This window comes from Zeugodacus cucurbitae, chromosome 5, assembly GCF_028554725.1.
Source record: "Zeugodacus cucurbitae isolate PBARC_wt_2022May chromosome 5, idZeuCucr1.2, whole genome shotgun sequence".
NCBI lineage: Eukaryota > Metazoa > Arthropoda > Insecta > Diptera > Tephritidae > Zeugodacus > Zeugodacus cucurbitae.
Window position 1 is genome coordinate 65,037,427 of NC_071670.1, and position 113,214 is coordinate 65,150,640.

The window sequence follows — 113,214 nt, forward strand, 5'->3', positions numbered from 1 at the left end:
TGAAAGCGAACTAATTACGTAGAAGCTTCTTATAAATATTTATGAAATTATTATGAATATGTGCACAGCTTTTAAATGAATGTTGTGAGTTGTGTATGAAAGTATGGAGAGTATGGCATAAAATTAATAATAATAATAAAAAAATAGTATATGAAAATCTGATGAAAACAAAAAAGCTCAATATGTTTCTCTATTGAAATAATGCACTATACACCTTCCCTGTTTTAACATAACATTCAGATACGACGATATGACGCGATGTTGAGATCCACACCGGGTCCTGTGACGTGGTTCATATTTTCGTCGATTCATTTTAGACTTAAAAAATAAAATTTTACCCGACCAAATATTCTTGCTTTCAGCTGTTATGGAACAAATGAAACAGCATATGGATTTATAATAATTCTGGAACTTATTCGAGAAGAAAAATATTAAAAATGTAAACAAAAACTTTCGTTTGTTCAAACACAGAGTTTAGTTTAATTTTGTAAACTCTCTTTTAAGTTCAGTCAACTATAAATCTGTAACCTTAAACTCGAGTTATTGTACAATTATTTACCAACGTTGACTTAGTGGCTTAGAAAGCGAATATTGAAGTAAATAGTGTTGGTGAGTTACTATTTTTACAGCCACTACTAATTTAGTATTTATTGCCCGCATAAATGAATTATTATTTTACAATAATTTGTCGCTCTGTTCATTAGACAGCAGTATAAAATATGATAAAATCTCAAAATCGATTTATTTTATGAAATTCGCATTAAAAATATTCGTATGTTGCAAAGCGGTTAAATTACAAAAATAATTACAATACAAACATGCAAATGCTGCCACTCTTGCTTTTATTTGCTGTGATTTATTAGATAATTGAGTGAATTGCAGTAATTGAGCAGATCGAATATATCGATTACTCTGTTTATTAATACTGTGGAATGTGACTTAATTAATTGGCAAATAGCTGGCCACGAAAATTAGTTGGCATATTTCTCCAATTAACTCTCCACATATTTGCTTTGTTTTTATTATTTAAATATTGGCAGGTTGTTGAAAAATTCTTCTTTGATATAATTATCTATGTTTGCTGCAGAGAGCGAGAGAGTGATTGTTAAATATATTTGAATAAATAAGGCTATAAAAAACTTAATTGAAGAACAAAAAAAAAACTGTTTCTATGAAATGGTGTGCATATTGAAGGTTTGATTGAACATATGGAAACAAAAAAATTGGTGCCATTGTGAACGAGTGGTGGCTGGATATGCCTGAAAAGTGGTGCCAAATTGATGGAATGCTTCTCATTCTTTATGGTAAAAATTATCATGCTCCGAATATAATGCTTCTAATTGTTTATTTGTTTTTTTTAATAAAATTTGACCAATAAATTTTATAATAATTTAACTCGAATATAATTTACATAAATTTGTTCATAACAAATATTCTATTCTAATAAATATTAATAATTTGATATGCAAATAACACACGTGTTAAATTCATGATCTAATTATATAATAAAGCAAAATATTATAAATATGAACACATATTAAATACATAAATAAATTTACAAATATAGACAAATATTTAACATATACACCCTGTAGTCAAATTAACCAGTAATAAGTTGTTACTTTACAACTAGTAAGAATCATAAGCGGAACTAGTCAAATGACGGTATGTTTCCATGCAGTAATAAAGGGGCTATTTTTAAGAGGTTAGGGGTAGTCAGAGACACGAAAAAATTAGAAAATTAGAATTTTCAGTATTTTTTATTGTTATTAAATCATGTTATTTTTCAAAACTAATAATATGACATTATTATACAATGTTTTGACTTAAAGTCACGAAAATTTGAAAACAAATTATAATTTCCAAAGTTATAGCTGTCTGTGTTGACCAGTTTCAAAAAAGGTCCTTGCGGTGACAATCATAAGTCCTTGGAAATTCATCTAAAATCAATCGGATAAAAAAATAGTTTTATAAATAGATAATCCTGGGCCTGAACCAAACTTTTTTTTTTCAAAAATTAACAAAATGGTGGCCTCAGGAAATTGTTTATCTAGATTTTCGGGAAATTCAGGAAAAAATTGGTCTTAAAAAATCGAAAAAAAATCCTTCGATCAGGCCCGAGTTTATTATGTATTCTAAAAGATGTATGAATTTCATTAAAAGTTAAGTTTCACACTAGCGTGCCCGAGCGCTCGTTGTTATTTGTCGAATAACTCTAAACGCAATTATCGGATAAACTTCAAATTTTCAGAGAATATTTTTAAGATATTTAATTTTTTGAAAATCCTGACTTTCCCTAACCCCTTAAGGCGACAACATTAACGTATACAAATGAATAAATACTTTTTTTAAAAAATTCCTGTTATTTTTTAACAAACCTGTATCAAACCAACCCAAAAAATATACCAAAAATCTAGTTGGTAAGCAAAAAAAAACTATTATTGGTATGAGTCTGATTTTTACAGATTAGTTGAATTTTAGTTTGTAAATCAGATATATTTTTTTAATTCATTGCTAGTTATGTGCCACCAGTTCACAAAAACTGTTTAATAAAGCGCGATGAGGCAGAGTGTAATGTGCTTAATAAAAACCTTACAGTAGTTTATTCACTAATTGGCGGTAATTTCATGGAATGAATATTAATTAGGCATTTAAGCGTTTAATTTTAATGAAAATAGCTTAATTTTTTTATTACAAATTAATTAATTTGTAATATGATTGCCAGATTTGATGATTTCGTAAATATTTCCATATTTTTTTTAACGAAGTGATTTAGGTGATTTTTATACTCTCGCAACAAATGTTGCTAAAGAGAGTATTATAGTTTTGTTCACATAACGGTTGTTTGTAACACCCAAAACTAAACGAGTTAGATATAGGGTCATATATACCAAAGTGATCAGGGTGAAGAGTGGAGTTCAAATCCGAATGTCTGTCTGTCCGTCCGTTCGTCCGTCCGACCGTCTGTGCAAGCTGTAACTTGAGTAAAAATTAAGATATCTTGATGAAACTTGGCACACTTACTTCTTGGCACCATAGGAAGGTTGCTTTCGAAAATGAGCAAAATCGGACCACTGCCACGCCCACAAAATGGCGAAAACCGAAAACACATAAAGTGCCATAATTAAGCCATAAATAAAGCTATGGAAATAAAATTTGGTGTGAAGGATCGCACTATGGAGGGGCATATTTGGATGTAATTTTTTTGGGGAAGTGGGCGTGGCCCCGCCCCCTATTAAGTTTTTTATACATATCTCGCAAACCAATAGAGCTATATAAACCAAACTTTCTGCAGTCGTTTTTTTAGCCACTTCCAAATACAGTCCAAAAATGAAAGAAATCGGATCATAACCACGCCCACCTCCCATACAAAAGTTAGGTTGAAAATGGGTTAGTGGGTTAACTCATTAACGAAAAACGTCAGAAACACTAAATTTCACATAAGAAATGGCAGATGGAAGCTGCACTCAGATTTTTTTACAAAATGGAAAATGGACGTGGCGTCGCCCACTTATGGGTCAAAAACCATATCTCAGGAACTACTCGACCGATTTCAATGAAACTTGGTTTGTAATAGTTTCCTAACCTCCCAATGATATGTTGTGAAAATAGGCCAAATCGCTTCACAACCACGCCTACTTCCTATATACCAGAACTTTGAAAACGATCTGAATCGTTTACTTTGCAATATATAAATTAAGTACAAGTGAAGATATCGGTGCAGAACTTTGCACAAATACTATGTTAATAGTGTGGCAGATCCATTCTAAAAATCGCCGAAATCGGACCATAGGTTTTTAAGGCCCCATATATCGAACACGAGGACCTCGGTGCGTCTAACCTAATATTATGGTTTCCAACTTTCAATGGACTTTATACAATATATATGACGAATATGTGGGTCAAATTGTGTATTATATAATATAAATAAAGTTAAATAAATAAATTGCGAGAGTATAAAATGTTCGGTTACACCCGAACTTAGCCCTTCCTTACTTGTTTTTAAAACATTTAATGAATTAAAACTGCGGATATTTTCTTTTATATATTTAGAGCGTATAACAAAAATTCGAAAAAAAGATATAATAAATATATATATAATAAATAAAATATAAAATAAACAAAACAAACAGCTATTAAATTGAATATTAATTTATTAGAAAATTTAATTCTATTTGTGGCATTTAATCAAAATTTATTCAGATAAACTAAAGTGCAAAAATATGATAAAACAAATAATAATAAATTGAGAAATATTATTTATTGAAAGCAATTCAATGGATGCAAGTGACGGCATACAAGTTATATTGCCATTTATCTTTGCATCAATTGTATATACTGAGTTATCTCCGCAATAATGCCATGACGCCCTTTCACCGCCGTTGCGCTTTGTCGGCGAACGTGCTTTTGCCGTGACAACCGAGATATGGTTGCATGTTTACCAAAGCGCCATGGCAAATCCTTTACTCTGCACTTTTGGTACCAACACTCAGACAGCTGCTGGGGAGTCTCCACAAATCACGCTTCGATATCTTACTTTTGTTATCTCTTATGATTGGCGCACTTTGTATTTACGTTCAAAAATAAAATCTAATCTGAGTGCAACTTAACTTATTCGAGGAAAAGTGTAGAGAGCAGTGAGTGTAAAGTGTTGACACGTGTTATTGCAAAATGGAGATTAATGTGACTTATTGCAAATTAAATATGAAAGAAAAATTGAAAAACAGAATTGTTAAAAATATAAAAATTTCAAAATAAAAAATAACAAATAATATAAAAGAAATCCGCTAAAAGTCATGGCGGCAAACTTCCGTGGCCCTTCCACAAACACAACCACACTGTGTCTTTGTGTAAACTGTGCTTAGAGCGCTTTCACTGGCCTCTGTAAAGACTTATATATGATAGTTGAGCAAAACTCGAAGTGAAAGTGTAAACAACATTGAAAGTTTACTTTGTAACTTTTGTAAAAACGGCTTGAAAAGTAAACTGTGAAACAGTTTACCGTATTTTTGTGCATACGAGTGTACTACTCTGTGCATTACATATGACCTTAAGCCTTAAGGTGTCACCATTGCGCACATATGGAAACTTTGCAATTATTTGGCCGACCAACTTTGCCAGCCTCTGGGGATGCTTTGACTTTTAGTGTGACTAACATTTTGGTCTGCTTTCCATGATGTCACACTTAAGATATAACATATATATTTTTCACCATATATGTGATCAGTTCACAAAAAAGGCACCAAAGTAAATGAAACGTTTAGATTGATAATAACAGACTAATGTAATCCTATTTGCAATATATATAAAATATAAAGTCACACAATTTTAGTAGATAAACCGAAGAATCTGGATATACACGTCTGTATTTTTAAATATTTCCCATTTGTAATGAAAATGTCAAGATAATGTCATGAAAATTATAGAAAAAAAATCTCGTATAGCATATCACGTGTCTCTAATTGAAACGAAGCGCGCTCTTATTGTCGATTAATGAGGAATTAATTTACTTAATATTCATATACAAATTCTTTTTGGAAAGTTTCCTCGGAATGGTAGCTAAAAATGAAATGAATTTTTTTAAATCATCATCATATTTTAACGCTACAGCTCCTTGTGAGCTTTGGTCCGCTGCACATATGATGTCTTGGTTGGTTTACGGGTTTTTCCAATTTTTATGCCAATCCTTTTCATGTCTTCTTCGAGTTCAATCAATCCATTTCGATCGCGTTCTTCTCCTGGTTTTAGCGATGAACGCTCTGGCCTCTACAATTTTCTTCTGCGCTCTCTTGCTGTCCATTCTTGTTTCATGGCCGAGCCCCCGCAGCGACTTGGTTTGAAGAATCATATATATTAAAATTTTTACCATTCAAATATTCACAGTTCGAGTTGGTCTAGCACATTGTTCTACCTTATACACCATTCGTCATAAACTTTGGCTGCTCCGAGATTGATTCCAAGAAATCTGCCTTGACCTTTTGGTATTTCAGACTATTTCCATACGATATATATTGTATCTGTTCTAGTTGTCAATCTTAAATGAAGCTCTCCTGTACGTTACTCTCCTAGGATTACCTATTTCGATAAAAATTGTTTCTCTTAAGGGCGCAAGATATTTAAATATTTGCTGAAGCGCCAGCTATTTGTCCTAAGGGTCTTGATTTTATATGAAAAACCGGGGCATTATTAATCTAAAGTTGTCGCAGGTTGGCTAAAGGAATTTATGAGCGTTAGAAATACTCTCGAGGGTTTGCTTTTGCCCTTTGAGGCACAAACACTGTAATGATAAATAATTTTATATCTTCTTTAAATTTGTATAGTTAGAAATTGGAACTGGCCACGCAAACAAAATTATTACCACTCGGATATTTCCTTATTCCATATTCATCGCATTTTTTCTACTGTTTAAAGGGAAAAATATAAATGCCAGTTCTAGGAACTAGATGGCGCTATTGATTGCAGAGAAGTAATAAGTTATCAGGAATTGTGGTATGTGAAAAATAATTTTGCGTATTTCGTTGTAAATGTTAGTTTTTATTTGCCTTGCAATCAACTGTCGATAGGTAATAATGTGGACGAGTTTTTCTGTGGTCGATGTGTGTTGGTAAATATTTACGGTCAAATTGAATACAACCGCATGCGCATGCAATAATTCATAACACATATTGCTTAACAGTAAATATGCGATAATTAAGCAAATATTATAAAAATCAGTGAGCAAAAATATTGGACATGAACATATAACTACATACGTATAATATTTAATATTTATATATTTCTTACGTTTATGGTGCTCAAATATATTCGTTTCTTAGAAAATTGCACACCGGTGCAATAACGACTTGAGATCTAGTTTCGATAACTTCATTTCATGCCAGAGTAAAGTGTGCTAATGGAGTGTCTCTACGCAAGTTTTGCTTTCCGAAATTGTGGAAATGTAAGCCGTGAACGTGATAAATGTCCTCAGCAACACACGTAACCACGATGACATATGAACGTTCGCGTTTTATTGCATTTACTACTCAAAATGAGTTGGCTTCATCATTACGACTTCCTAGTAGTCGTAAAATACTACAATATACTATATATTGCTCTTCATACTACATTCATGTGTCACCGCAATATGCGCAGGGTTGCTTAGCTATTTGGAATATGTTCATTACACTAATTGGTTTAGTTGTAATGAGCATTGCATGTGGTCACATTATCAGTTCCGAAATGCAAATGGTGTAGAGGCCGCAAGGAATGTTGTTACTAAATGACCCTTATCGCACTAGAGTTGTATGAAGGGGCGTAGTCAAGGGAGTTGTAAAGGTTCTCCGACATAGTTAAGTGTGAATACAAAAATTATGTAACGGCAAAAATGTAACTGTAAAGGTATGAGGAAAAAATTCAAAGATTAATCATCGATATCAGCCCAACCTGTAAATTTATGGCCATGTTGCTTCTTGGAACTCAAAGGGATTTTTTGTGCCCCAAATGGGGAATTTGGTGACAAATTGTTTGGAATGGGTTCGAGAATTTCCAATGCAAAGTGTCACTATTTAGGCGCCTCAAGACCTTTTGGTTACAAATTAAAATTTAGTTTTAAATTTTTTGTTGTTTTTGCTTTTATTATAAGAAAAAATATAAAGAGTTCAAAAAAGTTCCATAACAAAAGTTCATTTTCAAGTTTTAATTCAAATATCTTGTATATCCACACATTTCGAGTTTCCAATTATATATATGCAAATATTCACTTGTACTACATTCTACTAAAACTTGGAAGTAAAATCTTCACAACCCTTAGCAAATTTCGTTTCTCGTTGTACGCTTGTTGGAATTTAAAACTCCAGAAGTGCAAATTTCTACAGTTTCAGCTTCAAACTGCATGCAACAGGAAAATTTTAAAATTGAACTTTACACCGTAGTGTTACGCGCCACGCCATGTCAAGACTTTGTTATGTTGTGGGGAGAATTTTAATATGAAATTCGGTAATATTTCTCTCCTGTGCGTTACTCTGCACGCCGGCACGAACTGCATGTAAAACATAGCTTCACATTTGTGTACGCATTCCTGTGCATGTCACTTTCTTAATAAGGAGGGAGCGGTTCGAAGTTCATGCTGTACGAAAATGAAAATGAAGGGGAGAAGGTAGGTAATGAAGTTCGTAATTAAGTTGAACGCTTTTCTAATTATAAATATTAAGGAAGTGAATCTATAAATCAAACAAAGAAAGGGGAATGCCGACAAAAACTTTAAATATTAATATTAATATTAATATTAATATAATTTATGTTAAATGTGACTTCAAGAATTGCTACTCGTTACTAGGTGAATTGATGGAACCACCGGCCAGTTAAATTAAGTAGACGAATATGAAAATAATATAGATTTGAATACATTTTTATGCTATTAAACTTGCTATGATTAATTTTTACTAATTTTATTTCGAATTGATCAAATAATTCCTAAGGAAAATGCCACTTGTGTCGGACAGACGGAACTTAAAGTACGGCTACTGTGTTACAAAACTTTGTGAGATTATATTGTATTAAATTTCGCCCGAATCGTGCGAAAGACTATATCATAAAATATTAAAGTATATATAAATTTCGCGTAGGTCTTATAAGTATCGAAGACGATGAACATGGTCAAGATTTTTGAAGACGGTAAAATAAAGACTGGAGTTGTTCCAGATAGCTGACACTCTAAATATATCATACGAACTTGTTGGATACATCGTCCATGAATAGCGTATGCCGTTGTTCTGTGAAATGTTCGGCCCGACAACGAATGACTGCATTATTTTCCTTCAAAGTCTAATCGAAAGTTACTCGGGTAGGCAACATGCAGCTAATCGTTAATGTTAAAGCTTCTATACCGCAAGATCGGACGATATAATTTCACGTTCACTGTATTCTTCGGCTAAGAACAACACCAACTATGGCTCTGAATGCTATCTTACAGGTCGCACCTGTTGATATCGCCGGTAGATGCACTGCGGCAAAGGTCGCTGTCAGACTCAGAGACGCTGGATACATGATCGGTCCCAAGCAGGGGCATTCTGAAATTCTCCGTCGGTTCGATTGCATCCCTGACTACTTGGACCACTGCACATGTACCTACGAGGGACATGAGGGATGCAGTCAACTTTTTCACGGATGGATCGAAGTTAAGGGGAAAGGTGGGTGGGGGAGTTTTCTGCAGAAAGCTCTCTATCAATACCAGCTTTAGGCTACCTGACCACTGTAGTGTCTTCCAAGCTGAGATCGCTGCGATTAAAGTGGCAGTGGACGCACTGCTCCGTATGGTGACCTCTTTTAGAGAGGTATGTATTCACTCCGACAGCAGGGCGGCAATACTGGCATTGGATTCGATGACAGTACGCTCTGTGCTTGTTAAGGAGTGTCTTCCCTGTCCCTATCAATAGCTTCTAGCTATTTTGTGATCAGACTAGTGTGGGTACTCGGTCATCGCGGGATCGTTGGTAACTGTATAGCGGACAAGCTTGCAAGGGAGGGTACTCTAGCTACATTGACGTCGGAATGGGAGCGCATTGGTAGTCCATGGTCCACCTGCGCAAGAGCGCTGGACATGTGGACTACGCATGAGCTCGTCAAACGCTGGTCAACTACCAGTACTTGTGCAGTGGCGAGGGCCTTTTGGCCCTCTGTGGAGCGTAAGCGGTCCTTTCAACTGCTTTCTCGGAAGGCCCTTTTTCGGCGGTCCTAGCGAATTGGCTAGAATCGATATTAGCCGTCTTAAGAAATTTGTAACGGATTCCAAGCGTTTTGCTGAATCCTAAAGGTCTTTGATCCACAGGGAGTTTTATTGGTACCACAATGGACAGCGCCAGGCTGTCTAAGTGAGATCTTCTGTTTTTTTTACAGAGATCTGCCTACAAACCTAACCCTAATCTATTCTTCGGCTTTGATCCCGAGTGACTTTCGACTGTTCCCCGAACTCTATATAATTTTCCAGAAAAATCTTTAAATTTCACAAAATCTTCAGCCAACCTAAAATACATCGAAATTTTGCGTTTGAACTACAAAATGCACTTTAAAGCGAGAGCACTCACAATAGAAACCCTGGAGAGTGGTCATGCCGAGGGGTACACATTTTTATTATGTTGTTTATGATATTTTATGCACATACACATACACACACTCTCCTACACGTATAGTGTCTTCAAAATGAGGTCAAAAGCGAAGAAATGCTCATTAGCATATTTGCATATAAATTGACATATTAAACATGCTTAGGAACACACACAAGGGTACACATTTTCCTAATGCCAACCAAAGGAGCACATTTGAAAATACCTTAACAAGCGTGCGTAAATATGCCCGGTACATTGATACATATGCGCCATAATTGAATATGATGATCGAGCAGTACGTTCGTTCACTTGCTCTCAAAACGGTTAAAGTACTCGCAAATGTACTGTTAAGTGTTTTATTTGGGCAATTTCGCCATTTTTCACGCTACCACTTATGCGAGGCACTTACAGGAGTACTTATTGTCAACTAACAAATAGCGATTCCCCTTAATGGCAACCGACGGTCCCTGGTTTGCGCACATTTCTGCCAACAAAAAACTTAAACATAAATCATACAATTTGTTTGTGGAGTGCTACGTAGTTCCCTACATACTTTGTTGTTGTTGTGCATAGCATCAGAAAAATAAAATTTTAATATTACATGCTTTAAAAGTTGCCGGAAACTTTCGTTGTCTGTCTCAAGCGCAGTAATTTAAATAACTACCCGTGAGGCAACTGCTGTGGTCTGTCGCTTTTTTGTTTTTAGCAAAAATGTTCTCATATCATAATCTCTTTTTGTGCCAATCTTAGTCAGCAAACTGATAGAAGGCATACAAAATATGTGCACCTATATACCACTTGCAAGTGAAAGTTGTCCTGCTCTTATGTCAGCAGTTATTGTTATTGATATTTTACTTAATTTAATTTACAAAATGTAGCCTGAATGGTGTTATTTTTTTCAATTTTAATAATGATGAATGTTTTACTTTCCAAATATTTTTTTGTAAAATTGTGCTTTTGACACTTGTGGTAATACCGTTATGGGTCTATTTATATATGTTAAATGCTTAGAATTTGTGAAAATCACAAATTTTATTAGGCAGTTAATACACATTCCGACAAGTTCGCTTATTTCGAGTAATGTATGGCTATCAGCCACCTCGTTTTCCTTCTTGCACTTTCATGCAGCTTTGGCTGTTAGCATCTAGCAGGATTCCTAGCCTTATTGCAGTGTTCGGTGAATACTCCAACTATTGCGGCAAGGCATCTTTTTAAGTACAAGTTCAGCCGATCTCTTGCATTCCATTCGTGGACAAAAGAATCTCGCAACCGGTTCTGGTTGTTAATCAGCGTTTACCGAGCTCGAGAGAGATCTAATGATCCAGCGTTAGAGCCCAAGAGAACAACGGAACCCCGGCTCATGTACAGTATTATGAAATAGAACGACGGGTGCTCTTTCTTGTGAGCGCAGCCGTTGTGCAGTTGGGAGCGAGTTACTTTGTTTAATTAGATTATTTTATATATTATTTAAAAACTCACTTAATCGTTTATTTGGTTTATGAGAATAGAACCGAATAGAATATTCAATAGACCAATGTAAAATATTTTTGATACTTATCGCTTAAAGTGAAAGGTCAAATAAGTTGAGAGGATTTACAACTACATATATTGAAGGTTGAGTAACGTGGTTACGTTCCGATTTTGGAAATTTTCAGAGCAGACTAAGATGGTGTCACCTCACGGACGGACAGACATTCGGATTTCAAATCTACTCGTCACTCTGATTACTTTGGTATATATATTCCTTGTTTAGTTTTAGGTGTAACAAACAACCGTTATGTGTATACTATAAAATTTTGAACAAGTGATATACTTTTAGAAGAACTACTATTCCTTACTTACTACTAGTAAAAGTCGTGTAAATCAACAAACCGGTTTCTTTGCATTCACCATTGAAAATCTGTAGTATTTGTATGCATACAACTATATGAGTATACGAAAATATTATCTTCAAAGTCTTCTAAGAATTTTGCAGTCGCTAACAAATAAAGCTATTAATTCAAAATTATTTCCCAGTAGCCTGCTATTAAAACTAAACTATTTATTTAAAATTCCTGTTAAACTGCTTTGTAGCCTTAACTAGATGGCACATTTCGGTTGAAGTATTTGCATCTGGCTCTGTGTAAACTTTTACTGTACATATACGAATCCTGTTTACTGTTTCTAAATAATGAAATTTGTATGTGCAAAGTATTCAAAGGGATCGGTTGACAAAGTGGAATATTAAAAGCTTAAAAGTGGAATACTAGTAGTCATTGTTACTGTATAGAAACCACTAAAGGGTATAAAAAATTGGTTTGGGAAATTTTTTTTGGAAAATATTTTATGATTGAATGCCGCTGTCGTCATTGTACCAACTCTTCAATTCAATTATATATTAATTCCAATTATTATATTCTCGCAACAAAAGTTGCTAAGAGAGTAATATAGTTTTGTCCACATAACGGTTGTTTGTAAGTCCCAAAACTAAACGAGTTAGATATAGGGTTATATATGTATACCAAAGTGATCAGGGTGAAGAGTAAAGTTCAAATCCGGATGTCTGTCTGTCCGTCCGTGCAAGCTGTAACTTGAGTAAAAATTGAGATATCTTAATGAAACTTGGAACACGTGTTCCTTGGCACCATAAGAAGGTTAAGTTCGCAGATGGGCGGAATCGGACCACTGCCACGCCTACAAATTGGCGATAACCAAAAACACAGAGCTTTAACTAAGCCATAAATAAAGTTATGAAATTAAAATTTGGAACATAGGCTCAAATTAGGGAGGGGCACATTTGAATGTAATTTTTTTGGAAAAGTGGGCGTGACCCCGCCCCCAAATAGGTTTTTAGTACATATCTTGCAAACCAATAAAGCTATATAAACCAAACTTTCTGTAGTCATTTCTTTTAGCCGTTTCCTTATACAGTCCAAAAATGAAAGAAATCGTATAGTAACCACGCCCACCTCCCATACAAAGGTTAGGTTGAAAATTACTAAAAGTGCGTTAACTCACTAATGAGAAACGTCAGAAACACCAAATTTTACATAAGAAATGGCAGAAGGAAGCTGCACTGAGATTTTTTTACAAAATAGAAAATGGGCGTGGCGCCGCCCACTTATGGGTCAAAAACCATATCTCAAGAACTACTCGACAGATTTCAATGAAATTCGGTATATAATATTTTCTTGACACCCTGATGACACTCGCCCATAAATCGGTTCTTCACAACTACGCCTACTTCCCACATAACTCAATTTTGAATCCTTCTGATTCGTTCACTTTATAATGTATACATAAGCAACCGATAAAGATAGTGAAATAAAACTTTACACAAATACTGTATTTGAGCTGTGACATCCCTTGTGGAAAAATTGTCAAAATCGAACCATGACTTTTCAAGGCTCCTGATATCAAACATGAAGAACTCAGTGCCTAAGGGTAATTTTTCACCAAAAATATAGGTAAATCTCTAAATATATTGCGAGAGTATAAAATGTCCGGTTGCACCCGAACTTAGCCTTTCCGTACTTGTTTTATTATGTGTTTGATCTCATATGTACTTTGTTTAATATCCTAATTTCTTGAAATATCATATAGGTCAACATCTGTCCAGTCCGCTGGTATAGTATATATATATATATAGTATAGTATATATATATATGATCTTCGAGCCTTTGTTCGACTTCATTTTCTATATATCGCACTGTATGTAAGGTAACTTAAACAAATTAACTGTACGTATTGCCTTTCTTTAAACCACGCACCAAATTACAAATAAATCTCATAGCGACTTGAATTCTTCGCTTGAGTTCTTCCCTTGAATTCAAGTGCAGACAATTCTGTCTAAATACTTTTGTAACAAAGCAACAATTTCCTTTCATAATTTCACTAAACCAAAAAAAGGTATCCCTTCAGAAATCTGTGTGGGTAATGAAAATGCAGCAACCTTTGACTTGGAACCTTACAGCTGACTGCTGTTGGTGGTGAACGTGTGTTCAGCTTGAACGACTACCGACTGCTAAATATAAACAACAAACAACTGACTGACTGACTCAAAGGTAATAAAGTGCGGAAGCAGCGAAAAGATTTTCTAGTATTCGTGTAGTAGTAGGAAGAAACGTCAAAACCACAAGCACACACAGCACAACAACATCAATCAATCCAAAGAGATTGAGTTAACTTTGCAGCTTTGCACATTCGTGACGCACAGTATTTATAGCTTTGGTTGTATACTCGTATATTTGTACACAAATTGACGCATATGTATGTATATAGCAACCGCTTACTCATCTGCAATAAGCACGATAAAGACTTTGTTGTAAACAAGACTTTCGCATTTTATGTTTTTTTCAGTTTTATTATTTTGCGATTACAACATCTTTTACGAGTATTTGATTTGTGTTGTAACACTGGACAAAGGTAAAACCACATGAGTATTTCGACAACACACAGATCCACTGAAAGGAATGTTTACAACAAATACTAAATATTTCGATTCTGCGAAGCAGAAGTATATAGAATTGTGTAACAGACAGTTATAATATCTACACACCAATACACTTACATATACATATGTACAACTGATTTTTTATTTATCCCCGCTTATTTGCTCAGCTACCACAAGAAGTACAAAATAGATAAGAATAAAATACAAATACTTGCTCGTAAAAAACATTCGGCCTTTAAAAAAACCTCACTTTAACAAATTCACTGCCCACACACGAACCAGCAGTGAATACCAACAAAAAAAAAAACAAAAACAAAAACAAAAATAATTCAAAAACAAGTAAGGAAGGTCTAAGTTCGGGTGTAACCGAACATTTTATACTCTCGCAATTTATTTATTTAACTTTATTTATATTATATAATACACAATTTTACCCACATATTCGTCATATATATTGTATAAAGTCCATTGAAAGTGGGAAACCATAGTATTAGGTTAGAAGCACCGAGGTCCTCGTGTTCGATATATGGGGCCTTAAAAACCTATTGTCCGATTTCGGCGATTTTTAGAATGGGGCTGCCACACTATTAATATAGTATTTGTGCAAAGTTCTGCACCGATATCTTCACTAGTACTTACTTTATATATTGTAAAGTAAACGATTCAGATTGTCTTCAAAGTTCTGGTATATAGGAAGTAGGCGTGATTGTGAAACGATTTGGCCTATTTTCACAACATATCATTGGGATGTAAGGAAACTATTACAAACCAAGTTTCATTGAAATCGGTCGAGTAGTTCTTGAGATATGGTTTTTGACCCATAAGTGGGCGACGCCACGCCCATTTTCAATTTTGTAAAAAAATCTGAGTGCAGCTTTCATCTGCCATTTCTTATGTGAAATTTAGTGTTTCTGACGTTTTCCGTTAATGAGTTAACCCACTTTTAGTAATTTTCAACCTAACTTTTGTATGGGAGGTGGGCGTGGTTATTATCCGATTTCTTTCATTTTTGGACTGTATTAGGAAGTGGCTAAAAAAAACGACTGCAGAAAGTTTGGTTTATATAGCTCTATTGGTTTGCGAGATATGTACAAAAAACCTAGTAGGGGGCGGGCCACGCCCACTTCCTAAAAAAAATTACATCCAAATATGCCCCTTCATAGTACGATCCTTCATACCAAATTTTATTTCCATAGCTTTGTTTATGGCTTAGTTATGGCACTTTATGTGTTTTCGGTTTTCGCCATTTTGTGGGCGTGGCAGTGGTCCGATTCAGACGGACCGACGGGCGGACGGACAGACAGACATTCGGATTTTAATTCCACTATTCACCCTGATCACTTTGGTATATATAACCCTATATCTAACTCGTTTAGTTTTGGGTGTTACAAACAACCGTTTTGTGAACAAAACTATAATACTCTCTTTAGCAACATTTGTTGCGAGAGTATAAAAATAAATAAGTCAAAAATAACAAACAACAACAACTAGCATTTAGAGTGCCCGTTAACTGGCTGTGTGTGTTGGTGCTTGCAAAGCCGTCGCTTTGTTGCGAAAATACTGAATAAAAGTGGTTTCCAAATGGAACATAAAACATAAGTGAGATCGCTTGTATTCAATGTTTAGTGGGTCAAATGCGGTTTAAGGCATTCGAACAACAAATCCTCTTGTTTTGTTGTTTCTATTATTGTTATTTAAGGTCTTATTTTTATTTCCCTCGAGAGTTGCTTGCCAACTAAATAATGATGTGAGCATGCAGATAATCACTTCAACTAAATCGATATAGATTTACATATATTCTCTGTGTATGTTTATTGTGTTAAAGTGTTTATTTGTTAATTTTTTGTACCCGGTTGTAAATTCATTAAACGGAAGTATCGGTTTCAGAGCTAGGAGCTTCATAGGAATTGAGAAATTTCTGAGCAAAAGTCTGTAACTCTGAGGCAAAGACGGCGAAGCATCTGATCTTGTAGGATCAGTATGGCTACAACGAACCACTCTCTTTGCTTATTCTCGACTACAAATGTGAGTTGGCACTAAGTAAGGTGCCGCATAATAGACTATAGGTATCAGTTAAATTCTAAATTTTATGCAAACTGCTCGAAGTTAACTATTCCCTACTTTTTTATTGTTGGCTCGGTAACAAGCCATTATCAGTCTCATTTATGTTTATTTAGTGAAGTGTTGTAAGCAAAAAAAAAAGTATATATATTCAAATGAATTGTTGTATAACAATTTGTGGCTTTCATTGCGGTTTTATATGTTTACTCGACTTCAATGCATGATTGACGTTTTCTGTATTCAAGAATAAAATATTTGATTTTAAAGGAAAGCTGGCAGCGACGTTTTGGTTCCATAAAATAGTTATTTGTAAATCATTTATATAACGGCGGACCTTTTTTGAAAAATTCAGCGAAATCGATTGAATCTTGTCAGTCGGAGGTTTTCGAGGTAACTTTTTTATGTTTGTTACTAACTGACTTTATGCGACAAATAGATTTTGTTTAAGATTGAACTCTCCTCGGACAGTCACTTACTATCTAAAATGCCGACAACACATTATCTTTAACATGTTGTGAATAATTTCGCTTGAGCGGCACTTCAAACTGTCTACAAGTCTTACGTTAGTTTAATCAGATCTCGGATTATCAAAATTATCATTGCGAAAGTCAATAAAATATCTGTCAGCTGTATAATTTGATTGCTGCGCTGCTTCCAAGCCTTTGTCCAGACCCTTACCCACACCCCAGCCGATAATAGCGCCGCCAACAGCACTTCCTACAGCAGTGAGAACATCAGGTTGTGGCACGGGATTAGCTGCAATAAGCGAGAAACAAGGAGTTGGAGAGAATAATTATAAACTTTTCAAGTAATTCAGTTACCCTGCGTTAGCAATCCTTGAAACAGGAATACGAATGCAAAAAAGTAAAATATTTTGAACTGCATTTTCACTGGACTGGATTGTTGAAATCAATTCCGTACACTTGAACACGATGTATTCAACTTCTCGAATGACGGCGAAATGGCAATTCGTTCCGTATAAATACTCGCCTGATGTCGGTAACTATTGTAAAGTTTATAATTAACTTTTATTTATACTTTTTATACTTCTCTTGAAGTTAAATTATCATGGAAAAAGTATGACAAATTTCTGAGAACCATACGAATTCGCTAAGGCGTCTGCTACACGTTCATTATTTATCGTGATATTTCCTGTATCGCGATATTTATTGAACGTTTAGCATGCAATATTGATGGATCACGATCCATATCACAAAATATTTAAATATTTTGAAATCCAGATCGCGAATCGTGGATCGCGAGAAAAATATTGAATGTGTAGCATATTTTGTGATTTACAACATCGTATAAATATTGTATGTGATTGGCGTTCAACCGTTTAGCCGGTTATGGCCGAATCGATGAGAGCGCGCCACTCCTCTCTTTCCTTCGCAGTTCGGCGCCAGTTGGAGATTCCAAGTGTAACCAGGTCGCTCTCCACCCGGTCCCTCCAACGGAGTGGAGGCCTTCCCCTTCCTCGGCTTCCTCCGGCGGGTACTGCATCGAACACTTTCAGGGCTGGAGTGTTTTCGTCCATTCGGACAACATGACTTAGCCAGCGTAGCCGCTGTTTTTTTATTCGCTGGACTATGTCTATGTCGTCGAATAATACATACAGCACATCGTTCCATCGTCTGCGGTATTCGCCGTTGCCAATGTTCTGAGGACCATAAATCTTGCGCAACATTTTCCTCTCGAAAACTCCTAGTGGCGTCTCATCTGATGTTGACATCGTCCAAGCTTCTGCACCATAAAGCAGGACGGGAATGATAAGCGACTTGTAGAGTTTGATTTTGGTTCGTCGAGAGAGGACTTTACTTTTCAATTGCCTACTCAGTCCAAAGTAGCACCTGTTGGCAAGAGTGATTCTGCGCTGGATTTCGAGGCTGACATTGTTCGTGTTGTTGATACAGGTTCCCAGGTATACGAAATTATATACAACTTCAAAGTTATGACTGTCAACAGTGACGTGGGAGCCAAGACGCGAATGCGCTGACTGTTTGTTTGATGACAGGAGATATTTCGTCTTGTCCTCGTTCACCTCCAGACCCATTCGCTTCGCCTCCTTATCCATGCGGGAAAAAGCAGAACAAACGGCGCGGTTGTTGCTTCCGATGATATCAATAAATATTGACGTAATATATATTGAACGTCTAGCAGTCGCGAAGTAATCCATCAATATTCAATATAGATCGCGATCCAAATATCACGATATATATTGAAGGTTTGCGATAAAAAGTTATCATTCGGCACTGAGATTTATCAATAAGTGATTCCACACAATTAAAAAAAAAAGTGTATTCTTTAATTTTCATAGTTAGCCACCAAAATCGAAATATAGGGATTCGAAGTGAAGTGATCGGATAGCGGTAAATAAGTTTTACAATGAATTTTAATATTTTTTTCTCATATAGTTAAGTTATCATGTATGTACATATGTATTATGTTATAAAAAAGTATGGCGCATCTTCTCGAAAACCACACTAAGCCGCAAACCAAAAAAGAAATATACATACATACTTCTTTATTAGCTTCTTATTTCACAAAAGCTGAGTTCAATAGAATTGCAGCAAATCACTGCGACATGCAAGCTTTAGCTTGAGACACACATCTCTTCGGTACCGATTTAGTTGTGTTTGCTTGTGAACTTTAGTTTTGTTATGGTTACAGTTGTATGGTGATATTAACAATCCAAATTTTCGGGATACAAACTGATATACTGAAAGCCCCTACTAAACTCTCAATGCACCACGGCGAGTTTCGATAATTTCATCTTTGGTGGTATATAGTATTTAGCAAATAGTCAACTAGAATATAATTTAACACCTTATATACATGTCATCCGCAACAACGCGTGATCCGGTCACTAGTATATACATATATTTCAATAAAGTCCAGCTGGGAATTAGAGTTCGTGGAAATTCCGTAACAACAACGTTATTGGCGATTACAATCCTTTCTCTTTCTAATCTAAGATGACCAATACCAGCCGATAATAGCGCCGCCAATAACACTTCCTATAGCAGTGAGAACATCAGGTTGTGGCACGGGATTAGCTGCAATAAGCAAGAGAAGCCAGGAGTTTGTCGAAAATAATTATAAACTTTTCGAGTAATTTAGTTACCCTGCGTTAGCAATCCTTGAAACAGGAATACGAATGCAACAAAGTAAAATATTTTGAACTGCATTTTCACTGGGCTGGATTTCTGAAATGAATTCCGTACACTTAAATACGATGTGATGCAACTTCTCGAATGACTGCGAAATGACAATTCGCTCTGCTTAAATACTTGCCTGATGTCGGTAAATATTGTAAAGTTTACAATGAATTTTGATTATTTCTAATAAAGTTCATTTCTCATGAAAAAGTATAAAAATTTCCGAATTTCCAAGAACCATACGAATTCGTAAACAAAATTCAGACATATTTATAAAATACTTATGTGAAAGCATTATTCATACTGCCTTATCAGCAATTTATTTCAAAAAAAAAAGCAAAACCTTTATCATGAGACATGCCGGCTTTAGCTTGAGTTCCATTTAAATATCTCTAGACCACATCTGATTTTAACTCTACAAACAAAAAGAACCGAAATGTGTAGTAGGAGATTAATAGCAAAGCCATATACATATATACAAAGTCAAATAACAAGTAAGGAAAGGCTAAGTTCGGGTTTAACCGAACACTTGTTACTGTCGTTTACTTTTCAAGGGTATCGAAATATGACGGACATGAGGACAATGTACATATCAATAAATATGTAGTTGTACAACTACTCTATATGACAAAATCGGCTTTATTTATGGGTATTGGAGCAAACTAATTTTTCCGGGAGATTGAGTCAAAAGTAAACAAGTAAGGAAAGGCTAAGTTCGGGTGCAACCGAACATTTTATACTTTCAAAATTTATTGCCATAGTTTTATTAAGAATACAGGCAATTTGATCCATATATTCGACATAAAGTCGAATAGAATAACTTAAATCATTATATACAGTATATGCGGGAGGTAATTCCTGAACCGATTTCACTCATTTTTACCACCAACATACATTATATCCTAAGAGTATATGCTCACTTAATTTGGCTAAGATATCTCACATATTAACCGATTTATAAGGTATTAAGCCCATCGTATTTTTGAAAAAACTATAATTGGGTATATAAGTGCTATGGGAAGTTATGACCCGATTTTAACCATTTTTGGTACAGAGACACACTATTAGAAGAAAAGGATTCCCTCTGAATTAAATTAACATATCTGAGAGATTTAACGATATTTGCGGTGAAAAATTACCCTGAGGCACTGAGTTCTTCATGTTCGTTATCCAGGGCCTTGAAAAGTTATAGTCCGATTTCACAAATTATGCCACAGATCATATACGGTGTTTGTGCAAAGGTTTATTTATTCCGCTATTTTCATGGGTTCCTTATGTATATATTATAAAGTGAAGGAAGGGGCGGGGCCATGCCCACTGCCTCAAAAAAATTATATCCAAATATGCCTCTACCTAATGCAATGCTTGGTACCAAATATTACCTTTATAACTTTATTTATGGCTTTGTATAAAAATAATTATGACATTTTGTGGGCGTGGCAGTAGACCGATATCGCCCATTTTCAATAGCAACTCTTTAACGGTCCCAAGGAGCATGTGTACCAAGTATCGTCAAGATATCTTAATTTTTACTCAAGCTATCCGTTGCATGGACGGATGGACAAACGGACATCCGGATTTCAACTCGTCATCCTGATCACTTTGATATACATAACTCTATATCTAACTCGTTTAGTTTCATGACCTACAAACAACTATTATGCCAACAAAACTTTAACACTCTCATATCAACTTTTGTTGCGGGAGTATAAAAAAACTGTATTCTTCAATTTCCAAAGTTAGCCAGACAAATTGAAGAGCTTCCAAGTTTACGCAAGTATGGCGCATCTTCTCGAAAACTGTACTAAGCTGCAAATTAAAAAAGAAATATATGTACATACATACTTCCTTATCAGCTACTTATTTCACGAAAGCTGAGTTCAATAGAATCGCAGCAAATCACTGCGACTTACAAGCTATAAGGCCCTTGGAGAAAAACAAATAACCACGTCAAGCTTTGCATGTGTGTGACTGATGTTCATAAACACGTCAAGCATCATTTGTATTTGCTGTGAGCTCGTTCGGTTGTCATATAATGAACGGATGGTGATAAGCAGATTCACAAAATTAGAATGTTTTAGTGCGCTACTGTTAGATCAAGCGAATGAGCGATTAAAGCTATTCAGTCTGCTTGCGGAGGTTGATCGAGTAGATCTATGCCGCACGATTGCAGAATACGAATACGTATGTGCTAATGAATGTTAAAATTAATAACATTTTATTGATATTTAGTATGAATTATTGTAAATTTGGGTAATGTAAAAAATAGTCATTTTATGCTGTTTTATAATGAAATGATTATTTTCATTTCATTCGTAAATTATATAACTTCGTCCGCATACACCTGCTCAGTCAACTGCCGATTACAAACTAATTTTATCGTGGATTTTTTATCGTATTGTCCCATCGTAGGTGCAAAAATGATATAAGACAAGACAGTGTGACTTTACTATCGTCAGAATGTGAATATGCAGAATTGTCAAATGAAAAAAAAAAAAATTATATTTTAAATGATTCCACATAATAATGCATATTTATAGTTAAAATTGTCTGTTTTATAACTAAAAGTTAATGAATTAGTAAATTTTTTTAACTATTGCTTTTACGTTCCGACATTACATACTTCATCTTAAAAAACTAATATATTATTCACTTAGAATTTTAGTTAATAATAAAGCCCCGCTCACTTCGATAGTTTGTCTAGGTTTTATTGTGTTGTACTATCGTGCACTCCGGCAGTTTTTATTTCGTTTACTTGTTTTGGTCGCGTTTTTCTGACTATAGGAACGTCACGGCATATGAAATTAAAGCACAAAAAAGCTAATGGTAAACCTGTGGCGTAATCTTGTACTCTATCATTCTTGTCGTAGATGCTCGTTTTACGCTCTTCGCTTGTGTATATGTATATATATATATACTACAATTGTGAATTCCATCTGATTCATTCACTTTATAATATATACATGAAGCATACATTGAGATAGCGGCATAAAACTTTACATGAATACTGTATTTCTGGTGTGGCATCACTTATGGAAAAATTTTCAAAATTGGGCTATATCTTAACAAAGCCATTGTTATCGAACATGAAGAACTCAGTGTCTGATGGTAATTTTTCACAGAAAATCTCGGTAAATCTCTCAGATATTTTAATGTTTTTGAGGGAATCTTTTTCTTCTAATAGTATGTCTCTGTACCAAATAATGGGTTACAGTTATATTTTCTGATATTTAAATTTCCGTCTTATTTAATAGGCGTTTACTAGCAAAGCGTAGCGTATATAAAAAACCGATGATGAACGTAGTAAAAAGCATCACTTTTATCCTCTAGTGCACTTCTCTTATGAAAGAAGAGTTTCTTTGCTTTCCTTTTACTCTACTCTCCACATTAATATTCAAATTAAATAACAAAATGGTCACTCGTCCTATTACGTAGTAAATATTAAAAACGAAATTACTCCCACATCGTACAATGACAATGTCTTATGCAAAAGAAATCTACTCAAATGAGCTACCCTTGAGCTAAGAGCACTCGACTCGCCCGCGCAAAAGAGTTATAAATTAGCATATAAACATTAAATGGCTGCCGGTGCGGAGGCAAGAAATTGAGTTTTATTTATGCCTGACTGTGTTTTCATTTAATCTGAAAAGCTCATTTATGCTCTTTCTTTGTGAATAAAATTTTTTAAGATTGCCATATAAAATGAAAGGTTGGTTGGCTGGTCAAAAGACAATGAATCATGTTGACAAGTATATACTTTATAGCGTTATTTTTTTTCAACGCATATTTAATACTACTGCGTAGCATATAAAAGTTGTTTATTGAGGTATGTTAAGCCCATTAAATTTTTTATGCCGCCGAAGGTAAATAATTTCCTTTGGCGTCAATCAGGCTTGTCACTTATTGTCGGCTGATTTTTCTGCGTACAATGTGCTGTTCAGACACCTATTTAGTTTTATATATTAAATGAAATTTAAAACAAATTATGAAAATCGGAAGTAATATAGTTATTTTTATACCCTGAACAGGGTATATTAAGTTTGTCACGTAGTTTGTAACACCCAGAAGGAAGCGTCGGAGACCCTATAAAGTATATATATAAATGATCAGTATGTTGAACTGAGTCGATTTAGCCATGTCCGTCTGTCTGTCTGTCTGTATATATACGAACTAGTCCTTCAGTTTTTAAGATATCGTTTTGAAATTTTGCAGATGTTATTTTCTCTTCAAGAAGCTGCTCATTTGTCGGAACTGCCGATATCGGACCACTATATCATATAGCTGGCATACAAACTGAACGATCGGAATCAAGCGCTTGTATGGAAAACTTCCGCATTTTACTACATATCTCCACGAAATTTGATGTGAGTTATTGTTCATAGAAATAATTTAATCTCCGAAAAAATTGTTCAGATCGGTTCACTATACTTACTTACTTTTTATTACTTTTTCTTTTTTTTAGATTTGCTTAAACACATAGTTACTAAAAGAAATGCACCTGTGAAGGGTGAGAAGTTAATGTTTTTTCTTGTTTTTCCTGAAGATAGAGTGAAAAGTGTCCGTTTTAGCTGCTAAAATTAATTAAACAGTGTAGACTCCAAGACACGATGGATCCATTCGAGAGTTTCTGGCATCTTGAAATCATTTGATAATTAATTTACTAATTTAAAAAAAATGTCCACAGTCTAAGGAATAAGAAACTCCTACTGATCCGAATAATCCAAAATAAGGAGCTGTGATACATAGTATGTACCTTGCTAACACGTCGTCTTCAAGGCTTAGTAAAAAATTTTTCTTCTGAGACAAACTGAATATTCAAAAACCGAACAGCAAAGATGAGTAATCTTGAATTGTTTGACTTTTGAATGATTTATGGATTTTCTGTCGAATGTCTAATCCTTGAGTTTTTCAGTGACCCATTCAGCAATATATTGTCATACTAAATACCTTTAAGTAATTATTTTCTCGAACATCACCTTTACTGAGTGCCAGTATGTATTACTTAGAACTACCCAATAGTTGACTAATTTCGTTCTTAAATTTTCCCGCACAAATGGCATACAATATATTCTCGAAGGCCACGACAATAAATTCTAAAGGCCAACTATTAAAATAAACAATATATGATTTTTTGTAAATCTAGTCTAAAAAACCTCCAATTCAGTTAAAATTAAATATTTAAGGAAGGAAACGAACTATGCCGTACGATGAGAAAGATCAAATAAAGGCATAAAGTAACTTTAGAAAAAAAACTGTATCGTAATTGGTGGTATTAATCCATTGGAATGGACGATTCATAGTTCACTGAAAGCGCTCAGCGTTATGCTGTTAACTTTGATACATAGATAGATAGAGATATGCGCTCCGACCTTTAGCCTATTAGTCCTTAAAGCCTACAACGATTGCATTAGTCTTAGCACTCTGACAAAATCTTGTATAGTGCTGGCAGTAGGGGGTAGATGCGTTTCTCAATTGAATATGAAAGCCTCAAAATACCACTCTGGTTCCTCCTGCGAATTGTCACGCTCTCTAGTAGCAGATGTAGAGGAGTTTCCGTTTCCATGTCACAGAAGCGGCAGCGATCTGATGAGACTAAGCTCAAGACCTCTCCTCTATCCGGAACAGCTCCTTGATCGTATAAAGATTGTATATACGGGGGAGGTTAATAATAAGATTAGAGTTTTTCTGAGAAGCTAATAAACATATAGAAGAAATCTTTCAATGTCTAGAAAAAAAATTATAGCAAAGCACTGTAAAAAAAAATTAAATCTCCTTTATTTCACTTTACATTAGCAATTTTTATGTCCTATTTATGTTCTAAGCTATTCGAATTGTAAAAAAAATATAAGAAACAAAAAGTGTAAATTTGTTCAAGGAAATGAGTCCATAATAATTTTTATGCTCGCCACTAAAAAGAAAATAAAATTTTACCAACTGAAATGTAATAAAATGCATGAAAGCACAAAATAGCTGCCTTCACTAATTAAATTAATTAACAGTTGTCAAAAAAACTATAATAAAGCAAACTAAATGGTAGACAAGGAAACGTCAATCACTGCGCTTTATCTGTGCGACACGTGGCACTTGTTAGCAAAAATATAAAAGCAAAACAATTATTGAGGCCAGATATTAAATGCGAACTTTAATTAATTTAAGGCGGCAACGAACTCTTGACAAAATCACTTTCACTTTACAACCACTTTCTTTTTTCAACGCAGCGAGGTTAATGACATTGACTAATGACACATTTTGTTGTTATTTGTTGTACGCATGTGTGTAATGCATGTGTCGCGAAGTGGCATTAAGTAAACACGCATTTTTTACGAAAAAAAACAAATGTGTACATATAGTAAGGGCATATAAGGGGTAAATATATTGTTTATGTGTTTAAGCGCCTGTAAGTAGGCTAAGGTAATTTAGTATCTTAGAGTATTTTAATGTGTTTTGTGTATTAATACAATGTATGTATGTTATTTATACTTGACAGCAAACCAACTTTAATTGAAATAAATAATATTTCCAGCAATTTTTTTGTGGTTATTTCAGCTAAGCGCCAGCGACAAATCATTTCATAACAACTTTTCAGCTAGCACTCATAGCATTCATAGAGTCATCATGCATTTTATTCTTTCCCAAAAAAATGTCATTTACCATTTTCAAATGATTCAACGCTCGATGCCCCTTACCACTCATTAGTTAACGGCATTTGTCCAGCAGTGATGTGTGCCTATTGTGTTTGAGGTTTTTGCTCTCGCACAGCGTCGCTTCACTATTGTTAAAATGTGAAATACGTCAAGCTTAGTGCTTTATTACAGGCATAAATTACAAACAATAGAGGTGATACGTTTTTGTTTTTTGCCAACATAACGGTACTACATACATATATGTATCTGGGCAGTGTGTGAGCGCAAAACAATAGTCCACTCGCGCTCACTCTCACTTGCTGGTAAGGTCTATATCCTTGTAGTGTTATTTGATATTCATTTAGGTCAAGTTTATTTTTCATATCCGCACTGAATGGTTAAAGCAAAGAATAATGGCTTTTTGCAACTAAAACATATACGTAGAAATTGAAGTGGACTCAAATAAGAGAGTAAGTGGAAGGATATGTAGATAAACCAAAAATAAAAATCCCAACCCACCTTAGACTATATACAAGTTTGTTAAGTAGTAAACATGTACCAGGAATTAATCCACAACTCCTTCTCATACCGTATATTTCTTAAAAATGTATGAATATATCCAGTATCCCATGAAATTTTATGAGCACCGTAAAAAGAATAAATAAAAACATCCAAGTTTCATGTTATAAATCTTTATTTCCGCTAAAAAAAGTATCACACGATTAATTGCCTCTTTCATACCCTTGTCATGAAGAGGGAAATGACCTTTATTTTCTGCAGCGATTTTCTTTAAGTGTCCCAAATGACTTTCACGCGTTGATTTTTAGGAAAAGCGCAGCGCAGAGCCGGACGTCAAATTTGAAATCTTTGATGGTTGAGCGTTGACTTTTATTTGTATTTAGTTGAAATGTCGTTTTTTACGATGTTCTTTTTGCCATAGGAATAAATACAAGTAGATTATTGTGAGTACCGCAACGGCAAAGCTACTGGTTTAAATGCCGTAAATGTATTGAGTTAAACCATTGAAGGTGTTGTGAGCCTTTGGTATTTTTCTAAAGCCATCATGAATATGATTTCAATCACTCTGCACAATTTGAAGTTATGATCGCTAACAGAGTTAAACAATTCATATAAGGTAAGTTTTCTAGAAACTAAAGTTAGTCCCTATTGTATGAGGTGTGTTAAAAAAATAACGGAAATTTTGGTTCAAAAGGTCAATTTTCAAATTCTTTTTCCATATTTTATTATGTTGATGGTACCACAAAATGAACAGCTGTATTCACTTCTTCGGTGATTTCTGTGGGGAAAAAATACAGTAACGATGCCTAAGCCTCCATATTCGTCAGACATGACTCCGTGTGACTTTTTTCTATTTCGAATAATAAAGACAGCCTTAAAGGGCCGTGGTTTTACAAGCATACGAGAAATCGCTGAAAGAGCCAAAGGCTTTCTCAAAAACAAAATCGAATTGGAGAAGTGGATTAGAAGAAACGCTGACCTAAGTGCATAACATCGTCGTGGGACTATTTGGGTCGACAACATTATTGTAGACGAATGAAATTTTTTTTTTTTTCAAACAAAGAAAATTTTTTGAACATACCTCGTACGTTGCCAATGAGTTTTGATCACTATAAAGTATACTCTCCAAAACATAATTATTTTTTTCATTTTGTGAGATTATGTACCAAACCAAATTTCAAATTTTGAAACAGTTTTTATATATTTATAGAACGTTAACCTGATCTAAAGTCGAAAGTAAATCGTTTTGTAATGTAATCTGTCTTTGAGGCAATCGTATGGTTATGATCTTAATACCGAAAAACTTCTAAGTTTTTCTTGCAAAACCAAAATTTATAAAAATCGCAAAATGTGGATATATGCAGATGAATCATATCATCCGTTTCAATTGATTTTCAGAGCATCTGTAAAAAATTGAATAGATTTGATGAGATACTCTAATTTTTCAATGACCTAAAACACCGTATTGATTGTCTTTTAATAAAACTCTTCTTCGAATCATTGTGCTTCTTTGCAAATTTTACCATTTTTTTAGCGAAAATATTTTTTTTCTGATATGCGGTGTTCTTTGCATGGAACTCTTCTTTGGTGGGTCTTTTCGGGTAAACTTTTTTCTGTGGTTTTTGGTGTGAATATTTTTTTTGGCGTTCTACAGAAACCGTCGGCTATCTTTGGTTTTAAAATTGTGATACGAAACAAAAGCACATCTTGTCTTTTCACTGAACTCCTCCTAAACGGGTGGACCGATTTGAATGCATTTTTTGGGTGTCTTCAAATGGATCTAGTGGATGTCTTCAAGTGAGTCGAGAATGTTTCTTAGTCACCATTCGGACCAACTTAAATAGCGAATTTGACGAATTTTAAATTTATAAATTATTTTGATGTTTCATAGTGGTCAAAAATAGATGACGCTTTCGTTACTTTATAGAAACCGCCTAATGGTATATACAATAGTTTTGGGAACATTTGTTTGGGAAATGTTTTATAATTGGATGTCGCTACTGTCAGTGTAACAAATTTTTAATCCAATTATATATTCAATCCAATTATTTTATCTTAATTGCTTGAAATATCATATTATTTTTCGATGTATATTAAAAATTATCGTATCATAGATGCTCTATAATTACTCAGAGTGTTCAATGGGGTTTTAAGCAGTCTAGAGCCTTCATAAAATATCTAACTTGGACAATTTATTCTGAGCTTTGATATTTTGTTACAAATGGCGGCCACTGGGTTAATCTTCAGAATCAACGAAGTATCATCGTGGGTCAAAACGCCTTAAAATTTTTACGTTCTCAGCTGACTGACCCGAACACTAGACTGTACATCGGGTCGGTCAGTGAAAACATTGGTTACACTGTTCTACCAATAGAATCATATTTAGGGACCTTAAATAGTACCTTTAATCAACTTTCGTAAAAAAAAACTAGACAAAGCTCAAGTGTTGTCACTCAAGTTTTCGTCAATCAGATAACGAAATCACGTGTCCAGGTTGTTTTTCTTGGTTTGGAATGCGAAACAAATTTGAAACCTGATGGAATATTGAATAAATTGTGTGCACCTGAAATACAAACCATTATCATAAGTCCTTTGTAAAGAAAATAAATATGTACATTTAATTAGATTGTATTTTATATTTCACATTTGATTCAGTTTTACAGCATAAAAATAAAAGAGTTTACTTAATCTAATATTTAAAAGCGAATTGGAATAAAATGAATGAAGTTTGTTAGATTTGCTAAACATATGTACATACATATATATATCTGTGTTATATTATATATTTTGAGCAACTTTGACAATTTGATGGATAAACAACTGTACACACACAAACACAGTAGATGCTATTTCAAAATGTACATACATATATATATATATATATCTGGATATTAATTTACACCGTTTACAAAACACTGGAATATTTTGCGATATTTGTAAATTAGCTTTGTATTCAATTTATTTAACATTTGATATTTAGTCATATATTCACACATTGTTTATTGTAATCTCATGCGATTTTGTATGAAAGCCAAAATGTGAAACCTATTTCGTTGAATCGCCAGATGCCACGCATTTAAAAATCACAACTTTTTTTAAATTTATTTTTGTGTTTTTATAATACACATATTTAGAACATATTTACAAGTGTTCGATTTAGTTTAAATTGAATTTTCTGTTTCAATTAATTCAGTTGTATCAGAAAGCCTTGTTTACACGTTCGATTGATTTTTGATTGAATTTTTTCAAGTTTTTGATTTTTATTAAATTTCATTACACATTTTAACTGATATTTACAACCGATATTTGAATAGAATAGTAACAATATTTATGCTAACAATTTGCTTGTAGCTTAAGACTATGTGCTGCTTAAATGCTACAAATACAAATATGATTATGGATAATAATATTAAAATCGCTTGCGATAAATCTCATAAACGCACACGCGCAGTCACACCCATACAACCTAACACTCACAATCACACACAACCACTTGCTTTAGCTGGCTGCCAGCCTACACCGAATCAGACATCTGTCGCTGCCATTTGGAATTGGGGCCGGGTCGGCGCCGCTTTTGCTTTTGCCCTCAGAGTCGCGGACTGTCCAGCACGGTGTTTGTGGTCATCATGGTGCCGCTGTTGGCCATTATAATCGAGTTTCCCGCCACCGAGTTGTTCGGTGAGTTTTTTCGTCGAAATAACACGCCGCTCAGCTGGATGCCCTTGAAGGTATCGAGGAAGGCGCGTCGAAAACCCGCATTCATGAAGCAATACGTAATTGGATTACAACAGCTGCTCGAGTAGGCGAGCAATTGCAGAAATGGTATCCATCTATAGCCGACATACTCGTAAATAACCGGACCGATGAACATAGCTACCGTATTGATAATGTATAACGGTGTCCAGCATATGAAGAACTCCAACACGAGTACGAAAAGCATTTTGATGACACGCTTCTTACTCTCCAGGCTCTTCGTTTTGTTAGATCTACACGCGTTTGTATGAAATAAACAAGAAGAGAGCAGAGAATGATGTAGCAGAAATCAACTAAAAGCGAAAGCGTTAATAAGATAAATGGCCGGGTGGTGGTGGTGTTGGTAGTGGGGCAATAAATCTCGCTTTGAATGCTATTGATGTGCTACATTAAATTTAAATCGAGTTTCCACCAAATGTGTTGTGGCACGTGTCATAAAGTGATTGCAGCAGCTCAGCTCGGCTTGTTGGCGGCAAAATGAGAACGAACACCGCTTAAAACAAACGATATGTATGTTGTTATTCCCGAAATTAGGCTGTCAGTTTTCGGGATTTATGAAAGAATTTGTTTGAATTCGTGTTTGGAACTCAATTTTTGTAGTCCCGAACGGAATAGAGTGTTGGTTTTATGTGATTTACGGTATGGAATGTGATTTATGAAAGCACATCTATAAAATAGCAAGATTTCGGGTTTGGGAAACATGGTACCGAAATTTCGGGATCGATATTCGAATTCTGGATTTGTGAAAGAATATATTTAAAACCACGAATTTAATTTTTGGAAAACATTTTTGTAATCCCGTTCGGGTTCGACCATAGATTTTTGACAGTTTTGAAAGAATATCTTCAAAATCACAAGATTTCGAGTTTGGAACACATTTTTGTAGTGCCGAAATTTTGGGATCGGCATTTGGCTTTCAGGATTTTTGAAAGAATATTTTTAAAATCATGAGATTTTATGTTTGGGAGACATTTTTTGTAGTCCCGAAATTTCGGGATTTAAATTTAATTTTTTTATTTTAAATAGTTACGTTATTTCACAATTTAATAGTTTTGAAAGAAATAGTACTATTTTTCCACAAAATTTGAGGCGTTCAGATTTTGATAAGTTTTATGGAAGCAATTTTATTATACTGACAGGTATTCGGGGTGATCTTGTGATCAATAAAGAAGCAAATATTCGAAAGTATTTAGTTAATTGCAGTATTTAAAACAGAATTTATTTTTGATTTTGAAACATGAAAAAATCCACGGGATCCCGATATTTTGATAATGTACTGCCTTTAACCATAGCACAACAATGAACGTCCTTGGTATAACTTGACCCATTTAGAGGCCGTTGATTTATTTGAACGACTTTTGATGCGGATATCTAAGCGAATCAGTTTTATAAGCAACCATGCCACCACTTTAAACCACATAGTTATTATATATACATATATATACATTAAATGTATATAACAATAAATATATAAATATGTTTGTATGTTTTTCAAACGGCCTTACCTCCTTAATGCGGTATCGTGTAACCGCAGACTTGGTGTCGATGTTGATTTACTACGTTCAATATCCTGCTGCATATACATTTGCAACTGTTGTTGCTGCTGTTGCTTTTGATGCTGATGTAGCTGCTGTTGACTTTGGTGGCGTTGCTGATAAAGCTTGAAACGTTGCTGCTGCGGCACATTAATCACCGTCATCGATGAGGATGTCGATGTGCTCTTGCTGCTGCTGCCCAAGCCACCGCCGTTGCGATCGTTGTTGTTGTGATTGAGTGATTTTATCGAACCGGAACGCATGCAATACAAATGCCGTCGTCCATCTGTCGCCGTTAGCAGTTTACGTTTATGCGATACAGCTGTTGTTGCAATCGCCTGCGTCGAAACGATGTCGTCTGCAATTGGCAAATGAAAATAAATGAAAAAAAATTTAATATGAAATAAATAGCAAAAATGAAAAGGCAAAAGACATGCAAAAGTGCGGAGAGAACACGTTTCATGCCGGTGTCATTTTCACTCTTAAGCGTAAACACTTAAATGCAAATTAAAGACGTCTCATACTTTCATTAATCCGCCGTAGACGGAAGTGGGCTGTCAAGTAGAGTTAAATTTTGTGTTAAATTGCCTTGTATATTCAATTTGATTGGCGGCGTAAACAGGCGTCAATAAAAATCAAAAGTGAATAAGTGGTGTAATGATAGACTCTGTCGGTTCAATTATAATTGATTACTGTGTTGGACAGGTGTTGAATGGACTGGCTCTGCATTTGCATGGAGAGCCTTGAGGGCAATTTTCTGGCTGATTGAAAGATATATTAATCGTCATGGAGTGTTATATCTGTTCGCAGTATTAAAGTTTTTGTCGAAGATGTGTGGAATTACCGATTGCTTTAAAACTAATTTTAGACAAGAATTTATTCACTTCATACTGCTCCATACTCCTAGAAATATAGACACTTCAACTACTCTCATGAATACTGAAGTAAAGAGAAGAATATCATATTTTTGGATGAAACTCTGAATGGAGATCTTGAAAAGTTTTTTGTCTATCTACTGATCTTCTTCAAGAATAAGGTCGCAAATATTCAGCAGAGATATCATATGTTGGTTATTCATTCGTCTACATTAATTTTGTCGCCTTTAACATAGGCCAGTCGATATCATGTACCTTTGCCAGCGCTTCTTCCAATCGTCGAAACACTTCTCAAACTCGATTTTTGGGATAACCTTTGGCTCGTTCAGTGATTTCTCGCATGTATATCAACATAATAAATAAAATATTAGACAATTGGACGTTTGAATAATTGGAATTCCCGTTATTTTTTTAACATAGCTCGTATATAAAATATAGTTTTATGACCTTTACTTCCAAATAAAACCCGAAGGTCATGAAACTATATTTTATATACGAGCTATGTTAAAAAAATAACGGGAATTCCAATTATTCAAACGTCCAATTGTCTAATATTTTTTTTTTACATTTTAAGAATGAATTATTTAAGTCTACAAATTTTATTTTCTAGGTATATTGAACCTGAATCAATTGTTATACATATATTTATGTATATTAGATGTACTTTGAGAAAATATTTATTTGAAGCGTTGAGATGTAGGAGACTGAGACCACCACGTCATTCTATGTGCAATCTCAGCTTATTCTACGTCAGTTTTCATTTTTATCTCGATGTTAGCCTCTATTAAGTTGTTCAAGATATGGTTTCAGTTAAGACCAGGAACCGAGGAAAGGCACTGTAATGCACTTAATTTATAACGAAGAATTCAACAACTAGAGGAACATAATATCCACTCTTAATTACATTTAAAATATTCAGCAGCCATCTTCCAAGCGAAAATACGAAACACAGTTCTAATTATTAACACCGGTAGGATAATCAAAGCAATAACCAATCATATTTGTAAGGTCCGACTGCTCCTTACGACTCCTACGATAAAAATATATAAATTAAAAATATATAAAATTTGATTTTTAAAGTTTAATTTAAAATTACTAAAATAATATTCCCAGCACCTTCACTCATAAAATCTCTTTGAATTCATCATATCTATTTTACTGTCAGCAACAAACGGTTCATGGCGTGTGCCTACACCGTTTACACAATTATCCGCGCATAGGCATCTCTTTGTCATTCAGAAGTTTTCGCAATTATAATATAAAATAGTTGAAGCCTGATGAAGCGCAACGTAAATGATCTCATTTTGGGTTTAACTTGATTGGCTATTTCACGCTTAAAAACCATTCGGCTGTGAAATGATTGCCAAGCTTACGCTGATTAAATATGATTACCGTAACGGTAGGTAGACTACTCTAACGTTCAGCCGCAGTATTAATTCTACCAGTTTTCGACAACAACACGCTTTCATTATAATGCCTGAAGTAGGTATATATATGTGTATATGCGTGTAGGCACAGCGCTTTGTATATTTATTGTGAAAAAGACACGCTTCCACTACCTACAGACTCCTGCATTTTATACGTGTTGGAAATTTAAGCTTTCTCAACGCCCGCAGACACTCGCCTGTCACTAGTTTGATGGCCTTTGAAGCGCGTAATGACAAATTTCAACAAAGTCATGAAGGATGTACAGCTACATATTTGCTTACTTACTTTGCAGTAGGTGCTTTACGCTCTGGCAGTATGGCAGCATGGCGTATACGTTACATTCTGCTTAATCGCTGAAGATGACTTGTCTTGAAGTGCAAATGATATTTATATATGTATGTTTGTATGTGAGTGTACAAATGTACGCCATTTAGCATTAATAGAATTTTTATTTTGCAATTGTATATCCTTTGCAGTTTCTCTGTGTTTGATACATACAAACAAACTCGTATATATTTAAATATTTGTTAATTACTGGTACTTCAAAGAAGGGCTTACATAAGATTACTAAAATATGCAATTAAATTGTAAGTGTTTTTGACACTTCACTCATTTTGATGCAGCCTTAAAGTTGTTGGGTTAGTGCTCGCCACTTGGTAGTTTCCTTTGTCGGGTAGTCTATGTGGCAGCTGGAAATTGTGGAAATATATAAAGTATGCGCTTCTAACAGTTCAGAGCCTTGAATGAGACTTCCAAACAACAATGCGGCCGTGGAGAGCACCTGGGGGGTTGTAGTGACAGAAAGTATATCTCAAATTATTTCAAATAATGCCATCTAGACGGAAGTCCTTGAGGGGATATAAATATGGATTCGTTTCTATTGCCTAGATCCAACTTGATAGACAACTTAATAGGGAAGATGCTTTCTGATAACGTGAAAAATAAATTAGGTAATTAACTTGACGACTATATCATCGAGTATTATAAGGCTCCCGATTAGGAAAAAATATGTTTGGTTTGGTACATATTTACATATAAGTCAATATCGGATTCATATAATAAAATGGTTCGACCAGAGATTGACGAAAATTAATTATAATACTTTTAACCTGTTGGAAACTCGAAGTGAACTTTTTTGCAAGCATACGAGAAATTACTGAGAGAGCCAAAGGCTATCCCAAATATTAAGTCTCAGAAATATTATGACGATTGGAAGAAGCGCTGGCAGAAGTGCATAATATCGAATGGGACGATTTTGAAGATGACAACACTTATGTAGAGGTATGAATAAATTTTTTTTTTCGAAAAACGAAAATTTCCGTTATTTTTTTAACATACCTCATACGGAGTAGTCATTACGTTATTAGTATCTTAACATGTGTCACTTAATGTTGAGGCTGCACTAACTCTGCTCTGATATCTATTTTCATTAGTGTTAACACCAACGTCCCTTCTTACATTCTAACAATATTCCATAGTGAAGAGGCAAGAGAAAACTTAACCTAGATATGATAATTTTCAAATCAGCAAAACTTTTCACATATGACGTACAAATGACTCACTTGCACTTGTACATATATCCCCGCATGTACTTAAGTACAATAGACAAAGTGAAATGAACAAATATTAGCTTGTGTTATGTAAATTATGTTTTATTCATATGAAAAACTTTCGCAATGCAGCAGCAAAAACAGTCATTGCCAACAGCCGGCTACACTTGTGAGAAACTGAGAATCACACGAAAATTCGTCTATACGTTGTGTTGATGCATGGATAAGCGCGAAGCAATTGAGTGCTACAAATCACTACAATTTATAAATCTATTGTGGCGTCAGCTGTGCTTAAGCTGTGAGCACTGCTACACTCCAGAGAAGCATACGAAGCACAAATCACTGTAAGTTAAGTTTTGTGTGCGCCTTAGTCAGTTGGAAGCTTATTGGCGGCGAGAGTGAAGTGAGTACTCGTTTTCCAAAACAGATTTGCACATTGAAAACTCGTTTGCTCGCGGGAAAATTGATACAAATACCGCAAATGTGTTCGGCGGCACGTTTGCCCTTCCTTCCTACTTGGCTTCCGGACTACGGAGAATTTGAAGAATTTTTTATTTTAATTTTCTGCTTTGTTTGGCTGTGAAAGTAAAAGAAAATGTGGCTTAGCTGCTTGCTGCCTGGCCGTTGATTGCTACTATAAGTATTTACAAGCCACCGCCAGCCAACCCTTGCGCAAATCCAATCGAAAAATCGCTTCCCGATTCACCACAGCTGGCAGTTAAGTAGGCACGTCGCAAATAAATTGATTGCTTACTTAAAAATTTAGTTAAAAAATTTGTGTGCAGTTAAGCATAGAGCATATTTTCCATGTTGCTCGAATATTTTCACGAAAATATGCCATTTTTTGTGCGAGGCACGAATTGTTTGCGTGTTTATCGCTGGGCCTAAGTGTGTGCATTGGTGGGGCTGTGCCAAAATTTAATACAGTTACAGGCAGTTTACAATTTGTTTTCATTGAAGAATGTGCGCTATTCTGCATTTGTACTTCTCGAGTGTTGTTTTTTGCTTTTTATTATTGTTGTTGTTATGACTTTGAAGTTGCGAGACAGTGGCGACGGTGCTGTGTGTACGACTAAGCCAACAAAGTTGGTTCCAAATTCTTTTATGGGTGAAGTCGGTCAAAGCAGTCTGCAAGTTAAGCTATTTATAGAATTTGAAAAGTTTGACCCTTTGCGCTTAAAGTAGATATTATTGTATAGTATTAATACGCAAATATACGTGAGACGTGCTTCGTTTCTTGAAGTTGTATTACAGCACTGTTTGCGTTCTGCCCGTGATACGCATACACCGCAAGGATATATACCGCATTTGAATACTTTTAAAACTTTCCAGTCTCAGTGAAGTTTTTATTTAAGACTTTGACTTTTTGAGGTAATCACTGTTGTTCATGCTTGTTCTGATAATTTTTACCGCAGAGAATGTGTTCAAAATAATTTAAGCAGCACTTTATTCTCAATTAGTTTTGATTTTCATGTTCTTCTTCTCTTTGCTAGAATATGACCATAAACATTTACTGAGAGCTTGTTGTAGAAATCATTCGAAGCCAATTTCTTTATCGGCTTGATCTTTTCAGTGTAGCAGCAGTGTATCTTCGACTACCACTTGGTGACGTCATATTAAATACTTTTAGCGCAGGATAACCTCATATATTCTAACGAAATGTTATGATAGTTTCTAAGAGAATTGGACGCTTTCATGTTTCCTGCCATATGACGTCTAAAAAATACCCTTTATACGAATATTTTTTCGAGCGTACTAAAAAATTTCTATCTTCATTTAACATGTAGCGCTACATGTAGCGTCGAACATAATATATTGATAGTTTCGAAAAGGTTCATACATCATTCGAAGAAACTTTCTCTTGATCACCCCAAAAATTATTATTTTATTCAGCTAATGTTCTCGTCTTTCATACCTCATATAACCTTACTTTATATTCGGATGAATACACTGAAGGGCTTATAAATTTCTTAGTTCTAAATTTTGATTTTCAAAAATTTGAATTTTGATTCTGAATTGTCTAGAAGATAACGGTTCAATTTTTTAGAGTGTTTCAAGGTATGCGTCCTTATATCGTAAGGAAAATTTCGATTTATTTTTCATATTCCTTACCAAGATTTACGCGGACGGATAAGTTTCAATTAGTTTGTTAATGATGGGTTTTTACGAATGAGTAATGAACGAGCTGCAGAACTAAATAGAGAGGGTACAATCTTCTACAAGAGTGTACAGCTCCTGGCGTATGCCGATGATATTGATATCATCGGAAGCAACAACCGCGCCGTTTGTTCTGCGTTTTCCAGACTAGATAAAGAAGCGAAGAGTATGGGTCTGGTGGTGAATGAGGACAAGACGAAATATCTCCTGTCATCAAACAAACAGTCGGCGCATTCGCGTCTTGGCTCCCACGTCACTGTAGACAGTCATAACTTTGAAGTTGTAGATAATTTCGTTTATCTGGGAACCAGCATTAACAACACCAACAATGTCAGCCTTGAAATCCAACGCAGAATCACTCTTGCCAACAGGTGCTACTTTGGACTGAGTAGGCAATTGAAAAGTAAAGTCCTCTCTCGACGAACCAAAATCAAACTCTATAAGTCGCATCATTCTTCCCGTCCTGATGTATGGCGCTGAAGCGTGGACGATGACAACATCCGATGAGACGACTCTTGGGGTTTTCGAGAGAAAGGTTTTGCGCAAGATTTATGGTCCTCTAAACATTGGCAACGGCGAATACCGCAGACGATGGAACGATGAGCTGTACGATTTATACGACGACATTGACATAGTTCAGCGAATAAAAAGACAGCGGCTACGCTGGCTAGGTCATGTTGTACGGATGGAAGAAAACACTCCAGCTCTGAAAGTATTCGATGCAGTACCCGCTGGAGGAAGCCGCGGAAGAGGACGACCTCCACTCCGGTGGAAAGACCAAGTGCAAAGTGACCTGGCTTCACTTGGTGTTTCCAGTTGGCGCCAAAAAGCAAAAAAGAGGAATGAGTGGCGCGCTCTGGTGGATTCGGCTATAATCGCTTAAAGCGGTTCCTACGCCAAATATATATAATGAAGATTCGATAACAGGCACTGTTTGCTTGACGGGACGTCGATTCCAATATGGTCATTCTCATTATCAAATGAATTTTCTCATATACTTTAAAATATTATCTGCTAGATATTTTCGCAACTTTTCATACATTTTATGAGAATATTTTGATGAAATTCCACAAATGCAGTGATCTAAGGCTCCGCTAGGAACGGCTACAGAAGTCGGGTTCACATAGCAACCACCTCAACAATTTCAGATATTAGCTAGATCGGTATTTAAAAACTTGTAGTTTCCAGTGGTAATCAAATAAGCAATCTCCGAAACAATTTAATATACATAAATAATTGATTTTTAAATTTCGGAGACAGGCAAGTTTTCAATTTCAGCATTTATAAATTCATTATGTTTAATATCAGTTTGAAAATTAGAAATTGATTTCCTTCTCTCCATATATGTACATAAATATTTTACACCAAACTCATGCAAACAACTGTACAAAAGCGATTAGTTAAAAATGAGGATACAAAACGTGTCCATGCAACCCTGAAGTATTTACACAAAAGTGACGGATTTGTGTAAATTAAAAATATGATAATAAAGTCCTCATGTCAGCAGTTACGCAACTTCATTCATTTTGAAACTATTGTGATTGATATTGAAGTGTACAAAATACATTACTCGAAACAGAGTAAGCAAACGTGAAAAGCATGTTCACGTTTAAACTTAATACCATTTTAATGGATACAGACTTGAAGGCGTTTAAATTCAAAGCACATTTTTCCACTTAATTGGCACATTTTTATATTTTTATTTGACTTTCCGTTTTTACTGCGAGTTTTTAATTGAAAATTGCGCGTTTTTATGCATAATCGTACATGCAATTTCATAAATGCCAATATTTACCGCAATAACTGTAGCCTTGCGTAAGCTTAGTGTAAACTTATGTCAATACATATGTAATAACTAAGCGCACATATTTTAAATAAATTGCCTGAAAACCTTTAGTTCATTTTGTACACACAGACATTAAGGTGGTTCGAAATTCTATAAACAGATTATATTATTGCTTTTACAAGTCGTCTAGTTGTTATACGATTATATATAAGCCTCAATTCGATTTTCGATAAATAGTGTAGTGATGGACTTCGATCTTTATCTATTAACGATCGTCAGAGGAGTATGATTGTCTCGTACTATACCATTTAAAGTATCGAATAAACAACTGGTATAAATCAAATAGACTGGCATAATTGAAAGCGACCAAATATCAAGTGGTTATACTACTTTATGGAGGTTTACGTATATCTTATCGAAAATTCAATTGTGTAACTTTCAAAGTGAATCCGTTAAAGAATTTCCTAGTTCTACCGTGGAAAACTGAAAAAAACACCATGTGTTGAATGAGTGCCGAAAAAAATTTGTTTCAGAAATTATATAAACATCAAATCTGTTGAATAAAATATGCTACATAACCTGATTAAACAAAATTAATAAAGTGTAAAGAGTGAAAATGCAAATGTTTCATAAGAGGCATGTATTTCGTTGACATATTTTTAAGCAAATACATTTTTTCAGCTAAAGAGTCCGCAACTGGTTAAGTAACTAAATATATTTTTCCCCGAACGTCCTTTTTTAAGGGGTTAGGGGTAGTCAGGGTTTTCAAAAAATCAATTTTTCAAAGTTTCGTTAAGTGTAATATGTTAAAAGTATTATCTGAAAATTTAAAGTTGATCCGATAATTACTTTTCGAGTTATTCGACAAATAACAAAGAGCGCTCAGGCACTCCAACACGCTAGTATGAAATTTTAAATGCGTTTTTCTCAAAACAATGTTTTTTGAATTGGTGACAACTGTAGATTTTAATTAAATATATACAGCTTTAGAATACATAACAAACTCAGGCCTGATTGAAGGATTTTTTTTAATTTCGATTTTTTAAAACCAAAATTTTCTAGAAATTTTCGGAAAATCTGGAAAAAAATTTCCTGAGGCCGCCATTTTGTTAATTAAAAAAAAAAAGATTCGATCAGGCCCAGGATTATCTATTTATAAAACTAATTTTTTTATCCGATTGATTTTAGATGAATCTCCAAGGACTTATGATTGTCACCGCAAGGACCTTTTTTTGAAACTCGGTCAACACAGGCAGCTATAACTTTGGAAATGAATTTTTTTTTTCAAAATTTCTTAACTTTAAGTCAAAACATTGTATAATAATGCCATATTATTACTTTTGTAAAATAACATGATTTAATAGCAAAAAAAATTACTGAAAATTCTAATTTTTTCGTGTCTCTGTCTACCCTTAACCCCGTAACTCTTAAATTGTTAAGTGGATATTTTTCAAAAATACTTGAATTTATAAATTTGCTACATGTAGTACTCTTATATTACGCTACAATTTATTATAGAACCTGTTGTGTTATGGCGCACAATAACCAGTCCGCACTCATGAAGGGCATACCGTATGTTTGTGGATTAGTAATAAAATGTTAAATAAAAATTCAATGGCATTAAGAGCTTAGCCGAAATATAAATAACTACTTTTTCATGTAATTCATTGCAAATGAGGCAAATCGACTGAAATTGCAATTGAATGATTTCAAATGAAATGACTGCAGGCACTTTGTTTTCAAATCAGCGTTTAACTGGGAGGATTAAAACAAAATTCTTTGGAAGTAAATGCATTTTAGACAAATCAATATTAGGCAAATTTTTCATAGAAAATAAAAGAACTCAGCAAAGGTAGATGATGGTATTAAAAATGAGAAAAATAAAGTAAGCAAATTGTATATAATTAAATTTCACAAAGATTGTTGAGTTCTACGTATTTGATGAGGCCAGGAGTGAACAGTAGTTTACAACTAATATTATTATTCAAGAAACATTTTTTGGATAAAAAAATCTATTTTTATTGCATGTATATTATTATCTAAAACTTTCAATAGGTGGCGCTGTAATGCAACTTTTATATTTTTCATGGGTTTTCATCGAAATAAATTTTGAAATATAGTTTTTTAATTTTCTTAATTTATAAAAAAAATTATATCAAAATTAAAATTATTATTTTTTATACAAATTATATACGGTTAATCGATTTTATTCAACTTCTTTAAAAAGTATTTAGGCCGAAAAAAGGCAATAAAGAATAAAGAAAGAGAAAAGGAAGAAATGAGGACTCACTCATCGTTCGCATGAGCCTCAATTGATACTGTTCGATTTCGCTTTGAGATCGTGCTGACATAAAAGTATGGCAAATAAAGACATTCTACCATTCTTCCATTCTTCTTTACTTTTTTCCTAACTTCCATTTCTAACTCACTAATGTCTAAGCGTTTTATCCAATATCATTTAACCTACCTCAATCTCAATTATTTAAACAAACAACTATATTTACAAACCCGACACTTCACCTGGATAATAACTGATTACCCTGAAAGGCTTTACGCAAAAGCCATAACAAAACAAGTAAGGAAGGGCTAAGTTCGGGTGTAACCGAACATTTTATACTCTCGCAAGTTATTTATTTACCTTTATTTATATTATATAATACACAATTTGACCCACATATTCGTCATATATATTGTATAAAGTCCATTGAAAGTTGGAAACCATAATATTAGGTTAGAAGCACCGAGGTCCTTATGTTCGATATATGGGGCCTTGAAAACCAATGGTCCGATTTCGGTGATTTTTAGAACGGGGCTGCCCCACTATTAACATAGTATTTGTGCAAAGTTCTGCATCGATATCTTCACTAGTGCTTACTTTATATATCGTAAAGTAACCGATTCAGATTGTCTTCAAAGTTCTGGTATATAGGAAGTAGGCGTGGTTGTGAAGCGATTTGGCCTATTTTCACAACATATCATTGGGATGTAAGGAAACTATTATAAACCAAGTTTCATTGAAATCGGTCGAGTAGTTCCTGAGGTATGGTTTTTGACCCATATGGGCGACGCCACGCCCATTTTTCATTTTGTAAAAAAATCTGAGTGCAGCTTACATCTGCCATTTCTTATGTGAAATTTAGTGTTTCTGACGTTTTTCGTTAATGAGTTAACCCACTTTTAGTAATTTTCAACCTAACTTTTGTATGGGAGGTGGGCGTGGTTATTATCCGATTTCTTTAATTTTTGGACTGCATTAGGAAGTGGCTAAAAAAACGACTGCAGAAAGTTTGGTTTATATAGCTCTAATGGTTTGCGAGATATGTACAAAAAACTTAGTAGGGGGAGGGGCCACGCCCACTTCCCCAAAAAAATTACATCCAAATATGCCCCTCCATAGTGCGATCCTTCATACCAATTTCCAATTTATTTCCATAGCTTTATTTATGGCTTAGTTATGGCACTTTATGTGTTTTCGGTTTTCGCCATTTTGTGGGCGTGGAAGTGGTCCGATTTGGATCATTTTCGAAAGCAACCTTCCTATGGTGCCAAGAAATAAGTGTGCCAAGTTTCATCAAGATATCTTAATTTTTACTCAAGTTACAGCTTGCACAGACGGACGGACGGACGGACAGACGGACAGACAGACATTCGGATTTGAACTTCACTCTTCACCCTGATCACTATGGTATATATAACCCTATATGTAACTCGTTTAGTTTTGGGTGTTACAAACAGTCGTTATGTGAACAAAACTATAATACTCTCTATAGCAACATTTGTTGCGAGAGTATAAAAATATTAAATTGATCATTTATTATTAAATTATCATTTCATCATTAAATTGATATCATTTAGGCCGAAAAAAGGTAACAAAGAATAAAAAAAGAGAAGAAAGCATTCAACATTCGTATGAGCCTCAATTGAGACAAAAGCATGGCAAATAAAGACATTCTACCATTCTTCTTTACTTTTTTCCTAACTTCCATTTCTAACTCACTAATGTCTGAGCGTTTTATCCAATATCATTTAACCTACCTCAATCTCAATTATTAAAACAAACAACTATATTTACAAACCCAACACTTCACCTGGATAATAATTGATTAGCCTGAAAGGCTTTACGTAAAAGCCATAACAAAATATGCCAAAATTATCGTGTCTTTTTATTTATAGACGAAGTGCTAGCTACATGAAAATAAAGACGTAATCCAACTATATACTATATATATACCAACGTTGTCCCATATAATATATGTTAACTTTATTATTATTATTACTAACGACCTTGGCAGAAGAGAAACATACCGTTCTGTGCCACCTCATTAATGTCAAATCCATCATCAATGTCTATTTAATGATCAGCCCGTCAATCTTACACCGAACATATTTCGCAAAGTGTACGCATTTAATAATAATGTTAGCTGCAGAAGTGCTAAACTCACACATTTGGGGCAAAAATGTCAAAGAAATATGAAAAAAAAATTGGTTTTCGGTTAAGGTAAAGGTATAATTTAACATACAGGCTTGTTTTGACGTAAGCAATGCTTGCGCATATTCAATAATGTACTTTTAATGATCGTTCAATGTGAACTAATCTTAATATTATATTTCACGATATAGAGCAAGTGATGTGAAGCAGTGTAGTACTCAAAATTAATGAAATATCAGAATGAACACTGATATATACTATTAGTTATAGAGTCGATCAAATAATCCACTTTTAGAGGCAGCTGAAATATTATTAAAGGAGTTTGGAAAGGGTTATTGATAAGGAAATTTGTAAGCCTTACTATCTTCTAGCTTGAAACTTGTGTCTACCGAAAATCATTGAGAAAAGTGAAAATTAAGACTGAAGCTATACGCATTCAAATAATTGTGGAATTAATAAAAAAAAATTGCATGCGATAAAAATATGTTGCTGATTTTATCGCATGCGATTTAATATATATTATTTGAAAATACGCACATATATTGTATATTTATTTGAGAGTGAAGTTTATTTATTATTTATACTTATATCGCATACGATAAATTTTTATATTTTTTTTTGAAAATACACACCACTTCAAACAGGTATTTATTTATGCTGAAATTTTGTACTGTTGAAAATTTGTAAACAATTCTGTAGAAATCAAGCAGTTTTATTCACATAATCATGTTAATGAACTTGATATCATAGCAACACCTACTACGATGAGTTCTTTTGAAATTTAATTTTTGTGGTATGCGCAAAATATATGTATATATAGCAATGGCTTATCGGTATTTTCATTTGCTTTCATTTATATTCAAGCCCACATTTGGGTAGATAGATATATGGTTAGACAGTATGCCAATAAGTTAGCAAAACTTGTTGAATTTCCATAAAAGAGAATTTTTGAGTACAAAAAAATAATAATAATAAAAATAAAAATATTTGATTAAAAAAAATATTTTTATTTTATTTTGATATATTATTTGCTGACACAAAAAAATACCAAACATTTTTTTAGCAACTCGAAAAAAATTTTTGCTGCTGCAAATTGCTCTTAAATATGCATGGCAACATAAAAGCACCACTGTTTAAAATACAGTGACTATAATTTCTACGTGAGCTGTTTTAGCAATCACAGCACATCGGCATTTAACAAGCAGGAGGCCGCAGCCATAACAACGTGCGAAGTAAAGCAAAAAAAAAAAAAAAATGGCAAAAAAATTCAAAAAAAACTCATTGCATGTTTCCGCCCACAATATGTTGCCAAGCGCACACGCGGCGGCGCTCCGTTGCTCGGTGTGCTTAAATATTTGGCTGCTTTAATTTTCCACCACAAATTACAAGGATTTTCACAGCTTCCGGCAATGGCACACTGGAGTGCTATAGCTTTAGTTGCTGGCTGCTTTCATTTGCCTGCTTCACTCGCATCATCAGGCCACCATACATATGCCACACCTCACACCTGTGCGTAACGCACAATTGAATAAAAACCAAAAAAAAAAAGCCCAAATCAAATGCAATCAGGTGTATTTAAGCACACATACGTATTTATAACGGCACACACACATACACTCACTTATGTTGCTGAGAGTTCTGCTACTTACCATAGCATGCTTCGTTGTATTGTTTTTGTTGTTCTTGCATTACACATTGTTGTTGTTGTAATTGACGACAGTGTGATTTCGATTTTTTCATCGCATTATGCTGCTGTTGTTGTTGCTGCTGTTGCTGTTGCTGTTCATCCATATCGTCCACGCTGTTGTTGCTACAAGTACTGCGCCCACGCACACGAAACGATACATTGAATTGAAATCGTCTCGCTGATTTCTTGTTGTTTGCTGTTGTTGCTGTTGCTGGATTTGGTACCAAGGCGGTAGTTAAAGTTTCCAGCTCACTGCACAATTTGCCACCACCACCACCGCCGGCGGCGCAACTAATGCCACCGAGGCCACCGGCACCGCCGCCACTGCCACCTGCCACAATTGGTGCGACACTGCCGAAAATCATGGCACGTTCATTCTGCATGCCCACATAGAGGGTACGTGTTATCAGCATATAGGCGAAACTGAGTATCAACAGCGGCAACACCAGCAAAATCAGATCTAAGAATATATTGTAGGAGCGCTCGTAGGCAACGCTGTCTGCCGGCCATTGTTCACGGCATTTGCGTAGACCTGTAAGTAATACAACAAAAGGAAGAGAAGAGAGAAAAGAAAGAAGAGAAATGGAAAATAAATAAAATACACGTATATATCGGAGGAAGCGAAATAAATTTGAGTAAATATAAAAAATAGGTTGATGACGGCATATTTCGCATAGCAAAAGTGTTATTTTTTTATTACCTTCTTATATAGCACTCTTTTGGAATTTAAAATGTGCTTCAGTATTGTAAGTATAACAAAAAATTATCCTAACGCGCCTACTTAATGCCCTGCAGCGGTGGATTGAGTCACAGCAAGCCGCTATTGTTCACATTCAACGTCGCTGAGCTGTTGGCATTTTTACGAGGTCTGTTCTAAAAATAACGGAAATTTTCGTTTTTTTTTTTTTTAATATTTATTGCCTTCAAAATAGTCTCCAATCAATATTATGCATTTTTTGGAATTCAGCGCTTCTTCAAATTGTCGAAACAGTTCTCAAACTGGGATTTCTCATATGCTTGTAAAACGACGACACTTTAAGGTTATCTTTATTTTTGGTAATATGAAAAAGGTATACGGAGCCACGCCTGGCCAATATGGAGGCAGGGGCATCGTTACTGTACTTTTTTTTTTGAAAATTGTACTCTCCTCCTCGAGAAATTTTACAATTCCCGTTATTTTTTGAACACACCACGTACAGATAAATTTTAATTTTCCTTTAGGGGCTTAAATCGCGCGCCATTATCAAATGACAAAATACTTGTAAAATCATAAAATCGCATTTAAAAGTCGTCCTTTCCGTCGCGTATAAATATTATAATATTAAGAAGTTACTCATACGCCATGGCGGCCGCACACAAACAGCGCGCACTTGAGCGCCAGCCACTTTGTAGGCAAATAATATTACAGACACGCACATCTCTTTTTATACGCTCTCACACTTTCCTTCCACTTATTTACACTTAAAATTATGTAATAAATATTTATTTATGTTTGTATGTTCGAGTATGTACATACCCTGGCTGGTCGGCATCAATTGGCTAAATATCGCTATGGGCGTCATGCAAATAATACTGCATACCCAAATGGAGCCTATAATGCGATAGGCATGATTGAGCGTTTGCCATGTACGCGATCTAAGCGGATGACAGATGGCATAATAGCGTTCGCAGGAGATTGCGACGAGTGTCCATGAAGAGACCGCCACGGAAATCGCTGAAAATAAATTGAAAAGAGGAGAGAGAGTGGCATTAAATCTTTTATGAACATTTTTTTTGGCGGAATTAATGAAGTAATGGTGTTGAATTTAATTACATTTAACAGACAGATTTAGATGCAGTTTGTATGTATGTATGTATGTATATAATAGATTTAAGGCAATCATGATAAGCGCTATGTTTATTTAAGCAGGCTGTTGGCTAAACCTTGTATATATCCCTGAGTGTGTATGCGGGTTTGTCTGTGTATTTGTAGTCAAGTTTATTATTTCTTAAAGTGCGCGCAGAAACGCGATTATATGGGTGTTAATAACGTTGCGTAAAGATATGAGTCATTATTTGCTATAAAGTGTGGTTGGCTTTTATGGTTTCGTTTTCCAGCTTTTTTCTTCTTCGGTTTATTGTCGGATTAAAATTCATTGTGGCTGCTTATGGCTTGTCCAACAGCTTTTGGCGCTGCTATGTTTGACCAAATATTTGTTTAATTTAATAGATATTTTTATAAAATTCTTCATTTGACTCAATAATAATAATAAAAAATAATTAAATAAATAATTAATTAAATTTTTTTTCTTTTCATTTAAAATATTAACAAAAAAGAAATAAAATATTATTTACAAAATAATGGACTTCGTTTTACTGCCTTTATCAATTGTAAAGACATCTCTCTACTTAAAAAATCTACCTCAAAAAATGACCACAAATGAAAGTAAAAAACAAAATTAAATTTTGAATAATTCTTTGGCAAGTATATAATTCCAAAATAATAAAAATTTAATCATCGGTTAAATATGTTAATTATGAACCTCATGCCTATTAATTCTGTACAAAATTATAAACACTTGTTGACCTCGCACATACAAATTAATAAAACCCTTTCCAGAAGAGTAGACACACGCGCTGCTTAAATATGAGAAAATATTCAAGAACAAGCCAATGCTTGCCAATATTAATAAAATTATGCAGCAGAAATTCAAAACAAAATTAAATATTTTCATAAAAGTGCCAAATAAAATATAAGTAGGTGAAATTTTGGTGTGTTCAAAACATAACGGGAATTTTCGTTTTTTTAAATATTTATTTAATATTGTCGCTTTCAAAAAGCGCTTCTTCCAATCGTCGAACTTCTCAAACTTGGCATAGCCTTTAGCTCTTTTAGAGATTATCGTACGACTACCGCCTAAGGATCTCTTTATAAATAGAAAACAGGAAAAAGTCACACGTTTCATTTAAAAACCATTAACAATTTTTTTTTAAATTTAATGTCATTAGCAATTTCCTACATTTTCTTCAAAACCTTATGTAAAACAAAGAACCAGTTTTGCTTGCAAATCCCAAACATACTTGTAAGTAATTAAAGTCGCATAAACCGCTTTAAATTAACATCCTCAACTACTTTACACCAACTTAAGTGTTGAATCAAATATCAATATAGCATTTGCGGGCGAACACCCGAGGTTGTCTGTACACAGTCATCCGGTAGAATTATTAGAAATTTCCACTAAATTAACATGATTGCCTGACACTTGATAATACTATGTACGCTGTTATGCTGCCAGATACATATACATGTAGATATACATATGTTGTGTAGATAAGCAGATGCATACGTAGCTGTGTTTCACCGTAATTACCACATAGAGAAACGAACTATCTCCGAAGTTGTGGTAATAAATGTTACAATATTCTATGACAATGGTTATTGAAAGCGGTTTAATAGTTTGTTGTGGGTATTTAGAGTTATTGCAAGTATGTTGAAGTAATTTCAGATCTAATGCTTGTTATTTTCAAACAATTTGTAGAGTTATATACATATATAAGAAGAAGATGAAAATATTTGGTATAAAGTATTGCAAGTATTTTCTTAGATCTCCATATATATGTTCCTTGCTTATGATTTTAACCATATATATGTATATACCTTTACTTTATGGTGGCGAAGCATTTTGTTGACACTGTTACAATATTTATTGCATTCTTGTTGCAAACCTGCATATGTCACACGCTCATAAGCTGAGCAATTTTCCACTCAAAATTCTCAATTTGCATAGAAAAGCTCAGTATTTACATATACATCTAATGAATATATATGTATGCATGTATATATAAATATTTGTGTGCATTGATAAGACAAGCAACTTAGTCAAGAGTGTACTTGACATATATACGAATATGTATATAATATACTAGCAGACCCGGCGAACTTCGTACCGCCTTAGTGTAAATTTGATGCACTACTTTATTTTGTATAGCTGACCTATCTTATGTATGCGTACCTATTCAATTTGAACTGGAATCTATAATATCCTCCATATAAAAATAAATACCTATAACAAATTGTTTGTATTGGAGTGTGTGAATTTTAGACATTTTCAGGCAATTTTTCTAAAATTTTCTCTCCATAAGAACCATTCTCAAACCCCCTGGAATACACACAAAAAAGAATCAGCCAAATCAGTCAAGCCGTTTTAATGCTATGTCGTGACAATGGAAAACGGGTTTCATTTTTATATATATAGATTATTATCAAGCGACAATTATTTTTAATTCCGCACAGGACCATTCAAAAATTTCAAAATTTTTAACTCGTGATATCTTTTGTGTGGTATGTCAGAATCTAATAATTCAAAAAGTTATATAAAGGTTTTGAAGCGATCTTAAATAATAAATCATTTATTTCGTTAAGTAGTGGTATTTTAATTATTATTTTTTATATAAAATCGCTTATTGTGACATCGTTTTCGCAGCATTCACGATTAAAGAAAGTTTTTTGTACTTTTTTTACATTATCGGAGTTTTGGTAAGGAACCCTATTTTTTTTAAACTAAATATAGCCTATGTCACTCAGGGATAGTATAGTTTTCCAACGGTGAAAGAATTTTTCAAATCGGTTCAGTAGTTTCGGAGCCTATTCGAGACAAACAAACAAAAAAACAACCATTTCCTCTTTATAATATTAGTATAGATGTATATGTACTCGTACGAGTATATGTTTGTTCAGAATTAACCAGGTTTTACAAATATTTACTTGCGTATGACACTTGTATTATGTTATTAAAGTATGATGTTATGAATATGAGTATATATGTATAATAAATATTTTGAAATTAATTTTTGTAGTAGTATTTGCAGTCGATATTGACTAGATTTTTCGTTGACTACTTAAAATTTACTAATCTTATTAAATTGGTCTTGTTATTGGTCCAGTTATCATTTTATGTAAATTAATATTTCTAAATGTTTTCAGTCTTTGAAATAGTTTAATTAGATTCCGCTCAATTGAGCGAGTTGTGGTGATTGTTTAGGGGGGTTTCATTGTAGAATAAATATAAAATCGATTTTTTTTTTCGATAAACTTTGAATATAGTATGCTGAGCGTGTATTGACATATAGAAAAAATCTTGAATATTTCAGATATTCTGCGTTCATTAAATATTTTTTGGGGTTAAAAATATCTAAAAAAAATTACCCTAAATTATGACTTTTTAATTTTATAGGCATATCCTTTCCGTTTATAGAACTAAGAAAACAATTTCAATTCTTTTTGTTTCGGATCAATTGTGGCTGAGTGAGAAATATAGCAGTTTGGAACCTCGCGTCAAAGGCAGCAGGTAACACCTATGTTGAGCCGCCATTTTTAAAAGAAATAAACAAAAAAAACTTTATTACACTATGAAAATCCAATAAAATTGTGTTAAAGTTAAAAAAAAATTAAAATTATTTTATCACCTTTAAAAATGTTTGTTTTTTAATTACTGATTTTTAGGCTTTTACCTGGACATACGGATAATTAAGTAAAAAAGTTCAAAATACTTGTTGTAGTTGTTTTAATATAGAAAAATAATGGAATATCCTAAATTTTACTTATTTGTCTAGAAAACTGCAAATCAATAATTAAATTTAGTCTCCTAAAAGCCCTGATATTTTATCAGACCATTTTTGTAAAACTTTTAAGTTAATTCACAAGTTTATATATTGTTACCGAAAAATACATACCTAAATTCTATGAAAGAAGGAAAAGAAAACAGAACTTATGATTACAAAAAAAATGAACAAAACTATATTATCTACGAACCTTTTGCTAAACCAAAAGCTGCCTTAAAGTTATGGCTTTAATATCTCTGAAATCTTCAAAATCTCCTCTTCCAAAAATCTATAGTCTTTTGATTTTTCAAACATTTCTAATTTTAATTATTCTTTAGGGGATTAGGGGTAGTCAGGATTTGCAAAAAACCAATTTTTTTTTGCATATTCGTTAAGTGTAATATCTTAAAAATATACTCTGAAAATTTGAAGTTTATCCGATAATTTCTTTAAGAGTTATTCGACAAACAACAACGACCGCTCGGGCACCCTAGTGTGAAACTTTATGTGCTTTTTTCTCAAAACTATGTTTTTTGAACTGGTGACAACTATAACTCGAAAGCCGCTCGGTAGATTTTAATGAAATTTCTACAGCTTTTAGAATACATAATAAACTCAGGCCTGAACCAAAGTTTTTTTTCAAAACTTTCGATTTTTTTAAGACCAATTAACTGTTGGAGTTTTTCCGAAAATCTAGAAAAAAATTTACTGAGGCCGCCATTTTGTTAATTTTTGAAAAACAAAAGTTTGGTTCAGGATTATCTATTTATAAAACTATTTTTTTTATCCGAATGGTTTTAGATGAATCTCCAAAGACTTATGATTGTCACCGTAAGGACCTTTCTTTGAAAATGGGTTAACATTCTATAACTTTGGAAATTATAAATTTTTTTTCAAATTTTCGTGACTTTAAGTCAAAACATTGTATAATAATGCCATATTATTACTTTTGTAAAATAACAAGTTTTAATAGCAAAAAAAAAACAAGTAAGGAAGGTCTAAGTTCGGGTGTAACCGAACATTTTATACTCTCGCAATTTATTTATTTAACTTAATTAATATTATATAATACACAATTTGACCCACATATTCGTCATATATATTGTATAAAGTCCATTGAATGTTGGAAACCATAATATTAGGTTAGAAGCACCGAGGTCCTCGTGTTCGATATATGGGGCCTTAAAAACCTATGGTCCGATTTCGGCGATTTTTAGAATGGGGCTGCCCCACTATAAACATAGTATTTGTGCAAAGTTCTGCACCGATATCTTCACTAGTACTTACTTTATATATTGTAATGTAAACGATTCAGATCGTCTTCAAAGTTCTGGTATTTAGGAAGTAGGCGTGGTTGTGAAGCGATTTGGCCTATTTTCACAACATATCATTGGGATGTAAGGAAACTATTACAAACCAAGTTTCATTGAAATCGGTCGAGTAGTTCTTGAGATATGGTTTTTGACCCATAAGTGGGCGACGACTCGCCCATTTTCTATTTTGTAAAAAAATCTGAGTGCAGCTTCCATCTGCCATTCCTTATGTGAAATTTAGTGTTTCTGAGGTTTTTCGTTAGTGAGTTAACCCACTTTTAGTATTTTTCAACTTAATATTTGTATGGGAGGGGGGCGTGGTTATTATCCGATTTCTTTCATTTTTGAAATGTATAAGGAAATGGCTAAAAAAAAAAGGATTGCGAAAGTTTGGTTTATATAGCTCTATTGGTTTGCGAGATATATACAAAAATCCGATTTGGGGGCGGGGCCACGCCCACTTCCTCAAAAAAATTACATCCACATATGCTCCCTCATAGTGCGATCCTTCATACCAAATTTTATTTCCATAGCTTTATTTATGGCTTAGTTATGGCATTTTATGTGTTTTTGGTTTTCGCCATTTTGTGGGCGTGGCAATGGTCCGATTCTGCCCATTTTCGAATTTGATCTTCTTATTGTGCCAAGGAATATTTGTGCCAAGTTTCGTCAAGATATCTTAATTTTTACTCAAGTTACAGCTTGCACAGACGGACAGACGGACAGACGGACGGACGGACAGACATCCGGATTTCAAATCTACTCGTCACCCTGATCACTTTGGTATATATAACCCTATATCTAACTCGTTTAGTTTTGGGTGTTACAAACAACCGTTATGTGAACAAAACTATATGTAATACTCTCTTAGCAACTTTGTTGCTAGCAACTTTGTTGCGAGAGTATAATTACTGAAAATTCTAATTTTTTCGTGTCTCTGACTGTCCCTAACCCCTTAATCTTAAACTATTAAATAACTTTTATTTAATAACTCTCATTACAAAATTGTGTCTGTGGTAAAGCTTCTCTTTGGTTCCTTGTATTTATTTATATTCAAATTTGTTTTTGTTGTACTATATTGTGCTTTAGTAAAATTAAATTGTAAACATTGAAGCGCTATGAGAAGGGAAAATAATAACACTTCTAAACGCCATTGTGGCTGCTATTTAAAGCACACCTCGAGCAATGACTTTGCTGGCGCTCAAGAAGCCTTGTTGCCCTTTCATGCAGTCATCATATGTGTATGAATACATTGAAAAGTGGTGCAAAAAAAACTCTTTCAAAACTTATGAACTTTACAATAACTTGTGCGCTGTAAAAGGTACTACACGTTACTCCCCAACCAAAGCCGGTGTTTTTAAGTTCGTGTGTGTATATAAAATTTTGGAAAACCAATTTTGCGCACAAGTAACTGTTTGCCTCTTTGGTTAACCAGGAGAATATATATGCATTTATGAGCTTACACGTGTGCTGAGTACACATGTATTGTATGTAAGTGGGCATGTGAAATGCCAACGGGAATGCATATATTGGCGAAAACGAGTCCGAGCAGGGAAAAATAATGAAGACTCACTTGCAAGGTAGAAAGTTAAATATCAATCAAAATGGTACTTCGAGTTTTAGAACTCTTATTCTTCTGTTGTATTTTGTTGGCTTCATTTGGCTTACTATAACCCGAATCCACATTCGACATTCAGATTGACTTCTTTATAGTAGAGTGAATATTTTAAGCATATCAAGAAAGTAGAATCGAAATAATCAGAATAATCATTAAATTATCGACATTTGACATTGATATTAATCCTTTTGGTATAACGTGTACGGGTTCAGAGAGTCCGATTGTCGTTAAATTTAAACGGGTTTTTATGAGTTTGGAGAATTTTGTTTTCTAAAAGCTCGCAGTTCGTTGCTTGTTCCTGAATTCTTGTCCAAAAACAAGCCTACCCCAAAACTCGAGTTTGAGAAGTTTTTCGACGATGGGGTGAAGCGCGGGCATAAGTGCATGATATCGAATTGGTACCATTTTAAAGGCATCAACATTAATATAGACTATTGAATAAATGTTTTTTTTTTCAAAAAACGAAAATTCCCGTTATTTTTTGAACATACCTCATATATAACATATGTAGGATTTAAAATATTTCTCCTCAATAAAGCCGTTCTAACTTCATGATTAGCGATATCAGTCAGATTTAGACTTAGGTTGTATTGCCAATAAATAAGAAAATATATTTTTTTAATTAATTTTTTTTTTTATATTTCAAAGAATTTTCGAAATGGTGTTCTGCAATGTAATATTTGTAAAGTGGAGAATAATCTCGATTTTTCGACAATCCTTAGAATCATATAGACTAGACTTCCTCATAGAAAAGTGTGCAACAGTAAGTAGAATAATGACTAACAAAACGATATGTTCCAATAACAGAATCAACCAAGAAGAAGAAGCAGCTCTTCAAAACCAAAAATAAATCTGAATATGTCTCAAGAGCACCAAGAGCTTGTAAAATCTCTGTTCTAAATATATAAATTTTTCAATTAAGGCATAGAAGTGGAAATTGTTCATCTTCCTCCCAGCAGGGTGCATATGCCCACGCATACCACATGAAAGTAGAAACTGCTGTGAGCATAACATAATAATAATTACGTATGTTGCATGCGCAACGCTACACACACATGTCTAAAAGTTTAGTTGGATTTGTAAGTATATGTGCGCTTGAACAAGCGCTTTGTTCTTTAGCCAACTCTCAGCCTAATAATGAGTTTTTGCGGTGATAAACAAACCAATTTTACTTTTCTGCAGCTTTTTACAGCTAAAATGGCCAAACCTGCTACGAGTGCTGCACTAATGATAATTACAGAATATATATGTATGTATGTATGTATATGTGTATGTATGTATGGCTCTGCCACATAAGTTGCAAGGTAAATACTTTGAATTGAATTTAATTTGCGACCGCAAGTGCAAAATTTAATTAAAAGCCAGTAGCGGCTGTTTTCCCGCGAAAGAATTTCGTAAATTTCGACAATTTCGAAATCACGAAAAACGATTTTGATTAGATTTTATGAAGCCACCGCGACAAGCTAGCTTCCATGCTTATTTGTGCAGGGCTAAAAGCGGCGAATGGTGGTAAATGAGGTAAGTTCAAGTTGAATTGGATTTTGATTTTCGTTTTTTGTTGTTATTTGTTTTTGTTGTGACTGAGTGTATCAGCTGTCCTTGAGTTACAAGTAAGCGCGCAAGTATTTAGGTACCAAAGACGTGCCGTTTGGTTCGTGCTGCTATGTTTGTGTATATATAATTCTCACGTTGTTGTTGTTTTGTAAGACTCATGTTGTTTTTGTTGTTGTGCATTGTTGCTTTTATGTGTTTTCATTTTGTTATGAAAATCGAATTAGCGGTATTACGGCACAATCCGCAACCAACTTTGGCGCTGATTATCAACACAATAACAACGCGCTGCCATATATCCAAGAAACACACATACACATACATACATACATATATACACTTATATATATACATATGTGTATTGACACATTTTTGGTTACGCTTTAGTTTCGCGTGAGTCACGCAGCTTGTTATTCGGTGCGCCTTTGTACCACACTTCAGCTCTGTCAGTACTTACATTCAGCCGGTGGTAAGCAAGTGAAGTATGAACTTTCTTTCACCAACTTGACTTGCATGCGCTTTAAACGCTTTCACATACTCGTGCATATATACATATATTATTAACGTTTAGCACCTTCGATTATATACGAAGTTATAAATAAATTACCACAGCGCACATGTGCGTGCGTGCGAGCGTTCCACTTCTTGAGGTTCACTTTAGTGCGATTAACGGTAAATAAGCATTGTGGTTGAGTGAGTGGTTGGGCAGCAAGAGTCGCTGACACCTTTATGGTGATTGCGTAGACTTGTTGATTAAATTATTTTTCGCACGCTAACGCTGTGAGATTGCGCCCACATACACAGCGTGTTCCACGATAGCGTGATTGTTTGTGTATTTATAAATATTTACGGATGCAGGCGTACAATTTCATGCATACAAATCACCAGTTCCGACGCCTTAAAGCAGCGAGTCTCACATCTTCTACGCATTACAAGTTGGAGTCTTTTCCTGCTGATAAATACCAATATAAGTTCACATACAAGGTGTGTTCAAAAAATAACGGGAATTTTTGAAGAATTCAATTGTCAAGATGCCACCCTTCATATTCGTCCGACATATGACACCGTGTGACTATTCTCTATTTCCAAAAACGAAGACAACATTAATGGACCGTCGCGACAAGCATACAAGAAATCACTAAGAGAGTCAAAGCCTATGCCAAAAATCGAGTTTTATAGAAAGTCTATCGACGATTGGAAGAAGCGCTGGCATAAATGCATAACATCGAATCGGCACTATTTTAAAGGCAAAAATATTAATGTAGACAAATGGATAATTTTTTTTTACAAAAACAAAAAATTCCCGTTATTTTTTGAACATACCTCATATACTCATATACACACACACTCTGGCATATGTAAATATAACAACTTGCGTGAAAGTCCTAATATCATTTAATATTCAATGTAATGTCTTACAGCACCGCTAGTTACCGTTAGTATTTTTCGTATTTCGCCACACAGCAGTTTCTTTTCATGACCGACACCTTTCCGCAATGCCGAAGTGGGCTCACTCGTAATTTACTGATTGCGATCACCGGATTTTTAGTGACTACCCGCAGGCAGTCAGCAGCAGACCGTTATATTTGCACACGCGTTGGAGATGCGTGCGTGTGTGTGGGCGGCACAGTTTTCTTTCTTCTATAGTGTGCTAGAAAGTAGTTCGTGCGAAGGAAGCATGCTAATAAAAATAAATCGGTGATCGCCCCTCCGATAGGCAGCTCTTGGCGGCGTACTTCATTTATAAGAAGTGATTCGTGCGGAAATACTTGAAATAAGGTGTTGTCAAAATAAAACGGGGCTTTAGATACATATACATATGTACATATAATATATACTGGCAAGTAATTGTAATTTACATATACAGCATGAAGTAGTCGATGAAATAAAGCTATAACTGTATTATTTGACGTTGACGTTCATTTCTATATCTAAGTCTACTTTTAAAAATATTTTGAGTAAATTTTTGGTTTTTCCTACCTTAAGCCTTAGTAACTTCATTCCTCATATTCTAAACTTTTCGGAAATTTTTAATAATGAAAAAAATGAAATATGAATGAATATAGCATATATTAAACACGAATTTAAAGCAGACTTAGGGCAGTCCAATGTCTCTATCCTCTGAAATAACTTTGATCAGTCTCAGAGAAGAGTTCATTCACTCTGATAGCAGAGCGGCAGAGCCTTGAAATCGTTAACTGTATCAGAAACTAATTACTGCTTAGGCTTAGTCTTGAAACTATAAACTCATGGGTCTGTATGAAAGAGCATTATCATTTCAATATCTCTCTCAAGTGATACCGGTGATTTTAGTCAGTTACTAGCACTTCCGCGACTAGCCGAGAACAGACGCAAGAGAACTATCGGCTTATTCTTAGATGTTAATCATCACAACAAACCTTCCTCAATACATAGAGGCTCCTAATCAGCATATAGCAGATTTTATTCACATTATAAAAGATCGGCGTTTCGTTTGTTTAAGGGGTTATATACAGTTAAAATTTTCAAAAAATCGATTTTTTTGCGTTTTCTTAATATATATATATATATATATATCTGAGTATATACACACAAAATTTCAAGTCGATCCGACGAATATTTTCGAAGTTATAGACACATTATTGAAGGCACGCCAACTACTTGTAAAGTGCTCTCAAAACTTTAAAATCGTTTTTCTCGAAACGGTGTTTTCAAAGTCGGTGAGCAAGATTTCTCAGAAACGGCTGAACCGATCGGTCTGAAATTTTTACACAAGCTTCTTAACTATATTTTTTAGTACTTAATCGAAGGATTTCCCCATCCGATGAAAATTTCATATTTTTATAAACAATTAAAGACCCGAATTTTGGTCGAAAATCGAACCTTTTGCTTTGAGTAGCCGCCATTTTGTTAAAAATTTTTTTTGCTAATTCCTTCGATCAAACACTAGATTATTTATTATATTAATGAAATTTATTTGGTTTTTGCATTTTAGATGATCCAGTCCAGAGATATCGTGCTCACCGCAAGAGACCAATTTTTTGCGGACCTCTGCAAAATTGGCAATATCAACGTTGTCGATAATTATTTTTGGCAATAAAAAATATGTGAATATAGTTTAAGTTTGTCATAATATACCTGCCAAGTTTCAAATCAATAAATCAAATAGTTTGCTTAGAAAAAATTCTTGAAAAATGCATTTTTTTCGACCTCCTAACTGTATATAACCCCTTAATGTTCACTTTAAAATATAATATTTATAGACTTTAAAACATTTTAAATTAAGTTAAATACAATTTATGTTTGTATAGTTATTCTAAACTAGCTCAAGCTTTAAGGATTTGCACCATAATCAGCTACCTTTTATGAAAACTTTAGGTTATCCAAAATGACAGACCACATATTACCGAAATCTTATTTTATGATTTCCATCAAATCTGGTTTAAATTCTCACTTTTCTTGCAACAACAAATTCTCTTCACCTGCAAATGCATAGCTGTGAATGGCACAGGAATTAATCAAGCAACTAGACTACTCGCTTCATACCTGCAACTTACACTTGCCACCTATTTATGTACAATTTACAGACTATATACAGGAAATATCAACGAGCGCAGCGTTTAACATGCTTTTCTATTCTATTATTTCATGCAACCAAAAACCAGCTGCAGTAATGAAATTACATTACACCTAACGTTGTTTCCTAGCTACCACAATTTGTATGTCCGTGCTTAGATTTCGAAGCACATTAAAGTGCTGCACTTAGGGATGTACGATATGTTTTAAGAAAAAATTCCAAAAATTAATTCTCAGAAGCAAAAACAAAGAAATTAAAATTTCAAATAATTCCAGTGAAGAGTAAGTCTCTTTTGGAAGGGTTATAAGTTAAGAAAACTGTCTTCCGTATAAATTTTAATAAACACTAATAGCACACCCTAATAGCATGCAATACGCACGGTTCGTTTTGCATTCTCAAATTTGTAGTTGCAACCGTAACATTACCCAGTGTATACGAGCATTACGTGTGTACAACGAAGATTATTTTTCAGAGTGAAAATGAAGTGAAACTTGTGTGTGCGGTAATATTTGCTGTTGGATTTAGCTTTAATCGTTTTCATTTGGTGAACTGGATAATATATTGTACGGTTGTATTTGCAACAAAGTTACGTTTGGTACACAGTTGTACTACAAAGTGGTTACAAAATGCTATGACAATTATGTGGGTGCAGCTGCTAAATGCGACTAATGAGAATTTCGGTGAATATTGGAATTATTTCAAATTAATAACGGTATATGTATGTGAGTATATACATTTGGTATAATACAATGTGGAGATTGTTTGGTAGTTGTTGGAGTTAACTTTCCATGACAGAATGTTCATTTAATATGGTCTTGTGATTTTGATACAGAATATGATACATGTGTAATTTTTAGCTTTATACAGTAGAACTTCTATAACTCGATTTATTCTATTAATAGCGTTTATGAGCCGTATTTCATACACATTTACTTCCATAACATAAACTTCGAACTTATCACCCGAATTCTTGAATTGTTATTTTATTTTCATTTATTTTATTTTATTTTATTTTATTTTAATTTATTTTATTTTATTTTATTTTATTATATTTTATTTTAATTTATTTTATTTTATTTTATTTTATTTTATTAATTTAATTTAATTTAATTTTATTTTATTTTATTTTGATTTATTTTATTTTGATTTATTTTATTATATTATATTTTAATTTATTTTATTTTATTTTATTTTATTTTATTTTATTTTATTTTATTTTATTAATTTAATTTAATTTAATTTAATTTTATTTTATTTTGATTTATTTTATTTTGATTTATTTTATTTTGATTTATTTTATTATATTTTATTTTAATTTATTTTATTTTAATTTATTTTATTTTATTTTATTTTATTTTATTTTATTTTATTTTATTTTATTTTATTTTATTTTATTTTATTTTATTTTATTTTATTTTATTTTATTTTATTTTATTTTATTTTATTTTATTTTATTTTATTTTATTTAATTTAATTTAATTTTATTTTATTTTATTTTATTTTATTTTATTCTATTTTATTTTATTTTATTAATTTAATTTAATTTATTTTATTTTATTTTACTTTATTTTATTTTATTTTATTTTATTTTATTTTATTTTATTTTATTTTATTTTATTTTATTTTATTTTATTTTATTTTATTTTATTTTATTTTATTTTATTTTATTTTATTTTATTTTATTTTATTTTATTTTAATTTATTTTATTTTATTTTATTTTATTTTATTTTATTTTATTTTATTTTATTTTATTTTATTTTATTTTATTTTATTTTATTTTATTTTATTTTAATTTATTATATTTTATTTTATTTTATTTTATTAATTTAATTTAATTTATTTTATTTTATTTTATTTTAATTTATTTTATTTTATTTTATTTTATTTTATTTTATTTTATTTTATTTATACTCCTGCTGGGATCGTATGAATAGGTAGTAAAGTCAACCGTCCGCCATGGCGTATGAGTAACATTTTGAATGTCAGTAAAATACCGAATTATTTTCCAATCAAATTAATCTAGATTTATCAGCATTATTTTATTTTATTTTTTATTGCTAATGAATGCCCACACATTTTTAAAATATTATTTTGAATCGACTATATCCAGAATACACATCCTGAAAATTTTCGAAATTCAAGCAAAGCTCAGGAAGCTTCAAATATTCGCAGTTTAACACTTGCAACCAATATAAATTAGTGCTTAATGACATCCAGCGCAACATCAAATGAAAATCGGCAGCAAATTTATTTTTTCTTTTTTCTGATATATTAAATATACATGCATGAATGCTCTCAAGTGCATGGATATTTGGAAAAACTAAAAATTTCAGCAAAGCAAGTCAAAATATTGCGGACTGCAGCTTTTTCAATATTAGAAAATAACCCAAAGCATTTATTTATTCATGTCAATGCACAGTGTAAATATATGTATATATATATATATACTCGTATATGCACCTCTGAGTATTTAAATAAATATTTGATAAGCAAAACCGTCGTGTTGGTAGCACTTTCTGTGCTGATAAAACCGAAATTTATGTACACACGTGTTTTGCTGAATTTTCAAAAATATAATATTTTTTGCACAAAGCAAAATTGGTTTCAGTGGCAATTTGCTTGCGTTTGTCATGCCAGTGAAACCCACATGAGAACTAACCACTATGTCGGTTATATCGGGTATATGGTGTGGAGTGAGCTGATATTAATTGTTGACGAAATGGAGCTGAAGCTTTTAATTGTATAGAATTTTGTAGTGCTTTCGTATTTTTATTTTTGAATTATTTTTTTTCTATTTTGTAACGAACAACAATATTTGCTGGGATGGCGGTAACTTTAAATTGGCTTTTAGATTGCATAATGCTGACTGTGTATAAATAGTAGCTTTGGTAAATATGAGAAGGAATTTCGGTGAGTGTATTTGACTAATATTAATTATGCTGCGCAGATTGGAATTATATGCTGCAGATATAATAGAAAGCATTATACTTTTATACCCTGAACAGACAGGGTTAAGTTTAAGTTATTAAGTTTGTCACGAAGTTTGTAACACCCAGAAGGAAGCGTGGGAGACCCTATAAAGTGTATAAATAAATGATCAGTATGTTGAACTGAGTCAATTTAGCCATGTCCGTCTGTCTGTCCGTCTGTATATATACGAACTAGTCCTTCAGTTTTTAAGATATCGTTTTGAAATTTTGCAGATGTTATTTTCACTTCATGAAGCTGCTCATTTGTCGGAACTGCTGATATCGGACCACTAAATCATATAGCTGCCATACAAACTGAACGATCGGAATCAAGGGCTTGTAAGGAAAACTTCCGCATTTTACTACATATCTTCACGAAATTTGGTGTGAGTTATTGCTCACAGAAATAATTTAATCTCCGAAAAAAATGTTCAGATCGGTTCACTATAGCATATAGCTGCCATACAAACCGAACGATCGGAATCAGTGACTTGTATGGAAAACTTCCGCATTTGACGTGGTATCTTCACGAAATTTGACATGGATTACTGCTTAAGGTAATAATATAATCTCCGCAGAAATTGTTCAGATCGGTTAACTATATAACATTAATGTTTCTAGCAAACAACCCGTCTAAAAAGTATTAGTAAAATGTTTTCTTTGTTTTACTTACTTTTTCTTACGTCTTTAGATTTGCTTAAAGAGATAGTTACTAAAAGAAATGCACCTGTGAAGGGTATATTAGCTTCGGTACAGCCGAAGTTAACGTTTTTTCTTGTTTTATTTTATTATATTTTTAAATCGAATTTCTGAAAGTGAATTATAACCAGATTTATTTTTCTTTTTATGGTGAAAAGTTATCTCAAATTGTGGTTTTTGTTATATACAATTTTCTAATAATTTTTAAACAAATGGAATCAGTTTATTACTAAACTAGTTTGAGTCTAAAAGTTCAATACACAGATAAATGCACTTGAATGCCTTAGCATATGCCAGCAGGAGTGAGCTTTATTTAACGATTTCCATTGTTGTCTCCTCAATTACCTTAAAACTACTCTTTCTCTGCAGCTCGATATGCTACATTCATAGAACACACATACAATCTCTGTTAGTAGTCCATAAACAACAATAAAAACCAATTTGCCAACACTACGTAATTGTCCACATTTATTTAGTCTAAATGTTTATTGCATTTATATATGGACGGGTAGTTCTAAGACAGCACTACCAGACAACACAGCTTGTTGTTGTTGCTAAACCTAAGTAAATAACATAAATGCAACGGTAAATGTCGTTGCTTTAATAGACAAAAGAATTTCTTTTATTGAGTAACTTTTTGTAGTGACATTAAATAGTTGAATAGACGCATTGTGTGTACGCTTAGAGTCATTGAATAAAATATATATAGATACAGATATTTGTCCTTGTTATCACAAAAACTTTTGACAACGCAGCCAGATAAATTACTCCTTTATATTAATTAGTTGTTGAAGTTGGTTTGCTGAAGTTACTTTCTTTGAAATTTTTTGATAAGAGTTGCCACATATTTTTAATTGTTGAGCATATTTTGTGTATTCAAGTGGATATTACTATGAATTTAAATGATTTTCTTTATTTCTGCTTAAATGACACAGCTTAAATCGCTTATATGGCTACACATGTATACTACTGTATTGGGACACCGGTGCGTATGAGTAATATTTTGATAGCACAGGACGACTTGACAACACTTGAACAATTTTCATAAGAATTTTTTTTATACATAAGAATTTTATATTATATCATATAATAACAGTTCTTCTCTATTCAAATATATAAAAAAAAGTGTGAAAAATGTTCAATATGCCTCTCCAAGCAAAATGTTACTCATACGCCCCGTAACATACATATGAAAATGTTTTATTTTTTAGAAAATCACACATTAAACTAGTTCAGTAAAATTCTCAATAGTTCAGTCATATCAAATAGCCTCTATAATTTTCTAGTTTAAATGCAAATTTTTATTTTCCAATATTTTCTTACACAAACATTGAAACAAAACAATTTAGATGGCAACACTCTTATGCACACATATCGCCTGCAACTCACTGAATATCCAGTAAACATTTTCTAACTATCCTTCTAACTACTTTTCTATGTAAGTCCATACATATACATTATCTACTTGCGTGTAAAAAGCACAAAATGAACAGAAAATATACAGAAAAAAGCAGAAAAATAAACAATAACTTCTCTTTAAGCACGCCAATAATCCTATCAAGGCGATAATAGATTCCGTAAATATCCAGCTGACACAAATAAGCAGCAAGCAACAAAAAAAAAGTCATGAAATTGCAGCACGCATGCGAGAAAAAAAATTAAGGGAAATGAGCATCAAGTAATTTCGTAAATATTCATATTCCAAGAGGTTTTGGAGGAGACAAGAAAAAATGGGGCATGAGAATTCATATTCTATGAGAATTCAGAATACTCTTGAATTTAAATGGGATTTTAAATGCGCTTATTAAGAATCTAAGATTTTATGCGTATTTTATTATCAAGACGACTTTTTATTATTCCAGCAATAATTTCTGATTTCTGATATGTAATGAAGAAGAATTACTTATGGAGGAAAGTCACTGTATAATTTTCAAAAAATATTTTTTGTTTTTAATGTTTGATAAACAGAAATACAGTATGTTAAGCGTGTACTACGAGAGGAAAAAAACTAAAAAATTAACCGTAAATTCAGACGTTTTTTAAAGACTTATTGTTCACATAACGGTTGTTTGTAACACCCAAAACTAAACAAGTTAGATATAGGGTTATATATACCAAAATGATCAGGGTGAAGAGTGGAGTTCAAATCCAAATGTCTGTCTGTCCGTCCGTCCGTCCGTACGTCCGTCTGTGCAAGCTGTAACTTTGTGGAAGGTTGCTTTCGAAAATGAGCAAAATCGGACCACTGCCACGCCCACAAAATAGCGAAAACCGAAAACACATAATGTGTCATAACTAAGCCATAAATAAAGCTATGGAATTAAAATTTGGTATGGTATCGTTTGGGTTAATAATAATAATGGAAGCTTCACTCAGATATTTTTACAAAATGGAAAATGGGCGTGGCGTCGCCCACTTATGGGTCAAAAACCATACCTCAGGAACTACTCGACCGATTTCAATGAAACTTGGTTTGTAATAGTTTCCTTACCTCCTAATAATATGTTGTGAAAATAGGCCAATTCGCTTCACAACCACGCCTACTTCCTATATACCAGAACTTTGAAGTCGATCTGAATCGTTTACTTTACAATATATAAAGTAAGCACTAGTTAAGATATCGGTGCAGAACTTTGCACAAATACTATGTTAATAGTGTGGCAGCCCCATTCTAAAAATCGCCGAAATCGGACCATAGGTTTTTAAGGCCCCATATATCGAACACGAGGACATCAGGGCTTCTAACCTAATATTATGGTTTCCAACTTTAAATGGACTTTATACAATATATATGACGAATATGTGGGTCAAATTGTGTATTATAAAATATTAATTAAGTTAAATAAATAAATTGCGAGAGTATAAAATGTTCGGTTACACCCGAACTTAGCCCTTCCTTACTTGTTTTATATATTTTTTTTTGTAATTAGATAGATTGTAAAAAAATAAATACTTTCGTTTTCCAGATAAAATCAACAAAATTTGGTTTAAAATAAATAAATATTATTTTATAACCTCAATATATAAAAAAAAAATTTTGGCATTTAATTTGGCATCCCAACTCATTTGTTATAAATGATAAGGTAAGAAAATACAAAATCAGTCAATAATATTAATTTATACTACATATTTCAACATCAAAATTTAATGTTTGTCTATGAAATTTTCAAATCCAGTTTATTACAAGTTTTCGAATATCGCCCGGAATTTTTAGTTTTATTTCCTACAATCCTTAAAATATTTGAAAGATCTGCTCTAAGTTTTTATATAATCCACTTCTAGTCTATCTCCTTCATAGCTGATCGGTTATATAGCACGCCAATCCTGTCGAGTACCCAAGATGTTAAGAAGAAAAAGCGATAGCTGAGTGACACACTTTCAAGAATTAGGTTCAAACCGCTCAAACCATTCTTAAAATACTGAAAATTCTATATTATTTCTAAATTTCAACATATTTGCATAATACCATATCAACCTGCTTCCTTCTTCTTTTGAGTACCTCATCAAAGCTACACCAACAAACTCAGCTAATTCATTTATTTACATACCAAATCTAAACAATATGAATATATATCTACATACGTATATATTCAAGGAACGCATATACAAATTCACCGAAGTTTCATTGAATTTTTCTGACAAAAACTTTTTGCGCCAAAAGTTCGAAAAAAAAGAACAACAACAACAGCAAACAAACAAGTTTCGTTAAGCGCCACAGGCAGTGCTTGAATTACATGCTAATAAGCACTTCAACAAATCCGCCAAGAGCATTCAGCGGCAAACCAAGTGTGTCAACGTGCGACGACTGCTCACTTGTCTTAGCAACCAGGCAATTTAACGTCCGAGTAAATATTATGTATTTTATTGTATATATTATTTTTTGGTTTGTTTGTTGGTGCTATCAATTCGTGGTATAAGCCACACACAGGCAGGCTGAGCGCTTATCACATTTCTAGCGCAAATTTGTTGAAAAAAGGTTGTCTTTGGTGTAAGTTTCTACTTCAGTTTTATTCTTGTATGCTCTATATATTATTGCTGCAATGAATTTAATCCGTCTGCCTTTCGACGTCTCATCGCTTCATCTCTTATTCACAACAATAAATGGCTCTTTACTAGTTTTCGAGAACTATTTAATTGTAAATATAAACTTTGTGCGCAGAACTCTGAAACTTTTGATTGCCCCATTCACTCTCCAGAAAGCAAATGCGAATATCAATACGAGAGTGTGTGTGTGTACATATGTGTGTTTGTGGATTAGATTTATTTTTATGCTGGTTTGTCTGTCTGTTGTTATATGACACCGCAGGCTGGCAGCTATAAAAAAAAGTTGAGTGAAAGCAGGCAGACAAATGGCTGGCTATGCCTTTCGGCTGCATTTATATGTGCTTTTGCAGTTATGTGTGTGTGTCTATGTGTGCATTGCGAAGTTTCTCGTTTCTTGCTAATAAAAGTTGGCATAAGAATCACAAATACTCGTATGGCAATTAGCCTACTCGTAAATTTGTGTCAAGTGTCCGCCTACGAGTAGACATGGAGCTGGAAAAAGCGTTCGTATCGCAATAGTTTTTTATACACAAGTGTAGGCTTGTGTGCATCCTTAAGTTTTAGTTTAGTGCAAATATAAATAAGTTTTCTACTATAAATATTCTTTATAACCAATATAACGAACAAGTGTTGTGTTAAGGTTAAGTGATTTCATTTATACACATTATTTTTAACCTTGAATATATATGTATATTATACCTAACAAAATTTTAGTTATGTTGCATTAATCTGAAGAACATTTAGTGTCTCAAGATCGCTTGGTAGTGTTGTGTATTGAAGATATTAGGCCTACAACTTTGCTTCCGCCGTTTTTTTTTTGTAAATTTAGGGCTTTTTTCACTTAGGAAGCCTCACCGTACGTTTCCGAAAGCATTCGATGAGCCTCATTCGCACTTTTCTTGGAATTAAAATAGCAAAATTTCCCGCAAATGTCGAGAATTCGGCCCAAGGGTTAATGTTGACACAAATATCCAAGATCGATATAAAACGATTTTATCGATTTAATCAACCGGTGCTTGACCCTAGAGAAATTCCCCGCAAATGTCGAGAATTCGGCCCAAGGGTTAATGTTGACACAAATATCCAAGATCGATATAAAACGATTTTATCGATTTAATCGACCAGTGCTTGATCCTAGAGACATTCCCGGAAATGTCGAGAATTCGGCTCAGAAAGTGACATTTTCAGTTGAGAATAAGTTTGGGATGCAAACAGAACTCTACAAATATTTTGTTGGGTTAATGTTGACACAAATTAATTTAATCGACCAGTGCTTCATTTTTTATTTAATTGTTTACGTAAAATAATATTTCTTGACTCGACTCCAAATGAAAGACTATTCCTTAGTGGTTTACTGAAATTCATACAGATCATTTGAGTATCGACGACTTGTACTCAACAGTGAATGACCGAAAAAAAGTTGAAACACGAAAAGAAAATTAACCAAAAGACTCAAATTTGTTTCAATAGTCTAAAGAAATCAATGAAACCTGTTTGGCATAGCGTCCTACCATTTCAACGGATGGTAAATCAAACAAATTGACACGAAATGGCATGAAGTTAGGTTCAAATGTCTCCTATTCACTCTGTTCCCCGATATATTGGTTTATCAGAGACATTTTTCTAATCTTTGACCTCAAGAAAATCTTCGCTGGAAAGAAACTTTCATGGCAGAGGCCTAGTTGAAGCAAAAGACAAACCATACCTCAAATTTAGTACCGAAAAGTTGAGAGATCTTCATAATGGGTTACTCGCCATATTTTCACAAAAACACTAAAATGAGCTCATAAAGTTTAAAATATACATAAATAATACCAGTGAAAACATTTAAACTTAAGAGCTCTATATACTAGATGTGTTTAAAAAATAACGGGAATTTTAAACACGGTTTCGTTGCCTGTTCGTGAATTCTTGGCCAAAAAATACTGTAAATTAATACTGTAACTGATGCTCCAGCCTCCAGATATGTGAATTTTTCCAAATTTCCAAAAATTAATAGAACCTTAAAGGCCCGTCGTTTTACAAGCATACGAGAAATCAATGAATGAGCCAAAGGCTATTCCAATAATCGAGTTTGAGTAGTGTTTTGACGATTGGAAAGGGCTCTATCATAAGTGCATGATAACGAATGTGTAATCTTTTGAAGGCCACAACATTAATGTAGACGAATGAAAAAATATATTTTTTTTTTTAACAAAATTCCCGTTTTTTTTTGAACCCACCTCGTATTGCATGAATCTGAAGAAAATGTAATATCGCGTATCGCTTCCATTCTCCGTTTCTTTTTACAACGACCCAAGAACTTCCGCGCTTCTGTAGTTTGAATTACCTCTGAAACCACTTACAATTTCTTTTCCTTTGATATAAAGAGCCAAAGTGAATCATATGAATTCGATAAGCGTATATGATGTATGATAGCATATGAACAACAAAGCAATAACACGCAGCCGTGACAGCTAAATAATTTATTATTATGATCGAATCGCTAAAGTCGAAAAGCTTGAATTTATATACGAGTAAGTCTAGTATATTGCATGTTTGTTCCGAAACTTCAATACTTCCTACGTGCGCTACTATATGTTTATTTATTGATTTTTTGTTGAATTTTATTTGTATTGAAATGCGCTAATAAGCGCTGAGTAAACAACATTAATCAATTATTGAGGGCAGAAAATGAAATGTCATTTGACAGAAAAAATGAAGGATAAAGCTAAAAGGGCTTTGATGTGAAAACACGCTAATATTTGTAGGTAGATGACGAAAGTTGGAAATATAATGAGGGTACTGATAAATGAAGACTCTTTTAGTATTTTATAGTAGGTACTACAGGGATTTTGAACTGAAAACTCTGGTAAGCAATTTTTTATATTGGAAATTAATGTCTTATAATTATTTTTAACGATTGATAATGAAAAAGTCTGGATCTGAAAAAAATATCACAAAAATTATATTCAGACAAACCCAATTTCGATTATGTTATTCAATTTATTTTAATTGAATTTCAATGCATAATCCCACCATATATTAAAAGAAGTTATATAATTGTTCATATATAAATACATACATACACATGAATGACATCAGACTTTGATGTTTGTACACTCTTTAAATTGCGTACACAAACATCATAAATTATTCATCTAAAGACCGGCATATTTACCCACACACACACAACCCCTTACACACATATGTACATACATACAAAAGCAACTGTGTGCAAACGGCTATCGATACGCAGTGAAGCAGTTTAATTGTAGAAAGCGAAAGAGCGGCACGTACTATTTGTCAATGCGTAGCCGAAATGGCATCACAGCATGACACCAATTTCTTCTTTTTTTTTGTGCGTGGCTATTTAAGTTATTACTGTGCCTTTTCCACCCACTACACAGTGCTCACACACACACACACAAATTTACAAATATAAAAATATACATATATATATATATATATAGATATATATATATCATATCATCATATATGTATATTTGTGTTTGTATTTGCATTTCAATTTTTTGTTGCTGTTGTTATTGTCAATATGTTGTACTACACTGTTCTGTGTTGTATGTCTTTCATGTTACTCATACGCACCAGCGGCTCGCATAAATTGAATTCACATATTTTAGCCGGAACCCTTCGTTTTAATTTACGGTCACACGTTCAACAGTTAAGCCGATCAAAATTGCTTTCATGAAAAATTTAATTTAAAAATTTATACTGGCATTATCAATACAGTTCGGGCGCGTGATTTTTATTTATATTTTTTACATTTTTCTTCTTTTTTATACTCTTTTTGTATTCGTTTTTATATTTTTTTTATATTTTTTTTATTTTTTATATTTTTATTATACTTGTTCACAAGCATTAAAATTGAATATTAATGACATGGCTACGAAACACTTATTATGTTGTTGTATAATAAATTACAACAATCCCACTAAAGCTCCACATCACAGACAGACTTACATATAGGTATGTTTGTGTGTGTATGTAAACACTTATTTAAAGCAATCAATGCGAGGCATTTAAAACACTACTAAAATATGCTCTGAATGCATATATTACACACACATACATATATACAATATTATACGATCTCTTCACTTTTTATTGTTCATCCTCTTATTCGTTAGTTTTCGATTATTATTGCCTTCACGTGCAGCCACCGCTTTAATTCGGTTTTAAAAGCAAATTGGCAACAATGAAACACTTAAGTAACTCAATGCCGTCAACTGCATATATGTGTTTACATATATATAATATATATATTCAGAAGCCTATACGTATGTACTTCATTAAAATTAACCTTCTGCTTTAATGAACGCTGCAATGACTTTTATCGTAGCAATATATTCGGCACAAGTGTCTGCCTGCCGCCTTCCATATATACTCAAGTGTCTATAAGCACACACACACACACACAGACATTAGTATGTTAAATATGTGCGAAGAATTTTCACAATAATAATTTAAGTCCCATAAATGTCGAGCACTTAACCAGTGCGTAATGTCCGGCCCTCGGAAGCTATTATACTTATCTCTGGCAATACACTGCTGCTCGTTCACACTTATGAATTCAAAGTGTGTGTTTTTGTATGGATTTTTGTAGGAGTCAGTAACCAAGTGCGGCGAGAGTAAAGGGTCCTCCACATTTGAGTCAAGTGGTGGGCACCATGTGGGAGAGATTTTGGCCAGGCTTTTGTTTTTTTTTTATAATTTTTCGATTCATAGAGTAGATTTGTTTTTTTTTTTTTGTTTTTTTATATGTTTTTTTTTCATGATAAGTAAAAATAATAAAAATTACACCGGTTAAAAAAATTTAAATTTTTTTTCACACGAAAACTCATAAAAATTTTTGAATATACGAGGGGCCGATATAAACAATTATATGTAAACATAGAAAAAAAAACTTATGATTTTCGCGAATGTTTACTTTTGTCATTTTTAAGTCTCCAACAATAATCTGCCAGCATTGCTGCGCCAAAAATTCTTTGATAGAGCTTCTCCATCAAGGAAATGTCCTGATGGAACCTCTCGCCTTGTTCGTGACTCACAGCCGCCAAATTTCCCGAAAAGAAATTACAGATGAGAGTCCAGCATTTGTATTTTTACCGACCTCTTTTTACGGACACCCTAAAGCTTTATAGGAAATTTATTCATAAGCCTTTGTAATTTTCCGATTTCCTAGAAAATATTGGTCAACGTTCACAAAACATTTCCGGTGGAGTTTTCCTTGTTAATTCATTTTTTCTTCAAAGCATTTCTCCTTTATCATTTGGACCTATAAATATTCTTTATTTAATCTTTGCCTCGTGGAGTCCTAAACCCTGATTTTCTCATCGGTGTTATCAATATGAAGACTACTTCGACTCAATATATGTATTATATTTATGAATACTCCAGAATCAAAATCAATCATAGTCGATTCTTTTTGAGGAATCATAGCATAATATCTAAGCTATGCTATATGGAGTTTTAATTTAGGTTTTGGGATTGCGACTCAATTTTATTGGAATTAGAGATCGAGGTAAGATCATCTGAAACCTTCCTCCCGCCTTCAGGAGATCAAGACTACCACAACTTGGATCTCATAATCTGAGCTATACCAGTGAACTAGATCAAGACTACCACAACTTGGATCTCATAATCTCAGCTATACCAGTGAACTAGTGAGGCGATTCAAGAATATGACCAGGCATTTAACATCACCTAACCAAACTGGAAACAAATGATGCACTGAAATGGTTCAATTTGTTATTCACAGTAGACTCTATAGAAAAGCACACACTTACTACGAAAACCACGATAAGTACAATAGTGTGTTCAAATTGCAAAAATGAGAGTATTAAATATAACGTTCACCTTTTGTGATTGTGGCTTTTCAATATGGAGGATTTAACTGTCATGCCAATCAGTCAATATAACATTTCTACATTTCAGAGTAAAATATAATATTAACTGCACATACGTCCAAACATATGAATCAAAGTGAATGAAAAGGCGCACAGGTGAAGTTGACACAAACGTTTCTGCGCGCATCCATCATAACTTTCTTGCCAACCCACCCACCAAACGACTGCTTAAACAAATTACATTTTCCACTGAAAGTAAGTAGAAAAAGTATTTAAGATGCTTAAAATTTACTTTGTTCCGCTGAATTTTCGTGGAATTTTTTTTTAAATGAATTGCATTTGTTTCCATGCAGGAAGACACCTACAGTCTTTGAAATACGTTGCGATAAAAAATCATATTTTCTAACCAACGTTTAAAGCGAGTGTTTATATATTTAACAGACGTGTCAAAACCACAAAGCCGCAAACCGCTAGTCAAGCACACAAAAAAAACCGTTACCATAAGATTTCCTGTCTTAATCAGAAATTTCAATATAAAGTCACTTACTCATTCGTCACCGCGTCAGCCCAACAGCCCATCAGCCCATCAGCCCATTAGGTTGCTGTTGTGTGAGTATGAGCACAACCATGACATTGAAGCGCGTCGTCAGATTTCCCTTCAGCCTGGTTGCCCCATGTGCATTGTCAAGTACCGAGTACATTGTGGTGCGCCTTTTTGCCGCAAACAGCAGGGCAACATGTTGCCGCAAACAAAAGTCAAAACGTGGCAGCGAAAAGAAAACTTATTTCTGGTTTTCTGCTTTTCTAGCGGAAAGCGAAAATAAATCGGATGCGTAAACATGGGCGTAGGCGCAATTGCCCTGCGGGAGGGTTTGCGTTGTTGGCATATTTGACTGTGGGAAGCGAGGACAAGCAGCTGCGGCATTTCATTTTTCACGCCAACACGTTAGCAGAAGGTAACAGCAGTACGGGAAAATCAGGTGAAGTGATGTCTTGTTTGGATGTATTTGGCTTTATTCGCTAGTAAAAAATATAGGCTGTAGTTTCAGTTTCAACAGAGTTTTTGGAAGAACTTGATTTTATTGGGACTACTTGAACTAGATAGTTTGATTTGACTTCGTTGAAATGTGCTCGCGTTATAATAACAGTAAATATTTCTCAACAAACCGAGTGACAAATGTGAAAAAGTTATAAAATATTCTCAACCGTTATCTCATGTTCAAAAAATAACGGGAATTTTCTGTTTTTGAAAAAAAAAATTCATTTGTCTATATTAATATTGTTGCCTTCAAAATGGTCCCCATTCGATATCATGCACTTATGCCAGCGCTTCTTCCAATCGTCAAAACACTTCTAAAACTCGTCAAACGCTGGATAACAACCAGCAATTGTGCAGTAGCGAGGTCTTTCTGACCCGCAGTGGATCGAAAACGATCCTTCCAGTTGCTGCCGCTTAGGAAAGCTCAACTCGCCGCATGAATCACCTAATGTCCACCATTCGCCAGAATTAAGTTTAAAAATCTCGGTAGGCACATCTTCGACGATTCCAGCGAAGTAACCGGAATCGATATTAACCGACTTAAGAACTTTTTAATATAGTCCAAGCGCATTGTCGAAAATAAGAGTCTTGACGATCCATCCATCAGAAGTATTTGGGTGTCAAAAAGGACAGTCGAAACTGCCTAAGTGAAACACTCTGCAGTTGCGGAGATCTATCCATGACCTAACCTAACTTAACCTATTGCATTATAGACATCAGACACTAGACCTCATAAACTCTTGAATAATATATGACTCTTGAGCGATCTCAGACCTAATAAGTTAAAGTTTGCTGTAAGAAACAACAACAAAAACTATGGAAATGTAAACCCTCCAACTCTAAAGTCAGTGACTAAATTTTTAATACTGAACCACTGCGCTATGAAAATCAATGGAACACTCCTGTGGGTCTGCTACTATTTTCAAAATTTTACACTTCACTCTCGCTGAAGCTCTTGATGCGCACTCATATGTACAACATGGCATATTTTTTAACCATATACCACCGGCTGTATGGCTTTGAATTCATTTTCTTATCATCGCCATATGTACACAAGCAAGCATTGTCCTGGGTCTGCAAGCCCTCAAAGCGCAACTCCCATGATAATGCGACCCTGCGCTTAACGCTCTCGGCAAATGAGTGCGTACAACGAAGGACAAGCGTCTGTCAAAAAGATAAGTTACCAACTCAAACTGCGCCTCTAACTGCTAAAGCAACAACAAAGCAGGTTCGAAGACAAGCACTCCGGCAATTCAAGAAACCATCTTAACCTTTCAACCGCATTGCTGTACACAATGGAGCATTTCCAAATAACAAAAAAGAAAACAAAATCACAAAATTCAAACACATACATGTGTGTATATGTGGCCAGAGTGGAAGGCAAACAAAGTGTCTTAATGAAAATTGCCGTTGCATTTGGGAATTGTATACAGTCAGTCTTCTTTCAACACAGCGGTTGCTTGCGACACGAAAAAGCAACAAAACGAAAGTGACGCATGTTCAACGCCACATGGCGCGCTTGTCACCAGTTCTTGTCTCTGACTCTTTCTTCTCTTTCTTTTTTTGCTCGTTGCTAATTTTCGTTAACGCTTGTAAGCGCCTATGTGTCTTACTGCGGCGCAAATCTTCAGTTTTTATCCACTTTTCAAAAGCATTGCGACAGCTTAGACTTCTCAAGACTCTTATTTATACAAGAGAAAGGTTTTATATGGTATATATGTATATGGAATTTATATACATATGTATGTCGCCGTAGAAATTCCATCAAATCAGCGAGTTTGTAATTCCAGCTAACTCAGTCTATGTTTACTTCGTAGACTCTAGAGGTTGCAACATAAGTAAATTGTTGTTGCATTTCGAAAATGCCGCAATAGTCAAACAGACGTCCCCAAAGTCATTCGCCAAATAAATAAATTGGTAGACGGCATGTAATCATCTCTAGCAGCCAAGTGTAGCTTTTCATCAAGTGAGAGTATGAGCGCGCTGCGACTATTTGTTGTTTTTGTGCTTGACATTCAACAGAAGCTTGTTAGTTGCATTGAAGTCATACACAAAATATACATACAATCACAATGGACATGGTGACTTTCCATTATATTATTTATATTACTTCCGGTTTCTTCTAGTGCCATGCCTCGACTTACTTCTCTAACTTTGGAACCAAACTTAAAGGACATTTTGTATTAAGAAACATATTCAAGTATGTTCAAAAAATAACGGGATTTTTTGTTTTGTGAAAAATAAAATTATTTATTCATCTTTATCCTTCAATATCCATTCGATATTATACTCTTATGATAGCGCTTCTTCTAATCGTAGAACCAAACTCAAACTCGATTGATGGGATAGACTTTGGCTCTCTCAGCAATTCTTCGATTGCTATTTCACAAGCAAACGGTCCTTCAAGGATCTCTTTATTTTTGGAAATAGGGGAAAGTCACACGGAGCCATGTCAAGCGAGTATGGAAGCTGGACATCGGTAAACATTATGAAAAATAAATTTGAAAATTCGACTTCTCGTTAAAATTACCGATGTTTTCTGGTCACACCTTGTATTTCCATTTTCATTCGACCTACTTCTCTAACTTTGCGACCTCCTCATTCATTCCTACGCATTTACTCATGTCTCACAAGGTCAGTTTATACATACATATATGAGTTTTAGAGATAGCTTTACGCTTAAATGTTACAAATTTTCGTTTGTTACAACAAAGCATTCATCATTGCCCTGTACCATAGTAAAATATGTCTTTGTTCTATAGATACAATATTTATATATAATATATATTGGCAACTACAACAACTCTTGACATTTTCAACAAACATATGTAGTTATTGTATTAAGCTCCCTTACGCAATATTCTCCAAAATAATAATGGAAATGGAAATGAGAATAAGAAGATTTGAATTAGAACGCTCCCTAAACTAAACATCAATAAGAACAAATGTCTACAGTAACAAACAAATATCCGTTTTTGCACTAAATATATGTAGGATGGAATGTATGCATGAGTAGTCATTTGCATTGAGTAGTGAGTATTTGCTTTCCGTTGAAGTAAATCGTATTACTTCTACTTAAGAAAATAAAGTCAGCGCAGCGTACACAGAGGAAAGAAGATACAGGTTTAAGTCTTCGTAACTGCTAAATTTGTATTGCTAACACAAAAGCAAGTCATTTAATTAGAATTCATATAAGACAAGTAATTTCTACATTTGGTTGCAGTTGAAAATCTTATTAGAAGCTTTGTATTAGATGCACGATTTCGAAGAAATGGTAAATTTGGAAATTCTACTACCTTGTTGTTGTTGCTTAAAATTTAGTAATCAAAATGGTTAAAATTTTTGTGGAAGAAAATATTTAAAGGAGGTTTACAGTTAAATTAATTCATCTAATGTATGGGCTATCTAAAACTTTACATCGAAAATAGAAGATATTCCAAAAATAAGCTCAGTTTTCATAGAACACTATCTCGCATGATTATGACCTTGTTCTGTTACTATATATAATTAAAGCATCAGTAACAACCGAACATTTTATACTCTCGCAATTTATTGATATATTTTTATTAAGATAACACACAATTTGACCCAATTTGAAAATCCTATAATTAGGTATATGAGAGCTAGGGGAAGTTATGACCCGATTTTAATAATTTTTGGAACAGAGACACTATTAGAAGAAAAATATTTCCTCTGAATTAAATTAAAATATCTGAGAGATTTACCGAAATTTTCGGTGAATAATTACCATGGGGCCACTGAATTCTTCATATTCGACATTAGAGGCCTTCAAAAGATATAGTCCGATTTCGACAAATTCCGACATTCACAAGTGACGCCATAGATCATATACAGTATTTCTGTAAAGTTTTATTTTGCTATCTTCATTGGTTCCTTATGTATATATTATAAAGTAAAGTTTTATTCCTTTGGAGTTCAAAATTGAGTTACATGGGAAGTTGTCGTGGTTGTGAAACGATTTTATCCATTTTCCACACGTATCATCAGGGTGTCAAGAAAATATTATATACCTAATTTGATTCGAATCGGCAGAGTAGTTCCTGAGATATGGTTTTTGACACATAAGTGGGCGATGACACGCCCATTTTCAATTTTGTAATAAAATCTGACTCCTTCTGCAATTTCTTCTGTAAAATTTAGTGTTTCTGACGTTTTCGTTAGTGAGAGAATCCACTTTGAGTAATTTTCAACCTAACCTTTGTATGGGAGGTGGGCGTGGTTATTATCCGATTTCAACTATTTGCATGATGTGTGATGGGGTATGTAAGAGAACCGACTGCAGAAAGTTTGGTTAATATAGCTTCATTGATTTGCGAGATATATGCAAATAACCGATTCGGGGGCGGGGCCACGCCCACTTCCCCAAAAAAATTACATCCAAATATGCCCCTTCTTAGTGTGATCCTTTGTTCAAAATTTTACCTTTATAACTTTATTTATGGCTTAGTTATAACACTTTATTATCTATGCAGTCGATCAGCAGTAGTCCTGATCGGAAGAAAATGCCCGAGAACGTCAGAGAATGTTTCCAACCCTTGAGCACTTCATCCATTATTACCTCCTGAAGGGTGGTTAGCATTTTGGCATCCATAGCTTCCTCAGGGTAGTTACGCGGAAGGACCGCAATCCTGATGCTTTTGACGGCATCAGAGTAGCGGCCACCCTCCGTAGTGCCACCAACCTGTACCTCTCCATGCCTTCCTCTGGCTGAAGGACCTTGCGAGTGCGCCTTGTGCCACTTATTCAGCGGCTCATTTGGCGTGATATGCCCACTTCTCCGCTTTTCAGCGGGCGCGGGTGCTCCTGTACTGGATGTCTTACTGTTATCGATATACATATCCTCTTAATATCTAACTCGTTTAGTTTTATGGCTTAAAAACAACCGTTATGTGAACAAAACTATAATACTCTCTTAGCAACTTTTGTTGCGAGAGTATAAAAATACCGATATATGACAACTCTATTCATATCTATTAATTGATTTATAATGCTACAAGTCCTTATCTAGCGAATACAAAGATTTTTGAATACACCGCTGATTTACCACTGTTTACTTCAAATATCGCTGAGTATATGAAATATCTGAAACGATGCTCATAATAATAATACCACACATGTCAATAGATCTACCCTTATTTTTTATAGACATCCCTTCTTTGGCGTTTACTTAGAAAAGTTAAAAATTCTAATAAAAATCCTCCAAAATCGGTTGAAAAATATTTAGGTTCATCCAATTGTGGAACATAGTAAAGAAGCACATCTTCGACGGAAGGATGAGCGCAACCAAGTTCTACCATACATTAAAGTATAAATATACATATATCAGCTGTGATATATATTAATGAAATAACGGGTTCTCAGCATAGTTCATTTTACCACCAAATATAGACCAAAATAGGTCCACAGCTTTCCTAGTCCCAATATTATGAAAATCGTTTTAGAATTTATTCTACGATTTCAGAGTTAAACATTTTCCCACGAACCACACGGATTGAGTTAAGCTTAAAATGCTTGTATCCTTCATAAACGCGACCTGCTTTCCATATAACTCCTCGTATTACCAGTTTACCTACGAGCAGGTTTGAAGATTTACAAAAATCTATTTAACTTTTAGTTGTTTACTAAGCTCATAGAGCTCACAGAGTAAGTGTTACATTACTTAATACCACGCTGTTGCATAGGGTGTCCATTACAGTAATCGTTTCACGCCTGCACTTTGTTGCTAGCCTGTAGTTATTTATGCAAGCTGTGCGTTGCAACTTTTCTGCAAGCTGAAATTTCTGCGAACTCATGCGCTTGCCACCTTCGTGCGGCAGCAAGCGTCTCACACACCATTAAACGCTGCATATTGAGGCGTCAGCAAGTTTTCTAATAACTCAAGCGTGTCTAAAAAGTGCGCAGAGACTACTACTCATTTACATACAGCCTTATCGGGGAGCCGTTGTTGTGTCAGCTGCGGCAAATTTTCACTTAACTCACAGGCAGACTTTACATTAGAAGTTGAGCTGTTTAAGAATAGTGTAAAGCAGAAATGTAAGGTGAGACTGTAATTTATATGCGCAGAGGAATTTAATTTGTAATACGAAATGCTGTATGCATCTTAAGGCACCGTAACTAGTGAAAGGTTAGTTAGTCTAAGCGGAACAAGTTCTATTAATTTTTGAATGAATATACAAATTGAATCGAGTGCAATATAAGACTACAAGAAAATCAAAAAAGCTAGTTATTAACTTCCCTTCCCTCCTCACCTAGTCTCTTCCCATGAACTTTGATTTTAGTAGAACGACTCGAGAAACAATAGAGTAATAATCTCTGGCAAAAGAAGTCCAAACTCACCTCTTGATTTAAGGATGCTAGTTAAGTATTTGCACTTACAAATTTGAATTATCTGACGACTATAGAACAGTTTGAGAATTACATCCGGTCCAATATACATATAAATAGCAAATTCCTTAAAATTGTGGACCGTATTTGTTGGGAAGTTACGTGTTCGAGAGCGTGTGAACTATAAACCGTGGTAAAGAAAAAAAAAAATAAAGAAATAAATACCGTTTGCCACTGAGAGTAATGAACAACCCACTGCTTAACTAGGTAAACTCAAAAGAGACAGCCCTCAAAAAGGGCCTAACTTTAACAATTTATTTTGGCAAAAAAAGAAATCGATATTCGCTCTCTCAGACTTTATTGGACATATATTTGAGTGTATAAAAAATTGCTTTGATAGGTTGAATGACAAACGAGCCAGGCACTGAACATAACAAAGAAAACGACAACAAAGGTAAAGGAAATATGGCATTGACCTCTAATTGCTTTATAGATTTCCGCATTCACCGCATTGCTCTTCACATTCAACGTCGCTCTATACTTCGCTTGAATTTTGTAAATAACGGTGAATGTGCCTTAAAAAAATTAATTTTGTATCTACATAAATCTTCTTTTGTTTTCTGCCATTCTTTTACCGAAAAATTGTGACAATACACCGAACTGGCACCCACACCGCAATGTTTCCACTGCACTTCGGTGAAAAAAAAAATAAAAACAATTTCATTTTCATCCGCTATCAAGTAGTAAATACAGTTAGTATACCTTTTGTTAGCTTTTTACTCAATTTTAGATGGAAAATTAAAATTCAAAAAACCGTATAATAAATCTTGAATGCTCTTTTCACCAAACAATTAAGCGAACTGCAAGCGCTGGCAAGTGATGCTCATGAAATTTTTAGCATATTTCCAGCTATGCTTTCATACTAACACAATGCAATTTTAGCAGTGTATTTTCAGCGAAAGTGAGCAAAAAATGTGCAGATAAAATATGAAGAGACAATACATTCTATTTTATACACACTTTTTCGATATGGTTAAGTAAAGCAACATGTACATAAATACATATTTACCTTTCACTGAAATAATTCATATATGTATGTATGTATGTATTCCTGGAAATCGCGCAAAGGTAAGTAATTTTAAAATATGCAAAACCCAAGTGAGTAGACAGCAAATATAACTCATGTCGTAACCAAATGCCGGAAGTTTCAAGAATAAAATTTTACGCTTTTACATAAAAAATTCTAATTTTTTAGTGTAGTAGATTTTTTTGAAAAAAGAAAAATAATATATATAAATAAATATTTACCATAAGTGTTCTATTTTCTAGTGAGTACTTAAGTATTTTGTATATTTTCTCACCATCTGTATAGTAGACGAAGTTATAAAATATTTCAAATTCCAACTCACCATAATCTCCAATTTCCTTGAATTTCCAATAATGCTTACAGTTCCTTAGAATATCTAAATCTAACAAAATTCCATAATATTTACTTTAAATAACATTTCTCCAAGGATGAAGTGCCCACACACTTTGATACTTTGGCACTCCAATATGCACATGCACACGCACCATTTGCATTCTATACTTGCAAGACCAACTCAAACGCACCAAATATGCATACTTCCGCCGGGATTTCTCCTCCACAAATAGTAATATCCACTAATCAAAATGCACTTCAATGCGCCAGCATTGCCACTAAGGATGCCGTTGATTGCAACTTTGTATGTGGAAGCTATTTGCAATGGATACCAAAACATGTGTAAACTTCTGGTTACTGCATTTGAATTTTGGAGCAGCAAGTACTCGTAAGTGGGAGGCCTGCAGCTGAATAATTTCCAACAAAAATAGTTAATAAATAAATATTTGCTTGTGGAAGAGCATTCAAATTGCTCATGCGTACTTGTGGGCGTGTTAAGTAAAAGGACTATGTGTGTTTGTGTGTATTTAGCAAAACACATATTTGTGGTAAGCGTATGTTTTAGAATGCCAAAGTGCTAGAGTGTAAAGTGAATGGACACAGCCGTTAGCTTATAAAGTTTATTTTCGAAAAGGCATTTCAATTTCAATTTATTTCGAAGAAAATTTTTTTTAAAGATAACTGTACTTTAAAGTGGTAACTTCAGAGTTATTCGATGTGTAGCGAATTTTATATATTAATATTGAATCAGGTGGCAACCTTTCACAAACATTTACCAACTTAAATTTTACTGTAACCATTTTACTTTGATTCCGTAATATTTTAATTTTTGTGATATTTAATTTTCTTTAAACATTTATTTTAATAATAATTATGAACATATGGCAACTATTCGCAAAAAATTTTAAACTGCAGAATAAGTTTTGAAAAGTTTTTAATTTTAAAATTTTTTTTTATTATTATTCAGCTTTGAAATTTTACTTAATTAAATTTTTTAAATAGGTGGCAACCCTTTTTAAAATTATTTTCAGAAAAAACTTTCTTAAATTTTTTCCTTCATAGTATTATATATTCTCGCTACCATATTGTAATATAGTTAAATAATTTTATAAATAGAATTTAATTACAATTAAAACACATGGCAACACTTCTAAAAATATTTTTAGCTGTAACGCTTCTTGAAACCTGTTAATTGTTTGCTAAGCACAATTTAATTATTAAAATTTCAGTTCGTGATGTTTTATATAATTTTTTTTTGTAATGGCATCAAACTAATTTTTATACTCTCGCAACAAAGTTGCTACGAGAGTATTATAGTTTTGTCCACATAACGGTTGGTTGTAAGTCCTAAAACTAAACGAGTTAGATATAGGGTTATATATATCAAAATGATCAGGGTGACGAGAAAAGTTCAAATCCGGATGTCCGTCTGTCCGTCCGTCCGTCCGTCCGTCCGCGCAAGCTGTAACTTGAGTAAAAATTGAGATATCTTGAGATAATTGAGATTGAGACGTATTTCTTGGCACCATAAGAAGGTTATGTTCGAAAATGGGCGTAATCGGACCACTGCCACGCCCACAAAATGTCGAAAACCGAAAACACTTAAAGTGCCATAACATATACTAGAATAAAGCTATGGAAGTAAAATTTAAAAACAGGGATAGCACTATGAAGGGGCATATGTGGATGTAATTTTTTTGGGGAAGTGGGCGTGGCCCCGCTCCCTACTAAGTTTTTGTACATATATCGGAAACTACTAAAGTTATATCAAGGAAACTTTCTAGAGTCGTTTCTTTTAGGTACTACCTCATACAGTCCAAAAATGGAGGAAATTGGATTATAACCACGCCCACCTCCCATACAAAGGTTATGTCGAAAACTACTAAAATTGGGTTAACTCACTAACGAAAAACGCCAGAAACATTAAATTTCACATAAGAAATGGCAGATTGAAGCTGCACTCAGATTTTTTTACAAAATGGAAAATGGGCGTGGCATCGCCCACTTATGGGTCAAAAATCATATCTCAGGATCTACTCGACCGATTTCAATGAAACTTGGTTTGTAATAGTTTCCTTAGATCCCAATGATATATCGAACATGAGGACCTCGGTGCTTCTAACCTAATATTATGGTTTCCAACTTTCAATGGATTTTATACAATATATATGACGAATATGTGGGTCAAATTGAGTATTATATAATGTATATGAAGTTAAATAAATAAATTGCGAGAGTATAAAATGTTCGGTTACACCCGAACTTAACCCTTCCTTACTTGTTTTTACTTCAACTTATCACACACGTGGCAACTTTCTAACTATTTTTATCTTGAATGAAAAATCTGTTTTCCAAAATTCTGTTAAATTATAACTAGTTATCACCTCAAATGAAGTAGTGCTACACTTGGTGTAATCACACATTTGCTACTGCGGAAAAATCCTTGCTGTCTTCATATTTATGGCAGGAAATATTTATTTGTTTCAACAAGAAACGCATGAACATATGCACCTCTTTGTTTTACGAGCCACTTTTTCTTGTGTTTTTTTGTCTTTTTAGCAGGTGTGTAAATGTTTTCACATATTTTTATTTAGTAGCAGCGAACAGGATAAACAAACGCTGTAAATGGCAATGAAGCGCATTCCATTTCACACCTCGATGCTCAAAAGAAGCGGCTACAGGTGAACTGTTGCTTCGCTACATACGTGTATGTATGTATGCAGCCGTTAGTGCAATATAATTTGCATGAAAAAGTGTAATGGAATATGTGAAAAAGTGCACACCCACGTCAAGTGCAGTTGTCACTGCATTGTGAGCCTGTAGGAAAATTCCTTTTTATGTATATTTTATGACATTTAAGGTACCTTACATTTTTCTTAATTTACTGTTATTTTTAACATTTTTAATTTTTTTTGTCGAAAAAATAAGGAACATTTAAAATAAGCTAATTTTATATCAGTTTAAAACCAATAGCTGTTCCTACAGGTCAGCCAGTTGTCTTTCTTCATCACATCAAAGTAAAGCGTGCACATTTCTCAATACTTCGATGCAAACAGATCCATGGATTTGCATGTGTAACGTGTGCCCCATTAATGGCTTTAAAAAAGGGGATAGTAAAAATAAGTCAGTAAACAAATGGCAAATGTGGGGCACGTTCCGCACGTTACCACACATAGCTGCGCTGAACCTGAGTTCGCATTGAGGTGAATGTTGAAATCTGAGTATGTGACTATCATCATAAAAACTGATGGTCATACATATTTTTTTAACAGTACGTTATTTAATGTATTCTTAAAAATACATATATCAATCACTCTTTAAAGTGTTGACAGTGGATTTTTAAAATTTGTGCTAAAATGTTACGTGTACGCCGTGTAGCCAGTACATCACTGACAGTTTAGTGTTAAACAAACAAATTATATAAAAAAAACATTATAAAATATATATAATAAACGCTGTCCAATACTATATAGAACTGCTACAATTCGCTTTAGTACTGAGAGAAAAAAAACTGTCTCAGTAATATTATATTATGCATGATTGTCTCCATAGTACTCGTTGATCAAAATGTGGATTTTAGCAACATTTTAAATAAAAAGTATAATGTATTCGAACTACTTTGAAATGTGCACAGCTTCAAAATAATTTGCTAAATTGATTTCAATATATTCTATAATAGAACAACAAAGAATTATTCAATTTATTCCTCCTCGCCATAGACACACCATAATGGCTTTGTATGCTCGCATGTGCGAATTATTAGTAAAATAAATACTTTTGTCTTTATTTACAATTTCGTTTATTATTCATTTAGTCAGCAAATATACACAAGGCAAAAATAAAAAAAATACATATAAAATATTTCAAAAATAGTTTGGAAATCGCTGAACACCTGCGGCTTTTATGTGGTGAAACGCACAAAAATATATAATAATAACAAATTTATTTTCAACCATTTCGTTTTTTATTCGCCTAAAGACTTTGGCTTTTTAATTAAAAATGTTGCTAATAGCTTTGGCGAAATTCATGTGCAGAACACAATATATATATATTTTCCATTATTTACTCAAAAGGTTAAAGGTCAAATATACCTAGCAGCTATATGCAAAAACTACCGTCCAGAAAGATGCTTCATATTATCGCCTACTTAAAATTTAATATACCAATACATTGTCCAATAGATTTATGGCGTCACATTTAATTCCGTTTCCTTTCCAAAACATGACTCACAATTTCATCATTTGAAGTTTGCACTTTTGTAATATACGACTGAATGCTGTTTACCATTCTACTGACTCAAAAGTTGCATTATTTTTATAGTGACTGCTTCGACTTCTTCGCTTGACTTATAATCTTAGTTGCACACTTAAACATCATTCTTACTGCATTGTATGCCGTCATCACTGCAGAGTCATAGTTTATATGCACTTATTATTATTTAGCTGAGAGCATTTTTATATTTTTTGCAATTTATGTACTTGAAAAGGTAGCGCAAATGACGCCAAGCGGACGACTAATACATTTGATCCAAAGTGGCATTCCAGCGTGCAACGGACATGTTATTATTTCTTTGAAAATATTATTCTAAGCAAAGTGTGCTGTTGTATTTGACACTGTAAAATAGTACGCTTCAGGAATTCTTGGTTAAAATTTTAAGATCAAAGCAATACTGAATAAATAATGGTAGATTTTAGATTGTACAGTTTCACATCCAAATATATCCTATCAATATGCTAACCGCAGACTATAAATCGTTCGTTTGTGTAGGGATACAGATTAAGTTGCTTAGAAATAAGAGTTTCAAGTGAACTCCATTTCGAAATATATATTCTTTCTCGAAATCTAAATACATTATTATATCAATAAAAGGTCAGCATACAAATATCCCTCATACTCGAATCGAAAATTCACTTCAAACATAGGTTATTTATTTAAGCATCGGGTGACTGATTCCAGAGCTTTTCTGATCTTTGGATATCATTAAGATTGATTAAATAAAATAAATTTTGCAATTGCACTATTGGACAGTTGGAAATTTTAAAAAATTCTAGAATTGAAACATTTTCCATAACAGATCTCATTGACCAAACATTATGCTAAAAATTGAGAATTGATATATTAGGTCTACAACTTTGCACTGGTGGATTAAATCGTTTTATTTGGATCTTGGACATAAAGTCATTCTCCAGCATGACAATGTTCGGCCTCCCGTCGCAAAGGTGGTCAAAAAATATTTGGAGACATTGAAATGGGAGATCTTACTCCACCCGCCGTATTCTCCAGACGTTGCTCCATCTGATTACCACTTGTTCTGATCGATGGCACGCGGTCTAGCTAACGAGCACTTCAGTTCTTATGAAGAAGTCAAAAATTCGATTGATACTTGGATCGACTCGAAAGATGAGGAGTTCTTTCGTCACGGAATACGCATGCTGCCAGAAAGATGGTCAAAAGCCAATATTTTAATATTTTAAATAACATTTTTGTAACCGTTTTTATACAATAAAGCCTTAAATTTACAAAACAAAAACGGTGGAAGCAAGGACCTAATACAAATTTCAAAATGGTAGAATTGATTTAAACAATTTCGACGGATCAGGCGTTATACTATACATTCTAAAATATGCTAACAAAATCTCAAACAATGATTCTGATGACCACTTTTCAAGCCATCTAAAAATACTAGGACGATGAGAGGATACTCCCGTATCCCATATCTATACAAATTAAAAAAAAAAAAAACAATTTTTTCCAAAAACCAGAAATTCATAGTTACTACATTCATTCTCAAGAACAATACTCTTGAGCGTCCCTACAACATTGTAGCGCTCCATGTGTTAACCACTCGGCACTTAACTCGTGTATTGTGATGCTTGACATGCTGACGTTGTCTCCTCCTCCTCCTGATTTATATTTACAAGTTAGTATGTACTCGTATTTGTATATAATTTGTTTGCTGGTGTTTCTAAACTACTTGCTCGACACTTTATGCCACCATACATACGCAAGAACAAATATATACAAATATATATGTGTTAGCACTTGAAAAATGTCGTTTGCAGTGAATTTTCAATATACACACACAGACATTTAGGTGCCACCACACTGCCATTGCCAAATGGCAAAATGTATGCTGGCATTTTTGCGGAAAGTGCTTCGCTGGACTTAAGCTGGAAGCTAAGAGCGCATAAGTTGCAAACGCAGCAACGGAAGTGTGCATGAGAACACTCAGCTTGTATGCAGTGGCATTTGAATTCATTTTTTTTTGTTTGTTTTATTTATTTGTTGACATTTTTTGTTGCTGTTGTTGCATTGTTGTTTTGTGCTTCGCCCAAGCTTTGAGTGGGCTTTAGTCCACAAGTGTGCGTGCTCTTATGCTCCAGTATATTAATATCAATTTGAATGCCTACTTGTTCGTGCTGTACGTGCAGCCATTGTGTTGCACATGCAGTTGGACGGCTTGGACTCGATTCGACTCTTCGGTGCGGGGGTTCAACAAGTGTGCTGCTGCGGTATAATCGTTATTTATGCTCATGAATTCTGCATGGTAATCAACTTAAAAGTTGTATGCTTATGCAAGTCAGCAAATGCAAGCGCTGCATACAACGGAGATAACCATATTTTCTCGGTTAATTTTTTAATACTTTGATGTATGCTGCTTTTGACAATGCGGCTTTGCTATCGACTTTGCAAGAGTTTGAAAGTTTTTCTGCTGCGTTAGTTTCCTTTTCTTTTATCTGTTATATAATAATGCAATAACTTTCAAAACATTTACGAAAGTATTTAGAGTTTACTATAAAAGAAATTATTATATAATAACCGTAAATTCATAAAGCTTTTAAGTGTTTATGACAATATGGTATTTTCAAACAATCGATTGGCTTGAAGTACACTTAAGGATCCTCGATACATTATTCAATTGGAAAAGTAGTGAGAGAAAAGCATAATAAAGTACTATGTTCGGTTCATAATAAAGTACTGTTAAATATTGTAAAAATTCTTTCGTAATATTATTTATTTAATTTTATTAAGATAATACACAATTTGACCCACTTAATTCCCATAAAGTCCACTAGCATAACGAAAATCATTATATATAGTAGGGGCTTTAGTAATTTCCGGACCGATTTCACTCATTTCACTTGCCACCAACCGATACCATATTCATGATTATACGCTCACTTAATTTTCCTGAGATATCTCACATTTTAACCAATATAAACATTATAAAGTCCACCGGATCTTTGAAAAGTCTAAAATTATGTACATTATTATGACATCTACATATATATCTTCTTCTATAGAATATCAGAAACAATTACAAATATTTCCGTTAAAATATTAATTACAGAAACTGAGGTCCTTAGGTTCGACATCTGGGACTTTGAAAAGTTATTGTCTGTTACGGGCAGTGGCGAACGCAGGAAAAAAATTTGGGGGGGGGGGTGTCGTTTTAGGTAAAAAGACAATGTTTTAAGCCTGCGAAATGAGGAAAACGAGCGTTCACTTGAAGCGACAGATATAGGGATTGTTGCTCCAATCTTTAAAAAACGATGCACTGTTTTGAAAATTTTTGCATCGCAACAATTCAACGCGTCTAAAAAAGTTTTGGATCTCTTTGTTTGATTTAACCAGTTCCTGAAAATATATTCAAAATTTTAGTTAGAAAATATAATTTGAAGAAAAGATTTTTAACCTTTTCCACATTCTAAATTCAGCAACGAAATCATCCGGATCTTCTACATCAGCGGACCACTGCTTTTCTAAAACACGAACAGTCTCCTGCATCTCAATAACGTCAAGATTTATGCATTTATTTGGCAAATTGTTTTCAATTTTGGAAAGCAGCTCTCGATGTTTTAAGTCCATTTTCGACTCACAATTCCCCTTAAATCTAAAAAAATCCAGTTCAGCAGCCACAGAGTTATAAGGCAAACTCATTACTTTGAAGCAAATTAAATAAATGTCTCTGTTCAGTTTATATTATTCTGGGTTTTTTAATTGGCCTACATTCCCACAACTTTTTAATACTATCCAGATACAATAGGTTTGTTTTTAGTTTAACATTTTCATAATTTCAAAAAATTAAATTCTATCAGCAGAAAAGTATCTAAATAGGCCGTTTGTGAACAAAAAAGTATCAAATCACAAAATTAGAAAAAGAAGTATCAAAAAAGATACAATTGTATCAAAACGGCAATGCTGTTAGTGACTAATGTATTCATTTATTTTACATATTCATACATCGTCGGCAGAAAGATTGCTTTGATTGCTAGATTGCTATTATTTAAAAATTCAATTACTTTGGGGGTGTTAAAACCCCCCAAAACCCCCCTCCCTGCGTTCGCCCCTGGTTACGGGTGATATCACACTAGAAATTCAATATTTGTCCAAAGTTTTATTCCGATATCTTCAGTCTTGATGTACATATCTATACTACTATTACAAATGGGATAGATTTGTATGTATGTTTGTAATGAATAAACTCAAAAACTACTGTGCCGATTTCAAAAATTCTTTTACCATTGGAAAGCAACATTCACCTCGAGTAACATAGGCTATATTTATTGCCAGAATCTCAACTTTCTTCAAATAGTTCCCAGGTGATGGTATCAAAAATACTCCGTGAGAGAATCTTAATCTGAAACTGAAAATCTTGAAAGTCTTGCAAGTAATTCTCTTCGCATCGCAATCGTATGCCAGAGAGTCGGGTAACGAGCGTTCAGAGCTGCTTGATGAACAAAATTTCAAAACCTCCCAAGTTTTGGACGTCGAACTCTGAGCGTTCCCAACGCCTTCATAATGAGAGAGAAAGACAACGGACACCAAAGACTAGAGGTCGTAATCAAGTTTTAGCTCATTGCAATAAAATATAATTTCGCGTTCGAATTTTCCTCATTTTTACTTTTTTTAAAATGAACCCACGCAATAAACGGAAAAGTACATACATATGTATGGGAGAGTGTATATAAGTGTGTAAAAACTTATATTTTTGAAATCTGTGTTTAAACCCATGCGAAGCTGGAGCGGTCTGCTAGTATATTATAAAATGAACGAATCCGATTTAATTCAAAATAGTGTTAAATGGGAAGAAGGCGTGGTTGTTAAGCGATTACGTCAATCAATTTTATACCAGGGTATAAAGAAAATATTATGTACCAAATTTCGCTGAAATTTGTCGAGTGCTCCTGATAAATGGTTTTTGACGCATAAGTGGATGGTGTCAAGCCTAATGTCCATTTTCATTGTACTAATCAGAGTGCAGCCTTTTTGTATCATCTTTTCTGTAAAAATTAGTGCTTCTGTCGTGACATCAAATTTGATTTTTATAGCTTTATTTTGGGCGTAGTCCGATTTCGCCCATCTGCAATACAAATCCCAATCGGCTGTTATACCTGAGCGTTAGACTCAATCAACTCAGCAAGTAAAAGAATAAAGATTTGTCAATTTTTGTTTGAAAATTTCATACAACTTTTAGGTTGGTTACAAATAAAAAATATACTTGTTTGCTTGTATAATTGAAAGACACCACAAAAGTAAAATTTGCCGCATGAATAATTTCTCAGAACACAAACTAATTACAAGTTTTATAAATATTACTTTCCGCCCAAAAATCTCCCATATTTATTTGAAAAAAAAAAAATGTCTTAGTATGTGCGCATTAAATATTGTCTTAAATTTAGGGCTAGTGCCACCAACAATGCGCGAAAAGTGTTTCACCAAAAATAACTAAAAATACAACGCCAAACAATACCGTTATTACCCCAAACCGTAGGGATCACCTTTGTGATAACTCTCATACTCTGTAAACCCTTGAATTTTGATATTTATTACTTTACATAGTTGCTATTGTTGTTGTTTTACTGCGTACCGCACTAATTCTAATTCACTTTTTCATTTTCATTTTTCCACCATCTTTTATTCGGCCATGTTGTTGTGTTATGTTGGTGACTTTTATGAGGGCTTAGTGGCCATGTACTCGTATAGCACTGTAGTGCTCGTATCTTTCTAGCCGCCGGCCGTCGGCCGCTGGACCCAAGTGTTAATGAAATACGGTCTGTGATGATTATGTTCACGCTGGAAAATTTAATACGCTCTTAAAATATATTTTGGGTCTTTAAAGTGGCGCAGACATGCGGCCAGATTTTATGGACCTTAGAAAGGAAAAAAAGCATGCTTGTAGGCTAGTAGGCCATAAGAGTAGGCAAAAAAGCGAAATGAGAATACGCGCCCTTCGTCGTTCGCTTGCTATAGTACTATTATATATGACTGTAGCGTTGGCTGGGCGTTTTTTATTGCGCATTTATTATTTTCTCATTCAGCGCTGCCGAGTAGTGCTAGTTCGCCGGTATGACTGTATAGCAAGTAAGGGAGCTGGAAAAAAAAAATAGCGTAAGTCATAAAAACCAGCTTCAACTAATTTACTGCTAATGCGAAAATGAAAAGTGAAGCAAAACAGTTGCTTCCGCCTCAGCCAGCATAGCGCTGCTCACTGCCACTCGCATATATTTCCTCTTCTTCAACATACTAACATGTGTATAGCTTCAACTGAGTCTACCGTCATAACGGTAATGAAAAGTGTAGCAGGGTCTCTGCTGTGCTCTTACATTTCCCATGACCATTGTGTAAATCACATGCACGTAGGCTTTTTCAACTACAACTACAACTACAAACGCATTTGTTTATTACCAGCTGCTCGGTTGTGACACACAGCCAGCCATTTTGTGAAGGCAAATAAGGAAAGTAGAATATAGTATATATAACTGTATGCTATGTGAACGCCACTGCCAGTTTCATTTTAATTTACATGCGGGATAAGCAAAGGAGAAAATAAAAAAAAATAAAAATTTGTATATCTATACTAAAAGAGCCCGTGAGCAGCTGCTCGGCGAAATGCTATCGCTTTTTCATCCAGAAAGCTAACCAAATGGAAATATCACATTTCTTCAAAATATGTTATGTTTAATGGCAAATGAGTGATGATTTATGGTCATCACAGTGAGCCTTTGTTTCACTTATATATATATAAGCTAATATGCAGACTTACGTGGAGTGAATGCTCATTAACTTGTATGAAACCATTTTTAGAGAAAACTAGCGCCAAAAATAACCTTTAATGTTTATATATTTAACTTGGTTTAATTTTTGGAATCTTTTTGCTTATATAGACACTCGAAAATGGAGGAACATTGAAGGTCAAGCTCAAGCTTCTGTAAATACGAGATAAAATTAATCGGTAACTATAGGAAGATATATTTCCACTTGCAGAATTCATGTGAACAATATGAAATACATCGGGTAGCCAGACGGACAGACACTCAATCAAAATTCGATTCGTCTCATTATCCCGAAAATTTTATTAGATACTAGGTGTGTTCAAAAAATAACGGGAATCCGTTTTTTGAAAAAAAATTTATTCATTCGTCTTCATTAATATTATCTTCTTCGAAATAGTCCCCATTTAATATTATGCACTTATGCCAGCACTTCTTCCAAACGTCGAAACACTTCTCAAATTCGGGATTTATGGGATTGCCTTTGACTCTCTCAGCGATTACTCGTATGTTTGTAAAACGATTCTTTTAGATTATTTTTATTTTTTTGCAAATAGGAAAAATACACACGGAGTCTGTCGAATATGGAAGTTGGGGCATCATTTCTGAATTATTTTGTCCAAGAAGTGAGTGTGAAGTATAAAGTGAGTTTTTCAAAAACGAAAATCGTCAAGCTCTTAAAAACACGTCTAACCTTAGTGAAATGAAAATTTTAAAATTCCCGTTATTTTTTGAACACTCCTCGTACTGCGATAAATAACATATTAAATCAGCCGTTAAGAAGGAAATCATCATATTCCGAACTTGAAAACTAGAGGAAGATATATTTATTGATTTGAGTACATTATTTTACAAAATTTGTGAAATATAATTGCCAGCTATTGAAGTTGAATTGAAATTGTTTGAAAAGGCAGGCCCTAAACAACCCTCTGCGCTGTACGTGGCTTACTACATTATATTTTTAGAATAACGGTATTTTATATGCGTTAAAATATTCTGACTTTGTCTGCAATACGAACGACCTCCTCGGCCTTCGACTTTCAAGCAATGCATTTGCTAAGACACTGACGGACAGATGGACAGTTAGACAGATGAAGGCATAAAGGGACAACGGTTAGACGAGTCGGCGAGTAGATAGACGGACAGACCATCATCTAATAACCAACTTGTCATCCCGATCATTTGGATAGATATTTGCTTCTTAATGAAATCAATATTTTGTATGTAAGCTTCAACATAAGTAAGATTTGTGCGAAAAAATTGCATTTTTTCTAAAATTTTCCTCTAGCGCAGGACATCAGCTGTCTACTTTTCCATAGAAATGACCGTACTTTCTGTGTAAATGAGTATATGCGTAATTAAATATAGCCAACCCTAACCGTAGTCAATCTAACTTAACATGCCATTTCGTAAAAAAAGGATGTACATTTGCTTATTAAAAAATCCCACACTGACTATGCTGCACTGAACGCCATTTTAATTCATTTCCACACACACAAATACATGTATGTATCTCGCCCACCTGCCTTTCTCAATTGCAGCGTAGAAGGCGTAATGTAATTGGCTCTGCAAATCCACAAAGGAGTTTTATGCAAATTACTTTATAGTATATGCAAGCATGACTCGGCTATGATCTATGTATGTGTGGGAGCAGATTTATAAAATCAATGTTGGACATTCCCCTCAATTCACCTGCAAGTGAACAGTGGTTACGTAACAATTGATTGTGTTGATAACCACTGTTGTTGCTGTTGCAGAGTTGAGAAGGCATAATTGAAAAGTTTTCAACAATTATGCATACGGTGTGTGTGTGTGTGTGTGCATGTAAATCTCAAGTACACTTGTAATACTTTACATTGCAAAGTACGAATATATGCAAATATGTGTTGCCATTCAAAGCAAATTCTTGCGAATTTCTGTAAGATAACCTCGAAATTTACAAAGTCACAAAAGTAACACAATTTCTCAGTAACCCTACAGATTCGGATTAAAAGTTAATTTACAAAATCTCTTTCACGAATTTTCCTGTTTGTTTTGCGCTTCGATGTCAACTGACTAACGGTACAGTTAGCTCAATATGCAGGAGAGCTTAGAACTGTATATTATTGTGAGAGCTTGCCATTGTTAATTTTTGTTGAAAATATTATATTTTGTTTCCGAATTATATACGATTAAGAATTATTTCATTTGGAGCTATTTTTATAAAGTGTTACCACCTGTTTGAAAATTTTAGGCAAAAGAAATTTATAAAAACATACTAAAATATGTGTTTCAAACTGAAATAGTTTAAGGTGGATTTTAAGGAAAAAGTTTTAACCAGTGTTGCCACCTGTTTCTAATTATTATTAAAAAAGGTTAGAAAAAATACATTAGGTGTCTCAAACGTAATTAGTATAAGGTGAATTATAGTTGAAAATATTCGTGTAGAGTTGCCATCGGTTTGAAAATATTAAGCCAAAAAAAATTATTGAAAACGCTAAAATATGGATATCAAGCAGAAAAGCGAAAGAAATTTCTAAAAAAAACTTAAATATTTGTCCAAACGGAATTAGTTTATACAGATTATATTTAAAAATATTTTAGTAGGATTGCCATCTATTAAAAAATATTAAATGTGTGTCTCATATAGAAATTATACATATGTATAAGGGTGATTATATTTGAGAATAGTTTTGTAGCGTTGCCACTTGTTAAAAAATTTAAGCCAAAAAAAAATCGAAAAAAGATGTTGAACCGAGACAACAACGTTGCTAGCAGCAAAGTTGCCAGAGAGTATTATAGTTTTGTTCACATAACGGTTGTTTGTAACACCCAAAACTAAACGAGTTAGATATAGGGTTATATATACCAAAGTGATCAGGGTGAAGAGTGCAGTTCAAATCCGAATGTCTGTCTGTCCGTCCGTCCGTCCGTCTGCGCAAGCTGTAACTTGAGTAAAAATTAAGATATCTTGATGAAACACTTGGCACACTTATTTCTTGGCACCATAGGAAGGTTGCTTTCGAAAATGAGCAAAATCGGACCACTGCCACGCCCACAAAATGGCGAAAACCGAAAACACATAAAGTGCCATAACTAAGCCATAAATAAAGCTATGGAAATAAAATTTTGGTATGAAGGATCACACTATGAAGGGGCATATTTGGATGTAATTTTTTTTGGGAGGTGGACGTGGCCCCGCCCCCAAAAAGGTTTTCTGTACATATCTCGGAAACCAATATAGATATATAAACCAAACTTTCTGCAGTCGTTTTTTTAGCCACTTATTAATACAATCCAAAAATGAAAGAAATCGGATAATAACCACGCCCACCTTCCATACAAAGGTTAGGTTGAAAATTACTAAAATTGGGTTAACTCACTAACGAAAAACGTCAGAAACACTAAATTTCACATGAGAAATGGCAGATGGAAGCTGCACTCAGAGTTTTTTTACAAAATGGAAAATGGGCGTGGCGTCGCCCACTTATGGGTCAAACTACTCGACCGATTTCAATGAAACTTGGTTTGTAATACTTTCCTTATTCCAATGATATGTTGTGAAAATAGGCCAAATCGGATCACAACCACGCCTACTTCCCATATACCAAAACTTTGAAGACGATCTGAATCGTGTACTTTACAATATATAAAGTAAGCACTAGTGAAGATATCGGTGCAGAACTTTGCACAAATACTATGTTTATAGTGTAGCAGCCCCATTCTAAAAATCGCCGAAATCGGACCATAGGTTTTTAAGGCCCCATATATCGAACACGAGGACATCGGTGCTTCTAACCTAATATTATGGTTTTCAACTTACAATGGACTTTTTACAATATATATGACGAATATGTGGGTCAAATTGTGTATTAGATAATATAAATAAAGTTAAATAAATAAATTGCGAGAGTATAAAATGTTCGGTTACACCCGAACTTAGCCCTTCCTTACTTGTTTTATATTTTTTTATTAAAAGTAGTGAAATGTATGAGTAATAAGAATATGGTTGAAGACTGTTACAACATGCAATAATTTAAGGCAGATGCCACTTGTAACAAAATATTATTCCAGACAAATTTATGAAAACAAACATGTCGAACCGAGAAGTTTACAACAGATTACTGGCAAAAATTGTTTTCTTACTATAAGAGAAGTCTTTAAGTTTAAAAATCTATTTAAGAATATATCAGTTGAAGCGCACCCATACTAACAAACAAGTTTCTGTACTGCAATATTAGTACGCCCCTCATCAAGCGCTGGCAATAAAACAAGATTAACCATTACCTGTACACACATCACATCACAATAAATAACGGTCAGGCCAACTGCCGACATTTTCGGCGTCAAACTGCTATAAGCATACTTTATAATATTTAGCGCGTGAAAAGCAAACACATACACACACGCACATGACCTGCTTTCATTTAAGTGCATAACTATCATCTATTTGTTGTATTTTTTGGCCACCATCGCACCATCGCAGCGCACACACTTATGAACCGCACACTTAAAACGGCCATTGAGCAAACAACATCTGCAATATTGCTTGCGTTCGTATTTATTTCGTCGTCGCAACCTCAAACAATGCGCGCACAATGGGCGCACCAGGCGTTGAGCGCCTAAATGCGTGCTATATGTACACCTTTTTTTCGTTGTTGTGAATTCCAAACACGCACGCGCCAGTGCGACTGTAATTGCTAGGTGCAGTGTGGTTATTGTTGGTGTTTTCATTTTTTTAGGTTTTTCTGTTTATACAGCCTTCATTCACTAACGAAATGTGTATTTGATTTCGCTACTCTTGCCACCATTAATGCATGGCAGCCCTGCCGAAAAGTTCGCTGACTTCAAGCAGAGCGTGTTTGAAGCAATTTTGAGAGCACAGCTAGACAGACAGTACCACCCATCGGGGAATTGCCATAAAACTAGCATACAGTGGAATGCAATTCCTACAGGACACATTCGTACTCATACAGTTGAGTTGAGTAGATTTTCATTTGTTGCACGTGTTGCATTAGTAAATATGGAAATACCGCTAGCTATTCGAAATGCTGTAACATCAGCTGTGCGCCACATTAAAATGTGAACATAAATTAAATTAATGAAATTATTGTCCTCTGTTTTATGCGTTCGTTGATTGCTTGTTTGCCAATTGCGCCACGTGCTGCTACTACATTTGTCCGTTAGTTTTGTTTGCGATTTTCCAACTAGCTGGCACTCGGTAATTAAATAACACAACAGGAAGCAGCAGCGATGTGCCGTTTTATTGCCAACATGTGTTCGAATCAGTGGAAAATGAATTCATTTCCGACAAATTGGTGCGGGTAATCAATCGGAGGGTGGTTGGGCATTGAAATATTTCAAATAATTAATGAGTAAGTATAATAAGTATGGGCAACTTCATCATTTTTGTTAAATTTATGGACACACTTTTGAATGTATTTTAGTAAAATATATGTTAAATCGAAGAGAAATTTAAAAAAAATTTGATTACGATTTTTTTCCTCGACATTTCAAACTACGTAATGTAAAAAAATCTATAATCGCTTAAAGCGGTTTCTACGCCAAATATATATATATATATATATATATATATTGTCACAAGCCTTATTATCCCCCTACCATTTCCCAAAGCTTTTATGTCTCCTCTAAAACAATCATCATTATCAGAAACTGTCCAGTGGAGACAAAGAAGATGGACGAAAAAAAAGAATATTCTTATATGTAATCGATTTCGGCACAGAAACATGGATGATGACAACCCGAGATGAGGAGATACGTGAAGCATTTGAGAGAATGGTTCTTTGAAAGATCTTTGGTACCGTCCGTGTAAGCGAGGAGTACCCAAGAAGATGTAACCATGAACTGTATGAGATCTACGACGACATGGATATAGTTAAGCGTATAAAAACCAAACGAATGCGCTGGTTAGGCCATGTCGTGCATAGGGAAGACGATGCTCCAGTGAAAAGATCCATAGAATAATCTAATCCATCTCATGAAGGACCAAGTGCACAGGAACCTGTCTACACTTGAGATGTACAACTGACGTGACTTCGCAAAGGATAGAGGCAACGGGTGCAATTTAGTGTTCTCGACCCAGCCCGCCCCACGGTTGCTGAATAATTTTCTGCCTCTAGTTTTCCAATCAAAATTGACCACGGCTACTGATTCAAATATAGCCGGATATTGCCCTGAATAGAAATAAAAAATAATTATCTAGAAATCCATTTAACAGCTCTATAAAGAAACCGAGAGGATCTTCCTAGATATGGATCTTGCATATCATCACTTTACTTTTTGAAATGACATACAGCACTATCTGAAATGTATGACGTTTTTCTTTTGCTTCAGATTAAATCAGAATTTTACTTCAAATTTCATTAGATATTTGATGGAGTGTCTATAAGTCTTCAAGAGTTGTGACTGGCCTTTTTCCTTTTTCGGAGATCTAAATCATTTTGGAGACTTCTCCAAACGACTAATGGACTTATGAGAAAAATTTTTATGACATAACTTCACACCTTTTACCTCCCCAGGGAAGGACGCTTTTTGGATGATGCATAGAATTATATAAGAGGACCTCTCATGACTGTTTCGAAGTTTCTCCGATTGATAGTTACGTACTAAAGTGTATGTATGGGTGTTAAGGGAGAGAGAATTGGATGAATTTAGATGAGTTAAGATGACAACTCATTGTAACCTATGGAATATGATTCTTAAAAGCAACAGTTTTTATTTCAACAAATTATAAAAATTTAATACTTTTTTCTCAGTAAGTTTTCATTCTTATACTGAAATATCATTTTTTTTATATTGACTGATTACCGGGATTCCCAATATATTTCTAAATAGAATATATGTAACTAACTCTCCTAACCTCTCTCTCTACCTCTCACTGGCGATAAAAATTGACCACCACACAACTTATATGAAAAAATTACCAAACACCAAATCCCAAATTCTCCACCATTCAGTCGTGAAAAAGATTACTCAAAACTGTGATTCCAAAGAAAGCAATGCTTTAAATCTATCTTAAATCAAAAAGCGGAATGTGAGAAAGCAAATATGTGCCAGGATATAAGAGATAAAGTGTATAAGTGGCGGCAAATTGCTTGCCACAACTTCACGACGCTCGACAAGAATTTTAATGAGCCAATAAATGTAGGCAATGAAGCTTTCGATTTACATTAAATGCACTTGGATGTGGATGTGCTTTTGCTGGCGGAAGTGTCCTCTCAGTGGTTGAGATGTGCGTTGAAATACTTATTTCTTATTAATATTGGGCAATAAAAATGAAGAAGTAGTGCGACAGAGACAGAATTGGTAGTGGTGGACTGGTGTGGCGTACGTGTAATATGTTTTAATATTTAACCGAAAGTAAATGATGAAATATTCATGGTGGAGCATATACAGTTTCATTAGAAAATAATTGACTGAAATATTTACTTACTTTTATTATTATTATTATTTATAAACGCCTTTATATCACCATGAATTGTTGGCTTGAATTAATTTAATTATCAAGAAATTGAAATTAATCAAATTAATGATTCGCTCAATTAAATCACCGAAGAATTTTTTCTAGCGAAATTTATATTTGCGTGTTTACTCTCTGCATATTAAAAATATAAAAAAAAAATACAAATAAATTTTAAATTCAACAAATTGGCAAAATACGCTCAAGAATTTATTCCCGCATTCTTATATCCTCAAATACATATGTCCTCCCATATATCTCCACTTTAAGATTTACGATGCAATTCCCTGACAAACGATTTCATGCCACTTCTCCAGCGGCACTTGTTATTGCATCCTTGGACTTGTATAATAGCAACCGCCAATAAAATTTACATTGTGGATTTATATAACGCTTTTATGTCGCCAATTGCCATATTCAATCAACGTCGACAACATTTGTTACGTTTTACAACACCAGCCACCAACACCAGGCACCAGCAGCTGTCTCATTAAGACTCATAAAATGCGAAAGAAGGCACAGCGAAGTACTTGGTGGCATATATGAGCGCGAAATCGTAATGCGAAAAGAATTTTTATGTTACACCCACTCATATCTATTACATATATATATGTAGGTAATGCCTAAAAGTTCTCTATATTGCAAGCGGTGAAATGGTGGTGGATTTGAGAGAAATTGTACAAGACTTCTGAGACTTGTATTCGAACACTTCTTCGGGGAACTTTTTATGCGGTTTCTTTTTATTACAAAATAAGATACTAATGCGAGGTCTTATAAGTCTCTGAGCGATTTTAAATATATCATTCTTAAATATTTTAAGAAGAATTCAATAGAAACCCAGCGAAAAAAAACACACGCTAAAATAGCAACAATGGCTGTCTTCGATTCGTCATTCCTTTAATCGCTATATTCGCATTGCTCTCTTGACAAGAAATTTACATGGGAAACCAAAACCAAAGTGGTCGAATTCAGAAAAAAGAGTATGCGAATACCTCATTAAAGTGGTATAACCGCTAAATTCAATGCAACCAAGTTTTGTTTAACACATTTTAGACCAGATTTACCATTGTGAATGGTCTAAAGAAGATACTGTCAGATTAGTGTCAATTACTCGGTTACTAAGCTCAAAAAAATTTAAAATAATTTTGATCTCTAATAAACTCTTTGCTGAACAATTTAAGCGCATAATTCTTACTCTTAAAATAAGCAAAAGAAAGCTTCAAGAAGTGTTGAATTCGTCAGATCAAGAAAATCAATAGCACCCACCCTAATATTACTTATTTATATATATATTTTTCACAAAAATATATTAACAATATTAATTAAAATAAAAAAACTTTCATTTCCACGCGAATGGCGCTTCCACAAAAAACCCACTTCATGCTTCAAGTGCCTCTGTTCTATGCGAGCGAAAAGAATTCGGTAATTTTTCTTGGCAACGACTTGGCTACATAATTTATGATCACGCATTACGCTTTGCTAAGCTAAAGTCAATTGTGCGATACTAAGAAAATGCCTTTATGCGTAGCTGAGTAAGAGAAGAGGTTAGATAAATCTTCGAGCTTTCTTTTTTGGTTGTGGAGATGAGCGTGAAGCGATTGCACTGCAGCGGAATGAAAAATTCCGAGTAAAAAATATCTGAAAATACCTGTGATAACGTCGCTGAAAAATTACGAAAAGCGACAGTCTCAATTCTTCTCCACAACAATAACAAGAAACGGAAAATGTGGTGAAAGTTGCTTGGCGCAGCACTCAAGTTAAAAGAAAACTGAAGATTTTTTTATGAGATACGAGCGGAAAAGCAAAATACACTATTCGAAAGAAATTTATAGTGAACTTAATCATGTTTTTCTCTTACTCCATTTTATTTCGCGCTTCTAAACTTCTTTGGAATCCATTCATTTTCTCTAACAACAGTGAACATTTTTGTGGCTTCTTTTGATGCATAAAGAAAATTACACCGAAAGCATATTTGGATAACGGAAATGTGCAAGGGAGTAATCACAACCAAGTAGTGATTAAAGGAAATCCTCAATATTTTTTGATCGTACGATCGAGAACAACATCACACCTACTTTTCTTTTGAAACCATTCATTACCTGTCTCTCTTTTAATGGATCGACGACTCCTTTGCTAGAATTAATTTTCAGGTATACGAAGGCTGCTATATATATTTCACTCAGAACGTTTTGTCATTTAATCGTGAATTGTTTTATTTACAGGGAATTAAAAAATTCATCTCGGCCAAAAAATAGAATTAACTCGTGAAAATTTTCGTGCGATCATTTTTCACAACTTTCGACGTGGATTATCGCGACAAGAGTGCATCGATGAACTAAAATCTGTGTATGGGTATGAAGCACCATCCTATAGCACTGTGAAAAACTGGTACAACGAATTCAATCGTGGCCGACGCTCGCTCAAAGACGAATTCCGTGAAGGTCGTCCAAAAACAGCCGTTGTGCCAGAAAACATCGATGCCGTACATGAACTGATAATGCAAGACCGTCATGTAACATACCTTCAGATAGAGGCATGCCTATGCATTTCTCCCTCCAGCATACATTCGATATTGCATGAACACCTGGCCGTAAAAAAGGTTTGTTCTCGTTGGATCCCGCACAATTTGACAATCGCTCAAAAAAAGGCTCAAAAAAGTGCTTCGAAAATTGGTTTGAGCGCATCCAAAAGTGTATAAATCTTGATGGATTATTAGGCCAGAAATATATACAGCAGCCCTCGTAATATATCGAATGATCAAACCAGTCCAAATTTTTCGAGAGTTTCTTAAAGAGAGTGGCCCAGTTACAGCAATAAAAATATCTTAGTGATTTCTGAAGGACAGTTCAACGAAAGAATCACAGTTACAAAAACAAAAAGATAACGATCTTCGTTATTTCTGACGCAAAGCTGATCTTATTTGTCTTGCTCTTTCAAAATCTTTACTCTTTGAGACAGAGATAGATTATTTATCTTCACACCTGACAATCTCCTAGGTTTACGAAAGACAAATAACAAAATATTTTTCAGAACAAAAGCCATTATATTTATTCCCTTATCCCCTTAAAATCGCGATGACCAGTTTGAAAACAATATTTGAAATCATTATATATAGTATATGAAGGTCGGGGAAGTTCCTGAACCGATTACACTCATTTTCGCCATCCAGCTATATTATATCCAAGATTATATGCCCACTTATTTTGGCTTAGATGTCTCAAATATTAACGAATCGTTTGAAAACCTTATAGTTAGGTATATGGGAGCTTCCCCTAGTTAAGACCCGATTTTAATAATTTTTGGCATAGAGACACGTTATTAGAAAAAAATAAATATTTCTGAATTTATTTTAAATATCTGAGAGATTTAGATATTTTCAGTAAAAAATTATCCTTTGGCACTGAGATATCTGGGCCTTGAAAAGTTATAGTCTGATATAACATATATTACAAATATAAAATATTCCTCAAAATTGTATAAACTCAATAACCAGTTTAAATGCTTCTATTGCGCTCTTTTGTGCTTTTGTTTTCTTGCTTTCCAACAAACTAACTGCCCATTTCAGACGTTGAAACTTAAAAACTAAGAAACTTGAAAACTAACTCTACATTAAACTGTCTGCAACGGTAAAAGCATTCTCTAGATATTTTAGTAAATTTATATTGTTGTTGCAAGTGTTGAAAGGTAACTTCACTTTCTAGCCACGAGGATAAGAGTCAGAAATTGAACAAGTAAACAATGGAGCATACAACATAGATTAGTATTTATATTGAAATATATATATACATATGTGAGCGCACAAATTAATTGCAAAATGTAATGGCGTGTACTTTAAGATGCATTTGTTCGCATTGCAAAGTAATTGCTGCAGGCGCTTGTGCATCTTTTATAATTTAATTAATTGATCACTTTCTTTGCTGCTTTCTCCGCCAGACGGCAGCATATGCATTCATTTAATGATACCCACTAACCGATTGTTGTCTTTTCATTTCACTTTTGTAAGTCGACAGCAATAACAGCTGTGGCACGCCAACACGCCCATCAACACAACCACTTGCACTCTCATCCATTTTCTTTGCCACGCGCTCGCTGAGGACAGGACAGTACAGCACACGATACATTAATATCGAGCGCACTTGAAGTCAAGTGAAAAATTTCTTAACACGCACACTTTATCACCTTTGCACGTGTAATTTATTCTCGCAAGTCAAGCAGACATATGGTATACGCGTATACACCAGCCGGGTCGTTAGCACGCGCTCGTAACTGCACTCGCCAGCTTTCCGCACGCTTACAGCTGTTTCTACAACTTGATAACTACGTGTGCTGCTCGCGCAATTGCATTTAAAGTATTTAATTAACGTAGCGTTAGATAACGGCATAAGTTCGAAGAGAAATGCCATAAAAAAGCGCAACTACTCAATCGTGCTCAATACGTCTAATTAAGGAATGAATCACTCGGTAAATGGGAAAACGAAAGAGTTTTAAACTTTAAAATGCATCGTTAAAATTAATGGTGGTGAAATAGTTGAATGAATTTCGTTGAAACAGAAGAAATTAAAAGAGAAGACTTCGACCACAGTTCCGAAAAAATTAATAAAACTTGTAGAATCAGGTTACAACGAAATTGGTTCCAGGATGAATAGAGAGATCAATAAACAAGAAACAGCAAACAAATTTGGAAATAGCGAACTCATCCGTTTGAGTATATGAAATATAAAAATTAAAACTCCTCCCTTGTGACGTCATTTCCGTTAACCCCTCGGAAAAAGGTGCGTCCGCATTGTCAGCATTACTCCTGACAGGATCATCCAAAATTAAAAAAAAAAATAAGTGTTTTGGGTAAGGCCATAAACTCGTGCTTTATCGAAGGAAAGACCAAAAAGGTAAAAATTCGAATTTTCGGTCAAATTTGCCCTAATTTTGTTTTTTTTTTTAAATAGTTGAAATTGAAAAAAATCCTTCGTTCAAGCACGAGTAATTTGTATCTCGAACACATATGCAAAATTTCATCAAGATCGGTTGAGTAGTTCTCGAAAACATTCGACAACCGACTTTGAAAACACGGTTCCGAGAAAAACGCGTTTAAAGTTTTGAGTAGCGCACACCTCGCAAAGGCTGTATTCTAAGGCTGTAAGGCTTTTTCGAATCGACTTGAAAATTTAGGATAATATTCATGAGTTGTTGTAGAAATTAATAAGTCAAAAAACAAAAAAACGATTTTTTGAACCCACGAAACCCATGTAACCCCTTAATGGAATTGTACCGAAAATCCAGAAGTATTTCAAAACAAACGTCAAGTACTCGTAGAAGTAACATTTCGTGAAGACCTTGACGTTTGTAATTTAATTACAAATATTGAAGCCTAATTTACACAAAATATTTGGTGCGAAGCAAAAAGCTTCACTCAACCAACTATTATTCATTAGGATTAACTACTACATTCACTTTACTTGTGTTCTGAAAGGTGAAGTCCATGAATCAAGGTAAAGTAACATGTACCGATAACTGTTTATCAAGTTTTTGTTATTGAAAACAATAATATACGCTCGAGGTAGATGGGAGAGACAGTTAAAATTATACGCTACTGAGAGTGATTTGTGAGTATTTTTCGGTATTTTTTGGTACTTTTTCAAATTTCGAACGAAATTTAGTTTTCCAGATCACTGCAGCATTTTTCAATGAGATGTAGAGCTTCCTTTCTTTGTATATACAAGTATATATTTAATACAATTGTAATAGGCGTATTCACAGACTTAACTCTTTTCGAAGGAAAATATTTAATTCTCACTGTATATGTTATGTTATATGTATGTGAAGGTGTTCCATGAAATACAGACACTTCAAAATTTCTCGATCAAACCTACGCTACTTACAGGTAGGTTATTTTATTCCGACCGAATATGTTGTTTCGGAACTCAAGCTCTTTACAGACATTTGATTGACTACAAGGATGAGATTAGTATATAGCATATGTATATTACTAGATGTAGAGCTAGTGGGAATATTTTTATACTCCGTATATAATTCCAAACGATATAAAAGTATACAGTTTTCGTAAGCTTATGGATCGGTTATAATTCAGGAGACCTTAAGCTTTGCTTCCCCACTAATACTATTTCATTCATTTCAAAAAGCATTCATTGGCTGCGAACACTTTTTTATGGCATTTGTAATAATCAACTGCCTCTGTTAAGTATTAAGCCACTTTAATTTCTGACTTTTGTTTAATTAATTCGCCATCTCAAAGCATTGGTCCCCTCCCCTACAACAAAATGTTAAAATATGACAAAGAGATTATTATCAATTGGCGACCCAACCTACTACTTTGCCTAGCGCTTGCCAAGTAAATAAATTTTAATCTCCATTTGATGGCAGCCCATTTAATTTATGATGAGTATTAGGAATACAAATTATTTTTTTTTTTATTTAATAAAAAATTGTAAGTACTTTACATAGATATATCTCAATTAAATGTCCAGAGCCCGCATAAAGAATATGCAAACTAATTACTATGTATTAGAGACTCTTTAATCTTGACTAGCATTCTAAAATAATATGAAGATGAATTAGAAATAAAAGTAGAAATAGAAGAAGAAGAAGTTAGAAGATAAATAGGAGGAATAGAAGTAGGAGTAGCAGTAGAAGTAGGAGAAGATGTAAAGAAGAGTGATAAAAAACAACAACAAATCACTTCAGTAAGTAAATCACTTGTTACATAGCAGTGGAAACAATAATTGAGCCAATTGTCTCTGCTGTGATAGCAACGCGTGTTGGCGCTTCACCTACACACACATAACTGTTATTTATCAGAAGCAAATTTATATATGCATGCATGCATGTATATTGACAATACGAAATTATAAAACCAATAGCAGCAAGTACGCACAGTTGTCATCCATTTGTCGCTGAGTAAACAAAGAGAGTTATAAATAAAATTGAGTTTAAGAGAAAAATGCTTTTGCACACATTGGTATGTATAGAGATATATGTATGTCTGTATGTGTCTATGTAGCAGTGTCATGTGAGATCACAGGATTAACGCTCAAACACATATTGACCCCAATGAATAACCGATAAGGCGCGTTCAGTGCTGATTCAGCATGTCGACGATGTCTTCCATAACATTGAACGAACAATTGACAACTTAATTTATAGGCGCAAATATATATACATACTTACAAATGAGACATATGTGTTTGTATAGGTGAGTGTTTCGAAGAAAAAAAATAATAAAACGAAGTTGACTAAGAATACAATATAAATGTATGTGACCATTTATACCAGAAATATATACATATATACAAATATACCCATATAGTGTCCAGATTACTTACCCTGCGAGAACGGTATGAGCTTGCAGAAGAATTCACCAAATATGAAATTGCGCAACAAGGTGCCGACCAGCGTCACCGGCATGCAGAAGACGCCCAACAAGATATCGGAAAATGCCAAATTCAGCAAGAATAGATTAGTGATAGTGCGCATACGACGATTTTGTATTAGCGTCGATATGACGAGCAAATTGCCAATTATCGCAAACAAGAATATAATGCTGTAGCAGAGTATCAACCAGAATGGCATCTCGGTGGGCATACGCGGTCGTCCCACTGCCACCACAAGTGCACTGCGATTCACGGCGGCATTCACGTCGCCATCGCCGTAGTCGCTTGCATTCGCCGAAGCATTCGCGTACATGGCCGCCGCCGCGGCCGCCTGTGTGACAATGAGCGCCACGTCGCTGTCATTCGTTGCGGTGGCGTACATGTTCAACTCTGCCGTAGCGTTTGAGATATTCGCAATTGTCAATGTGTGCGTTTCATTTAATTGTGTGAGCGCTAGTGAGAGTATGTTAGTAGTGACGGCGGTGGTATCATTGCTGAAGTATGACAGCAAATCGCTGTATTCGCTAGTGGGAATTGACATGATGAACGGTTGGTTGGAGATGGTCGGATTTTAGGTTGTTGTTCTGGAGGGTTTGTTTTGTAGTTGGTGGTGGGCTACACTTGACATATATTTCTTTGTTTTTATTAGGTTTTGCCTTCGAAAGTATTATTTTTTTATTTATAATATTTTTTATTTTTACTTAAAATTTATTATATTAATTATGTTTTTTAACAACTTTTTTTTACCGTAAAACACAAGAAATTAATTTTTTTTTGTTTTTTAATTTTATTTTATAGTTAAGCAAAAGTATTATTTTTTATATATTTAAACACTAAGAATTTTTTTTTTTTAATTTTCACCAGCAACTGCCTTTTTTATAGTGAAACACGAATATTATTTAATTTTTTTTTACACACACTATTTTTTTTCTATTTTGTTTTCTTTTTTTATTTAGTGAAGTACAACAATTATTTTTTATGTCTTGAATCTCTAACGGCTGTTGCGTACAATTTTTTTGTTTAATATTTTTTTTTGTTTTTTGTCCAGCAATTATTATTTTTAATCTCTTACGACTTTTTTCATACACAAATATTTTTTTTTTATACTTTGAAAAAAAATACAATTTATTTTTTACAGCATAACTGTTTTTATATATATTTATATATTCGTATTTGATTTATATTATTTTCATATTTCAATATTGTATTTATATGCATTTTTATTAAATGAATTTTTATACATTTCGTTAATTATGTTTCTGTTTTTGTAACCTAAAATATAATTAATAATTATCAAATATTACTCTCAAATATGTATATTATAATTTAAAATTTAATTTAAATAATAATATCATGTTCAAATCAAAATTTAGTCACGGCATCAACGCTGTCAATCGTAATTACTTATCTACTCAACTTGACAAAATTTCTCTATACAAATTTATCACTTCATAATCTGCTCGTCAAGTAGATTAAAACTTAAGCTGTTTGAAATTTCATCAAACAATTCTGATTAATTCATCTCTTTGTGAATCACTTCAGCTTTTGTCCATGAACTCTTTTCAAACTTCATTAACAACAACAGCGGTGTGTTGATCTACATAAGTTAAGCGATTAATTTTGAATTAAGAGGAGTAAATTTTGATTTGAGCATGATATTATTATTCAAGTTAAATTTTAAATTATAATATACACATTTAAGCTCAATTTCGATTTTTGTTTTGTATTTGAAAGGATTCTTTTTTACTTAACGCTCATATATTTTTAACACATGAATATTTAAAAATAATTTAAACATAATTACTTATTTCATATTTTACATATCATTCTTTTCAAGTTTTATAAAGTTTTTAATTTAGTTTTGTAACATTTCTAAGCCTGTAATTTAATTTCCTTTCGAATTTTTGGACTATTCTTCGTGTTTTTTTAAATTATTTTCAAAAAAAAAAAAACAATTTTTCACAAAAAAAAATTTTTTGGAAAATACTACTCCCAATCCGAAACATGCTCAGCGCTTTAATTCATTTTTTGAAAAAAGTTTTTTTTTGTTATACAATCTTAATTTTCTTAATTTGTTCTCCTTTCACATTTTTTTTTTCAATCCATAAAACATTTTTTTCTGTGCTCAAAATATTTTTTATAATAATTTTATATTTTGAAATTTTTTTTAACTTGTCTGAATAACAAATATCTTGTTGACAAATTTTTTTATTCACTTTTTCTTAAAATTATTTATAAATTATATGTTTTTTAATATTAAAATATAAAGTATCATTTTATTAATCCAAAAAAATTTTTTCAAACTTTTAGATAAAAGTTTGAATTTTTTTGTATATTTTTTTTCAAAACGTTGTTTGTCAGATTTTTTTATTTAAAATTTTTGAACTTATCCAATTTTGATAAAATTTTATTAAAATTATTTATTTAATTACCAATGCTTATCACGTTTGTCACTCTTTGTTTTCGCTAAAATAATTTTGTCAGAGTATAATTTTTGGTTTACCACTTCTCTACCTTTTCACCCAATTCCAAGGATGTATGACTATTTAATTTTTATGAGTACTTTAAATTCACTTTCACTTTTCAACCATAAAACACTAACTGTCGTACGCGGCGTATAAGTATCCCCTTAGAATAGCTGCATGCAAATGCATTAAGTATCGGCTTTCAGCGCTTTTATTAATAGCAACTGATCACTTTGGTTCCATAAAACTGCACTCTGAATATTAAGTGCGACGAAGCTGCAGGGACGCAGCACAAACTAAAAATATAACCGTTATTTCAAGCAATCAGCGCACTGCTTCACAACAATTACAAACACACGACGGCCTATTATTGGCAAATAGCCGGCAGCCGGCAAATATTAATTAATTTAGCTAATTCAACGATAGTATTTGGTGCACAGGTTTAATAGAATTATTAATTTCATTTTCAATTTTAGCAAAAAATTATTTTTAATCCCACTTAATAATCTTTTGTTTTTCAAATACCTCTTAAACTGTATTTTCACAGTTTGCAGTCAGCAAAAAATTATAATTTTTTTTTTTAATTTTCTTGAATCAAACTGTTCACTTAAAGTATGGCTCATTCATTTAATGCTCACAACTGATTTAACACTTTTGACACATGCTCAGCGCATTAATTCTATAGACAACTATGAAGACACTGTGCTCATACAGTCAAACTAAACTGTTAAATCTAAATCACTTTCTCAATGCAGCGTTTTCCGTTTGATTGCACCCATTCGCGTGAACGCGTCAACGTGGACTAAACTCGCCATGCATGTGGTTGCTGGCTTAAGCCGCACAAGGCGACGTTGAAAGCAGCATCCTACAGTTGTTGTTTTTCGTTTTTTTCCTTTAGTTGCTTGGCTGCTGCTTTCTTCGTGGTAAACCGGCTTGCGTTGGACACCAAGAATAACAAATCGGTCGGTATGAATGAAAAGCGTTGCTGTGGCAACACACCCTCGAGCTTTCACCTCGCTTTGGCTTGACAGTGGGGGTGGCATGCGGCAGATAAATGTTAAATGCAGATAAGTGTTACGTGCTGTTAGATAAAAGCAAAACTGTGTTTGTATGTATGGCATTATAGGGAACTGAAATAGATTTTTATGGCATTTGAAAAGCTTTCTAAGCAGCATGTTCATGTCCTTACTAATTTTTATCATCTTGTGATATCTGTTATACAACTATCTAGATAAATCTTCCATTATAATTATAGCATGCAGCAAATAGTATGTTTCATTGACAGTTTTATATTTAATATCCTGCAACAAGGTTTCAACAACAAAGTTGCATGAAAAATGTTGAACATGTGACAATTATAAAATAATGGTTTTATTATGGCTGAATTTATATATAATAATTATAGCAAAAATAATAAATTCTTATTTGCAAATATAAATTATTGTATATATATTTAAGAAAATCTTCAGTTAGTCATCGAACCAGCACTATTCAAACCAAGCCAAGAAATTAACCATTCTCATAACCTAATAAATAAATAAATCTATACTACTAGTATAAAGAGGAACGATTTGTATGTATGTTTGTAATGAATAAACTCAACTTCACCATTCGAAAACTACATTCACATCGAGTAACACAGGCTAAATTTATTGCTAGAATCTAAGCTTCCTGGAAATAATTCCCAAGTGAGGGTATCAAAAAGACTTCGTGATGGAGAATCTTAATCTGAAACTGAAATCGTTAAAATATTAGAAATATACAAGGTCACCTCATAATCCGAGAGAAAGACATCGGACACCAAAGACTACATTCCAAAATGTAAACAAAAATATCACGTGATCTTGAATTGGCATCACGTGATCTGTGAGGCTTCAATGACATGTAAACAAAAATATCACGTGATCCCGTAATGCCATCACGTGATCAGGGTGGTGTCATTGACTTCACTCAAAAATGTAAATAAAAATATCACGTGACCTTGAATTGGCATCACTTGATCTGTGAGGCTTCAATGACCCGTAAACAAAAATATCACGTGATCCTGTAATGCCTTCACGTGATCAGGGTGGTGTCATTGACTTCACTCAAAAATGTAAACAAAAATATCACGTGACCTTTAATTGACTTCACGTGATCTGGAAGAGATCAATGACCTGTAAACAAAAACATCATCTCGAATTGACATCACGTGATAAGGGTGGGGTCAATGACTCACACAAATATTTAAACAATAATATCACGTGATCTTGAATTGACATCACTAGATCTGGGGGGGGGGGGGGGGGTCAATGACCTGTAAACAAAAATATCACGTGATCTCGAAATGTCATCACGTGATTAGGGTGGGGTAACCGGATATGATGTTGCTGGAACCGGAAATGGGACATCCGGAAACGGATATGGATAACGATATTGTCGGAACCGGAAATGGGGATATTGGTCACTGGAACTAGGAGTGGGGCATCTGGAAACGGAATGAGAAACAAGATATGGGATGATCGATGAAACCAGATATGGGAATGATGTGCCGGAACCAGAAATGAAACAACCGGAAATATTTTACCGGAAACGGATGTTCGATATAGAGCGGACGTCAAAATGACGAAATGGAAAATGGACAGGAAACGCCCCTTCTCCAGAAAGTGCTTAATGACGGAAGCAGCGTCAACTCCAGGACTTAACATAAATGTTTCCTGTTCATGGAAGACTTCGGTTTGTATCATATCCGCTTCCGTTATGAGACTTCACAAGTCGAAGATCTCCATAACTCGAACTCTTAAATTTGCAAT

At 33.9% G+C, this 113,214-nt stretch overlaps 1 protein-coding gene across 1 annotated transcript; it reads right to left on the reverse strand.

Moving 5' to 3' along the window:
* Positions 1 to 29,496: 29,496 nt before the first annotated feature.
* Positions 29,497 to 110,028, reverse strand: LOC105213856 (uncharacterized). Its single transcript, XM_054231518.1, has 5 exons — positions 107,910 to 110,028; positions 47,592 to 47,789; positions 46,038 to 46,607; positions 32,134 to 32,521; positions 29,497 to 30,861 (listed from the first exon to the last, which is right to left on the reverse strand). The coding sequence occupies exons 1-5, from the start codon at positions 108,496 to 108,498 to the stop codon at positions 30,462 to 30,464; spliced, it is 2,145 nt and encodes a 714-aa protein (XP_054087493.1). The 5' UTR covers positions 108,499 to 110,028; the 3' UTR covers positions 29,497 to 30,461.
* Between the last annotated feature and the right edge of the window lie 3,186 nt (positions 110,029 to 113,214).

What these genes read in the sequence shown, in the direction of transcription:
- LOC105213856 (XM_054231518.1), bottom strand. Translation starts at nt 108,498, where the DNA reads ATGTCAATTCCCACTAGCGAATACAGCGATTTGCTGTCATACTTCAGC. An exon ending in GCTCATACCGTTCTCGCAGG is followed by an intron (nt 47,790 to 107,909) that starts GTAAGTAATCTG and finishes ATTTATTTTCAG; the next exon opens with CGATTTCCGTGGCGGTCTCT. An exon ending in ATTGATGCCGACCAGCCAGG is followed by an intron (nt 46,608 to 47,591) that starts GTATGTACATAC and finishes TATTACTTACAG; the next exon opens with GTCTACGCAAATGCCGTGAA.